The sequence below is a fragment of the Balearica regulorum genome, chromosome 5 (assembly GCF_011004875.1).
Source record: "Balearica regulorum gibbericeps isolate bBalReg1 chromosome 5, bBalReg1.pri, whole genome shotgun sequence".
In the NCBI taxonomy this organism is placed as follows: domain Eukaryota; kingdom Metazoa; phylum Chordata; class Aves; order Gruiformes; family Gruidae; genus Balearica; species Balearica regulorum.
The window spans coordinates 11,429,056-11,537,154 of NC_046188.1; the positions used below are offsets into that span (position 1 = coordinate 11,429,056).

The window sequence follows — 108,099 nt, forward strand, 5'->3', positions numbered from 1 at the left end:
TAATAATGCTGTCAGCTAGTAGCACTCTGAATAGTACTTGCAAAATAATTTTAAATTGCCAAAGTATTATCTTATGATGCTAATAGGTTTTTCCTGTAGGACCAATTTCTTAAGCAGAAGCTTTGACCTATCACAAAGCTGACACCAGAGCCTGCCTGGGTGTCCGTCTCTTCTCCCAAGTAACAAGTGATAGGAGGAGAGAAAATGACCTCAAGTTGTGCCAGGGGAGGTTTAGATTGGAAATTAGGAAAAATTTCTTCACCAAAAGGGTTGACAAGCACTGGAACAGGCTGCCCAGGGGAGTGGTTGAGTCACCATCCCTGGAGGGACTGAAAAGACCTGTGAATGTGGCACTTAGGGACAGAGCTTAGTGGTGGACGTGGCAGTGCTAGGTTAGCAGATGCATTCGTTCTTAAAGGTCTTTTCCAACCTAACCGATTCTGATTCAAAATACACTGACAAAGATATGCAATGAAATCTTAAGCATGTATATATTAATTTACACATTTGCTATAGAACCTTACATTACTAGGTTACATTTAGCCTACAAGCTCGTATCTGAGATCAATACGCTATTATCACTTACCCTCACACAAACAGTATCTAAGCTCCTGTAAAAAACTTGCCAAGTTACCATTTTTTTCACTTCTAGCCAAGATCTGTCACAGTGTTCTACAACTGAAGTAACAAAGACTGGAAACCAGCCATTTACATAAACAGCTGAAACACGGGGTAGGTCCATGTATTTTGTAGATTACGATTTAAGACTCACAGCAATATGAAATTTGTCTACATTGCATGTGTTGCAGTACTAACATATGGTGATGTTTTGACTTATAGTTGAGCTTGACTTCTTCCAAGCTGTTAACTTTCATCTTGCTGTTGTAGCTCTACAGAATGAGACACCACAAAATGAAGAAACTAAACCTCACGTTCAAACATGAAACCAGATCTCTTAGGAGGCCGATGTCAGGGTCCTGGACAGAAACACCTTCTCTCCTGCTGTGAGGGGGAGTTCTGTACATCAGACAGATTTCACAAGTAATGCACGTGTGAAGGGACAGCAAAACGAGCGAAACGCTAGACATGACGTTATCGTAGCCTCAAAGAACAGCTATGCACCGAGCCGTGTCTCGGCAGACCACGACAACCCGTTGGAAACCGACACCACCACCACGACCACCGCCCTCCGCCTGTGCTCACGGTCACGGGCTGACACTGGTGCGCCCGTCCTCCCCGGGAGAGCAACAACCCCCGTGTCAGCGCCCACCTCCCACCCACCAGGTCCCCCCACGCCTGGCGGGTCGCGTCTCGCTCCTCCGCGCCCCAGCGCGGAGCTACAGCGGCCGCGCTCCCCGCCGTTCGCCCGCGCAGCGGTGGGGCCGGGCCGGGCCAGGCGGAGCCGCCCCACCGCCACCGCATTCCCCGCATTCCGGGGGCAGAAAGCGCCCAGGGCCGCTATCCCTTCCTCCACCGCCGGAGCCCGCGGGCAACCGAACCCGGGCAGCCCGCCCAGAGGAGGCAGCGCCCGCCGGGGGCCCGGCCCGGGGGCAGGGCAGCGCAGCACCAAGGGGAGAAGGAGGAGGAGACCGCGCCCTGAGCGGGGCCGCGGGTAGAACCGGCGAGACGGGGCCCACACGAAACACGGAGATGGGGGCGTCACGGCGGGTCTGTACGGGAAACCACCACCGGCCTCGGCGGCGAGAAGAGAACGCCGCTCCCGGCCGCGGTCACGTGGAGCGCGGAAGCGCGCACACGCACACCTCCCACCGCCCCGCCCCCAGCTCTTCCCGCCTCGGCCAATGAGGCCGCGACGGCGGTTAACCCCTGGCTGGGCTGGGCGGTGCGGCGCGGAGCAGGAAGAGCCGAGAGAAGGAGGCAGGGAGGCCGCCGCGCTGAGGAGGAGGGAGGGAGGAAGGGAGGGGGGAGTTGGGAGTCTGGCCGCCGCCTTCGCCTCTTCCTTCCGCTCGCTGTGAGGAGCGACGCGCGCGGGAGGCACCTGTCACAGCCGCCAGGGTGAGCGCGGCGTCCTCCACGGTGAGAGGCGGCGGCAGAAGAGGCCCGACACGGCACGGCGGCAGCCTCGGCAGGGCTGGCTGGGGGACGGGCTGTGGAGATGATGCCGGTGAGTGAGAAAGGGTTGAGTTCGCGTCGTCGCCTTCCTGGCCTGGCGCCGCTCTGCCGGACGGTGGGACGCCTTTTCCTGCGGGGCTGGCGGCGGCGGATGGAGTGCGCGGCGCCGCCGTCGTCCCTGCCTGTGCCCCGGCCAGCGGGGCAGAGGGCGACGGTGCTGCGGGGACGCCGTCAGGCTCCCTGGAGGGGGTGGGGCCGCCGGTCACCACCGTCCCTGGCTTCTAGCGGGGGGACACGACCCACTCCCGCTCCTCCCTTTAGTGAGGGGCTGCGCTCTCCCTCCGCCGGCCGAGTCGCTCTCGGCGTCGCACCGGCTGTGACAGGTCGAGGGCCGCGTCCCCCCGGGCTCTGCCCTCGCGTCTGCCTGACAGGGCTCCTTCCCCGCCCCCCGGCGCTCTCTGGCGCCCGCGGCAGTTTCGGCCGGGGGCAGGGGGGAGCGCAGGTTTCACCCTCCGGGTATCGGCCGGCGGGAGGACCGGCTGCTGGTCGCCGAGGCCCGCTGTGACGCGTGGGTGGGTTTTCTGTGTTTGTGTGAGTGGGTGTGCGTGGGGAGTATGTTTGTTTTGGTTTTTTCTTCCAAACACCGATTCTTCGCTGCCCGGGTGCGGGGAAGGGTTAACCAGTCCCGGGGCAGGCGGCTCCGGCCCTTTGGCCGGTTGTCAGGTGAGTGCAGGCGGCGGCTTCATTTCAGCTTTGCCACCTCTGAGGGAAAGGCGGTATCCCTCCTCAGTTTCTACCACCTCTTCTGCGAAACCGTCGTTTATTTATTGAAGATAAAACCTTTCATTTCCCGCAAACAACCTTCATTGTCTTCTGTGACAGAATCTCTCCCTGTTTCCTTCCCCTCTCTCTCCCTCCCCCTTTCGCTGTGAGCTGATGCAGTGGTCAGAAGAGAGTTGTTCTTGATGACTGTTCGTTTTATGACAAGATCCTCTTGAGACCGAGTAATAAACAATTAAATTATTTTTGTTCATTTCTCTCAAACTGATTTCAAATGTGGGTTTATAAGCTACTCCATATAAGGGAGTATCTCCCCTGGCTTCTCTAATTCCAATATAAATGAGCTTTTTATTTACAGTTCCTCTGCAGTGTTTGCAACCGAAGCACTGCAGCAGAATGCTTTTTGGTGAGAATATTAAAGACATCTTTTACAAAATTTCATTGCTCTAACTTTGTTTCACAACTGAGAGGAGGAAATAAATAGCTCAAATTAGATGTAAAATTTCAGATTGAAGAGTAAAGGTGGTGTTTAAGAAACGGGTATTATGACAGGCTTTTTCATTCCCAACTGTTAGGTACCAACATTTTCTATTGATACTGTATAACAATTTCAGTGCACTAGGCACACTGGAAACCAGCAGTAAAGTTCATTGAGTTACAAGCTTGTTTCATAAGCATATGGATGGTAGCTTGTAAAATCAAACCCAGGGTGACCATCAGCTTTTTCAGCTTCCATTGCAACTTGGGTTATGCTTTACATTCATAAAATTGTTATTGAAAACCTAGCACACCAATGACAGGCTAAGTCAGAACAAATGTATTTACTTCCCATTACTAACCCGCATGTGGGTTTCAGGCTAACGTCACAACTTCCGTAGTGCAGTGATTGACTTTTTATAAAAAGGGTGGGTTTTTTTTTACCTATTTGAGTGTTTCTGCCAGTGTCTCATGTTACCTCTGTGGTTGTTTAAGTGTAGCAGTTGTTTGTGCTTATTGGAAGAGGTTATAAGATTCAGACTTTTTATTATGTTTTTGAAACATACTTCAAAGCATTTTTAATACTGATGGCTGAATTTTAATAAAACCAAATTACCTTGCTACAATGGTAGTAATGTTGCAGATTATAGCTCACTGAGTCTGAATCCTAAAATAAGAAATATTTTACTTTTCTGAAGAGCTTTTAGATGCTGTTATGGACAGTCTATCATAAGGTAGTCAGGAATATGTGTATGTAAATGGACACTGTGACAGCACCTTTAGTCTTCCAGTTTCTCATCCCAGCTCTTTCATTTCTGGACTGCAAGAATGAAAAAACCAACCCCATTTACTGGAATAGTCAACATATAACATGAGAATAACGTGAACATCTGGGTGTAGAACTGGACCAAATGTTTGGGGTTTTTTTTTTTTTTTTACTTAAGATTTTGTGTTCTGAAAAGGGAAAAACTAATGATCTAACTTGTTAGATGATGGAATTCCTTAAAGTCATATTCGTATAAGCTTTTTTCCCTCCCTGATCCTGTTTGTGTTTGGTGTTGGGTTTTGGGTTTTTTTAATAATTAATAAACGTATAAAATAGCAAGAGGAGATACTTTAATACTACTAGACTTGAACTTTTCTAACAAGTGGGTATCACTACAGATTTGTGTCAACAAATTAATATGAAATGTTATGAAACCTTTCTAGTTTCTTATGACTTGCATATATCAAATTTGAAGTAATTGATTGAGACCAATTTTGGATCAGTAATTTTTCTACATTCTGTACAACCATTTTTAAGAATGATCTGAAGCATAGAAAATTGAATGATCTGTTTTTCTTCTTATCTTGTGTTTTGTCAGTGATGACTTTTCCCCCCCCCCCCCCCCCCACATGGGGAACAGGGTTACTTCTGAGGGGTTTTATCAGTTCTGATTTCTTTTGTGACCAGGATACATCCTTCTCTGTTCTTTGGCATCCTTTCCATGTACGTTCATATTGTTTATTCTGCTTTGTTTTTAAAAAAAATCCCAGATATCTATATTCTTGGTCCTGAACACAGTTGGGCTTCAGGAAGTAATAATGATGTGGGCTGCACTTTTGTCACTTGTTTTTTTGCTTTGCTGACAAGGCACATCCATTATAAACTCTTTCACTGCCTTCAAGACATAAGGGCTATGTGTGTGATGAGCTTATGACACTACACTGAGTATCACCTCTACCAAGGAACTTGCTAGAAGAGTTTCTATGAGTATGACTTGAATATAATGATGTTTTTTTTCACTGAAGAAAGGTTAATATTTATTGTATTCTTAGAATAAAATGTGCAACTATGTCGTATCCTTTCAAACAGGAAATCTTTTGGGTTAAAACAGCCACAGTTGTATTTTTGCAAAAATATTGTGGATGTAGCTCCTCTTTCAGCCACGTAATCTATAACCTGTTTGGAAGAGCCTAATTATCTCTGCCTTCCCCCTACCCCCCACCCCTTTTTTTTTCTCTTTCTTTTGTTCTGCCCCAGTAGGATTTTTTTGTTGGGACTTTAGATCTGTTTTTGAAAAAGTGTTGGAAATTTTTCCTTAAAGAATGCAATTAATGCTTTTTATTCTTGGATTGTAGTTCTAGAGTTGCCTCTGCTGACAAGTATTAGGCATATTCCTTGGACACTAGGGTGCAGACAAGAAAAAGCCACTTATGAGGAGCACTGTTTTCCTTCTTAAGAAGAGATAAGGAAGAAAGAACCGCTACAGCTGAGAAGTATAGAACACTTACTATTTCTTACCTAAATTTTGAATATCATTGTTTTACAGCATATGTGAGGTAACAGTTGTATGCCTTTTGCATGATATATGTCGAGTCTCTACACCATCAATAAAGTGGTAGGAGAGGTGATGGTGGATGTTGTGTCAGAAAAAAAAGAAAAAAAAAAAAGGTGGTGGACCTAATCTCTTAGGAGGAATTGTTAGTATTGCATGTTCCCCTGGCACCAATTGCTGCAGAGCTTTTCTGCTTTTGTCTTTAACATAATTGGGATAAACGAATATTGGTGAGGTCGCAGCCAGCGTTCACATTTTTGAAGCATCTAGGAGGAACCTCGTGAGACTTTGTGTGAGGCTTAGAGTCAAAGACTTGTTGGACACATCTGTTTTTATGTGTAGGATTGGGTGGTCGTGTTTGTTGTTTTAACAGAAGTGAAAAGTTTAGAGAGTGTTCAGTGATTTTTTTTTTTTTTTTTTTGGTCTAGTTAATTTTGTGTGACACTGCCAGTCTTCTCCAAAGATGACCATATTTTTTGTTAGACTAGACAATATACAAGTGGATCTCGAGTATTACAGTGTGCATTCATATCTTGCTACATGTGTTCCTGACCTATGAAGACAGATAACATGACTGATAAAACACAAACCAAAGATGCATTATCTGCAGTAGTTATTTTTGAATTAAGCTATCTTCCAGGTGAATTGAGAAAAAGAGCTTTTTGTTGTGTTTTTTGTTATTTGGTTGGTGGTTTGGTTTTTGGGTTTTTTTTTTCAAATGAGTACACACTTGTCGTGTATTCAGTCTAAAACCTGTCCCAAAAAGTCCAAAGTGGGCATTGCTTAGTCCTAATTTAAAACCAAAATATTTTTAAATCAGTGTACACTGTTCTCTTCCCTTAGGAAGGTCACTAACAATATAATTCTATGTTGTGAAAGTCTAAAGAAAGATGTGTCACTTTAATACGCTTAATAGTAGGAGGTTTTGGTGATGTTGAGATAAAATATATCGCAGTTAATTCAGAGCTGTATAGTTATCAGCAATACTGATATCATCCTTGTTTGCTGAATAAATCTGAAGTGACTGTAGAGAATAATTTGCAAGTTTATCAGCCACTATTAATGAAGTTAGTTATTGCAGCAAAGCTTAAAGGTCATTTTGTGGGTTTTTTGGACCATGTCACTGGTTTTTTTAGGATGATGGAATATGGCCTATTCTGTGGTAAAAATAAGTTCATCAGCTTCACCATCTCAATGAAAAGTACTATTCATAGGCTACTCTGTTAATGGAATATTTAAATATGTTTAATATACACATGTGGATTCTAATGAAACATACGAGAAAATTGAGGGAAAAGATACTCTCTATTAATTTCTCTTCATAGATTAACATAGATGAGATTGTTGCCCGCTGTAGTCTTTAGAGAGAATAGGTAGTTATTGGACAACAAAATTCCATTCCACTGGATTGAGTTATGTTAATCTAACAAATTCCAGTTTGATGTGTAATATAGTCCTTTTTACCATATTATAAAAAAAATTCTAGCTTATTGTGTTGTTTTTCTTAAGATCACATACAGCTGTGGAACAGCCTCCATTATGCTAAGAGTTGTCCATATGGAGAATAAAGACAGTACCTTTTTTTTGAAGAATTTGCAGTCTAATGCTTGGTACTAAAATCAAAGCTTGCATTTATTATCTTTTTAAACATTCAGTGGTTTTTAGATCTATTTTTTTGTGCTTAAAAGCTGGAGGCAGCTTCAGAAATAAAAAATAATTGTTGAGAATGGAGGTTTGAAGAAGCAAACAAATTATTGCCTAATCGGCAGGGGGGAGAAGGTGTCTTGCTCCCTCTCCATCATGACTCACTGTTGGAATTTACAAGTCTTATATGATTGTCTAAATTAAAAGCTTAATATTACCATACATTAATTACTAGCACAGGATAGCTCAAAATACTTCAACTCTAACTAAATATACTAGCCGGGATAGAGGAGATTCATTCTTGGGCTTGTGTCAGACCCCAGCAAAGCAAGATTTTATTTTGTTTTTCTTAAATTGGAAAATGATACTTTTTAGGTGACTTCAAATATCTTTAAAATCTTTCTTCACTTCTTTTATGAACTGCTTTTCCATCAGTCTTGAATCTTGGGTCTCACTGATTCTTAAACTATAAGATTTTAAAGTAAATAAATATTATAAAATATTAATTTTAATACTTTAGGTTGGTACGCTTTTCTGGTAGTTTGGAAATCTGTCATTAGAATCAATTAAACTTGGAAGCATGTAATAATCTCTAGTGAATCAGGCAATATATCTGTGGAATGTATTCAATGTTTTGAGCTTCTGAAAGTGATTTTTTTATGACAGACAATAACAGAATTACATTGTGCAATAACAGACACCATCCTTCAGAAGTAGATTTCTGTGTCAAAACCAACAGTGCTACCAAGAGGACAAAGCATAAATTCTATAACAACTCAAAGGACAAGCAAGAATATGAACTGCTTAGTTGAGGAAAAGAATTGTTTTGAACATAAATTTTCAGTGACTTTACCTAGATTTTAGGTCACTCTATCCATTTTCTTAAATCGTGTTTAGAAGCTAGTACATGTAATCTTGCTCGTATCGGAGAGCGCAGGTTTATCGTTGTGGTGCAGTAGGATGTTGGAGCACCTGAATTCCTTTCAGGCCTGAGGTTTCACAATAGGGACGAGCTGGGTTAACCATTTCCTGTGGCCGGTGGAAGAGGCTGTTTCCTCTTCCTTGCTGCTCATTCCCACCAATTGCTTTGGACCGCACTGTGCTTGTCTGAGTAAACTGATCCAGGTCACTAAAAATGTGAAAAACAGTTGTATCCAAAGAACGCTGAAGAGATATATGTACGCACATATATATGTATATTTTCCCAGGCTAGTGCATTAAATCAGCTTACGTTGTGACTATTGTATTGTCTGTGTTGGTAGAGGAGGGAGCAGATTGCTTGGCTGAGATTGGTAACAAAGAAGGGGATAGGGAAGTGGAATCTCTCCCTTTCAGTATTTTTGTATATTCAGTTTAGTTTATTGTGGAGCTGTACACGAGGCAATATATTTTGAATTTTGTTCTCTAGGTATTTAGCAGGTGAGTGGAACAGTGAGATGAAACTAAAGCTCTCTGCAGTGCAGTTAACATTGTTACTTCAGAGATAAGTTATGGTTTCACCAGTTTTCACATCTTTATTGGATATCCAGTAACATTTTGCATTTTCCCTGAAACAGGAGAAAGTAAGGGATATTGGTTTTTTGGTAAAATGTGTGGTCTTTGAGGACATCTTGAGAAACAAATATGAAGTTGGGACCAAAAAAGGAAAAACAATAAAACTTAAGTGGCAGTTGCTAGTCTGCTGCCATTTTTTCCCCTCACGCTTTGCAGTATTGCATTCCTTCTGATTGCTGCCCATTATTTTCTTATCCTCTAAGATTCATAGTGTATTTCAGCCTAGTTCTTCAGTAGTGGAAGTACAATTAAGATTTTTTTTTTTTGTTTCCAATTCATTGCTTTTCTTAGCTGCAGAATTCTATTTATGTGTGAGGAGACTGTAGCTGTAAAACGAATATTTTATTTAAGGAATTCCAACTTCAGCAGGAAGCAATCTAATCTCAACTTGCATGTGTTGCAGACGCTCTATTTCACCTATGTATCCTTATGTCTACTTTAAGTTTGACAAATGGATTTCAGCTTTCACATGACTAAACTATAAATTGAGAATGGGGGAAACTGAGGCTTCAGTTTTGTGCAGGTGAAGTTGATGTAACTGCAGGGGCTGCTGTAGTCCTGCCTCCCTGCTCCCCCCTCTCTTCTGTTAGCTCTGGTATTTCTCTGATTCTGTGCTGAGCTGTTTCAGTATGTGAACTCAGCAGGAAGTTGTTTGCCCTTTTTTTTTTCTTTTCTTCTTCTTTCCCCAGGATGCTTTTCTGCCAGCTGAACACACTGAAACTAGCTTGGTGCAGTGTCAGATAAGCACTGAAACCAGCACAAGAAAGGGGAGAAATGTGTGGATTGCAGGAAGGATGTAATCAGTTTTATCAGTTTAGGTTGTTCGCATTTTTCAGCCTGAAACAGCTCCATGGTGGTGAATGAATATGGTTAAATATATCTAGGTGATTTTGGTATGTAATCCGTGTCTCAAGTGGCAAAGAAGAGTAACTTCCCTGCTCTCTGAAATCAAAACAAGAAAACAGTGCAGTGCCCAAGGTCTTTGCCGGACTGATCTAGGAGAATTTCTCCAATCCCAAATCCTGTGGGTTGACCTCATGCACATAAGCACAATGCATTGGCTAGCCTCTGAATTAATTGTGTGTTCTACTGTCCTGGGAGCCCATTTTTGGTACTTTGAGACCAGCAAACCTCATTCTCCTAAAAACCAGAATGTATCTGTCCAGACCTGCTAGGGTGAATAGCTGAGAATTGTTGAGAGTTAGTGTTAGATGAAAAAAGCAGTAGACAGGGCTGCATTGTTAATATGTAGAGAAAAGTATTGCCTACATTGCTCCCTAATAATTAAAGGAAAAGAAATAGGGTGGTTTGAGACTAGCAAAGTTTACCATAGCCATTAATTACAGGTTTATCTGCATATAAATATTTTTTTTAATTTCTCAAAGCAGCTGGGTTAAGTCTTAGTTTAGAATAACAGGTACAGTTTAAGTTGAGGAGATATACTTTGAATGCATGTTTGCATCAAAAAATCCTTTTCTAATCCTGTTTCCTAATGCAATTTGTCTAATTTATCATTCAAGACAGTGCTGCACCTGTTGGCATTCTCATTCCTGTTCTGGAGATGATTCAATTTCTTTTTTTCCTACCTCCTCCTCCCCCTATGCTTACTATTAAAAAAAAAAAAAAGGGGGGGGGGGCTTCAGAAAGTGTATCTGGCTATCTTTTAAAATCTTAGCCAGTGTGTTGGTCAAAACCTAACCTGAACCTATCCTGTCTAGCCAAAGGTACAGATTTTCAAATTACTTAAATTCAAAACATTGATTGTCAGTTGATGTTTGTAAAATGGTTGGCAGGCTGTTAGTATTTTTTAGAGAGAAGAATGTGGTAGCCAGAGCATATACTGTGTGATGATATGGGCAGCATTAGTATCTCTAATAAGTTTGAACAGTTCAACTAGTGATTACTTGCCTGAAACTAAGTTAACCACTGACAGCTTAGCTAACTTATATTTTGGGCATCTGAGAAAGTACTAGCATCTGTGAACTGACAGCCATTTCTTACAAATCCTATAAGATAATTTTTATAGTACATGGATATGTTAGAGACTTAGCTTAGTCAAATATATACTTAGTCAAACAGGGTTCTTAAAGTTACTATTTGGATACATCGACAGAGAAGTGGTTAGATTTTCCTGCTGTGTATTTAAAAACAGCAAGATCTTGAAAGTGAAATTTTGGATGATTCTGCACGCTAACGAATGGGTTAATTACTGTTCAGGCTCCAAACAGTTAGACTGTATGTACACTTTGGGAGATTATTGAATTCTTGAACCAGTGTCTTATAAAAATAAACTATGAAACTCGTCTCTGTATGCAGCTACATCTCTGCATGCAGTTCTGAATGTCTCAGTGTGCCTGATGCTTAATTTCCTTACGTACTGCTTTATTGTCCCAAGTTACCTACATTTCTGAAAACTTTAGCAGCAAGTCTGAATCATGTACTTCGGAGAGTGGAAAAAAGTTCCATAATGGTTGACCTCCTTTACACTTCTAAATTATATCAGGATCAATGCAATTATTGTAAAACCATATCACATGAATTGGTCTATTCTAGCCTATGTCTCTTGAAAGTCTTTTCAGTCCTTTTTCTGACTAGATTCTTGGTGTACTAACAGTGCAGTATATTTACTATTTTATTGTCGTTTATCACCACTTCAGCAAGAGCTTGTTGGGTATGGGAATATGCTATAAAAATCCAAGCTTTACATTGAAACAAATCAGTTTCACGTCTGTTGCTTGCAGTGCCTCTCCTGCCAAATTCCTGACTGCAGCACTTTATTTTTACTTTTTTTTTTTTCTTTTCCCCCAGATGCTGGAGAGCAGTAGTATTTGTTTTTGTAGCACTGATAGAAGGTAAAGTGGTGAAGGAGATTTATATCAGTTTAAACAGTGAATTATAAACTGCTCTGTTTACCACAGTGTGATTTTTGGCATCTAACTCAAATACTTACATTAGAATAATTTAATTTATGTATCAACTACTGTGCTTTTGCTCATTTTTAGCTAAACATCAGGAACTTTTGAATTTGATTCACATTTACCAACCTCGAGTACTTTGATACCCTTTTTATAGTGCATTTTTTGTATTTATGGTACAAAATTATGGTCTGGAAAAACACTTTAAGGGACATAAGACACACTGACTCAGAGGATTTACTCTACAGTGATTCTGATATGATAGTTTTGTGTTTCTGGGTGTTTTATAACATTCAACCTAACAAATCTTTGTGATTTGCGTCTTCAATGCGTTACTGGATTACACCCATTTACTGCTGCTCCCTTCCTCCAGTCATCTGAAGCTACCAAATACTGCTCAGTTGACTCTCTGAATTATGAAGAACTGAGAAGCATTGGCAGAAAATTACAAGTAAGCTTGATCTGGAGTGGGCATGTAGTTACCTGTATCTTTTTGGAGGCAGGAAAAAGCTTTTGGTCAGCTTTTTCTTATTATCTTACAAATGATACAGGAATTTGTCAAGCAATGAGGTCTCAACAGACTCTTTTTTTTCCAGTGCTCAGGGATAAGAGTGTTCTGATTGTGTCTGAATTTCTTCATTAATCCTGTTGTCTTCCTTTCCCCACCTGAAGTGGGGACCTAAGTCATTCAGTCATCCTTCTTGTTTTGTTCAGTAGTGTAGTATTCCTGTGAGAAAAGATGTCTTGAATTATGTGAAAGAATGCAAAAATATGAATGTTTTCATGTAACTATATATAGTTTTATGCATTAGTGTCTGTAGTCATACTGGAATAAACAGTTTGATATGCTGGGGACCTAGGGATGCTACTGTGTTTCTGACATCACTTGGGGAGCAGTTGGTAAAATCCCTTCCATACACGTACCCCCACCTCGCCCCCGGCAAAGAGCATGCTAAGCACAATTTCTTTTGAATGCGTATGTTTGAATGTATGTATTTGATGGGTTTAAATCAAATTCTTTTTCACTTATATTTTCTTTACCCTTTGATGGGAAAAAAGAAACACACTCACTACAAATCATACTCTGCATCGGTCATTGAGCATACAGTTGTTAGTGTAATAGAACATCACGTGTTTTACATGTTATTCACCTCAATAAAATAGATTTAAGAAATACATAACCTTAGCTGTCAGTTTACCTAAGTGGTAACTAAACCTAGATATCTGTCTCATTAAGTATTATTAATTTACAATGGCCTGTGGAAAAACCTGATGTTGTAGTTGGTGGGTGGTTGGTTGTTTTTTGATTTTTTTTTTGTTGTTGTTGTTGTTTGGTTATTTTTTTTTTTAACTTCTGCCAGTATGATCTGTGGGGTTTTGATTTGATCCTACTGGAGAAACTGAAAAAGAATGTATAGAAAGCAAATAAGCACTTTTTTTTTTTTAAATCTTTATCTTGTATGCAAATTCTAATAAGTTAGTTTTCATCTGGAAGTAATCTTACAGTGTCAGTTTAAATTAATTTTCCATGAATGTGGAAAAAGCTTAGCTTAGAGGGCCTCTGTGCAATTGTGCACGTTTTTATTTATTTTTAACATGCTTAATTACATTGTACATCTGCATATTAGGTATTTATAATACAGCTTATATAGCAGGAAGAAAGAAGTGAAAATAGTGAGAGGGTAAGGTAGGGTGGCAAAGTGGAACAAAAGTTATTAAAACAACTAAACTTTAATGTAAAGTTAGTGATGCCCTGCATGCAGTGTTGTGTTTTATTCCTTTTGAACTCTTGCTTTTCTTTATACCTATCCATTACTTCTCTGTGTATTCTTAGTTGCTCACATCCACCAATTCTAATCTATAGCCTTATGTTAAGTAATTTTCCATTTTGTGTAGGTATTTGATGTAAAGTTGTGTACATTTTAGGGAATTACAAATTCAGTTTTACTTTATATTCTTTTTCCTACATCATTCCATGTGATTTTCAGAGGTCGTGAGTGTCTTTGTGTTAAAATGTTTTAGTAGGATCATAGACTGCAGGTACTTTCCTTCTGGGTGATTTACATAATCTGCAGATATATATTTTTGCTGAATATGAGCTTTGTCACACAGGGAACGTCCTCTTAGATCTTACATGGTTTTTACATTTAATGTAGGATCATAACTCATGTCTATGGAATACTGCTTGTACCTCACCTCTTTCATTTAGAACATTCAAAACATCTTTACGTTTTTTTGGAGGAAAATCCCCTTGTTTCTTTAATTTAGGGTTTTGAGGCTGTTAATACATTAAGCAACCATAGGTTGTGGTATCCTTGTCTCCCTACATATATCCTAGACTTATATTTACCTACCTAACAGTAACAGTTATAAATCAGTTAGCCAAATAACTGCATAGGATCAGATACTCAATATGGAGACGATACATCTATGGACTACATGAGAAAAAGTAAGGAGCTACACTGTGCTTGTATTGGTTTTATTATTTATCTGATTTAACAAACTGCACACAGGTGTTTTCAGTTATTTCAGAAGGGAGGATGACAGGATAAAAGGGGACTTCAGTGACATATATGTATATTTTAGTTCATATTCTTCTGAAAGAACCCAGTTATCTAATAGAGATGGCAGGCTTTAGAGTTAGACCATCCCATATACTTCTGGTCTGCATGTGTACGTCATGCCTTTCTATTGCAAGTAAGGCTTATAAGTTTGGGGGATTTGTTTGGAAGAATTCAGCCAGTAGCCATAGATGGAAGAGTGGTACAATATGTGTTAATTTAGGCCCAGATTTTTCTCTCAAATATTTATTCATGTGATACAGTTTGTTTTTCTGACAGACAAAGATACAATCTGGTTTTGGAGGACAACCAGATTAGATTTTTCCATGCTTCCAAAAGCAAAACAACCCTTCCCTTTTAAGAAATATCCTCCACTTTCTCATCTATTTAAAATGTTCTCAGTTACTAACAGGTTAATTTTCTTAAGTTGCAGCATTTTATAAATCTGAAATGATTCTACCAATTATATTTTCAATAAACCTCTCGACGTGATACATGTTTGCTGAGGAGGAAGGAATACTGCATGGGATCAGAATGTTTTTGTTACCATCAAAATGCTTTAAGGGAGGACAGTACTATTTCTGAATGTTGGAGCAGGCTAAATACAGTATCTTACTAACTTTTTCTTCTCTGCCGCTGCTTGTAGAGAAGGGTAATGTAACAATTCTGTGGATCACATACGCAGCTGAGAACCTCTTTTCTCTTCCTGCAGTTAATATGTAAGGTGCTACACAGAAAACGTAGCTCATAGCTCTGTTTTAAGAAGTGGGTTCAAATTCTGTTGGTCTTTCATAGTATCGGTTGGATTTCTTTGTTTTGTTTTTTCTTTTTTCTTTTTTTTTTTTTTAACATCCTTGGGTCACTTGCTCACTCTTTCTCTCCGTTTTCTCTATTAGGGGAATGGATCAGGCTAGAGAATATGCTTTGGTCCTGCAATTGTAGAGTAAGAGCTGAATGCACTGTTGGTGCCATCTCTCTGTTCCCCATTTTGGATCCTGTATAGCGTTGACAGGAATGATGATAAACATTTGCTGTCCCTTGACATGAAGAGGCAATCAGAAACATAGTTCACTGTTTTATATTCTCTGCTGCTTGAATTACGTCCAGCAAGAAGACAGACTTTGCCAAGAATGGGGTAGTGCTTGAACTATTGTATTTTTAGGCATAAATACATGGTGGATTTGTTGTTGTTTGTTTTGTTTTGAAGCTGGTTGGTCTTTGTAAAAGATTTTCCTGATTTAAGAAAATGTGTCATGGAAATGTCTTTTGATAGTTGTTAGGATCATTTGCTCTTGGAACTTCTGGTCCATATCATTGCCCCCTTCAACAGGAAAATCACTTCTGGCTCTTTTGAGACAGTCAGAGCCTTATATGTAAATTTAACATGAATCTTACTGTTTGTCATTATAATAATAGCAAACAAACATTACTATTGCACAACGAGAGGAGAGCAGAACTCCGCTACTGCAACCTTGCCTAATTAGGTGAAACTTGATCTAGCCTATCTTGTTCCTGTCACAGCTGTGGCCTGTCTTGTTTCTTTAGAACATCTTATCACTGCTCGTCATTACTGCTTGAATTCATATGCCAGTAGACCAAAAATACTCCATTTAAGTAGTTTTTCACTGTAGTTCTTGCACAGAAACTGTTCTTAGGTTTTAGCTCTGCACAATATTGTTATATTCACTACTATTTACAACTGTCCACATGAAGAATATTTTAAGGATGGTTCTTCAGAATATTATAAAAACATCAAAAGAGAAATCTTGGCTACCAGAAAAGACTGGACTTAACTCTAAAAACTGGACAAAGGACAGAATTATAAAAAAGAAGGTGGGATTACTTTGTTTTTTGTTTATTTGTGGTAAAATTAAGCATTTTGAGATTTCTTTTGTAAAACTGAACAGCGTATATTTATAATAGGTTAGAGTGTGTGTATGTGGGATTTTTACTTGAAGATCAGAGATTATTGCCTTATATGGGTTTCTTCTGTATATGAAATGTCTACAATTTTTAATTTTACCTTGCATAAGTTATTTGATTTTTAAAATTATTATTATTTATTGGTTTTGATTCAGCCAAAGTGGAGATGTGAGTGTAAAACAGAGCAGCTTTTTCATTTTTAAACCTGCCATTTAAAAAACTAAAGAAATGCACTGGAAAGACTTATTTTCTGTTATGTCCAATTTCCACTTCAATGGAAGGAAAACTCGGCAGATTGCCTGTTGAATCCCAAAGGATATATTCACTTTTCACTTTTTGTATTTTTTGTAAATTTGAATGGCTGGTATTCCCTGAAAGCAATACACTAAACAATCAGTATTTTGTTAATACTTTCCGCTCAGTGGGAGAAGGCTGTGGCAGTCCCTTCTTGTTTTGCTCTGTTGAAAATAAAAGGAAAGAGTAGTGCTGATTCCAGTTGCAACATTACATATGGGTGTGTGTTTGTAGATTTCCTTGTTGTAAAATGAAAAAGTGCTGTTTGGTGCTGCAAATCACCTTTAGTAATTGACAAAAAGCACAATGTCCTTAGTAAAAATACTGTGTTAGTTGTTTTGTGGGTTTGCCTGTGTTTGTTTTGTTTTGTTGAAAAGTTGTACATGAAAAGACACAAACATCTGTCTTTGTATCCTGTACTTTTTTGATGAGATTATTTTCAGCTCAGTAGGTAGGTCAGGCTTTTCTGGAATTTAGTGGATTTTGGATGACTTTGCTGTAGCTGTTGACAAGGTCGAACAAAGACTGTAGAAACATTAGCACCTCCCTTTTCTTAGCCTTGGCCAAAATATTTTTAATAATTTGAGAACACTCAGCTCTGTGATACAGAGTCTGTGGGACACTTTTGTTGCATGTGGATTTTGAAGACTAAGTTGTCTTTCAGGAAAATTAACCCAAAGCCTCATGCTTAACCCTGCTCTTCAGCTTTGCCTTGTGTTGTCAGAATAAGCTTTCTTTCAAAGGAAATTACGGTACTGCTAATCTCAATATGCAAAAACCTTGAATAGGACTTCTCCCCTACCCAGTAAAAGTAAAATACTAAATTTTAGGGGGTTTTAATCTATCATTTAGTTCTTGAGGCTTTGAGGGGGTGTCCTGTTTTGTAGGGTTTGGTGGTTTAGGGGGTTTTGTGTGTGTGGTGTATGGTTTTTTGGTTTGTGTCTGTGTGTGATTTTTTTTTTTAACCTTTCCTTTTGGTGAATATGACTCTTCCCCCCCCCCCCCCCCCCCAACTGGAAAGCTGAGATTCTTATGTAATAAAATGATCTCTGAAGCTGAGTCATCTTGGATTCATTTAGTTTTGTCTTTAATTTATTGCCAGTTCACCTGAGTTTATTGCAAATTTCACAGTACTAACGTTGTGTTGTTCTTCAGCAACATGTCTTCCATAATGATTTGGAAAGTAAAATATTTAATTGTATTGTTTACCGTATTACTCGTATCTCAGCAGCTGATGAAATGGGCAGTTAATATTTTAGGACTGTTGTTTCAAGCTTGTCATGCATTTGATGCATGATGTGCTGGTTACCGTGACAGATATGAAAAGATTTAGACCTCTGAACGTTAGCGCTAAGTTGTTTCTGATCTTGTACAATGAGCTGCAGTTGTGCCACAGTGATTCCTCCCTCCTTTTCCCTGGGGGCTGTGGGGCCACACCTGACCCTGTACTGGGGGTTCCCCCTTAACTCTCTGAACCATTTGGTTTAGAGGACCCTGAGTTGGAGATGTGAAGAATAGTAGAAATATGGACGTCATGTTTATATTTAATCAAAATAGAGCTGTCAGAGTTTATGGACAAATGAACTCTAAGGGAAGATGACTGCACCAATGTAGCTATTGTTTTGATACGGAGTCTTGCTGTCCCCTGAACTTCTGACTTTTCGTGCGTATTACTAGTGTTCCATGGATTTGCAAATGCAACATCTGATGCAGTTTTCTAAAAAGAGTTTGGCAAGAATCCATTATTTAAGGAATTCTCATATTAATAGGCTTAAACAATTAGTAAAATACTTAGTTATAGCAAGCATATTTGCTAGTTTCTTAAATAGATTAGCAATTTCTTTTTTTATTTAATAATCAGCACAAAATTGCTATGCCTACTGATTTGTAGTGTTTTTTTCAAGGTGCTTTAGATAAATCTTGTTGAAATTAGGCAGGCAGTACTAGATGAGGTTTGTCATCCTGAGATTCACAGACAAAATATATTCTAAAAGATAAAAAAGAGTATCCTTAATGAAGCCAGCAAATGTCAGAAAAACTCTGGGACTTCTTCAGAACTGCTTGATTTGAAGATCAGTCTTCTGTTCTTGGTTGATAGATGGCAAAGAGTCGTTTGTGATAGTCCTATAACAAATCAGCATACTAATTTGCAAGGTGAGAATACTTTTGTGTATTGCATTCTCATGAACCTTGTTAAGGGGTTTAGGAAATCCAGCATCAATTGATTAAAGCAGAGAGTCTTTCAAGAAGAGTCTCCAACTTCCTTCTTTTAATAATAGTTGTATATATCATGAATATGGTCCATGGTCTTTTAAACAGTAGAACAAAACAAAATTCCAGAGCCTTGTTCAGGAAAGAATAAAAATATCTCCATTTGTAATGTATGTTGCCTAATGGAGAAATGTGCTCAGCAAGAACTCGTCGGTACCCCTAGAATTATCCCTACGTTCTGAAGTCTTTTACATGGTAACTAGTGTCTTGATAGTCCTTTGGTAGAATTATTTGCATCAAGGAGCAACAACAAGATCTCTTGCTGTTTCTCCAGATGTAGCAATTTAGGAATCAAGCCAACAGATAATACGATGCAGGGATGTTGAACTCCTCCTGTAGCAAGTGCCAAGGTACATTTTCTACTAGAAAACATCACAAGAGGCACGTTTTATAGATTTCTCTAACTTTAGGCTGTGTTCTTTTAGTTAATGACATTAAATATTGCACTTGGACAATTTCCTTTTAAATTAATAGTTTTAATTGTAATGCAACCTCTTTTATGCTTTTAACTTACCCCTTTTCAGTTATACCCATTTTCTCTTCTGTAGCCCCATGTTTACTGCCCATCTTTTAATTTATTTAAATCTCGGTTCCTGCTTGCTTTTAACAGAACCATCTGAATCTAAAAGAAGACATTCCACTGTTGTGACAAACAACAAACAGCTTCTATAAAGATAATATCTGGAGAGCTGGCAGTGGTTTAGTACCATGGATTGACTGTGACTTCTAACATAACAAAGTATAGTTTAATATCTGATATAGGATTACAATATCTAAATTATCGTGTTACTTTTCTGTCTTAGGCAGATGCTAGAAACTTAACATTTGTTAGGTCAGTTGGTTTTTTTAGTCCTATTCATACGTTGCTCCTCACAGCCTGTAGAACACTCATTCGAGTCTGTGGGTTGCTTGTGTTGTTTATATAAGTGAACTTTTAGTTGCTATTGTTTTCATTAGGTATTGTTTTCCTAGAGCTCTGGAAGTCTTTCAATTAACTACTACAATACCTTTGATTTAATAATCTGTGGATCTATCTTGCTTAGTTGAATATATTTAAGTACATGATGATAGTTGCCGTTTCCTTCCTCTAGCAAAAATGTTGTCTTGTTTCTCTGCCGTATAAAAAGCCTGCCACTGAAAGAGTAAGAGGCTTCAAATTCCGGATCTACAATTGATGCTGTAGCTTGTTATCTTTCAGTAACAAAGAGCAAGAAAGTGTCATAAGTATCCCTTCAGCAAATAAATATCGAGTAGGTGTAGGTTTTTGAAGTAGTCTGAATCCTGTTGAGCACCTGCAGTCACATATGAAACATCATTTGCAGAAGAGAGCAAGGTCAACAGTCCTGAAAGTCCTGTGGGTTTTGACAGTTATTTCTGCTTATGCAGAAAAATGCTTTTGTGAGATAAGTATAGTTAAAACATTTAAGCAACATTAAATTTTAAGATTTGATCAAAATTGCAAATGTTATCCAAGAGTAATATTGTTGGAATTTTGAGTAACCTTGGAAATGCTTAAGTTTATCAATAGTGAAATCTATGGTTTTAATGTTTGTTGGTAGCCCATAGCTGAATGCTATAGATTTTTTGTGTCTGAGACTTGCTCCCAATTTTGTGAATTCTTTTGCAGGCCATATGGAGGGAGTTGGATTCAGATTTGAAAGTGTAGTAGGAAACATGATACTGGTTTCACAAGTCTGCATTTTGGCAGAAAACTTCACTCATTTTTTTTATTCTTTGCAAGCTGAAGCCTGTTGGTTGCACTACCTTTGTGAATTTTACTAATATAGTCAAAGGCATCACTGGACTTTAAATTTTGGCCTGAACTCAAAGTTTGTACAGCTTGGATGAGAGGAGGATGTGAGGAAATGTGTTGAGAAATATGGAAATTGAATGCAGTAATTTCTCACCCCATATATGGGTAAGAGGAAAAGATGTTAAAGGAAGGAAAGCTCCTGATGAAAAGCAGAGTAATCAATAATAAATTTGCTGTATGTCTTGATACTCTTCTTTGAAATAAGACTTGTAAATATATTGCAAGAAATTCTTCAACAGATCTATTTTAAAAAATAACAACTCTCAAGTAAATAATTATTGGAACAAAGCATGCTGGTGAATAACATGTTTATTTGATGGACTTTAAATGTTTCTTTTTAATATAGGGAAGTGAAATGTTTTAATCTTGTTACTGTTTTTCTGGGGTTTGCACTTAGTAATCAACATTCAGAGATTTATTTGGGATTTGTTCTGAAATCTCAACAGTATAAAGAAATACTCATGACATGAGTCAAGAATGTATCTTTAGATGGCTTTAATTAAAACAGTTTTGTCATTATAATTTCACAGTCTGGTTTCTTTTAAAATGTAATTGCTTAAAGCTTCATCTGATTAAGTCTATAATCTTAAAAAGGGACAGTGTTCATACTGCAAATAAAGTTAAAATTCTGTTTTACTGCTTGAAATATGCAACTGGAATTTTTACAGCTGTAGCTGATGCAAGATTTATGTAATGGCATGAATTCCAGGCAAGCAGACTTGCATGAGATAATTGATAATTTGTAACTTTGTTCTCTGACCATTCTACGTGCAGAGTTGTGCATGTTAGTATGTCTCATCACAAGGGATGATTTTTCAACTCTTCACATGTTGCTTGCATCTCATTCTGTAATTTTTCTAGTAACTGAAAACCTCAGTGTTAATCAAAGTTCATATTTGATTGATGGGGCTTTGACATTTCAGTAAGATACGGGTTTGGACATTTCAGTTAAAACTCTATTGTCGTAGCACCTTAAATATAGCAAGCTCCTGGGACTCCCAGGTCGACAAAATCAAGGATGAAAGTTATCAAAACTTCTTGGGAGGTGTTGAGGTCTCTACTGTGCAAGAGAGATTTACTTTTGATGAAGTCTTTTCTTTGCTGACTGTTCTTGTCTTGGAGTTGTAGGCACCGCTAAGTGCTGTGAAATGGCAAAGCACAAGATCATGAATGGATGTTTTGGAACTCTTTATTAGGGGAAAATGCAGATGGTGAGAAGATAATGGCTTCCAATTCCTGTGAAACAGAAGGAATGAAGTCGACATTTCTATCAGAAATGTGCTTTATACTTTAAGTTCATTGTGTGTTAGCCTTTTAATAATAAACATTTTGTGTATTTGAAATGTCTGATCACTCTTCTGCTGGAAAAGGGTTTTGGGGTTTTTTGTTGTTTCTTACTTTTACATAATGAAATGTCTAGGTTGGTTTAAAAAAAAAAAGCAAAGGAAAAAAATTTAGTAAGACTAAACAGCAGTGTGTGAATTTAGCCGTATTAAATATACAGTATATTCTTAACTCACAATCATATGCTTGATAATTCTTCGATTGGTAGAATTTATTATCACAAAAAGATGTTATCCACTATACCTTTAATATCAGGTAGGCATTCCTATATCTAGATTTGGGTAATGAGCAATGGATAGCACAAAGGGAAAAATTCATGGTTTTCATTTTCTTGGGATGTGATTTTTTTTTTTTCTTAACCTGTTGTTCACTGCTTGAATGATCTTCTAATCTTTCATAGATGTGATTTTTCTAAATTATTTTGTTGTTGTGGACATAAAATAGGTTATACACAGGAAAAGTAATAATCATCTGATCCATTTTTGCCATGAAACCTGGTTTTGAGTGGAAGTGTGGGGTTTAGTTAAAACCAAGTTGTATGTAAAGTAAAAAGCCAGCTGACTAACTTCCCATCTTCACCCCCAGAATTCACTATTTCTCTTTTTTTAGTTCAATATATGACTATTACTATAACAAAATAATCTCTGACTTGTTTTAAATTCTAGTGTTTCAGCATGTCCTGAGATAGTACATGCCTGCTTTCTGATAGCTTAAATAATTCAATTTTCTGCGAGTAGGGTATCAGGAGATATGTACTTATATGGACTGTGTTACTGTATTTACAAAATTTATTGTATCAGCTCTCCCAGTTAGTAAATTAACTTGGGCATAAGGCAGTGGTGGTGTGGTGGTACAATTTGTTTCTTCTCAAGCACCAGTGTTTCAGGTCTTGGTAGCATAAGATAATAGTTGAGTAAGATGTATTTCTTGTCTCCATGAAAATTGCGGTTAAAGAGGTTCTAATTAAATCTATACCTATTCTTTTAATTCGGGATATTAGCTGAAGATCAAAAAAGCTTTATTTTTTCAGTAAGATTGTAGAAAAATTGTGAGGAAAAGGCTTCATTCAGCAGTTGGAGTTTTAGCTTCTTAGGCTATTTCTTAACTGAAAAACAATGTGCTGAATCAGCTGCCATATTATGGTTTTATGGTGGGGGTCTAGTTTTATTCCAATGACAAGTAATTGCATTGTAATAAGAGAATGCAACTGAAGTTGCGAAACTCAAGTAGGGAAATCAAGGTGGTTTCTAGGATGGCCTGAACAAGCTTATATAGAACAAAGGACATCAGACTCTTTTGAAAGAGCATTTGTTTCTATATAGTAGTGAGTAAAGCATTTAATTGTGGTATTGTGAGATCTCTGCTGAGGTAGACAAGTTATGAATGCATCTCTGCTGCACAGCTCTTGGAATCTTGGTTTGGGATGAAGTATGAGATGAACTGGACAGAGAAGACTAAGTAGACAAAACAATATTTATCAGCCTGATTGGCAGCACTTTTCAGCATATTGACAGCTATCTTGTGTCTAATGTGTTTTGTGGTCAGAACAGCAAAGGAGGGTTTTCAAGGAAAATAATGAGGTTGCTTTTCAGCATGAAGATTGTCAACATTTCAGCTTCCTTAGCAAGAGATCAGGTCTAGAAAGATAAAACTGTGTCATCTCTATGGACGATGCCTATTGAAATTTTTGTAGGTAACATTATTCAGATGTAGAAAGAGATGAGGCAATAAGTGAGGATAAAAATCTTGTGGATTTAGCACTCTTTTCTACCTCCTTGAGAAACTGCAGGGATGATTGTGTCCTTTAGATTGACACAGGAAGAGGAGAATTGGGATGGGAACGGAGATAGAGGAGGCAACATACTAAGATGAACACTTACTTACAACTATTTGGCAAGCAACTGTTGGGCAGAGATTTGGGTAGTGTACTGATTCTGAGGCCCTCCTAGGAGGAGGTTATCTGTAAGCTGAGAAATGAGTGAGATGACAGAGTAGTTTTGAAGACAGGTTGTCATGTTTGATGTAGCTTCTCTGACACAGAAAAGACCTGAACTGTGAAGAGATATGCTAGAGGTTGGGAGGAAGTTAGAGAGATGAGAATTGATGAAAGTTGGACTAAAGCCATTGGTTTGGTAGAAGAGAGTAACAGGTAACATCCGTGTCTAGGTTGAGGAGGAGAGAAATGTAGGCTTTGGAGCTTGGTATTCTTTGTGTAAACAATACTCATGCTCATGAGTATTGGGTTGATCCTGTTGTGTGACATTGTGGCTGTGTATTAAAAGTTTTGAATGCGTGAATTGAGAGATTATCAAATAAATGCTACAATGCTTATGATCTCATTTTAAGGTACATGGGTTTTAACAAGATGGGATTTTACAGTTGTTCCTGTTTAGGAATCCATTTAAAATAAGAAATCAAAGGATTTATCAGTTCTCCTGTGTCCTAATCTTTGGCTAAGAATATTTTTTCATAAAGCTGATTTACTGCAGTGGGTGTACTGCGTATTTCATGTGTATGCTTCACTCATATTCTTCACTCAGCAGCAGATTTCCAGGCTGTATCAATGCTTCTTTGTATTTTATCACAATGAAATAGCTCTGTTTCTTATTCCACCCCTACTACAAATAGGGACAGCTATGACCGTGACTTGAAAATCTAATTAATACTGCAATATATTAATAATGTTCAATATTTTGAGTCTTCCTGTGTACGTTTCAGGACATCTGTTTCACAGCACAGTGTTTCAGTTCCTTTGGTGTTACTCAGACAACATGTTAAAAATAAATCCTTACTTAACGAAGTTTGCTTGAGGAGTAGTATGACAATAGTTGGCTACAGCACCTTGCTTTCTCATTAGTGAGATACGTTCCCCTGGGCTGTCTAGCAGATGATTTTATGAGTGGCACCTAGCTTTGGAGAAGACAGTACTGGTGCACTCTAAGCTGAGAGAAGAAAGTGGTGTGCTCAAGGTATGGCAAATTTTGGCCTGGTCTTGCAAAGGGGACTGTGAGTTTATATAGTGGTTGAGGTCTGAATTTATGGAGAATTGTCTGAGATGTATGGGATGACTCGCACCTCCAAGGCTTTGTCTGCAAAGTGCAGCCAGATAATCTTGAATACATGAAACAAGTTTTCTGGGCCAGTGTTATCTTTACAGCAATAAAAAATCAAAACTTGGAAAGCATGTAAAACCACATGATGTTAAGCCATTCTATTTATCTATTTCATAACAAGATAATAGGTCTTAAGACAAATGATAGAGAAGCAGTATGCATCATATTCTGTCTTCAGTAAAACCAGGGTCTCTTGGCATTCTCATAAAGTTTAGAAAACTTGGCTTTTGTTTTGAAATTACTGTGACGTGTTATGGTCAAACTGTATTTAGAATACTGATATTAATAATTCTCTGTTGATCTGGTGTCATTTAATTTAACTTACTTAATTTACTTATTATATACTCCTTAAATTTAACTGCAGAGGGGGGAAAACGTGTTTTCCGTCACCCCTGTGGCTAGGAGGAGAACTAATGGGCTTAAACAGTGGCAAGGAAAGCTTTGACTAGACTTTAAGAAACTTCTTGCAACAGGAATCTTGGATTTCTGGGGTGGATGGTTCAGGGAAGTGGTGGAATTTCCATCATGAAAGGCTTTTCAGAACAGGTTGAACAAGCATCTATGCAGAATAATGTAGGTATAGTTGATCCTGCCTGAGGCCAAGAGACTGCATTAGATGACCTCTTAAGGTTTCTTCTGAGCCTATTGTTTTATGTTCATGTATGACTCTTGCCTCTTAAATGAGGTCAAATTCCACTACTAGATTCCACATCAGATATTTATTCTGTAAAAGATTCCACAGCCACTGAATGTTGAGACTATGTCTGAATCTTGTCTTCTATGGGGAAAATAACATTGTAAGCTGTGTACAGCAGGTGGTTACAGGCACTTTCATTATTATCTGTGGCTGCATCCTATAGCTTCCTACTAGCTTGTACTATAGCTTTTACTGTAGTTTCCTTTAATGCTGCTGTTGGAGAAAACCGGGGTGAATTCTAATGTATTTACAGCCTTGGATGACTGCTTCTTGTGTTGAAGTGTAGTTATTTGAAAACTTCGGGATACAGTGTACAAACTTGGCAGGCTGAGGGAGCATAGAAACGTGGACTAAAATAGCCTGGAGAATTGACGAGGAGACTGAGAGCTTGAAGCCTGGGCTTTCTTGGAAGTTGTCCTGTGCCTACTTCTAAAGTAGATAGACTGCTCTCGCTCAGTATCTAGCTGTTATTAATGCAAATCTCCAGTTTGATGCATGTATATGTCCCACAGATAAAAGTGTTATGAATGTTTTTAAGAATTGCCTATGCAAATTGAAGCACAACTGTGTTTAAGTGGAGAGTGCTTATTTAATGAAGAGCTTTTAAATAATTAGGTTTAATCTTTGTGGTTCAGTATGTGATGCAACATTTTATTTACTGGAAAGATCTGAAAGAATTTTCTTTGCAGACAAAACTACTAATTTTGTCATTCTTTAGGGATATCTATTACTATGATATCTTGGTCTTTTAAACATTGCTTTATCTCTCTTCCATCCCCATGAGTTTACAGAACAGTATTGTGACTTCAGATAGGAAAGAGAGAGAATGGTGGAAAGTATCTGTTTAATTTTAAGCAGGAGCTTAGTGTCAGGTATCTTTCAGAGGATTTAGTGTAACGTAGGAATGCTTGTCTTTTGAATGCAACCTTTGTTGGTCCTCAACCAGTCTCGCTCAGGAAAAAAATCACTTTAGCATCTTAGTAGTAGGACTTTGTTTCTTGGTAGAATGGTTTTTATCTTTTTCCTTCTTACAGCCCCCTCAGCTGTTCACTGTATGCTTCCAACTTTTCCAGTATATTACATGAAGGCTGTGAAGAAACAAATCCATTGAGAATAAGGTGGAGGCCCTTAATAGGGGGAATGTAGTAAATGACCATATTATTAATGATCATATTATAATACATATGCACCAAGAGCGTGAGGTGAGTTAAGTTAATGTGCGCAGTTTTTGAGTGTTTAACTTTGCAGCAAGTTATACCTGCTAACATGGAGAGGGATGGGAGTATCTCTGGATATATGTATTTGTGCACACATTTATTTAAGGTGGAGCAAGGAATTTGAACAGAAGTTTGCATCAACCCAGATTAGTACTAGCCCTTAGTGCTAGGATTTTTCCTTAATAAATTTCATCCCACTTTCTCTTCTTTTCTGTTTTCCCTGGTGTCAAGTCATCTTGAATGTTAAGGGGGAAGAGGGGAAGAAAAGCTGTTTTCAGTTTTGTGGCTACTTTCCAACTGGAATAGCTAGGAGCAGTTACTAGAAGAAAAGTAGTCTTTTGACGTTGTAACTTTGAGTGAAGAGAGCATGCTTAGTACCACTGTGGGAAGGTTTCGTGTACACTCTGATCAACACAGCAAGCTCAAGGGGCTAGGGCTAGAGTACTACAGAAAGAACTGACTTTTCAGAGATTTTTAGCTCTAGCAAGTATACTAGGCAAATGCAGCCCTTGAAAAAATGTGACTTTTTTTCTCCTTTTTTTTCTTTTACTCTGAGATTTCCCATTTAACCAAAGGCTTACAATTCAACCAAATATAACTGTATCTTTAGACAACTTCCAAAAATGATGTCCATCATGCAAAGAGTTGCCCACCTGTGAAGCCTCAGGTTACTTTGCCAAAATATGATTTTAAATGCTATGATTTCAAGCCTCTACCATAGCCAAACTTGTTCCTTCCCTCCCAGCCTTATTTTTAGAGAGAACTAAACCATTTCAACTGAAGCTCTAAAAAAAAAATATTGACAATTCAATGCACTGTCAAAAAAATTCAACACAAAAGACTAAAGCTTTGGCAAAGTTACAAGAAACTGAAAACTACTTTGATGGATCGTGGTAACCAACCATAAACATACATTTCCATTTACAGGGACATCATAAATCTTACTCATAATCTTATTTTTGTCTTTTTTTTTAATATTTTGCTACTTTTCTTTTTTTCTTTCAGATGATATTAACTGTGTTTTTGAGCAACAATGAACAGATCTTGACAGAAGTTCCAATCACACCAGAAACAACCTGTCGCGATGTAGTAGAGTTCTGCAAAGAGCCCGGAGAAGGAAGCTGCCATCTGGCTGAAGTATGGCGTGGAAATGGTAAGTAAAATGTTCGGTGGAAATTGATTTAAATATATGTACCAATTATAAAAAAGGTAAGACTGACTTTTCAATATTAATAATTTCAAATTGTGCTTTTTTTTTTTTCCTAGCAAACTTTGATGCAAAGCGTGGCAATTCAGTATCTGTAAAGATTAATACAATTCTTGGCTTTTTTTTTTCTTCTCTGTTTTCTTCCTCAGCATGGAGTATTTGATGAAATGCATGTCTAAGATATGTTAGTATTCTGCATTTCAGTTTTTCAAATTACATAAAGTATTCAGTACACCTATCTTAAAAAAAATAAGGGAGTGGTGGTATTTTCATTTCTAGAAGCCATTTATTTCAAATAGGCATACAGCATGTATAGGATAGAGGATATTTAAATGACAATATGGAATCTCAGTGATCTTCTCTTACAGTGCATGGGTGCAGATCACCACCTGCATTTTTTCCAAACCAATTTCCACACAATATATTAGGCATGTGAACACAACCCGAAATTTACAAATGGCTATAGGTTTTTTCCTTCTGCATCATGAATAGCAGATGTTCTGCAGACAAAATTGTGCCAGAACTGGACATAGTATCTCCAGCTTCTTCATGAACATTTCCCCTCAAAGATTTGAAAGCCTCCCTTGCGGCAGGTAGCAGTGCCTGTATCCTATTTGTGTTGCAGTTGTTATTTCACAGAATAATGGGGTGGGCAGTTCTTTTCAGGAGCGTGTCAAAACATCCCTATTCTGTTTCTAGATAGATTCTTGCAATTGGGTGTAGTGCAAGCCTCCAGGTTATCGTATATCAGTGTATGGGTGTGAGTAGAATTGGTGGGTGGATGAGGATAACAGGCAGGCAGGCTTTTATTCCTCAGTTACTAAGGTCACCCCTGTTTAAGCTTTTTGTCATCTGTTTCGTATAAAGACCGATGAGGTCGTAACTTGATATTGAATTCTTAAATTTTGCATAGAGGGGTTTTATTTTGGTCAAGGGTGTTTTGTCAAACAGACAAAACAGGCATTATTTAAAGGCCTTTGGAGCTTTTAAGTATTAGCTATCTAGAATATTTTCCTCCTGGGGAAACTATTCCTCCTCTTTTCTAAACTGTTCTGAGTCTTTGTAAAGGGAAAAGGTGCTTCAAGAAGTCATTTCCTAACTGGATGTGAACTCACAGAATTTAGGCAAGAGTGAGCAGGGGAGAGGTTAAACATGTCTGCAATTCTAGGAATACAAATTCAGTTCATAGTTAGAAAACTGTCTTTAAGGATAAAACTTACAGGAGGGTTAAAACTTTTTCCAATTGGAAGTTTAGATTACAGAGACTCTACAATGCCAAATGCATGGCATAAATTTCTAAAAATGGATTTGCAGACTGTGTTTAACAGCACTAGAATATCCCTAATATTTGTCAATCACTTGCCTCTGAAAGTGTAACATATGAGGTATCATTTGTTCTTCTGCTTTCAGAGTTCTTTGAGGGCGTACTTTAAAAATGCAGAGAATGTTGTCAACTAGCTTCAAAGGGTGACTGGAAATTGTAGCCAGTGATCCTCAACATCTTTCTGGGACACTGACACCTTGCAACCCTGGCGAGTGCAAGCACACGTTTTCTATAATAACTTCTAAAATTGAGAAAATATTTTATTTGTGGATGTAATACATTCTTTCTCAGCGTTAGATATCTAAAGCTAAAAGTTTCTACAAAGTGGAAAATAAAACTTATCCAGGAAGTTGTGATGGAGAGACTAAGACTAAATTTTGGGTAGATACCCTGTGAATTATGTGTCTTTGGTCCCATTATAGTCAGTGGAGGTCTAGATATGACCATGAGTAGAACATGGAGATAGCTGATTTCAGCAAGTTATCATCTATTTGATGTTGAGCATCAGAGCTCACCTAGTTTGCTGAAGTAGACATCTACATACAGAAACCTACATCTAAACAGTTAAATGCAACAGTTAAGCAACAAACACCTTAAACTATGGTTCTGAGAGGGAAGTGTGAAGCAATTTGCAATGAAACTGCAGCATGTTGTGGCAGTGGAAGAGTATTTTTTTTCTCTTCTATTACACTGTCTCTGACCCCTGAGCCCTTGTCCTCAAGAGAGGTCTACAAATGTTCTTTCAGAAGACATTTTTGGAAAGTAAAATTCAAAACATAAGTTAATACAGAAAATCATGGGTTGAATAAACACATTAGGTTTTGTCACACACCATAATTGGTCTGTTTTCTTGGTAGTCTCTCCATGTTGCACAGGTGACAAATCACAGCTCTCTCCATAAGAGGATGAAAGTGAATGTGCTTAACTCCTCCATTCTACAGGTAGCCACAGCCTTTTAGGTAACCCAACTGAATAATACATGTCTACTCAAATTGAAAGCAATGGGGCTTGTAGATTGTAGTTTTATTATCAGATACAAAAAACCATTTGTGTGCCCAAAAACTTGTCCATTTTCTAAACTGTATTGATCTAATCAAATACTGTCTCTTCTAATAATCTTCCTCTGCTGTATGTGTATGTACAAATAAATGAGAAAGACCATTTGCCTTCCAGAAAAATGTTATTAAAATCTATGCAAGTTTGGGTCTAGCAATTACAGAAGATTTCTAGAGTTCAGAGGAGAATCACAATTGCTTAGCTGTTGGAAAACATATTTGTTTATTTATTATGTTAGCTTTTCTCTGTTTGCTTTTGTGTGGCAAAGAAATGGTTGAGAAGCTTCCCAAGAATTGCAAAATAGTTTAGCTGTTGTTTGTATTAGAGTTAGGAAACTGATTCTTCTTGGAGCTGCATGGCATAAGCATTTGGTTTATTTGCATTTGATTTTTGTATTTCATTCTCTGTTTCTCTTCCTTTCCAGTTTCTTGAAAGAGGTAATAGTTGAAAAAGTCAATAGCATTTTTGTCTGATGTATCAGTACGTTTTGCAGCACCTTGTGTTTTGTCAGTTTGAAGCTTCCTCTTTTTGCGCAGACTTCTCATGCTATAACAGGAGAAAAAAAAAACCAGAATATTCTTCCTCATTCCCCAGCTATTGCAAATAGCAGTTGGTAAGGAGGTCAAAAGACAGGTGTGATGCCACAAACTTGTAGTATGTTTCAAGAGAGAATGGATTTCAACCTTTAAATCTACCCAGTACTCAATTATTCACTTCATTTGCATCTGGAATGCCCTTCAGCAATTGGTATTAATTCCTGAATTTAGTGGTAACATAGAGGCAAGTGACTGTGAAAGAAATAGTTGTTTACTACAAGTCTACTTCTGCAAACCTGAGGGCGAAAAGACTTATTCATGATCTTGCAGTGAACTCCCCTGCTCTGGAGATAATCCATTACTTTGTATTCTGGCAAACATATTTATGTTTCTTACAAACAGCAGGATACTTATAATTAGGATAAAACCAGATTCTGAAGTCTGAAACTTATTTTAAGTAATGGATATATAATTCCAACTGAAAGATTTTTGCAATTCTCTTCTAAAACATTGATGCAATATCTGTGTTTTGGTCTTTCATGGTGTTTCAATTATTTCGGAATACTTAAGACTAGCCCATCATCAAAACTTTTGCTTAAAAAGAAAGGAGTCAAGCTCAGTTCTCAAAAGTCTTTCAGAATTTTCATCGAACTTAAAATCTAAGGTGGTTTTTGCAAATAATTATGGATATATGCGTATAGCACAGTCTTCTACTTAGTTATTCATGAAAACTAACATTCTTTAGATAATTTTTAATGTGTTGTTAAAGCATTGTTTATTATTACTCTACATGCATTCTCCTATTTCACCTTTTCTTTATTCTCTTCTATTTAAACTTTAAAAGAATAAATTTAAAGTTTGAAATGGTATTGTGAAAACAGTTATTGACAAATATGTCAGAAACTATAACAACTGGGAAAAGTGTAACTGCAGGTTTTTTTGTTTGTTTTGGTTTTGATTCTTAAAGAACAGATGTTTCCAGAAAATATTCCTTTGTATTATCCTAACTTACAGCAAATATAAGATCATGCTTTCTTCCTGCAATTTTTCTAGATTTAAAGGATTTAAACTGAGGGAAGGAATGAGGACTTCAGTTCTCATCATGTCTTGTGTCAAGTACTAATGTTAATTTCTTCTTTCTCTTTTTTTTTCTGAATCTGTTTCATGTAGCGAAGTTGCACAGAATTATTAGTGCTTCTTCATTTTTCTTTTCTCTGTTTCAGTGGTGATAATGTTGCTGTTACTATTTTAACCTGCTTTCTGTCTAATTTAGGGCAACATATCCCAAATTGGTTTTGTGGAAGAATCGCAAAAGTAGAAAATGCCTTTCCCATTTCACTCTATGGTCATGTCTGAAAAATATTAGCCTTGATTCTTCAAGGCATATTATGTAAATGAAACCTTTTATTTTGAGTAGCTATTTTGAGTAGGATCAGGGCCTTACTTTAAATGGGAGACCAGCCTACCCAGGAGCAATGCTGTAGCTGCTCCTCACCATTCTAGAATTAGCCCAACCCTGTTCAGACATCCAGTTTCTTGGTACTTTGTTATCAAGCTTCAGTTCTTGCAAGGTTTACCTAGCAATTTTTCTGTTTGGGAAAAATTCCTAAAGATTCTTATCTTCTGTGTCCTAAAGTCTCTGAACTAACCATTTAAATATTTTTACACTCTGATCTTTAGAAGACTCATGCAGCAGTTTTAGTGGATATGCTTCAAAGCACTTGAAATCTTACCTTACTTTAGGAGTTGAAAAACCTGAAAATCGTGTTTTTAAAATCCCTTTTCAGGAACTGAGTTGTAATAAGCCACTGACCTTAATCTTGTGTGCATAAATACTATTGACAATGTTTCTTGGAGTCCAATTGAGTGAGGAACAAGAAAAAGAAAAAAAAAGCATCTTTTTTTTTTTTAAATCCAGGTGTTGTGATTTTTTAAAATTTTATTTATTTATTTTTAGGCAAGATAGGTAAGCAGTCAGCTGATGACCATAATTAGATTGTGGTTTAAATGACCCTTCCCCATTGAAAGCAGCTAGATTTAACTTGGTTAAACTATGTTAATCACCATACCTATTTGACATGACAGATTTTGACAAGACACTTTATTGTATTAAATGCATTGTGAATCAAGTGATGCAAATGTATTGTTCTTTAAATACAACAATTAAGTATCCCAAGAGTATCAATCCTTGTATACATTTATGTAGTTCCTAATCCATGTAAATTTAGGTAAACTTCATTATAAAAAGGTATATTTGTGATGTGGTTTTCCCAAGCTTTCCTCAAGATATCTGTTATATCTTTGAATCATTTTGTCTTCTCATGTCAAAGGGGTTAAATATAAAATGGATAACAAATTGGTAGTGGTGCTCTGCCTGGTAGGAGATAGTGTGGTTCGGGTTTTGGAGGCAGAGAGAGCATTTTGCTTTTAGCAATGAAGAATGCAAACTCCACCTTTTGGTTTCCATCCTAGCCTGGTTTTCTGAAGTAATATTGGTTTCACTGATTAGTGCTGCATGTAGGAAAGCTAGTTAAATATCTTCTAGTATAATTTTATTCTGATTAGAAGATGTCTTCTAATACTATGTTTAATATTAGATCTTAAAAGGGAGATTTTCTTACCGTAATGAAAACATTTAAAAGTAAATGCAAGTATAATTATGAAAACAATGAAAACTTTACTTTTAAAATGTATTTTTATTTTGAAATACTATAAATATAGTGCGCAGCCTCGCAGTAATAATATGTTTGATCAGTTTCAAGAAATAACTACACTATGAGAATGTTTTATGTTTCTTTGGGGGAAAACAAAGAGACTGCTGCATAGAACTTAGCCTTTATTTGTTCAAAGATTTGCCATTAATTCTACATATACTAGAAGTTAATGTCTGGCATAGTGTATTGGAGTGGGAACACCTGCTCAAGTTTAGGAGAAGAAATGTCAATATAATGATAAGACTTTTAGTCTTATCTGGATGTTCAAATTCAATGAATCATTTTAATAACAGAACAAAATATCCATCTGGTGGCGATGGTGAGCAAAGGTGCAAAGATCAGTGTTGTGAAAAAGGTTGTGATGAAGAATTCCTAAATTGGGGTTTCTAAACACTGCTATTTTTTGTATGGTTTTGCAAACTGGTTATGTACTGTTGTTAAGCTTTGAGCTATGTTACAGTAACAGGCTATCTTTTAATACAGTGCAAGTATTGTCAGTGCCTGTTTCTTTGACTTTGCATAAAAACCCTTTGATAGATTGAATTGCTACCAAAAAAGACATTGTGATTCTTAATGAGAGTTCTATAAAACTTTGCTTAATTTAAAATAGTTGTGATAAGTTTTTTGGTCTTGTACTTTTAGAGCGTCCCATACCCTTTGATCACATGATGTATGACCACCTACAGAAATGGGGTCCCCGCAGGGAAGAGGTGAAATTTTTTCTTCGTCATGAGGAGTCACCAGTCGAAAGTAATGAACAGAGTAAGTACATTTATCCTGTAGTGTTGTTACCTAAACGTATTTAAAAAATTTCTGAAGTGAGTTTGACTATCAATTCTTTCAGTGGATTTCAGTAGATATATGTAATACAACCCCCTTACACCAAACCCTTTTTGAACCATCCTCAGTGACACATTTGTTCATGTTCTCAAATTCCATTCTCTCTAATAATTTCTACCAGTCTGTTGAATAATATTTTTGTAGTAAGATTGGTTTCTATTTTGCTTAATACTAATCCAAAAATGTTGGTGGGTATTAGAGGCTTAATGCATTTTTTTTTCTTGTTGAGAGAAAGTCCCTACATTTTGAGAGGGTAGGGTTGTTCTTTTTGACCTCCTGGTCTCTTTCATTTGCCCCAAAGAAAATACTCAGTAAACTACTTTGCCTCCTTTAGAAACTAAAATCTATTTTACAGACATCATTGGCAGAGGTTTTAGCGGCTTTACTTTCTCAGTACTTCATGTAGATATATTTAATAGTGGTGATAATTCGCACCTTGAAAAGTTGTTGGGCTGTTTGGTTTTACAGAAGTGTTTGTCTAAAACAGTGCCATATTAAGTGGGGCTTTCTTAAAAGACTGGAAGAAAAAGATAGAAGGATTTCAGTTTTCTGATCTAACTAGTATAGACTGTGCTTTACTGATGAGAAGACTTTGGAGGCTGTGCATTATATACTTCATGGCTGTCAGACTGTCTAAAGGATAGGAAAGGTATCTCAAAGTGAGATATATGTTTGCATGCTCACATTATCCCTACTCATTCAACTAATCTGACTACTTCTGACAACCTAATTTCAAGTCTTGGCTGAGTCCTTACTGCTTTGAGATGGGGTTTCTTCTCATATTTCTAAGTGGTTCCTGGTTGCTTTGAATTCCAGAAGTAGCAGGCAAAATAATGTATGAGGGATTTTTGTATTAATTAGGTACTTTGTAAAATACTCAGTCATCCTTTGGGCAATACAAATTTAAAGTCTGTTAAGAAATTTAAGATACACCTGAAGCCACAGAGTTTCATGTACAAGTAAAATGCTGCTTCTGAACCATGTGTGCAAGGCTTTTTAATTAATCATTGACCTATGGATCAATTTGTAGATTAAAGTTGTTTATGAAGCATTGCAAAAGCTTTCTCTACTGTATTCATTTATTATGTATTCAACTGAAGCTACTGCTTCTTGTGGACAGAGAAATATGAAACTTCAGTACTCACGCTCAGTACATTCCCTTCCATGACATCATTGCCTAAACACAAATCAGAAAAGTAGAGCTGCATGTCTGTACTTTTAACAGAGGAAGTCTGTGTTTTATTTCTGCTGACTCCACTGCTTACAAAGGATAACCTAGTAAGAAGGAGTTGGGACTAGCAGAATAAAAATTCACAGGTAAAAGCTTTATATAAAAATTCTTGAACAGATTCAAGAGTGAAAACCACTTGTGTTGAAAACTGAACTTTGCATTAAGAGTGATACTTTACTTTTAGGTGGACGTCAAGCCCAAAATCAAAGAAATGGCATAAATATACCTGTGGAGAAACGTACAGAGAATGGGGTATGTAGTAAATCCTAAAGGTTTTGGATAAATTCCACTCAAATATTTGATGCTTTTAAAATTCCTGTTTTTCAAGATCTGCTATGGTGGGAACTGGTGGAAAACGTATAATCTTGTTCTGGTTTGATTTTGTTTGTTTTGTTATAAAGTGAATGGGAGAATATGGGTTTTTTTTCATGAACTGTAAATTTTCTTTCTAGAAGGAAACTCACTTCTGTGACATGAGAAGCCCCTGGCATCTTATGAATTACTGCATTTTCTAATCTGTCTTCCTCTATCTTATTTGTCATGTGTGAAGAAAAAACCAGCTACGTTATTCTTTCATACTAGTATTGCCTGTCCAGACGTCTTTTCTTGTTTGATTTATCTCACTGGTATTGATTCATGACATACCCCCATGTGTTAAAAACATAAGAATGTATCTGTGGATTGGGATGTTTTCAGATGCTGGTAGAAGAGGTTACATATCCCCTCAGAGACATCTCTCTATACTGGTTTTTTATGCACTTGGTTCATTTCTACGCCTCTTTTTTTTTTTCTTTTTTTCTTTTTTCTAAAATATTACTAGGTTTCTAATTTAAAATACATATTACTTAGCATAGGCAACCTGTTTGGTGGCATTCAGTGAATGCTCGAGCATTCTCTCTTTTACAAATAAAATGTAGTACATCTCTTTGAAAGTTACTGTGGCTTAAAAACCTTGTATTCCTGAGCTGAAACTCACTTCACTTTCTTCTCTTTCTTATCCTCAATACTAATGAAGACTCTACAGAGCATATTCTGCTCTCGTTAGCTCAGAGCCATTTTGCTGTCTTTACTGGGGTGCTATAGTTGACTTTTTAAAAACATTTTTAAATTTCAATAAAAATATTTGAGCTCACCAATTCGTAGTTTTATTGTCTCTATGAAGCACTGTCAATTTCTAAGTACCCATAGGGCCCTTTCCTAGGATAAAATAATGCTTAAAAAAGAGTTTAAAAGCAAAGAAATTGAGTTTTTCAAGAAAAAAAGAACTAAAATGTTGATTGTGCAGATTAAACAATTCTGTGCTTGCATATTGCCTGGTAATTGGCATCTGAAATTCACACGCACACACACTCTTAAAATGGTAGCAACAAAGTTGTTCGGTCAGTTTGCAGCTCTTAGCAGCTTGTTTTGTGTATGGCATGTGGGCCTAGTGGAAGGAATTTTTTTCCCTATTCAAAACAGTTAATCATGTATTGCTTTCTACGTTCCTTTTCTGTAGAGAACACTGGCTGATATCCTCTGCTGCACGGATCCGTTTATCCTGCTTCCATTGTCATATTGACAATGCAGTGAGATCATAGTGCTATAATGTGCTAGGGGAACGTAACTCTTTCATGACCTCCCCTGATCTATTCCTCCACGTGTGTTGTAGCACATACACTTCATTTGAGTCATACTATGTTTGGAAATTAGGACTGGCATGTGCAGTATGCCTTATAATCTTGCTTCTTGGCAGCGCTAAAGTTTATCATAGCATGGCTTTGTATTTAGTTCAATTTGCTGTTAATTTTTGTGGGTAAAGCTCAGACCTGGTAACTTCAATAACACTGCTACCTGTGTGCCATTCAGTATATATTAAAAAAACAAAACAAAATAACCCAAAAGTTTTGCCACAAAATTAAAATTGATTAGGGAACTGATCACTTTAAAATGGACTTTTGTCAGGTTTAGGAAATTATTAAAATACAAGAAAGACTAAAACCTGAAGGGCTTATATTAGTGTAAATTGTGGTGGGGTTTATGCCAAAAATGGTACAAATTAGGTTTTAAAAGTGTATAAAACTAAGATATTTTTTTTTCAGTTGCACCAAGTTTTAAATCAGAGGGGGAGGGGGAAAAAGAGGTGGCTTCAGGATCAAGGATTTAATCAGCTTACACTTACGTAATGCATTAGGCTTATTCATTGTTACTGGCATGCTGAATGTTAGACTGGCCCTAAAATCAATACAAACCAATGGAACACTGAAGACAGCTCAAATCTTACCAAATAGTCTTCATTCAGGTATATATTTGTGTACTGCTTTAATGATGAAATAATTGATTTTTACTTAATATCTGGAGAGAGCTGAAAGTGTGACGTGTAGAAAACTTTAGAATGAATGTTTGCTTTAATGTTTGAATCAACAGTGTTAGAAAAAATGATGGGCAATCAGTCTGGAATTCAGTTTGGATAATTCTATTGGCATTTTGTCATAGGCAGTAGGATTTTTTGTTCTTTGAAACTTTATGTGCTTGATGAGCAATTGTTTAAATAATGGTTAGCTCAAAATCGCATTATATAAATGCTTAAATTTCATTAGATTATCTTCCAAATAAAGATTTAATGTTAAAAATAGAATCGACTACATCTATTCAAACAGTGAAACACGCATTGTTGTAAAAAGAATACTTATCTGTAAGTGCTCATTTGAGAGCTTTGCATTCTGCGTAACAAAGTCTAAAGGAAAAACTGTGAGATTTTGTAAATTGACTGGTTTTCTTATTCCTGAGGTGACCTTTTGGGGTTTGCTTTTGTTTACAACTTTCCTTCTGGAATTGTGCTGTAGTCAGGGCCTGATCTCTTTCCACCACTACACAAAGGTATGTAGAGATAAGACTTACATAACTAAACATTTCCCTTTTGCAGGGAGGTTGGACAGTGTCTCAAGAGGGATTCTCATCTCTGGAAATAGTTGCCTCTTCCTTTCTTTTGCACATGTAACTGAGCCACTTTGATTTGAACACAAGTTGTAACAAGAGAAATTCTAATTAAATATTGGGAAAAATGTTTTCTCAATGAGAGTAACAGACATTGGAACAGGTTGCCCGGAGTCTGTGGAATTTCTGTCTAGCTGAATGAAGTCCTGAGCAATCTGAACTGTGCCTAGCAGGGATTATTGAACTGAGTGACTTCCAGAGGCTCCTTTCTGCCTAAATTATTCTTTGATTCTGTGATCAATGGCCATGAAACAGTGGTCATACAATTCTGGGTCTTGTTTGCTTCCAGATGTCCTAGCATGATCCAAGCTTCATTTCATCGAAGCAGCACTGGTCTGAAGAGAGTGAGACAGAGCAAATATAGTTGTAACCGCTGGGGGTCAGTGGTAGACAGGAGAGGGACTGGGGAGCCACCCGTTGTGGTGCAGCTACCGGGCAGTCAATAGGAAAAGTGGATCAGAGGTGTACTTAAAGGAAGTCCCAGTAAGAGAAGTGATTGAATGATGACAGTTGTTCAGATGCAAAGATAATCAGATAACTGAGAAATTTCTTGGAGATGAGAAAACAAGAAAGTAGATGCAGCTCAGGAGGAAAAAAGGATGGTGTACACGAACATGATGGAAGTAAAGCATATTAGACTGAATAGAAGTAGGTTAGTGTAATGAAAACTATCTGTATATGAAGACAATACTCGTTTGCTTTAGTTACTTGGTTTAAATTATTTTTCTACTTGGTAATTTACTTGAGGATAATAAAATGTCAGGTTGTGGTCTCTTATACCATTCTTTCTTTAACTTATTTTTGTTGTTTCTAATATTAAAATTGCTCCCCCAACTCAGAGAGATTGACATCAATAAGCTCTTTTCTTGACAGATATTAGCTGAAGCCTTTGCCAAGAAATACAAAATGGAGCCTCTCACTATGAAATTTGTGTTAGTTTTAGTATAAAAGAAACTCGCGTAGAGGAAGAAAACTGCACCATCATCCCAAACTGGAGAATCACACTCCTGTTAATTTTCTTAGTCTTGAAACTGCAACCAATAGATAAAATTGAGAATTAAAATTTTGCCCCGATTAGATAACAGAACCAAGCTTTTCTGTTAAAGTAACTCAAATCAGGCTTTTAGCAAAAATTTTGCAACAGGTAGTCCAACTTTTGGCATCAGGACACCCTTATACTTTCATGCTGGGGGAATTGCTAAGGGAAGTTCAATTAACAGATAGGTTAAAACTTCTACATATAGGTACATGCGAAGCAGGTTTTAATAGTACTGATTTAACTTAGGAGAGCTTACAGTTGCTGACAGAGAGTAGATAGCCGTCTGATGCAGTCAGTTGCTGTATCCCATTCCATCGTGACAGTAGTAAAGCTACACTGCTTTTGAGTTCCTGTGGTATGCCTTGTCAAATTCTAGGCTTAGAGTTTAGATAGGTTTACATGTGGTGCCGAAATCCTTGAGTACAACTGTATGTTGTTCATTAGTTTTAATGATTTGATCCATACAAGTGTGACCAGATAAAAAGGTATTCAACATCTAATATACATTTTACTATATATCTGTTATGATATGACAAAATTTTTTAAATGTGTTCTAAAAAGTGTCTGATAAATAAGTTTCAAAGATGGCTGAATGGTGGGGGGTTACAAGTATACTTGCACAGGCAAAATACTTGAAGGTTTCCTTAGTCTGTCAGGCAAAGATATGAAAAAATCTAATTGTGAGGAGAAAGGCAAACCAGTTAAATTATTAACAGAAGTAGTAACCTCAGGAGAAGAGAAATGCATTATATGTACTTGCTTGAAGTTTCTCATTTGAAATGTTGAAGGACAAAGAGCTTATTCTGGAATAGAAGTTGTTCTTCAAACTTGAGCTGAAAATTCAATTTAATATAAGCTTGTAAGTATTAAGTACTTTCTGTTTGTAACATTTAACAATGTAATTGGAAGAGGCTGCCATTCACGTAAGAGAAGTTTTAATCAAACTTGTTTAAAATGAACAAATAACTATATCAGTCTTGGAAATCTAGATTCTTTCAGGGGTCTCAGCAAAGTCTAAACAAGTAATTCCATTAAAAGATGATAAAAAGAAAATTAGGCGTAAGGAATTCTAACGGTTTGCAGAGAGAAAAAAATTTGAGGACACTTTCTTGTAGGCTTCCTGGAACATTTTGACCACGTAAAAAACCTGTTTATTAAATCAGATCCAAATTTTCTCCTGCAACTTTCTCTGTTGCTTTTGTTAAGGAGACAAAAATGATTGTATCTGCCACTTGTATAGTCAAGGGCGTTCCCGTGTCTAAGACGTACAGTCCTAAAATTATTTTTACCTGTTAGAGAGGGGAGCCTCACTGTACCTACAGCAGCCTTCTGCACTGTCAGATTCCTACTTCAAGCCCTGGGTCAGCTTAATAGAGTTTGGATTCTCCTCAGACTGATACAGTCCTGCATTAAGGCTGTCTGAAGCATTTTGCAGACAGCCGGCAGTATCTTGCTCTTCGAAAAATAGAAAAACTAATCCAACTAAAGGACTTAAGGGAAAAAAATTAAATTAGAAAGTGAAAAAAAAAGTTACAGTCTAAAGCTAATTTTAATGCATACAAATACCTTTTGAATTCTTACTGTACTAGAAATTGCAGTCTCCTCACACCTCAGTAAAGGATAGTTATGTAGAGTAACACCTCTACAAGGCTAGTAACTGTGTGATCTCAGAGAAGGAACTTCTATGAAATTGTAATGAATTCAAATGGTTCTGACCTCATACCTCACTCTGAGGTCTCTTGTAAACTTTTTAGGCAGAATCACATCATTCTTCGATTTGGAATGTCATGAATGGTGTTTTGACATGTCCTGTGCAATCTCAAATATATTTCAATCCATAATGGACAAAGTTACTAGCTGCTTACATTTCATGAGAATAATTTGATACATTTCATCACAGTTACTCTGTGATCATTTTCCTGTTATAATTTTAATTATGATAGCATTAGTTTATGACTAATATTAGCTTTTAAAAACTGACTTCATTTGTTTTGAGGAGTCTGAAGATTGTTTGACTAATCAGGAACAGGAAACACACTTGGAACCCACTTGGAACACTGCAAAACGACTGTTTTCCTCCATGTCTTCTGCATGTATTTACATAATTTTTAATCTCTGTCACTCTAGATACCAAATATCTATTTGGATGGCTATGGATATGAGAGATACAGTATACAGATTTGTAGTATACAGACACTTATACACACTCACTTGTAGTACATAGACTTTGTAGTTCTGCTGCTCTTCCGGGCATCAAAGATAGTTCTGCTCAACAAGTTACAGGGAACAAAGATGTGATTTTCTAGTCTGTAATAGCCAACAGGTGGCTTCCTGTTTTGCAGAGGAGGAAAGACTTAAACTGCACCATTTACTCAACCTCCACCTTTAGTTCCCACTTTTACAGGTCTGACTTTGCTTTTCCTCAGGCATGGCTTTGCAGTTTTACAGCAATACTTAGTTGCAGATGCCCGTAGAAGGGGGAGGTTAGAAGTCCTATCTGTTTGGTTTTTGAACCTCTAACTATGGTATTTATTTTCATATATTTGTATTGTGAACATGGAGCAATACAATTCACTCTTTTCCCTAGATTTCTAACTAAATGAAGCATGTGGAGAATTGCCTCCAGTTGTCACTGCACATAGAGATCCTGAGTTGCTTGGCCCTTATGTAAAGGTAGAATAGTTTAGAATAAATGAGTGCTTCAGCTGACGCGTAACATCATACACATTAGCTCATAAAGTAAATATTACTTAAAGAGTTCATTTGTCATTTTTCATGAAGTATTGCTGTGCTTTCACAGTCCTTAACAATGGCACTGTAAACTTAAATGCCTTTTGTCACAGTGGTATCCTTTTGCAGTCACACTAGTATCATTTTTAGTTAAGCCAAATATTTTAATATTAAGCTATTGTGAGGAAGATGGGGCTTGCCTTTTTCTGTATTTCTGTAGTTCCTTACAGGAGACAGATTATGAAATTCATTGTGTCAGTGCAGAGCTCTAAGAGCTTAATGGTGAAAGCTTTAGAGTTTAGACTGTCTTTCTGAGCAGGAGACTCTTCTGGTACTTACGAGGCCAGCTATTCCTTTTCAGGCCACCTTTAGAGATCTGTCTTTTATGTAGCTGTGTCACCTGCTGTAGCTGTGTTTCCTCTCATCTTTTCCACAGTCTCTTTGTTTTTTCTTGTGCAGTGCTGCTGTGGCCTCTGTTCTCTGATGCACCTTTGCACATTCACGGACTTGTTCGTTTAGTTTCCTGTCCATCTAGCTTTGGACACCTAGCGTACCTATTTCCCACCCATATGTTTTTCCCAGGCAAGTGAACCTTTCCATTTCTCTGTTGTCTCCGCAGCTGCCTCCAGATCCAATTGTTATTAGGTTTGTTCCCCCTGCAGTCTTCCTCAGATCAAAGCAGAGAAAATGAAAGTCCCTCTGGCTAATTTAGGAGTAAGGGAGTTGAACTTGTTTTTCTTCTCTTATTCCTACTGGATGATCTTACTCTACAGCTCATACCTTTTCTTGCTTGCTAAAAATAAGCCTGTTTTTTATGCAGCTGGAATATTCACTGTGTTGTGCTTGGACATACAGTTCTTCAGTGTCCTTATGGAGACCCACTTGGCTGGATCTCTTGTGTAAGTGCACTGAATCATGCTTGAATTACTTTCTTGAAAGAACGAAGAGAGGGTGAACTTGCATGTCATTCGTGAGTTTGACAAGGTAAATTACAGCTTTTTATGTTTTTTATCTTCCACAATATCATAATTTTTAGATACATAAGAAATCATTAATGGGATTTAGTATTTTCTTTAATATTTAAAAATCCTTAGGTCTATGTTTTGGCTTGTTGCAGTCTTCTCTGACTTGCAGCTTCTTGATTTATGCTGTTACGCACATGCTTTAGCTTTATTGCTGGCTCATGTATTCATCTTGTTGCATGCAAGATTTAAGAAAAAGCTAAAGAATATAGCAAACACTGGAAATTTTATTTGCATAAGACTGTGGTATCTATCCTGACTGTACTGTTTGCCTTTTGTTTTAGGCAGTCTCTGTTAATAAAGAAACTCCTTGTTAAATTTCAGGTGGTATGGTTTTCTGTCACTTTAAACAGTAAAATTAAAGTAATGATTTTCTGGATCTTTTTGGTATTCAATTTTTGCACTGAGTTGGTAATACTACAAAAATACAAATGGAACAAATAACTAAGGTGTTTTTAAAGCTAAATTGTCTGTACTCTTATATTTTCAGTTTAACGTGATAACTGTGAAAGGACTGTGTATTGCTCAACATTTTCCATTGAAGATGAAAAGTGCAATGAATCAAGCTGATTGTAGTTGACAGCTGGCTTGATCTTGCCATGATTAGGTCTTTTACTGCTGGCAAAATCCACTAGCCTTTTCCGTTAGCTGATTGTTGATGAATGCAGAGAGACAGCTTTTCATATTGATAAAGAATTTGGAGAAACCTTTATTTCATATGGAATCAGATTAAAAAATATCCTATGTCCTATTGATTGCATCGAGCCAAAAAGCCATGCAGGAACTCATAAGATGTGCACAGTTGTTGCTTTGGCTTGTTCACAGCAAAGAGTTAAACAATTAATGTAGACAGAAAATAACAGAAACATGGAGTTGAAGCATGTTGAAGCAACGCAAATGTTTACAGCTGATGGGCAGTGCTGCGAAATAAAGATGTGCTCTCTTACAATTTCATGGGAAAATAGTGAAGAGGTAATTATTACTTTTCAAAATCTTAGTTTTGCACTTTAGTGGACATGTTATTTAAATACTGTGTAGCTTTTGTACTTTAGTTTAAATGATTGTGGGTTTTGTTGTCACATGACTGGAATGCAGACCAGTTTGGGTTTTGTAACACCTTATCTTTGAATTGAAATTCTTAGTTAATCAGATTTTGTTAGATGCATTTGCTATCATTTTTAAGTTTTAAGACCTTATCAAAAGCTCTTTACTTCAAAATGTCATGGTCAACTTTTGCTTTTAACAACTTAGTGTACGACTTGCACTTCCTATAAAACCTAAGTTTCACAACATATCTTTCAGTTACAGGATACTTATTTTCCATACTTTTGTGTTTTGGAAATGTTTTATACTGTTTTCATATAAAAAATATTACATCCCCACAGAAAAACTTCATATTGAAACAATTACTTAAGGGAAGAAAAAATGCACATTTGATGCTAAACATGATAATGATAAGTGCATCTTAACCATACTTAGCTATCCTATCAGAGTAAGACGTTGCTTTTCTAAAAGACCCAGGAAAATATGTTTCCAACACTATTTTTAAAGGCACTTGAACAGTGTGTTTTCAACTTGTATTGTAACATGTCTGTTACTCAAAATGACTGTGAGTGAAAGGATTGGTATGATAAACAGATCTGAAGCTTTGTGCACAACTGATCTGTTATTGCTATAAGAATCCATAATTTCTTTTAAGATAATCTATTTTTGTTAGGAGTATGAGGTTGATATTTTGATTCAAATCAGCTATTTTATCTGACATTTTAAAATGCCATTTATCAGGCATTTTATCTGACACTAAAGTTAATATAAACATCCTTAAGATTTCTGTGGCTGTTTAAAAGTGTCTGCAAGGACAAGGAAGAAAGTATTTAAAAAAAAAGAGTTCCAGATACTACTTTCTTATGTTGAAGTGATTTATAAGCAGTTTATTTCATATGTAGCAGGTGTTCAATATATGCTTAAATCCATTTCTAACTTTGAAAATCTATTTTAACGTTGTTTTGATTTTTGTTACGTTTTGCCTTTTCTTAGCTGTTCTGTGCAAAGTAGAGGACAGCCTCACTTGTGAAATTTTTAAGAAAGCAGTATGGGAAAAACAGGAAATTTGGAGTCTGTGGCTTATGCTGAATAGACTTTAAACATTTTGTTCTATGGAGTGGCTTATTAGCATCAGCAAGTTGAAGAAATTGCTAACAAGGTAGCGTAGTTTATGAGAGATGTTAAGATTTTATCAAATATATATAATGTGAGATTTTTCAGCAAATTGTGATACAGTTGAGGCATGTTTATTCTAAGAAACTGTTAATGTATGTATTTGCACAAATAAAATAACATTTTAATTATAAATTTCTGAGTAAAGTTACCAGATTCCATTTGTAATGTTAATTTCAAGATTATTTGATTATCAGGAGATAGCACATGCTAAGTATATTTTCCTTTAATTCCCAATATTCTGGTTGTCTTTTCTGGGTTTAATTAGCTTGTTCATTTCCATTAAGCTAAAAAAGGCATGTGCTATTGCCATCGGATTCTTTAAAATGGATTTCTGCTATCGGCATATTTCTGACCCAATTAAAAAAATGCAAGGCAGAGCTGTGGATAAAGCCATTTAACTGGAAATAATGTCATCCATGTTGAGATCAGCAAAAACTCTATTTCAGTTTAAATAAAACGAGATGCTTGCTTTTGTCTTTTTTATAGTGTTATTTGTGAGTTTTCACACAAGATTTTCAAGTTGCCTTTGTTGTGCATGGCACTAGGATCAGGTTTTATGGAAAATGTGGTCGAAATCTTAAATTTGCTGATATATAGGGTCAATATGTTTCAGAAATGTAAGGAGGTCAGAATCAATAACCTTCAGCAGATGTTCCATCCTATGTTCTCCTTTCTTAGTCCTCAAATAGCACAAGGAGGCCACATCCATTTCATATAACACCTATTTGATACAGAACTGGTATAATAAACTCCTGTATCTACCATCTGTTTTCACCATCACTGCTGTTGTGCTGAGGACAGGTACCCAAAGTGTGCTGGCTATTCTTAGCAGCAGCCTTTAAAGCTTTGTTGCCAACTAGGCTAGTTAAAGCATCCCTTAAACTATGTTGCTTTGAATGAGACTTAAGGTGGAAAAGGTACGTGATGGGCTTCTGCTGCTTGTGTCCAAGTTAGCATGGGAGAATTAGGAAATCATTTGCTAGATTCAGCTGGCAAAGCAAGCTGTCCTTTCTTTCTTGCTCTAGCAGTTTGGTAGTTGTGCAGCCAGAGCTGTAGCTGTTCCTTTGCTGTAAGTGCAGCACAGAGGAGCAAAATGCAGGGATGTCCCACTACAGTGAGAGCTCCCTGGTCTGGGGAGGCTGAGAATTGTCAGAGCCCTGATCCCAGTCTGGAATTCACTGGCTGGGGAGTGCTCCAACCTACCCCCATTTGTTTTATGGTTGGCAGTCTGCTTTGTTCTCAGGAAATGGTCATTTATGTACTTCCTTTGTCCACATATTCATATACCTAGTTCCAGACCTGTCAGTTCTATGTTTGTCATGTAGCTGTATAGATTTCTGGGATTTGACAGCTCTACAAAGGTAAATTTCTAGTCTGAAGTTAAGTTCTGGTATTCCATCATTTGCACTAGGAAGGAGCAGCGACTCTAAACTGCTATAGATAATGGAAAAACTGAGTCTTTCAGTTTGTGCAGTAAAACCAAAGTATTTACTTTGCATTTCTATGTAGGCATTTTAAGACTTCTCAAGAGCAACTTGTGGTACCTCGCTGCCCTTTGCTGTCCTCCCTATTAGGCTGGTGAAAATGTTGTTTTCTTATTGCCATGGAAAAGTCATGGGCCTCATTAATGAATCTCACATGGAGGAGTAAATTCTTTAAATCATGACCCCAAAGGATTTGCTTCTTGGATTTCTCTCTCTCTTTCTCTGTTGCAGTTTCTGCCTTTAGTTCAGTATTGATCCTTGTCCTTGGTCTGTGGATTTTGTGGGGGTTGGGGTTTTGGTTTTATGGGGTGTATGTGTTCCTGCTCCACTATCTCTAGCCTTTGATATGCTAGTGTTTTCCCTACTTTGACAAAGAGTGTTTTCTTTCATATTTATTCTGGCTGAGGATATGGTTACCTTTCGCAATCACAAACATTTTTGGGAGGGGGATTATGGTGGACTTCAGAAAAGGATTGTGGGGTTTTTTTAAAGCTAAAAAGGCCACTTGGCCAAAATGTACCTTGTATGTTCTACAATTTTAGAGTGGCAGCCTATGTAAAGAATAAACAGTGTAGCTGGGTTGCAGGTGGGATATATGCTGCATTATCTTTAGTAGCTGCTCTATGTTAGCTTGTCAATAAATTAATCAGTGGTTGAAAGTAGGAGGATACAAGCAGAAAAAAATTCTGGATAGCCCTTTAGATGGCCAGAGTTAGAACCAGCCATTCTGGACTCTGAGGCAGAAGCTAAGACACAGACTTCCTCACCTCCCTGCATGCTCATTGAGTACATTTTATCTAGGTTATGTTGGACCTGGGCAGTTGGTGGTTTAACCTCAGAATCATTTCTGACAAGAGAGAAGTGTGGACCAAAGTACTAAAAGAAAAGTAGTAAATGAGGTAGTAAGGACAGAAGTGATGGAGGTGACTGATAGGACAAAGACTAGATAATGTGTGAGGGAGAGTTTATTGTACGTGATTCGTCGTGATTCATCGTACAAGAATACACATAGGAGAAGGTGGAGCTTGGCCGGTTTCAGGAGGCTTGAGGTACTTGAACCTTCACTTTCTAGTGCAGGGCATTGGGAAGGGAACGGAAGAATTGTGTGGGAGATGGGTGTGAACACCTATCTTAAAAAGAAGGAAGGAATAGATAAGGGAAGTTAATGACATGGTGGCTCTTGCAAGCCTAGAAAAAGATCTGAAGAGATAGCATGCAGGAAATGATTGGTAAATTGTACCCTCGCTGCTATTTGAATGGCTAGGTGTTTCTGAACATAAACAGTCATTAGGGTAACCTGTAAAGCTTTTGAATATTTGTTGTTTTCCTTTAAAACTCTTACTTCTGAAGTCCTAACAGTCTCAGGTGTGTGTTTGGTATATGTTTCATTATTATTTTCAAAGTAACTTTCTGATCTTAGTAGTGCAAACTTAGAAAATGATCAAATATAAGTATCTTCATGGTTTAGACATGGAGGTAAAGAAATGCATAAAATCAAACCACATCCTAATTATCATCTTTTAAAAAATAATCTATTTCAAAAGTTCAGTCTTGTGGGTTTTTAATTTTGATAGTGACATTATTAGATTCCTCTTAAAAGGTAGTTTTCTGATGGGAGTAAAGGCAAAAAAACACTGGAATCTGCCCTTATTGCTTACATGTCTTGACTACAGTACACTCTGCTTGTCAAAGAAATATTTTGAGTTCAGGTGCAATTTTTCATTTACTATTGTGGGTTGCCAATGAGTAAGCCATTTCATAATAGCTGAGAAGCATGCAGACTGAGGAGGTCGTGGTGATGGACAGAACAGCATAGTGTGAGGGCAGAAAGAAAGGAAGGAGGAACAAGAAAATGAATTTTCACAGTGACAAGACTAATGTGTAAAAATAAATATTAAAGGAGGTTCCTTTTCTTAATTAAATGCCTAAGGTATGACTTGGTTTGAGGCTGCTTGTAAACTGGTTCCCAATCTATTTAATTACTACTGTACCATTCATCTCACCTGTCTCAAAAATATTAATCATCAAATGGTAAAATATTAGCCTGTAGTAGGAGGGTAATGTTAGAAGCTGAAACTCCAGTTCATTATAAATTCTGTCTCTCATCATGACCCTTATAAAGTGCATGCTAAACAAAATAAATACAATTTTTTTAAGATTCTTGTCAATATTAAGAAATTAGGGAACATAGGTGTATTCTTATCTGTATGAGACATACATAATACTTCCTTAGTGCCTAATAATGCAGGGCTTGCTCTATAGCATTTCATTTAGGAGTTCATCTCTATGTGTAAATGCCTCTGTGAATCAATGAAAAGAAATTTACAATTCAGCAAAACTGTCTACTTTGATGTATCACCATGTAGCAAATGAATCTGTGGAATCTGGAGGAGTAGATACTTGTACTGGCTTTTAGTACCTCCTTCAGAAGGCAGTTCTGCAGGAGGTAGGTTTCTGTTGCTGCGGGAGAAAGGAGGAGGTCTGGACCTTAAATGTGATAGGCTGGTGGTTGTTATGAGCGGTGAGTGACTTCAAGGATGAAATTGTTAATAACTAGTATGAACAGCACAAACTTAAGAATCTGAGAAACCCACAACCTCATTAAAGAACCGAGAAAATGCAGCGCTGTCTTTGCCTTGCATAACCTGAGGTTCTGAAGACGGACGGAGATGGACTTTTTCAGTGGTGCTGTTTACATGCAGATTATTACAAGCAGACTCAACTAATATGAAATGCTCTAGACGAATTGATTCAACTAGATCTTGGCAAGAGAAAGTTTCAGTGTTTTTCATACTGTTTCAAAAATGATGCTGTCCTGTTTTGGAGACCTGAAATTGGCAACAGTCTATCTGAAAATAATTGATTTGATGTCGAAGAGGAATTCTGCTTGGTCTGTTTAATGTTTTTGCCATGTGGATGAAAAAGAACAAACTACGAGTGAAGTTACAGGTTTAAAACTTTGTTTCCTCAGCTGCCTCTTCTTTTCTTTCCTAAGTATAGCATAGTTCTTTTAAGTGAAAGGGACACTTACTGATATTCAGCGAGGTAAACATTATTTCTCATAGAGTGTTTATATTTAAATGGTTAATTATTACTGTTTCCCATGTTCTTGTGCTTTGCTGTGTATAAAAGGTTTTTAGACATTATACTTTCTAAATGGAACATTTTACAATAGTTAATAGCTTCTTCAGGGAGAAGCTAATATTTGCATTCATCTTACAATTAATCTTCTGTATTTTACATAATACAAAGTAATGCAGTACTTTTTCAGGCATTATAAGTTATACTTTCAAATACACTCTTTAAAGCAGTAAAAATTCTGAGGTTTTGGGTCAAACTGGGTTTTTTTTGTTGTTGTTCGTGGTGCTTTTACAAACCAGTTGCTTATTGTCTTTGTGCATTCCAGGTTACATTTTTAATTTAGAAAATCTCTAATTTTCACTTGGTGAAATTGCTTTTTTATCTTGAAATATGCACAACCTTTATATAGATACCACTTTTTGAGTCTGGATATGTTTTTAACAAGATTTCTTAGCAGAATAAAATGTCTCTCTCTTTCTTGGACAGTTATACTGAAAATTACTGATAGAAATAGAATGAGCTATCAATGTTGTGAACTTAAACAGATGATCAAGGCAGAAAGGAGGGAAGCATTGGGAAGGCTTTGCATAGTCTGATGCAAGTTGTATATTTTTGAAACAGCGTATGTGTATTGAGAAAATACTATTAATTCACCACCCCCACCCCCATTTTTTACTTTTAAAATTGGTGATCCAGAGGGAAGCATTCAAGGCATTCTGAGCCCCTTTTAAGAACTTTACCTACAGAGTCCAGCAGAAGCAGATGTAGATGTTTAGGTGTTTCTGGCAGAAGATCATGCCAAAGGAAGTCAGCAGAGCCTGAACGTGTTCTGGGAGCAGCATCTGTTTTTTTTCTATGTTATTTTCTTGTCTCAAGTGAGCATTTTTTGGTTTGTGGATGGCACTTGGAAAAGCTTCCTTATTTTCTTACCCAATTAGTGTCTTTCAGTCTGTAATTAATAATAAAATGTCTGCTTTTATTAGCTGGTGGCCACAAGTGCATGCAAGTTTTTTGGCCTTAAAGAATATTGTGAATGACTCTTGTCTCTCATAAGTCATGCTAATAAAAAAAGTATACACTACTAAGTTCAATCTTTTTATTTTTAATTACTGTGTTCACTAACAAAGTGTTGAAATAGAGAATTAGTGTTTGGGTGGATTTTACCTTTTGTTCTAGTTTCACTATTCTATATAGTTATAACTGTAAATAAATACATAGATTTTTATTTTTTTAATCACTTCCCTACCATAAATAGGTTTCATTATTGTTGACTAATAAGGCGTTTCAGTTGTATCCAGTAAGAATTATAATTTCATTCCATAATTTATTCAGTAGGAAATGTTGGAAGAGGGACAATAACTTTCTCTAAAAATTTTAGTCTGACATGTCTATATCATGTGGCTAAGGTGCAGCAACTTTGAAAGTTAGTTTTCTAAATCTGGCTCATTTTAGTGACTGACCTTGAGGTTCATATCTTACCTGAATAATTGTGTGCAGAAACATGAAATGTTAATTGGTGTTCAAATAGGGGGAAAAAAAGTAATTGGTTATTTTAAAACAAATATTATTTTCCTTTCCTGACTGAAGCTTAAAGAAACAGTTCTGTATTATGCATTGAATGGAGAACTGACACTTACTTAAGTAGGAATTTGATGTAGGAATATGAAACAAGCCATTCAAAGTGGCTGTGATACTTCAGTATCAACAAGATTTAAGAGGAGAATCTTACCTTTCTTAGAGTGAAGTACAAGTATTGCAGGGGACATGTCGGACAAGGTCACTACAGGACTGCATTGGAAGTCGGTAGGGTGGGCCCAGAAAAGCAGAGCAACTAAATCTGCTTTCCTCCGGCATCAGCTTTGATCAGATCCACAATCTGATGCTTCATTGATTGGGGTGGGGAGGTGTTTGGGGGTTTTTTGTTGGTTGATTTTTTTTTTGTTTGGTTGGATTTGGGTTTTTTTGTGCATCTCTAAAATGTTTAGACCTCATTCCATTTTGTGAACATTAATTTGAAAAAGATTTTTATTTATTAATATATCCCAAACATTTAATACTCTTTTCAGCAGTATTAACTATATTTGAAATAGGAAGTGATATAATTTTCATTTGTTCTACTAATAGTGTAGTCGTGTAGTTTCATGAAAATAATATATTGTTTATTACAATGCAGTAATCCAGCTTTTATATTGACTCAATTTATTGACTCAATTGCCTGTAAATACCTTGAAACAGCTGATGGACTATTCCGAGCTTTCCAGCATAATTTTTCAAAGGCTGGTATTCTCTTTCTGTGCAAATTCTAAAGTTGTTGTTAAACTGTGCGATTCTAAGGTGGTGGGTTTGGTTTTCTGAGTAGCAAAGCAGGTATTGGGCAAGTGTCAGCTTCTGGAATTTGTCTTGTTACACTGCATTCTCTCTCTTGTGATTGCATAGTAAAAACATGGTTGAATTGAAGTAATTTATAGATTTAAATTATATTTGATAGAACTTTGAATATACTGAAATAATGTATTCATTTGTAAAAACACATAATATTTGGTCTCTCACGTATAAATTTTAAACAATTTTCAGTAACTGCCTCTCTACCCCAATTTTGTAAATGATTTATGAATTTGGGAATGCAGAAGGAGTAAATTATAAAGCCCCACTAATATCTTGGTTTTTCATTCAAAGTTTGCCCAGTAATAGCCACTTACTTATCCAAAGGGGATCAACTTTACTTTGCTTCACTTTGTACAGACTGTTTTTCACAGATTCTTACCTTAAATGCTCCAATCTGCCAGGAAATTTCACCATCTTAGGTGTGAGCTTAGTGACAGCCTTTATCTAAGGGTTTTCACATGGTCTTGTCCTGCGCTAGGTAAATAATGCTAACCACCAGTTAAAGCTGCCAAGGCAGTTACACTGAAAGTGTTAGGAAAGAAGCTTCAGATTCCAGTTACTGCTTAAAATACCTGCTTGCGTGTGTGTTATCACATGTGCCATACCAGCACTGTGTACCAATTCTAGAGAACATCTTAATAGAGCAGTGTTACATGTAGTCAAAGGGCTTTTGTCTCATTTGTTTTGTCTCTTAGTGTTTTCCTCTTTCATCTGCTTTTCCCCTTTTTGCTTTTTCTGTCCCTGGTACGTGCATGGTCTGTATCCTTTTTTTCTGCTGTGAGGTTCCTTACTCTTTCATAGGTATCTGTCAGTATTATTACAGTCAGAACACTTAATATACATCAACACACTAATACAACATTTTGTGTTCTGCAGGTTGGGAATCCACGTGTTGAGCTCACTCTTTCTGAACTTCAAGATATGGCTGCCCGACAACAGCAGCAGATTGAAAACCAACAGCAAATGTTGGTTGCTAAGGTAATAATTCTATACAGATCATAATAAATACAAATTTCCTTTAACATATGCAAACATAAGTTTTATAGATACAGAAAAAGATGCCAATTCATTCTAGATAAGCTCAAGAAAGAGCTTGAAAAATCCATTGTTTTACTAAGTTAATCTTAACCTAGGCAGTATACAACATTTCAGTGTAAATGATACTATAATAACCTATGTCAAGCCAAGTTACGTGTCTTTATAAAAATATTGCTAGATTTTATTTGTTTCTTTTGTGAGGCCTGCTTCATGATCTGTGATAGACCAGGCTTGACTCTGTGCTCATCTTTAGTAGCTCATTCATTCCAGCGTAGTAATTGTGGCATGAGATGAGAATATGCTGACTTTGTAGATATTCACATATTACATTTCCAAAGTCTCTGAGATGTAAGAATCTAAGTATGTTTTTAAGAGCGGGAACTGGGTTTGATGTTTTTGACATTATTGTAGGTGTTACAATATACACAGTGCATTGGATGCTTGGAGTACTTAGGAATCAACCTACCACTTCTGTTGGTTTTTTTGATGGAAATGATGTAGAAAAAGAAACATTTTCCATGTGTGCCCAGCAGAAGTACTGCTATTTAGAACTAGAACATTATCTTACCATAGGTCAGCTTGTTTAAAATGGTCTGTTGGACATATTTTGTCTTCTTTGGGAAGCTGGATAACAGCGTTGGAAGTTCATTTTGCAACAGCAGGAAAAGTGTTAATAGCAGCAGAAAACAAATGCCAGAGGAACCTTTGCAGATGTGTTTGAGTGTTCAGGCTAGGGTTGTATTTGCGCATATATGTAAATTTGATATTTGGTCTAAAAAAACTAATCTTTGCTCTAAACCAGATTTGTTCAATTAATGTTAGGAGTTTTTCTAGGAGGACTGATACATATTTTAACTAGATACGACTTTTTCTGATTTCTGGAAATGAAAAAAACTCACTGGCCATAGTGATGGGTTTTTCTAAGGTAACTTTTTTAAAATAAATGGGTAAAAGGTACCTCTTGTCTAAAACCTCATTTTTGTCAGGAACAACGTTTGCGTTATCTGAAGCAGCAAGAACGTCGTCAGCAGCAGTCTGTTTCTGAGAGTGAAAAGCTTCAAAAACTTAAAGAACGTGTTGAAACCCAGGAGACAAAGCTGAAAAAAATCCGTGCCATGAGAGGACAAGTGGACTACAGCAAGATCATGAATGGCAATCTATGTAAGTGGAATTTAATTTAATTTACTATTCACTGCATGACTAGCAAATAATGCTATATTGCTAGTCAATGTAGCATTGAAGCAGGATTTCAAATGTTTTTTGTCTTAGAGGGTCCTGCGTTTCTATGAAACTTGCATATGATGTAACTTTTTGTTTGTTTTGTGTAGTCAGGCATGAAGTCAGAATAAGTCTAATCTGTAACTATTAGGAAATATTATGACAACAAATTCCCAACACATAAATATTTTACAGGTGTATGCATATACTAGATTTAAAATTATTGTGTTGTATGTATGAATACCTGTAGAATTAAAAAATAACAACTTCTGCTTCACTGAATTGGTTTTTGTTATTTTTATCTTCTTAATTTTAGCAACTGAAATTGAGCATATAAGTGCAATGTTCCAGGAAAAGCAGCAGGAGCTACAGGCTGCAGTGTTAAAAGTGGATCAACTTACTCAGCAGCTGGAGGATTTAAGGAAAGGGAAACTGAATGGGTTTCAGTCTTACAATGGACAAATGACAGGACCTGCAGCAGTAGAATTAAAAAAGTTGTATCAAGAGCTACAGGTAAGTAGTGGAGAGATGCTATTTGGATGATAGCTGTAGATTTTAAAAGGTTGTATTACTGCTCTTATGGACGGCCGTTTAATTTTGTGACATCTTATAAAACTGGTGTACTGGAATGCTGTTGATGTGTGAGGTTTTAGTTAGCATATAACCCTCTTTAAAACAGAATTTCATTAGCTTTAAAAACTATTTTTGTTGGTGCTTATGCACGTAATGATACAAAGCGTGCAAGTGTTCTGAAGGGCATTTCTCAGACCTTAATACTGAAATACTGAATGTTGACATAATCTAGTATTTGTTTTACTTTCTCTTAAAAAAAAAAAAAAATTAAAAATTCATTTCAGTACTTTTCTATTTTGCAAAGAACTGGATGTAGCAAGCTCACTTAGATGTCATCTTAACTTGGAGACCTGACTAGACAGTGAATAAAACTACAGTTAAAATATATTGTGAAAATACAGCTATAATGTCTGATGTAAATAAACAAAACACATAGGAATTAAATCACACATTTTAACAGAATCATAAAAAATATTATCTGCATTGTATTCACTGCACTATATAGTGCACTGTAGCTGCAGTATATTCACACAGAATTCCCTGTATCACTATCATATGTCTTCCTCTAAGAAGATTGGTACAGGTAAAGTGTAGTTCTCACAAGAGTAATTAAATATTCCATTTACATTGAAATTTTGTCCAGTTTTTATGTTTAAAAGTTATGGAATACTTAATCGTATGCCAATGTGTCAGGACTTGAGAGCTTTTTTTTATTTACTCGTGTACTTTATTTTGATCAAGGCAACAGCTCTTAATATATTTAATATTTCAAAATTAATCTAAATTTCAAAATTAGTCTCATTTCTTTACATGAGCAAATGCAACATACAATTAATCCATCACGTTTTCATGAATTGGGAATAAGGGTCCTTTTTTCCTTCTTTTTCCCCTCTCCCCATTTATACAAGGCATATAAAATCATAGAGTAGTTTGAGTTGGAAGGGACCTTTTAAAGGTCATCTAGTCCAATCCCCCCCTGCAATGAGCAGGGGCACCTTCAACTAGATCAGGTTATCTATCTTTCGAGTATTTCTAAGTGCAAAGATGCTCAATAGATTAAGATTTCTCTCTTGTGCTTCACAATGATCCCATACATGTTTATCAAGACTTAATTTGCCTCAAGTTTTTTTTGCATGTAACGTTACCACGAAAATTGAAACACTGAGACAATACTGTCAGAGTTATTGAAGGTATGAAAAAATGCCAATGGGAAAGCAAGAGAAGTAATTATAAAGACTGTCATGGTTGATTTAAACCATAAAGGTAATCCATCCCCTAATCTTACTGGAAACCTGCTGTGAAGGTTTCAGTTTAATTCCCATGTAGAGAGGATAATCTGCACCCAGTCCTGGCACTAGCAGTTCAGTTAACTGTCCATTCAGACATCAAAAAGTTTCATGTGGAGCTGGAAACAGAATCAATAGTATAATTCCTTTTATGAGTTTTTATATCATTTAAGTTTTCATTATATTCAAACCGTCTTGGTAGTTAAACATAACTTCTAACAAACATTTTCTGTGATTTTTATCTTTCACAGTGTAATTCAGTTCTGAAATGTCTTTATGCCTAATTCTTCAATCCATTTGCTATAAATGGCATGCAGTCTATGTGTATTTAATAGGTATCCACAAGTTTATTAGGACGTTCTTATGCTGCCTTCTTTTAATAGTTGTTCATGGTTGCAAATGCTAATTTGACAGGCTGTGTGGAAGCATAACATTAGAGATGTCAGAACATGGCCAATCCAAGTTTCTTTGGGTTTTTTAACACTATTAAAAACAGCTTGACAACAGACAAAATGCAGTACTGTCCTAACAAGTGCTTTTTTGTTTATTTGTTTATTTTTTATTTATTTTTCAAGATTCGTAACAGGCTTAACCAGGAGCAGAACTCCAAGCTTCAGCAGCAGAAAGAACTCTTAAACAAACGTAATATGGAGGTGGCTATGATGGACAAGCGAATCAATGAGCTGCGTGAACGACTATACAAGAAAAAAGTTGAGGCACGTCAAAAAGAAAACATTCCTGTAAGATAAACTGTTAAAAGGGCCACACTTTAGTTTAGCAAGACCCTATAAAAGCTACATAGAATCTCACTTTTTCCCAGCTGGGTAATACAATTACATCTGAAGAACCTATTTTAAAAATAGCAGGCTTCTTAAAACTATTTTAGAGTTTTGCATAGATATCAGAAAACTGTTAGAATGTGTTTCATTTTATTTTTCTTTATGGCACAGATCATACAATATTAAAAATTATAGTACTTTATATTTCAAGGAAGGAGTGTGTGATTATAGGCTGTGTTTCAAAGCATGAAAGCATAAAAAGTTTGGGTTTTATAAAATACTGATCTTCTAGTAGGGAAAATTGATAAAAATATAAATGGTCTGATAAAGTTAGTCTAAATAGTTGTCTGGAACTTTGAAAAGAAATCAGTTGCACTGTAGACCATTTGTCTTAAGGACTAGAGAGATCTGTTCTGGATTCCTGTAGGTATTCCTAGCTGGAGGTGTTGCTTTAAAAAAAACCCCAAACAACAAAAAAAATCCCCCCCCCAACCCCAACCTCCCCCATAGTTGATCATTTAAGAACTCATTTGAGCCCATTTGCCTAAAAAAGGCACAATGAAAAAGACTTAATACAGATAAAGGTTTCTACAAGTAATGTATGCGCTGTGGCTGAGAAATTTTATTTCGAGGTGTCGATTTTAGGGAATAAAATTTGTACTTTCTACTTTTGGGGGGGGTGGGGAGAGGTAGAAGCATGGAGTATGGTAACTTAATCATTAAGGTTTCTTAGCTACAGTGGATGGTTCTAGATAATAAATTTATGCCTCCTGTTCATGCACAAATGCCAAGATTAAATGGAAGTTCACGTTTCAATTTGCTGATTTTTTTTTTTCGTTTGTAGTTGAATCGTATTAATGGAACTTCATCACCCCAGTCATCCTTGAGTGCTTCAGGAAGGGTAGCAGCAGTCGGACCTTACATCCAAGTTCCAAGTGCTGGCACTTACGCTGTACCAGTAGATCCAGTTAAACCACAGTCTCTCACCATTGCTTCTAGCTCAACACATGGAAGATCAAAATCTGGTAAGCACTTAAGTGTGGTGTTTATTAGTACACATGGTTTGGAAAGTATTAATAAAGAAAAGAAAAATTAATAAATAATTTTAGGGGACCCAGTGTTGGCATAGTCTCTGTAGTGGAAGAGGCAAGTTTTAGATGTCTTGATACTATTTAGATGTCTTGATACTATTCTGTGAACTGGACATTAGGCATTCGATATGAAGCATTTTTGCCTCTTTCCATGAATTTTTCTTAGGAGACTGAGTATTTTCCTTTACATTTTACTAGCTGGTACACTGCTAAAAGGAGCACATGTTCCTTCACAGATTCTATGTTCTGTCTTTAATAGCTTTGCAGTTAGTTTGTGTGTTTGAATATAATAATGAAATCAACTTTGTGCAAACTATATTATAAACAACTATTTACAGTATTTTGGTTTTTGTCAAGTAAAACAAAGCTAGTGAACAAGTAAAAATAATATTACTTCTGAGAAGGAGACTAAATAGAAAATAGAATAAAAATATGTGAAGTTTTTGTTTCAACTGAGATATGAGAATTTGTGATGCTTGAAGCCTATCTGAAATCGAATAACCTTAGCATTGATGCAGTTCACTTGTTTCCACCTTCATTAGTGAAGGAGTTGCCCCTCCAGAGTACTCCCCAGAACTTGAGGTCCACACTTGGCTCCCATGTCTCCCATAATTAATAATAGTAACTACATTATAAAATAGAATTACTATCTTTTTAAATTTACGTTGGAGACTGAAGGAAGCAGGTCATGACACTTCTGCCTTAAGTTCTCATTCTGCCAAAGCTCACCTCTCTGCTCGCATCTCAGCAAAATCAGAGTTCTTAAGAAGCAGTAGCTAGGAAAATGTGCATCATACAAATAAAAATGCATGATCCCATGGGTCTAACCACAAGGCTTAGTTCCCCTGGTCTCCTATGAGACATCTAAAAATGAGATAAAAAATGACCACTAGAGCAAATCTGCAATATTCATATATGTTCCAGTACTTAAAACTGAGTACTCGAGCAAAGCTTGCAGCATACTTCCAAATGGGGAGGAAGAGATGGAGGGAACATCTCTGTAGGAAAGAATGACAGAAATGCCCCCCCCCCCCCCCCCCCCCCCCCCCCCCCGCAAAAACCCCAAGGTCAGGAGGTGAAAATATCTAAACAAAACATTAAAAAAAAAACAACCAACAAACCCAGTCTTTTCCATTGATATTGGTGATATAACACCACCTTTAGTTTAATTCAAAGGCTGAACAAACCCCTTCACTGTGGTTTTATGGAAAAGTCTTAAGAATATGGAATGACTTAATTGCAGGGTGCAGTGACAGATTTGCAACAGTTTTGTTTTTGAGACGTGGATTCCTCTTCCATATGTGAGAAAGGACAACTCGTAACTTTTAAGTTCACCAACCAAAAATAATTCACTATTTTATATTTATCAACCTCAGAAGATAGACATACCCACTTCTAGACCTACCTCAGGAGGTTACAAGATCTCTGAATGATTACTTTTTGATTTTATAAAAGTAATTATTCTACCTTAGGACTGATTTTGTGTTTATTACTCTGAATGTACATGAATAAAGTCCTATAAGATAGATATATGTAAGGAGAGACTTATATGCTCCCAGGAAGAAAAGAAACTGGGAAATTTTTTTCAACTGTCATGCTTTTATTTCTCATTATCTGAGTGTTCCTGTTCTAATTTCTCCATTGTCATTGTTATAATTTTTCCACCACTTTTTTTCTTTCTTTTTCTGTGTAACTGGATCTGCCTTGGTGTGTCCGGTAGAGACAGACTGTGGGTGTGTGAAAAAATCTCCAGACACCTGGAAGGTTTCTGATTTAGACATAATAGTGGATCCTATTCTGTCACCTCCCACTTCTCTTCAGTCTGCTGTTCACAATGTCATCCGCCTGGCACCTACTCTCTTTGACACCCAGCACTGTGAGTCCGTAGAAGATCTCTGGCTAGCTAAGAACTCAGTGTTTAATATGGTCATCTGAGCTCTTGCATACAGATGCATGTTAAACAGCATCTTTAGAGCTTGTGTTGTGGTCTGGCATGCAGAAGATGCTGTGGAAATGTAAAATTGTTGAGAAGTTGCTTTTCATCTTTGCAGGAAACAAATTTGCAGCAAATTCATCCCTGGAGTACTAGAGTAGTGTACTAGGGATGAAGATTTTTTTGGTTGAAAAAACTTGAAATTTTCTAATTGTTATTGGAAAATTCATAGTAATCACCAAAGCATGTTTTATTATATCTACAGGTTCAGCTTGAGTTACTTTGTGGGGAAACTTTGAGTTTCCATGTTGCACTGGCCCCAGAGTTGGGATAAAAGCTCACTCTGTCCAAGTCAATAGCAAGAATCTTGCTGACTTCCATTGGACAGAAATGTTAATACTTGGTTTGCACTTCAGTTGCTATAGTAAGTGTCCTGGATCCAGACCTACAAAAAATTTTAGGAAAAGCAGAGAAAATGCACAAAACCTATTATGTCTACATGTCACTGTCTTATTTATGTAAATGCAAAATGGACTGTTGGGAGTCGAAATACTCTGGGTGTTGGGTAGTCTTAGAAGCAGTGGACAAGAGGGTACAGTTGGAGGAGAAAATAAAGCCAGTTGGCTGAAATGACTGTGGGGTGGCTGAGAGCTGGAGCTAGTAAGGGCTTGTCAGAAGGGCGTTGCCATCAGATGGGCAACAGTGGGACCTGTTCAGTCACACCAAAGATAGCAGAAGTCAGATGCTGTTTGGTTGCCTCCTCTGAGCACCTATCATGCAGCCTCTGGCACCATACACTGCAGCTGCAGATTGCAACAGCAGCTTAGTTAAGTGCCTGAGATTCAGCTTGGGTTGTGGGAGTACGTGAGAAAAGCAGTCACAGAAAATGCATGGTAGTTGGCAAGTCTGCCAGATTGTAATATGAAAGACATGGATGTGGTAACAGTTACATTCTGATGTTTATGTAAGTAGAATGAAACAGAGAAATTAGAGAGAGGAGAGAGAGTCTGAATTTACTTCCAATCTGTTACCTCAGAATTTGGGGATGAACATGCTAATATTTGGAATTGGAAGGTTTACAAAAAGTTTTTGTATAACTGTCTTTCTAATACAAGAGTGTGGGCTTGTATTTGCAGGTAAGATAATGACATTCTTTGGGATTTTTGCTGTTGTTTCTGTAAGTACATTCTTCATAGCTAAACTTATGGCCAAAGATGTTTTCATGTTTACCATGAGTCAGTTATAACACCTTTTACTGATTTTCTACACAAAAGTTTTACTGAACCATAACCTTACTGGAGTTATGGAATGTCCTGTATATTTTGTACAGTAAATGCTAATTCAGTGCATACTTGGAAGATTTGCTGTTATTTAGTCAAAGTGTTTAGACAGTCATCTTTTTTGGTCTTGTTCTTGATAACCAGATGATTAAAGACAAAAACAAACAAAAAATCCAACACATCCAGTTCTTGGATGTTGCCAGTACTAAAGCTGGGCCTCATCACTTCCTGGTAGTCTGCAAGTGTAAAAAGTGATTTCTGCACTATATGCTATATTCGCAGTGTAAAAACATGGAAGTGTTAACCTTGTTTAAATGACTAACCACAAAAATACTCTTGCTCCAAAGTAATTATCTCTCAGAATTCAAACACAGTTGATCTGAAAGGTTAATAGAATATTGTGTGTGGAATATCAAGGAATGGTCTGCACATATAATTGAAAAATAATTACAGTGGTAGCTTAAATGCAGAGGTCGAACTTCTTATTTTTTTGCTCACTTAAAAGTGACAAGCCTATAAATATGTTTGAGCTAATAGGCTGAATTTGCACTCATATAGTGAAAACATTGGGTGGTAATTGTCAAGAAATCTTCAGGTTGTCATTTCCGTGGGGTGGGAAGAAAAGAATAAAGCTCATGGATCAATAAAGAGGATAAGGCTCATGGATAGAAAGTAGAGTGGTGATATTAAATTCACTGTAACTAGAATATTCCTATGCAGCTTATTCTTAGACTGTCCACTATACTAGACAGAGGACGGAAAGAGTAGCCTTACTGATTCTGTTTTCTAGGGGCTTAAAACTCAAATGGAATGGGAAACTTTGCCATTAAATAACCCAGTTTTCATTTGATGTTGTCTTACGGTAGGGTCCAGAAATCTCAGTAAATCTACACACACCCCCAACTCCCCTCCATTTTAGTTGTTATCCTCTAGTAAAGTTAGTTACACGTTACATGTCATCTTTACTGATTCTCAGTGTTCCACTAAGGTAATTACAGGCAATAGGGAAGGAGAAATGATCTCTGGTCTCCTTAGAGTAAGAGAAACCTGAAGTTTAATCTTTTAAAGGCAAATCAAAGCCTTAGGATCTATCTACTTCCTAGAAGCCAGATCTAAATGCTATTTAAACTCCCTTGCTTACTTAGAGAACAGAAACTAAACAGTCTCACGCAGTTGTTGAAGTAACATATCAACGCATCCAGACTTTATTAAGGATTTGTTGCCTCAGTTTATGTACAGCTATGCGTTATTTTTTTTGCATATGATGAAGATAAAAGCCCATGACTTGTATCTTGACACGGTGAGTTGAAGTTGTCAGCTGACTTTAAAAATTTCTTTAAAATTAAATCTCTGGGGCAATTCTAATCAGGTGAGTATGTTGAGGAAAAACAAAAGGTAGGTTAACCACCACTTCCAGCAAAGGAATGTATGCTTTTGTTCCACCCTGTTGTTGAAAGGAGCTTTTACATCCTGTTATGAGTGAATGAATCTAGTAACCATAGTTTATATTTGGAGTAAGTCCACTCCGAGCTTACATAGACATAACATTTAGCATAATTTGACAGCGTCTCTGCATAATGCCAAAAGAAATATGTTGACAAAGTGTTTCTATGAGGATTTGTGTTCTGAACTTGTTTGCCTTCTAATAGAAGAATATGCAACACTCAAACCAAAATTTTAACCAACTTCTTTTCTATAGGAATTTTCAATATAATTTGAATATCAAGGTAATGAACAGCATATTAAATGCAGTGATTGGGCTTTCAGTATTGATTTCCAAATCAAGCATTAATAGTGATTTATCTCATTTCTGAAATCAAATTAATCCTGTTGTAATCTAAGCTATTCCATTTCACATGTTGTTTTGCTTGTTTACAATGGTGGTGTGGATTATCTTAAATATAGTATTTTTGTCTGTTTTCAAGCTAATGATGGAAATTGGCCAATACTTAAACAGAGCTCAACCCCTGTGGTAAAACCCCCTCAGATCTCCAACACAGACTGGAAAGAATCAAGCATGGATACTGCTTTAAAACAAGGAACTATATCCAGCCAGCCTTTGCCAACTTCAGTATTAGGAAGTACTGATAAGCTGGTGGGTTTCATCTGTGATATATTTATAGATCTGCTTTGCTGAAAATAATGAACCTTTGGCTTCCATAGCTGAACTAACTTCAGTTACCTACACATTCAGTTTCCCTGCTGATGATTATTTTAAAAATCATAAAGAACATTACCTTTGTATTCCTCCTGTTCCTTTCTGTTCTTACCACATTACAATTTATATCTTTTTTTTCCAACTTCAGTAATTCATATTCCTTCCTGTTTTTTTACACATCTGATCTCCCCTTTTCTCTCCCTTTGCTTCTTCTAATCATCTCTCCCACCTTCCTATTTTTATAATTCAAATCTTTGTTACCATTTTTCCTTGGTGTAGATTATAACTTTTTCAATGTGCTCTTTTTCCCACACAAGTCTTACAAAAGTGAGTCCGCTGGTGGCGTCTCTCTGCACTGTTGTTCTAGTACTTTATGAATTCTTTAAGATGGTATTCTTTAAAGAATAAGGACCTTGTCTTTAAATAGTTTTGGTAAACTCTGATACCACATTACGTATTATCAAATATGTTATCAACTAGATGCTGAGATGCAAAACATAAAACAAGTTCTTCAGGCTTTGAAAGTACGCAAATAGTTTTGGATTCATATTATTGTATTATAGCTGAAGATGCCTTTAAACAGTGGCCTCTGACGTATGATGAGGTCTTCTGATAAATTCAGGTAGAATCATACCTAGTGATTAAGGAACACAAATTGTCTATATTGACTTGTTTGCTATCACACAAGATAATTTAGTATGTTTTGTTGAATGAGGAATGTTCTTGCTCACAAGTATGTTATTTAATTAAATGGTATATACTTTTTTATTGGTTTTACATAGGGTCTTGACCTGGGGAAGGTACCACCAACAATTCCTGGTGTAAGCAAGCAGTTGCCTCAAAACTACGGGACCTATCCAAGTCCAATTCCCTTAGGAACAGGTTCTACAAATTCTCTAGAAAGAAGGAAGGATGGCAGTCTGCCCAGACCTGGCACAAGTATAACAAATCGGCAAAGACCTGTTCCACTTCCGCCACCAAGCAATGTACATCAGCCCAGTTCTTCACAACAGATTCAACAGAGAATTTCTGTACCTCCCAGCCCTACGTATCAACCGTCTGGTCCCCCCTTGTTTCCCGGAGGAGATGGCAGGCCAGAGCTCCCTTTGACTGTGGCAATCAGACCTTTTCTGGCTGATAAAGGATCACGACCTCAGTCTCCCAGAAAAGGGCCACAGACAGTGAACTCTAGTTCCATCTATTCAATGTATCTTCAGCAAGCAACACCACCAAAGAATTATCAACAAGCTGTATACAATACCTTAAATAAGTCGGTAAAAGCAGGTAGAATATATTTTGCTTTATTTTTTCCCTTTGAAATAGACTGTTGAGATCTTCTTATTGGGCTTAGTTTACTTTCTGTATCAGTTTGAAAAATTTGTCTACATCAGTGAGAAGAGGAAAGATATTTTTATGTATGCAGCATGGCAGAAAAATGATCCCATATATTTTGGGGGTGATAAAACGTAATTGAATGTATACTTATTTAAAACAAGATGCAATTAGAACAATATTGTTCTATCTATTAGAACAATAGATACTCTACCGATACTTCCAGAAACAAGTTGAAAAAACAGTGTCTAGAGAGGAGAGGGTTTTTTTCTCCTCTTACTGTTTCCTCATGAAAGAGGAAAAACATTCCAGGGTGCTACTTGTAGCTACTTGTAGCTTATAATTGTAAGAAGCATCACATCATTTATTTCTGGTTTGATAGGTTCCAATATATTTTTTTTTTCTTTCTATATTAGCGTCAAACAAGTAGCAACAGACACATATGCAGTTTATTTGCAAATATTTTATTATGTAATTTGAGAACAGTTCTTCACTGTTTCCCATCTTTCTTTTCTTCAGTTTATGGAAAACCTGTATTACAATCTGGTTCAACTTCTCCCTCACCCTTGCCATTCCTTCATGGTTCTTTGCCTGCCCAGACTTCCTCACAGCCACAATCTCAGCCTCAGACTGAGGTCTCTGAAAAAGATCAAGAGCTGGAAAATGCTCCATCATCCAGTGAAAATAGCAATGTGGAAAACATTCCTCGTCCTCTCAGTCCTACTAAGCTCACACCTATTGTGCATTCACCCCTACGATATCAAAGTGATGCTGACCTTGAAGCTCTGAGAAGAAAATTGGCCAATGCTCCTAGGCCATTAAAGAAGCGTAGTTCTATCACTGAACCAGAAGGCCCAAGTGGACCAAATATACAAAAATTATTGTATCAGCGCTTTAATACTCTTGCTGGAGGAATAGAGAGTGCTCCTTTTTATCAGCCAAGCAATCCACAGGACTTCATAGGCATCCTAGCAGATGTTGATAACGGAAACACTAGTACCAATGGCAATATTGAAGAACCTATTTCCGTGCAACCTACAGTTCCTCTTCCTGATGAGCCACCCCCTTCGTCAGATGCCAATGACAATGAATTACCTTCTCCTGCTACTGAGGAACTGATAAGCACTGAAACCACAAATCAAACATCTGAGACAACTGAAGATAACAACAACAATCCTGCTATAGTTCCTTCTACTGAACAGTCACCCAGTCCCACGCCTGAGGTCAGTTCTCCAGTAGAAGATGAAGCTCCTTTGCCACCTGCTCTTCCTCCTCCGCTTCCTCCAGTAAGTAACAAAGCAAAAAGACAATTTTGTGAACTGTAGAATTAGCTGTGTGTTTAAGCACAACTGGAAGATGGTAAGCTTATGCTGAACACTATGTTTGCACTTCAAGTTTCATGATACTAAAAGAAAAGAAAACCAGGAGGGCTCCAATGAGAATTCTGATGGGTTAGTTTCTTTGGTACTGTAAGCTATTTAATAAGGAAAATATGCATCCAGGCAATGGGAGATTGTGTATGTACTTTAGGCTGTGGAACTTTTTACAGGATATAGTCTCGTAGGACTAATTCTGGGACCTGAGATTCCATTAAAAATAATTTTTCATTTCTATGGGCCTACAAAGATAACAATTTGTATGAAACGAAGGGTGAGCTATGGCAGCGGGAAGCTTTTTAATTTGCAAGCAAGCTGAAAATAACTGTTCTGAGAAAAGTGCACTCGTTTTCCCCCACAGCAGAGAGATGTGAGACCAGGGCTGACAACACTAGCAGCAACACAGCTGACTTGTTTTAGCAGAAATGTTTTTCTAATGGGCTTGTTGCATAATTTGAATTGCTTTCAAAGTCCCTCCTCCAGCTGCACCAAGATATTTTAAATACTTGTCATTACCAAAATCTACAGCATATGGAGAAATGAAACTAGGGAGAAAACTGATTATTTTTTTCTTAGTTGTTGATATGACTCACTTTAACATTGGTTTCAAAGAGTATCTCCACTTCTTGATTCACGGAGGGACCTTGCATTCCTCTGACAATTTGACTGCAGTGTGCACAGGACCTTGTATGCATTTTCCATGAGCACAAGTGGGCCAGGATACTTCTGGGAGAATGGAATATGCCACCAAAAGATACTATTCATACTGTGAGAGGTGTATTTTCCAAACTGAAATAGCCATACTGAAAAGGAGCATAAATGAAAACAGATCTTCCAGTGCTAGAGATGAAAAACACTCTATAAAAGCTGTAATTAATAATAGACTTTTTTTCTGGAAAGTGACAAGGATACATGTGAATGATTCAGAATATGCTCAAACACATTTAAATGTGTTTCAGATCTTGAGAATAGCTGGTGTTATCAGAAGAAGCAGAATGTCACGTAAAATAGCTTTGTGTTCTGTACTTTTCCTTTCTGCAGCAAAACTCTTTGGTACTGACCTCCAGCAGATACTTTTGCTAATTCAAGGCAAAGATTCCTCTGAGTAGAGACTGATACTCAGGCTTAATTGTGGCATGCTTTCTAGTCTAAGCAAAAGTTTTGACAGTGTCTCAGACAATGCACCAGAAACACATTCAGCTTATGTTAGATACAATGAAAATAGTGGGGCTCAAAAATCATTAAGTACTTTGTTCCTTGTATTTAATACCTTTAGAAGCTTCTAAATTATATTGGCACACTTTTTTAACTGAATAAGTCGTAGTAAGATCTCAAGCCTTTTAGTTAGAGACTTTATAATGGAAACGTTTGTGTACCTCTCCTTACCGTTTGAGGAAGATGGGATTCTTAATCTAGTTAAAAAGTAACCGAATTGTTTGTAATACTTACGCAACCTGAAATCATGCCTTCCAACCTTCATCTCTACTCAGACAAAACGTACCAACTTGAAGAAACCTAACTCAGAAAGAACAGGCCACGGTTTGAGAGTGAAGTTCAATCCATTGGCCCTCCTCCTAGATGCCTCCTTGGAGGGAGAATTTGATCTTGTACAACGAATCATATATGAGGTGAGCTTCTAAACAATGGCAACCCCTTTAAATATTTAGGGGAGAAAAATAAAAAAAGTGCTGAACTATTTTATGTTTTCAATAGGTTGATGATCCCAGTAAACCAAATGATGAAGGAATTACACCTCTGCATAATGCAGTGTGTGCCGGTCATCACCACATTGTGAAGTTCCTGCTTGATTTTGGCGTAAATGTAAATGCAGCAGATAGCGATGGGTGGTAAGTGTCAAGATTTTTACCTTAGCATCTGGGAGAAACACCATTTTGATGCACATTTAAAATTAGTTGAGACCTGTTCCTGGGGGAACAATTTCCTTACCCCCAGCAAATGAACACTGTCCAATCTCTAGGTGGAGACGAACTCAAATGGAAAGTTACATTGTGTTCAGTTCATGTGCTAGCACACTTAAATCATAAAGTATACTACATTTTGGTTTTACTTAGTAGTATAGTTGCATTTCTTCTTCACATGCTGAAATAATGAAACTGTAAATAACAAATGACAAAAGTTACTTTAAGTTTCATCTTCATAGAACCCACCACAGATTTTTGGTGTTCTTGAACAATCTGGCCATGCAGGTAGATGTAGCACTTCTGACACATTTGGAGGGGATGTGAAACCTCGCTGTGCTGATTGGTTTCGCCCTCACCTTATTTTACCTTTCAAACTTCCTGCTATTGGAAAATATCTCTTTATACCCAGCAGGTTTGTAAGCTATAAAAATCAACATTTTTCCTAAAATCTATTTTATAGTGTTTGGCTTTACTGGAGTAACATAAATCCTGGAATCCACTCCAGTTGCTTGACAGGTTTTGGACAATGCATATATATACTATAATCATAAAGAACAATTTCCTTTAAAAATAGACAGGCTAAACTCTATATTGCAAGACAAAATAGTTAAGATTCAGGGAAGTTTCTTCTTTAATGTCTATGTTTTTGCTTTATTTCAGGACACCCTTGCATTGTGCTGCTTCTTGCAATAGTGTTCATCTCTGTAAACTACTGGTTGAATCTGGGGCAGCTATTTTTGCTTCAACTATAAGTGATATAGAAACTGCTGCAGACAAGTGTGAAGAGATGGAAGAAGGTTATATTCAGTGTTCCCAGTTCTTGTATGGTAAGCTGTGACGCTACTTTGCAAACTTTTTTTAGCTTTTCTAAAATTCATCCCTTCTTGTCTCTGATCTGCATAAAACATTGCTTAGGTCCCAAACTTGACAATGTAGCACTTCGCCTGTTCTTTCAAAATGCAAAAACCAGATTATTCATGATTATGTCGCTCATAGTCCTCCTGTTCTTTGAGTTACTTCACAGGCTTCTAATGTTACAGATTTTTAAAGTTAAATTTCAAGGAAATGCTTCCACGGGGAGCTTTTGACAATAACAGTGAGTTGTCAAGCACCTTGACAGAGATACTCCAACTTCCAGATGCACAGACTTCTAGCAGATCACATGAAGAAACACATATACTTTATGAATCATTAAATTACAGAATGTATTCAGTTACTAAGATATATTTTGCAAGAAAAGTACCTTGATGGAGCAGACATTTTTAATTTCCATCAGAGGATATAAGCTTTATTAAGGTTCTGTATATCTGACACTGTGCAGATTATCAAAAGCTTCAAGTGTTACTGTGTAAGGCCTGCTGTAGAAAGCAGGCCTGTGCGAAATATACAGCAGCTCTGCAAAGCTGCTTTGCTCAAACATTTGTAAAACTATTTTTATCCTCATTTGAATAAAAGATTGTAGTTTCTATTGCATATAAAATAAAAGAGAAAAACCTCATGCCCTACATTGGTTTAAAATAGTCTGTAAAATTTGGTTTTATCATGCAGTTACACTTCTGAAAGCATTTCATCATGGAAGGGCTGAAAATTGTTCATGAAATTTTACTAATAAGAGACTAATATTAGGGCCACAGTGTCCACACTAAAAATCTCAGAGGGAAAACCAGGATATTTTACTGTCTTGTGTGTTCTCTAATTTGTTGTTATCAGGAGTGCAAGAGAAGCTGGGAGTGATGAATAAAGGAGTGGTGTACGCTCTGTGGGATTACGAAGCGCAGAATAATGATGAGTTGTCGTTCCACGAGGGCGATGCCATCACTATTCTAAGACGCAAGGATGACAACGAAACAGAGTGGTGGTGGGCCCGCCTCAATGATAAAGAAGGCTACGTGCCTAAAAATCTTCTTGGGGTAAGTTCTTTTTAAGGTGCCTTCTCCCTTCTGTTTTTTACTTCCTCCTGAAGTAGGAACACAAGATGGATCTTTGGTCAGAATCCCTCTGTGCATCATCTGGATACACTGCTATGAAGTGCTGCAAAGCAGACTACCCTTATTCCCTCTGGCCTCTGTCATTGTAATGAAAAAGGAGAGGCTATGGTTAGGAGATTAGTGCTCATTTTGGTTTGGCAAGTTAATGTATTTAATATAGTTTATGCTTTAATTGTTAAGATTCCCCCCCACCCTTGGCTGAAATATAGTGCCCCTATGTGAAGTGCAGGGGCTCTATTAGGCAGCCTGAAGCTTTGGCCCAGGAAGTTCTTTAGGAAGGGTTTTAATACCTGTCACAGGATAAGCAATATATATAGCTAGGTACACATTTAATATATACAATAGATAGCTAGGTACACATTTAGAACAGGAAAGAGCCTTGACAATGACCACTGTAGGCAAGTCGTTTATGCTGCTCTCGGTCAAATGGAACACTGCTATCATGAGAGACCAGGAACGTAAGGCTGCTAAGTAGAGAGATGATACAGAGGATAAAATGCAAAGAAAACCTTATAGAACAGGAAATAAGCTCTCTCAAAGGCTTGACAGGGAATTCTTGTACTTGGATAAAAGCATCCTATGGTCTAGTCTGGGATCTTGATCTATATGAACAGTCATGTTCAGAGCAGCCTTTTGCTGCTGTTGGCAGGAAGAAGTCAGCCCTTGGTCTCTTGCTGTTTCTGGTTTAATTTTTCAGAAGTTACCCAAGAACATGCTGGAGCTTACAAAAGCCTCACCCCCGAAACACTTTGCATCACCCGGTTCTTGTTAATAAGTACCTCTTGGTTATAATTGAATTGATTTATATAAAACTTGGTATCAACCATGCAAAGCCTAATATTTTTATTCTGTTTTTACAGTTATATCCACGAATAAAACCTAGACAGCGAACCCTTGCTTGAATTCAATTGTACAACAGTGCAATACCGTGCTGGTAACTGGAAACTTAAAACATACACTGGAGCCATCATTTCTGATCATTTCACACAGAGAAATAAAACTATGATATTTAGTTTTAATGGTGCTTTCTCTTGTTAAATGGACAGCATCCAAGATTTTCAAGATCTGCAGTTTGTAAATGAGGATCGTTTTTATGTGACCCGCCACTGATGAGGAGAGCGATACCTCCACTACCTACAGTGTTGCGCCAACTATCGTCTGAAGCAGTGTTTTAAGTTCTGTGGTAGGAGCTTTCTTGTGTTAAATGTTCAGAGGTGTCATTTGCGGAGTGCAGATATGCTGTCCAGTTTGCTCCAACCCCACAGTAACTGTCCCATGTCAGGATTTTGGATATTTTGTTCGATACCAGTGAATGTTGAGTTCTCATTACTGATCAACTCTTTGGGTTCTAGGACACAAGATCTTCACCTATTACATGCATAATTAAGTAGTCACCAAAGCTTTATGAAGGCTAGGATTTTAAGTGGTAACATGCTATATACACACTTAAATCCTAGTCTAGACAACCCCAACAAAAGCTTTACATAGTCTAGCATCTAGTATTATTTGCGTTTAGAATCGAGTTAGAGAACTAACGAAACAACAGTATTTATACACTTCTCAAAACCCCTATACTGTATTTCACCTGGTGTTTTATTTTCTTATTATTCAGCTTACAGCACCAGTGTTACCTCTACTCATGTAAAGATTCCCCTCCTAACCACCTGAGCTCGTCCATTCTGGACAAAACAGTACTGAACTTGCAGCAGCTTAAGGGATTTGTATGTCTGCATGGATGAAAGTGCAATAGTTGAAAAGGGTAAGAGTCTGGTGAGGGTTACACTGTGTAATTTGAAGTCTGCTTGAGTCAATTTAGAAGAAACTATGAAGGACTGGATAGAAGTAGGAAGAGGGTTGTGTAGATGCTAAGTCAAGGAGAAGAAAGTAACAAGGTTTGAGGAGGATTTAAGAAAGGCAATAGCTTATTTGAGGACAGTTTCTGTGGTTCTTGGCAGCCTACATCTGTTGCCAAGGCAAGTTATGCAATAACCTATTCCACTACATTGTAGTTTCAAGCAAAAAAAAAAAAAAAAAAAGCACTTCACTGGAGTTTTAATTGTACATGATTTTATATACCAAAAGTATATTTTGAATTTCCCATTATAAGTTTTAGCTGTATTTCTTGTAATTTTCTCCCATTTAACAGTATGCAATTTGATTAATTCTTCATGTACAAGTTCTGTGTATAATTTATATATCCATTTCTGCAGTGCTGTAACTTGCTTTTACCACAGGTTAGCATTAACTGTATATATTGTGGTGAAAAGTGAAAGGGTATTATTGTTGAAGAATTTGCTACATGAATGTGATGATTTCAAGAGCCTAGGATACACTAATTCAGAGAACATGTAAATGTGCACAATAAAGTACTGCTAAGGCATGGCTGCATTCTCCAGTATTTTTATACAGGTAGCCACAGCAGATGTGCCTTTGGGCATAGTCTACATAAACAGCCTAATTCTAGCTTGCCATGTTCTGCCTGTTAAGTTTCCTCACTGCTTTACCAGCTGCACAGAAAGTGACTTGCCAAACAATTTTGGAACGTCCTTAAACCAGTGCTTCAGTATTCCAACTGTGACCAATCAGTACTTGTCTAGAAAAGCTCTCAAGGGTCCTTTACACACAAGCCGACGACTTGAGACTTGGGTGTTTGTTTACTCAATTTTTACCAGTGTAGGAAGACAGAGGGCAGAAAGACACTTGGCTCGGCATGTGTAGCTGGAGGATTTTTCTCAAAAGTTGAACCAATTATCAACAGTTGCGAACAGCATCCTAATTTTAGTTCTAAAAAGTCAAAAGTTTGAGTTCAGAGAGTAGAGGCCACACTGTCCATCATTAAAGAAGTTCTATAGTGTGAAATTAAGTATCACCTCATTTTTTTTAAATAAGTGAATTAATTTATTCATAATTGTACATTAAATTGTATACAATTTCAGAGAGCATTACAGTTAATTAACAAAAGCTAGTTACCAAAAAGAAAATACAAAACTAAAAATTATTCTGGAAGCTTATTTATTACAGAAGGAAAGTTTCAAGATCATGTTCATGTAAGTCCAATTTGGTGAAATATTTAGATGTTTAAAATGAAATGTTTAAAAAAATCAAGTGACTTCTATAAAATCATATCTAAGGCAGATTTTATTGTACATTGATTTTAAACATTTGGATAGAGGGAAAAACCTGAGATCTATACCCAAAAGCTATTCTCTGCAGAAGAGACATACACATTTGTTTGCTTTTTGTAGCAAACAGTAAATATAATTGTTACTATAAAAGTTGTGCTGTACATTAGCTGTAGTGCAGGTCACTTTCATATTAAGTGCCAATAAAGGCTTAACAAAATATACAAAGTCTTAAAAGGTGAGGCTGTTTAAAGCATTAATTGTATACATATTGCACACTAGAGTGAATACTCATGGTTCAAAAAAACACTTACATTGCATTTGCCAGTTCTTACATAGTGAACCACACTGGAATGAGAAAGGGTCAAGAGTAGCAGATGTTACCAGCTGTCAAATTACCAAAACGGGAGAGGCAGGTCCGTGGAGCTGGTGTCTTCCCTCAAGTGGCCAACACTTTGCTGGTCTTACTGGTCCCGGGACTCATAAAGAAGTTTTGTTGCCTAACATGAAGGCAAAATGTCATTGTGTTAACTGAAGTTTCACTTGCAGCCACGTCGTCTCCTTCCTAGCCCTCCAAAAGTTTTCTTTAAACCCAAGGCTTGAAGTTCTTCCTCTGCTATTTTCCTTAATCTAAGGCTTTTAATAGCATTTGGTAATTTTTTGAAACTATTCAAGGCTACTTTAAGTCAAGTCCAACCTGAGGTCACTGAAAATTTCTAGATAAACTTACAATTGTTTCTTCTTGATAAGAAATGACAATTTCTGATCAAAACTGGCTTGGAAAGAGCTAGCAGTAGTATTTCTGGTAATGTGTCAAAACATCTGCAGTAAAGAATGTTATTCTGTTCTATATTCCTCCTACTCCTTCTGCTGCCTCCCTGCGGAGTTTGGGTGAGGTGTTCATTTGTCTCAAACTACAGAGTGAACCAGCCCCCTGTGACGGGAACAGATGTGCACTCTCCAGCTGCAAGTCCAGTTACATGCTGTTACCTAGGACCTCTGAAAGTCTCACTGCATCAATCAGTTACTCAAAGCTCCTTTCAAAGGAGTCAAATTAGTGAGCGGTGGGTGTTATGCTTATCCATAAAATGCTGGTTCTCACTGTATTTGTAGGAGTTACCTCGCTAAGTTGCCCTGAGATGGCAATACAAAGTTTGAGTGCTCTGTGCTGAACACAAATGCTGGGGAGCTTAACAAACAAACAGCCACAGACTTGCATTTGCAGACAGCTTATAAATTACAGTTCTAATTAACAATTGATCAGATGAACAAAGTTCCAGAACTAGTTGGGGTGGGTTTGGTTTTTGTCTCCCATAACTCTGACTTAGGAAATCATAAACTTCAGTTTCCCTAGCCATACAGTGCCTAGCAACAAAGGACAAAACAGCCTTCTGCAGGGTCCTGCCCTCACCCCTGTTCCTGTTTGCAAAAATCAACCACCTTCATAAAGTAGTAAAAACAATTAGCAGACTTAAAAAGAGTACTTCATAACACACATTCTTCAGTGAGTAACAAAAGCCTAAGGAACTTGAAAGTCTAATTCCTACTTTTTTTTCACCTAATGACACACATAAGATCTTGGGAAGCCCTTTGTAGTGCATATCTTCTTCAGGTATCTGAGCATAAAGCTACTCATGCTCATAACAACCATCCACAGCTGCTGTTTTCTTAAGCCACAAGGCTCTAAAAGCCTTAAATAAAAAATCATAATAAAAATAAAAAAAAGACTCCTAAGGCTGATAGTCTCCTAAGTGCTACTAAGCACCCCACAGTAAGATTTTCTCCAGCTTTCTGTACATTTTGCTTGCTTTGCTTACCTTGTGCATCGCTGCCAGCCAGCTTGCTGCCAGCTTCTTGTTACAGCTGAGGTCTTCACTGGCTGTAAATTTCATCTGCGTTAGCTCTTCAGATCCCGGTACCTTGTACTGGAGAATCATACCTATGGCACGAGTATTACCTCCTGAAGAGAGAAATAATATCTTGAACAGCAACAGACTGTACCAACTAAGTAACACAACTTCTAGCTAATAAGCATGTTTGGAAAAAAAAAAAAAAACACCCACCAAAAAACCCCCCCCAAAAAAACCCACCTCACCACAAACCAAAACTTGCCTCTCTCATAATTTAATTCAAAGCACTAGCAACTACAGGTGCACTAACAACTGGTAGTGACCACAAGTGTTAATGCCAGGCAATGGAATGTGCAGACTCATATCATTTAACTCTCTCTGGCAATCACTGCGGCAGAACTCGTGTAAACCGTTGAGTACAGCCACCAGCTGCACACACTCAGAACACCCTCGTGTGTTAATATTACATGCCTTCTCTTAAGTAGATACCATAGTTTCATACTGTAGCTTGCAGTTTGTAAATGTATTACTGGTGGCCAGTTAGACTGATAATGGAAGAGAGATCCCTGTTTGATCCAAAGTTGGGCATGGCAGTTAAAAGTCCCTCCAAACCCAGCAAAGCTTGGGAAAGATGCTTACCCAAGACTTAAGTAATGACTGGCAACGTCATTTACTTCCTGAAGGAAGGAAATCTGCTACAAAAGACATTGCTCTGACAGCAGTGTGATAGTAAGATGTTTGTATCTCTTTTCCTCTGGCTGCACAGAGATTAAAATAAACCAAAGCAAAAATACAGAAATGAAACAAACTTTGTTTAGAATGCAACACTTTATTGGCATTATTTCCTGAAGTGGTAGAGCCTAAACTAAGCCTCAGGAACAGCTCCACTGTGCACAGAAGGACACTTTTTGCAAAAAGTTCTTTTTAAAAAAGTGTCTGTGTGAGAGGGCTCCTGGAGGCCATGACTGTAATATCCAAGCAGCCAAAGACAATCTCAATCAAAAGACTGCCCACAAGCAGTCTTTACAAAAGTAGCTATTTGCTCCTCTTTGAGGATAAACTGAACTCCAACTTCATCACTCACTCCCCTGCATCTACCTGGTCAGGTTAGCAGATTTAGGGACAATTTAAGGACAAACTAGTGGAAATCAAACACCTACAGCCCTGACCAGTTTGCCCACATCTAGCGTTCCAGGATATTACTGAGTCTGGCAGAACACACCTTATATAACAAGAGGTCTTATTTCTTTTAAAGATGTGTAAAAGCAAGCCATTAATGAACGGTTTGTTTATTCAGTGAAAAGCCTTACTGGACAGTACTCAAGAAGTATATTACTCATTCCTGGTGTGCACAATTCAGCACACCTCTGCTGAAGCAGGGGATGTGTAACACTCTGTGTAATACTGTGTGCCACTAAAGACAGTACTTCTCACCTTCCCTTCTCTCTTCTAGCATGGACAACAGCACATGTGGTCTAAAGAAGGCCTTGAGTGGTTTAGTTGTCTTCCAACAAGTTACAAAACATTCACTCTCAGTTTATTAAACAGACAGACGGGAAGGAATAAACACATCAGATTTGAACATAACTTGTCTTAAGTTGAACAACTATGGATCAAGCAAAAAAACCAGCACAGCAGAGGAAGGAAGATGGGAGGGGGTCATGACAACATGCTTCGGTGAGTCATGCTCAAAGGTACTGGTGATACCTTCAGTAATATGCTGGCTCTCCAGAAGGCTGGTGTAAGTGTGAATATCTTTTTCTACCATCAAGAAGGCAGGCAGGCAGGCAAAAAAGATAAAGCGGTCAAAAGAGTAGTGAACAAGGAATTACAGGAGCATTAAGTAACTCAGCAACACATCTGGTTGATTTGAATACCAAGGTAAGTTGATTAAAGTTAACATGCTGTACTGACTGAATATTGCACAGATATGCTGTCCCATTAGAAAATTCCAGCAGTGACAGAGGTGTTGCTAAAGAACAATTATTAAAATTCCTGACCTTGTTTGTTCTCATTTCAGTGAAACCATATTCAAGTTCATCCTGAAATATTCTAAAATCTGGTAAGAAATGAGGCAGTAAGTAGCTGCCCTCTGATTCAGATGTTACCAGTTTCATTTGGCCACCCCTTCCTCTTGAACAAAATTTAAAAAGCGTAGTTTAATCATTTATTTTATTCCCCACAGTTATTCTCTCACTCTCCTCACAATTGTTTGTGCCAGTAGAAGAGAAATCCCTGCTGGATTCTGAAATGGAAGCTACCAAAGGCTAACAGTTCCCTCCTATGAGCTTTTGAATCAAGAGATGTTTGTGTTTAGCCAAGAGAAAGGATCAGAACAGACGATAACCCCCTTCACTCGGGTTTAATGAGAAGCTCTCCCGGATCAGAGCTCTAAGGTAATTTCTCAGTTCTTAGGTTTTCCCCCAAATCCCAGTAGCCACACAAACAGGGTTCCACATACTGCACTCTATTCTGAGAGCAGCTGTAACTAACCTAGTTACACCTCCGTTACCAATAACCTAGAAATGCACTAACTTGAACAATAATTACAACTTCACATATTTTTCTCTTAATAGTTAATTTGTATTCAGTGAAAAAATTTACCTCCAGGAGTAAATCCCTCTGTAAGTATCTGAACAGTTGAAATCTGTATAATTTCAATTTCATAGTGGCTGTCTCCATCCAAAACCAGGTATCTACATAACAGGAAAAAGACCTTTTTTAAAAATAACTGGCTTTTTTCTACAATATCAAGTCCAAATCAAACAAACAAAAAAACCCCACATGATCTCTCAGTGACTGGCTGTTTATATGTTCTTTGTGGTGGGGAGGGAGAGAAATCAAGCAGGAAAAATTACTTTTCGTTGAAGTTCTTTAAGTAAAGGGAAAAAAACCAACCCCACAAAACCTACAGTTCCGTTTGCCAGGAGACCCCTTCAAAATATTAAAAGCATTCTTCCAAAGTTGGGGGGGGGGGGGAGAAGAGAACACAAAGTGTTCTAGCCAACCGAATTACAGGGATGACCAAAAGTCATGCTTTGGCCAGGACACTGAACAACACGGTGCAGCGTTAGAACCATTCTGAAACAAGCTTTTTTCAGTGTCTACAGACTTCTCCTTGCCTGCCCTTCCTATGATCCTCCCACTAGCTGGCAAAAACTCTGTATTCCAGTGGCACTGAGAGCCATTATCAGTGAGTGGAGCTCCACCTTTCCACTGCATTCTGATCCACACTGCTAGTAAATTCAAACCAACTTACTCCAATAAAGTTGTACCTGTCCTTTCAGTCCGATTACTCTCTCCAATAGCCTCATAACATGTTACTCTTATATTTTGTTTAGGTTATTAGACAATAATATAGCTGTAAGTGCAACAATAATATAGTTTACAAATGCAATTTCTATCAGTCTCTCACCTCTGATTGTTGGAAAGTCGACAAACCATAAGCTCAGGTTTATCAGATGTTCCCAGAGTTACAAAGAATGTAGCACCTGGAAAGAAATGTTTTAGTATGCCAATGCAGATTTTAGGAAGGAACATTCAAGTATCAAAACCAGTAACTTTTACTTACTGCCCCTAATATGCCAAATTGGGTGAATTAAGAGACTAATTGAAATGTTAAACTGATTAACATCATGTTCTGAATCACAGGACCTTTCACAATTGCTATGTAATTTCTCCCACATGTTGTAGAAATACAGATGATATCCAAGATGAATCTTTTAAACATGAGAGCAGATTTGGAGATGGTGAAAATAGGCAATTAAAGACCCTATCTTGTCACTATAACACACACTATTGTTTCAGTATTCAAAAAAAAAAATCTGTCAGAAGAATCCAATAGCAGGATGTGACCTTCAGCTCTGTGCTTAATAAATAGTAACAACATCTCTTTTTCATTACTGAAGGCTAGCTGTCTCACTTTGAGGTCAATGAACTTCAGCCTTCGTGTTGTTTCTTCCTGCTCAAAACGGCTCCTTTGACATCAGGAATGTCATCTTAAGCTACATTAGTGAAGTGATTCATAACTTAAAGCAGACTACACACCTAACTGCTTTATTTCCTCCATGCCTCACGCTCCCTGTATTACCTAACGCCAATACTGTTGGTCTGGAAAATGAAAAAAATAACAACATACACCCCTGCCAAATGGTCTGCAATCCATCCCCATAGTCTGAACCAGGCAGCCTCAGAGAGCTTCATCTCACTCTCCATTTCACAATTTTACCCAGTCTCACTGACCCCTCAGCATGGACCCTTAAGCTGCTGCTGAAGCGAGACAGAGACAACAGCAAAAAACTGCAAAGGACATCACAACCACCATCTCTCTGACTGAGATCTGTGGCTCTACAGTTAGTCAGGAACAACTTCAGACTTTAATCGCCTAACACAAATGCAAGGTGGACAAGCTTTTAAAAAAAAAAGATCTTCAGTTTAAAATACATTATTCAACAACTCATCTACACCCTGACCTGCAAAGCAGAGTGAAGAATGATCTGTGTGTTGCAGGGATGAGCATACTCCTTTCTGAACCTGGATCTCCCTAGGAACATTCACAGTCCTTAGACGTGTGGTTTAGCTTACTGATTATACGCACTGGCATCGTGCTGAAAGCCCATAAAAAGGCACTGAACAATCACAGAATATTTTAAAAACTGAAGACTTGGCTTTCTTAATGTAATTGGAACACAAATTGCATGTAGTTTTAATGCTATGCAAAATTGACCACTCATGATGATCTGCCATCAACCAGCTGTAGGCCATGGCCAAGATCAAAGCTCACAGATGAAGACTGAAACAAGCACTGTGTCTTGTTAGAAAATATTAGAATATTCTCTATTATTTCATCCTTATTTAATGTAACAGGAATATGGCTAGAAGATGCATTATTTTAAGAAAAATGCCAACTGCACACACATCTGTTCTCAGACGTGTTAAAATTCCGTTGTTTTTAATTAAATCACTCTTTGTAAACATTGACTAAAAAGTGTAAACTTCTCTCTAAATAAACAGTTAACATAGAATTATTAACTAGCAAACAAGCAGCATGACAACAAAAAAGTATTTAAAGGAGACAAAGCTGCAGCTCGTTTGACAAGGAGCATTACTCTTGCTGCTTATCACATTCGTGCAACACCGTATTTGAATAAACATAAATGAGACCAAAACAGCATATATATACATTCAGTTCTTACCATTCATGAGCACTTTAAGCTGTTTGTCATAAAACTCTGTTTCTTTCTGCGAGATGAGGGCACATTCAGCACACTGGCGCACAGGGTCCACAAAGCACATGCGAGGCAGAGGCACTTTTTTACTGCAGCACTTGTCACAGAAGCACTTTCCACATCTTCGACAGTGATGCTAAGCATGAGAGAACATTTTCTTTATGTATTTACACAGGAAATGGTTAGGGAATAAGTTGATAAAGTTACTAAATTAAATCTCCTTCTCCCCAAGAAACAGACCAGTTTCTCAGGTGTGAAACATCCAAGTTGAGGGATAGGTAAGGGAAATTTAACTACTAGAATGGTAGAAAGAAATCTCTGAAGATTGAACACAAAGAACTGAGTATAACATGAATAGGAGCACTCTAAGCCTTTTTTCCCACTCAGTAAACATGTTTCTAAAGCAGACCAGACAAGACACTGAACAGGCTTCTCCAGCATCCAGGAAATCCTTCACCTTCCTGTCACTAAAACCACAAGAAAAGAGTGGTTTCTAGGTCCCTTCCCACTTCCAAGCAAAGATCTCTGGAAACCTTAACTGGAGATCTTACTCTTCTCCCTGAAAACTAATTCTCAAGTTTTTCCCATGGAAACTTAAAGCCTAAAGCTATTTCTCTATCAGAAATATCGAGCAGCGTAGTACAAATCCAATGAAGTTGCAAAATCAGAACTAGTATTGCAACGTGTATCACAGCTACTAAATCTGCAACAAGTGGCTTGTGCTCCAAATCGCTACTGGGGTGTGACAGTCCCAGCAGGTCTAATTGATGCAAGTTCTCATGTCAGAACAAGTATTCCTAGGCAAGCAGGAACTGATTTGTGGCTCAAAGCAAGTCTGAGCAGTTTGATACAAGGAACTGATACACTGCAGTTTTGGTCAGTGTTAGGTTTTCCTTCCAAATATTATGCAAAATTCTCTGGAGTACCTACTTCCCAATTCTCTGGAGTACCTATTTCCCAAGGCTACCTCCATTTACTTCCCAAAGCTAACACCAGTAAAACACAGCAGCCTAATGAATTAGTGCTTCTCAATCAAAACGCTCTAACCAGCCAACAACCATGCTCTTAACCCATACAACTAAAGGGTAAAACATGAACCAGGAAGAAGTATATGCCATGATTTAGGAGTAGTAGGATCACTAACTGACATCCTCATGCTCTCCAGGCATCCTGAAAATGTACACCTATCTGGTATAACATATTACTATGTCTGGTCTACAATTTCTCCTTTCTTCTCCCTCCAAACAATACATTAAAAAACATTGACTATGTCAATGCACTACAAGTCACACTTCCGCATATTTCTTCACTTTCACAAGTGCATGCTAAGAGAGTGTCGATGTAGTTCTACAAAGGAATGATATTCTCTGCTAAAAATCATTCTTGGCCTCTTTTGGGATGCTGCTTTCCTTCTCCATGCAGAAACCTCAGTATCAGCAGAATGTTTTCCAACAGTAATATTCTGTACACCAGCATGCATTCAACAGTGACCTGCTCACTTTTACATAATGAATATAATTTAACTCTAATGCTAGTGTTTTCTCTTCGTACAGTGAGCCTACTTATGGCTCACAGTAATCAAGGTGGTTTATACTTTCTACTTTAATCAGAAATTCCCTTTTCCAAACCCAAGATAAATCCTGGTTTACTTTTAGAACAGGAGGAGAATCTGAGTTTTGGTTCTCTGCATTTTAACAATATGGTTCCTTAATGTAAGATTGTAATTCATTACTCCTGAAAACATTTTTGCTTACATTTCCACAACTAATTTTACCTCCCAAAACACAACTGAATTAGTTGATGTGGTTTCTATGTCAGTGCTGATGTTCGCAGCCCACTCCAGCATGAGTTCCTCTAACTCTTCCTTTGAATGTGAAATCCTGTGGGTGCCCAGTAATTTGGAAAAACCCTAACTATGTATTACATATTGAGCAATAAGAAGAATTTCAGAGAAACAGAATTAAAACAAAAAGAACCTCTACTCAGAAAAGGCAGAACAGAAAGAAAAGTAACTCTAAGTTACATCAGACTTTGCATGCTACTCTACTGAAATCCTCTACATTTTAAAATCAAAAGAAAACCACATTAGCATTTTGCAACAGTTAATGCTTCACACTTCATTGATTTCTCTTACCTTTCTAGTTATGAAGTCAAATTTTGTTTCACACTGCATACATCTTGGGCACTAGAAAACAGTACAAATTAGGGTTAAATCACAAGATTTCTAAACCTTTAATCATACTACCGTAAAAAAAGACCGAGCATTACATTTTGCCCTAAAAAGAAAGGCCTCCAACAAATTTCTATCCTTTATCTTTTCACCATGGATGGTTTTAATTTATTTTAATACGAATGTAGCAAAATTATGTCATCCCCATTTGTAAGACAAAAAAAGCTGCCAAACTCATTCACCCTAAGGAATACTGCATCTTGCCAGCAGTCAAAGCTACATTTCAGAACTACTTGCCATGCTTAATTATGTTTGGCTATCCAGACAGTCATATATTCCAGAGTCAACTGTTTTTATGTATGTTGTCATCCTCACTGAATTATACTGTGATGCTCTGTTGACTCTCTAAAACATTGTTTACGTATTTTGTTCTCAATACTTGCACATTTTTGAAGCATGCTAGGAGATACTTGGTTTTCTTCCAAGCCACTAAGACTTAGTTTTTATTCCAGCTACAAAATGTCACTTCCTGAAATATCTCTTTGCTAAACAAGCTTACACCCACACTCCTCCCAAAAGAAAAGCCAGAAAAAAATACTGAACAAGTTTTTCTCTCGCAACTAAGTAGAGTTTAAGGGGTTTTGATTTTCTAAATTAACAGAAGCGATCAGTGATTGTTACAATTAAAATTTTCTATACGGAAAGTCACCTACCAAAGTGCTGATAATCAGCACTTAGATCACTAGATTTTCACCAAGACTTTGCATATTTTTATGCACCAAAACCACTCTCCAATTGCTTATAAAGCAATTTTTGTTAGATTTATTGCAAATATTAATGCAAAATTATGCCTGACATCTGAATCAGGAGAATATGTTTAGATCCTGTACTAAGTTTTATAACTCTAGAAACACAAACTCTTCAAACCAGACTACCTCAGACTACAGCAGAATGTCATCCTAAAGACATGCCCTAAGCTGCACAGGTACTATTTGCTAAGCACACAGTAATCGCTCTTGGTCTTTATTTAACACATTTCAATACTTAACCCTTTATCTTCTATAAATTCCTTCAGGTTACAACAGCTTTTGTCATCTATTTCTGGGACTTTTGCTTCAGCAGATACCCAAGCACTGTCACAAGTTCAATAACTATATAACAGCAGCTAAATTAAAAGTTGTCTAGAAACTTTTAATTTTCTTTGGAAGTACAAGATTGTTGATAATTTGCAACAGTGTTCTGACATCTAAACAAAAGTTTAACAAATGAGAGAGTAACTGCAGTCACTGTAATGGAACACAAATAGCAACTTGCAGTTATTTGTTACACTAAGCTATCTGTTTCTAAATCCCCCACAAAAGAGAACTAAAAGTGCTCCTGTATTGTTTCAAACAGCGTACTGAATTAAGGCATCCAACCACCTCTCTTCACAATGGCTGCAGAAAAGCTTATTCTAACATTCACTGACGAATAACCTTCAGCATACAGCAACTGCAGCATTCCCCAGGTTTCATCTCTGTAACAAGTAGCACTCTATAGCTAATATCACATTTTGCTTTACACTGATCTCGATTTAGTGTTTTAATTTTTGACACATGTAGCTTAAGAGCTTGTCTGGGAGCTGGACCTGGCAAGAATTTTGGTATACTTTGAATTTACCAGGAGTCTAACTCATTTTCTTAATGAAAACAAAAGCCCAAGCCACAAACTAAGGGGAAGAAAAATGCTCTTCTAAATACTGTCCTAAATAGATTTCATACATAATGTCACACTAAACACACAAATTGCTTTTCAGGAAGGAACAAAGTTATCCATTCTGTCTTATTTAATACAAACTCTTTAGAAAAATATTTCTGAATTCCAAACCTATCATGATATACTGCCTGATACATAGAGCAGTCATACATAAACCACAAGTCAAATGGCATAAGGTAGCAGGCATGGCAGGATGGGATTTTCCTACAAAAATGTGCTAACGTTTCACTACGGAAAAACATCTTGAAAGGTGACTCCTTCCTATTCAACCCTACACTGACATTATTAGAGAGTGCATGAGTACTGAATTAAGCTTTATAGCTTTAAGGGGTTTTTTAATCAGATTTACAGAGAAGAAAGCATGATGCTTGAGTTACTTGTCCTGTCTTCAAGACACAGGCCTTTTAAAACTACCGCAAATCTGAGTTTTTTGTGAAGTGGAAACAAAAAGATATGAAATAAGAAATTAAATTTAAATGCATATCATTAGTACATTCATTTCACATACAATCAACATACCACTAATACTAATATCAGATTACTTCATATAGCAAGACGAAAACGGAAGAACATCCAACACTTGTTGGATCTTGTTATTAATTTAGAAATACTGAAGAGGTAGTTCATTACAAATAGGGTGGAACTGCTCATGCATTTGCTGAAGTGTGATAACGAATTTGCAGAATACTTGGATCCAGCCAGAGGTGAGAATACTGCAGAAGGACAGGAAGTTATAGTTACACTTCATATGCTTTATTTGCATATACAATAACAAAGTGATTCAAAAAGTGATGCAAGGTAACACTTGGTTAAGCTTGTTAACACAGTGAACTTTGGCCAAATGTGAAAGTTCACAAACTCATCAAATCACACCTTGTACCCTACCTGACCAAAACAGCTGACGCCAGAGTGGAAAACACCACAATGCAAACATACGGCAGATAGCGCTTACGATGCTTTCTGATATTACAACTGTACAGGGCCAATTCATTGCCTGAGCCACGTGAGTTTGCCAGCAGCCTGAGCGCAGCTCTGTCACACAACTACTGCAGACTCTGAGAGCCTGAGACAACAGAGGACCCAGCTCCCTCCCGCCGTGATCCAGGAGCCCTAGGGAATCACTGTCACTGCATCCATACGCTCCTCTCGCCCATCCCAGCTTCGAAGCACGCAGTGTTCCTCGGCCACATAAAGATCTGGTATGCTGCTGGATGTCATGAGGTTTGGCCACCTCGGCATTTGAGCACACACACATTTTACTCAATTTCTAGTCCAAGATTTCCTTAATGGGAACATCATCAGTTGACCTCTGCTGGTGATTAACGAAGAAATTCTGGGTTAGACAAGGCACACGCAGTGACCAACACTTTAAGCTCAGTCTCAAGTTTAATGATGCTCAGCACAAATTTTCGTAATGTTATCCACCTCAAATCATTATTTTTATTATAAATAAGACTATCAAAAAGAAAGTCGTCTGCTTCAGTCTTACACTTCAAACTCCTCAAAATAACTGATATTTTAAGACTGGATAATCTTGTAACATAAAATTAAAAAACTGAAATATATTTCAGTGTTATAGTAGTTTTGTGAAAATTATAACTGTCATAACTTTCAGGTGGCTTTAAAGAATTAGCCAGTACACTTTTCCTGCATAAGAAAAATAAAGCTACTGAATTTGTAAGCGTTACGGGCTGCACAGCAGAAGCCAGTGATATTTGAAAAGCCCGATTAACATTTCCTAATACAAGTCTCTTGTCTTGGATCAAGAACGATTTTTTTTTTTCCCCCGCTTACATCTGACACAGTAACAAGTGTTCCTGCTGAATTTATTAACTAGATAACACTGTCTCTTTAAATTTCATTTTCTTAATAAAAACATGGGGTTTATAAGCTTCCCTGCATATCACGTACCTGTTTTATTTAAGGAAAAGTTTGTAACATATTTTGTAATCATTAACCAAAGGTATGTCAGAATTTCAATACACTTTAAGAAATTTAGTAAAATAACTTTTTACAAAATAACAATAATGCAAGATTAAGAATATGAATTAACAAATGTATTTTAAATGTCTATAATACACTTCCTCTCAATAGCAAATATCACTGAGTCTGATGCAAAGGCAACATTCAGTCACAAATCTACACCATCAGCCTACTGACCAACAGACTATGGGTAAAAGTTGAATTTTAAGGAGAATGAATACCTGTAGCACAACTGTAATATAGAATTCAAACTAAAAACACACATCAGACTAATATATCTAAAATATACAGACTTAATTCTTAAATACATCTAACTAGTTTAAATAAATCCTACCACAATCCTCAAACAACCTTTAGTTGAATTAAGATGGTACTATGTATTAGACTGAGTTAGAAGTACCTTGGGGTTTTTTTTAAATGAAACTAGTCTGCTATAATCAAGGATTACTGAAATCTAAAACTGCATTTCAGAAGGCCAGGGAGAAAACTTATTTTAATGTAACTGTTACACAAATTATATCCACTGATGATGATGATGTCAGGAATCAGGTTTCTGGGTGGCGCAGGTCAGCGCACACAGCAAGTCACCTACACAGCAAAAACAGACTCCGTGCAACGCAAAGAGAAACCACTTACACAGTAACTGCTCAGACTTTGCTGCATGCTCCCTGATAAATACACACTCCATCTGCAACATCCCCAGTGCACCACACCACCTATGGTGGCAGCTGGGTGGGAGCCTGGAGAGCTGAGCAGCGATACCTTTAAACAGCACTCAGCTCCAGTCACTGAAAATTGTGTCTTATCTACATTTCATGTTAGGCGGATACCCAGTTGCTACTGATGACAGGGAAGATTTTTTTTTTATTATTCTCCAAGTATGCAAGAGAATAACTTGAGAAAACTCCCACATGATATTTTAACAGACTGCTTGTTTAAGTTGAAAAAGTCACTTTCCAAAACAGGACTGTTATTTTGGACAAAACTAGCAACTGACTTACTAGCCACGTACCTTAGGACAGTAAAAGTTAGTCTCAGTTGCCTGAGCTGCAGAAGCTGTGCTAGCAGAGTGAGTCCCCAGTGTTATTACTTTTACACAGAACTTTTTGCCTCAAGAGTTACCAGGTAGGGGCAAAATTTTCTTCCTCGTTCCTAACCAAGGAGGACGTAGTGTTCTCATATAAAACAGACCAACCATGTCAGCACCTGGCAAAGACTGGCTTTGTTTAATGACTCCCTGCTTAAATTCATATTAGCTCATCAAAAATAAATCTTAATTCCAGTGCATTGGCATGTATCCATACCACAGAATGCTGGCAATAAATAAATAAACAAACAATTGATTCTATGTTGTATTAGCATCTAGCTGTAGGAACTGAAAACAAATAATGCATATTACACGCATTTAGTGTAACATCAGGATCACACAGTTTAGTTGAAAAGTATTTAAAGGCAAAGTTTACTGAAATGGTCTAAGTTATTGGATACTCATTTAGCACTAAGAACATTCACACTGGGAGCCAGAAGGGCTGCTCTAACTTGGCCTTACTTACTGCCTTAATACTTTGCTTTTTTTTTTTTTTTAAAACAACATGGTCTTCAGAATTACCTTTATAAGCATTTAAAGAGAATGCTTCACTAAACATTAATGATGCATAGCTCGCTACACTTTTAACTCATTAAGTTCCTCGCTAATTTTAGCGACAAGCCCACACATCCCTGAAGATCGAGTGACGGTCCTATCCTTTTCAGTCCATTAATCTAAATGGTTAGAAATAAAAAAAAAAAAGTTATTTACAACTAAAAAAAACAAAACAAAACAAAAAAAAAAGGAAAGAAAAGAAAAGAAAAACCCCGCACCCGGGCGAGCCCGCTCCGCTGCCCGGTCAGTCTGCGAGGCGAGGCGCGCCGAGCCCGCCTGGCTCTCCTCAGCGCCGGGCGGGTTGGACAGGTGGACGGGCTACCCCAGGTGGCCGCAAGCCCCGCCGGCTACCGCTGCCCTCTGCGCCCGTCCCGGAGCCAGCTGGCACCTCCCGAGCGGCGAAGGGCCCCCGGCCGCTGCGACCAGGGCCGTGCCCGACAGTCAGCTACGGCGGAGGGAGACGGACGCACAAGAAAGGGGAAGAAGCGCGATCTGAACCCTCGCTCCCGACCCCTCGGACCGGTCGCGGCCGGACGAGGCGTGTCCCGGCCCCCAGCAGGGCAGCGGCCTCCGAGGCGGGGAGGACCCCGCGGGCAACCGGCCGCTGAGGGGAGCCGCTGGGGCGCGCGAGCAGGGACTGTCACCGCGCAGGGGAGCCCTCCACCCCCCCGAGGATGAAAGGGCGGCGCCCCCTCCGATACCTCCTTGTCGGGCACCCAGGGCGGCTCATCCAAGCCGAAGGGACTGCGGGCAGAGCGGTGCTCGGGCACCATGCGCAGCCCGCTGGGCGAGCGCACCAGCTTTTTGGCGTCACGGGCCTCGCAGCCCGACATCTTCCACCTCAAACTCCGCCACCGCTACTCGCTCCCTCGGGACTGACAGCGTCTTTACCCAATCGCCGTTTGGGCTCTTCGGAACGAGCACAGCGCGAGGCCAATGGAATGAAGCGATCCGCCAGTCCCCGCCCACCCACTCCAGAAGCCCAATAGAACACCAGCTCTGGAATTCCCAGCCAATCCCGTATCTCTTAGGCTTTACAGCTGTGATGTTATTCCTTCCCCACACCTTTAGATTCTCGAGGCGCATGCGCAACGGAAATTGCCCGTCCCGCAACCCGGAAACGAAGGGCGTGCGCCCCTCAATCACGCCCCTGTATTCTGCGTGCGAGGAAGCGCGATAGCCAATTAGCGAGCAGGGTCGCGTAGGGGGTGGGCTCAGCGAGCAGCGGCTCCGCGGCCGGTGGGACAGTGCTCGACCTGAGGGGGCCCACTGAGCTTATGCCACCGCCGGCACCGCCGAACGCTTTTCTCCTCCGCTGCTCTCCGTCCAGCTCCGCGGAAGTGATCATTACCGGAGCCAAAAGCGGCCCGTCCGCTCCCTGAGCGGTGCCTGCCCTGCTATTGGCTGTCCTGCCGGAACGGTCGCTTTGAGGAGTTTCGATTGGCCTGTGACTAGCGACGTCGCAAAAGCTGCTCGCGATTGGCTACGGCCTTTTGCGGCGGCTCTGGCGGGGGGTTCGTAACCGGGGTGAGGGCGGTGTGGGGCCCTGCGCTCGCGCCCCCGTCCCCGGGGCGAGGGCTGTCCCGCCGGCGCTGTCCCTCCATCGCCAGCCGCCCTCCGGGCCGCGCCGAAGGTCCCCGTCAGGGTGTCGGCCGTGGCGAGACGGGTCCTGGCAAGGCCGGGGGTCTGCGAGGCTGGTGGCGTGGCGTGGCGTGGCGGGCCCGGCTGCGCTCCTTCCCCCTCAGCCGTCCCTCGCCGCGCTCCCCTCTGGCTAACAGGCCGCGGAGGGGTGTTGCCGCCGCTCACCTTTCTCGGTGCCGGGGTGGGCTGTGGTAGACCCGGGCGGCCTCTGTCGGTGCCTTGTCCGTGGGACGCGCCTGGTTTCCCCGTAATTTGCTCCTGGTGATTTTCCGCTCCTCCCAGTTGCCTCAGACTGGGTGCAATGGAGTGGCTTCGTGCGAGTGCAGTGTGCAAAATGGTTTGGAGCCCTTCCAGTCGAAGGTCGTCGTAATCATGATTAATTTCAGTAAGTTTCGACTTTTAACTCTTGTCAGGATGTTGCTTTAAAATAACTGTTTCTTCTCCTGCGTTCGTTCTGTTATTAGGATCCGTGGCAACCTCTCCTTCCCTGTGTTAAAAAAGGGACTTCATTAAGTCATATAACTTTTATGTGTCTGCCTCAATCTTTTATAAAGATGATCTAAATAATAGTACTCTCCTAGGCAGCTATAGTGCTAAACGATTGTTTAGATCAAAGTATTAAAAAGAGTTTTTAATGTTGTTATAAGTAACAAACTAATTTGAATGGTTTAATACCAAATTTGAATGGTTTAATACCAAATTTGAATGGTTTAATACCAAATTTGCTTTTGGCTAATCAAAATATATTTGACTATCCAATGTAATAATAGGCCTGCATCGTTCTAAATTGCACATGCATGAGATCTTTTTTCTATTTGAAAATGAAAAGCTCATGTAAAGAGTGGCAGGATCATAGAACCACAGAACAGTTTGGCTTGGAAGGGACCTCAAAGACCATCTAGTTCCAACTCCCCTGCCATGGGCAGGGACACCCTCCACTAGACCAGCTTGCCCAAAGCCCCATCCAGCCTGGCCTTGAACACTTCCAGGGAGGGGACATCCACAACCTCTTTGGGCAACCTGTGCCAGTACCTCACCACCCTCACAGGAAAGAATTTCTTCCTAACATCTAATCTAAACCGACCCTCCTTCAGCTTAAACCCATTACCCCTTGTCCTGTCACTACTTGGCTTTGTAAACAGTCCCTCTGCAGCTTTCCTGTGGACGCTTTGAATAGATAGAATAGGATAGAAATAACTGTCCAACATATGTGCGAACTTCAGTCCAGAGCAAAAGCAGAATTAGAAGCAATGAAAACTACTACTAATTCTTAACTGCAGTATTGTTAGTTGAACCCTTTAATAGCATATATGTAAACAGCCATCTGAGAAGACTTCTGCCAATGTGCTGAATCATTGTTATTTTTCTAAGATAACTAATGAATATATTGTTTACAAAATATTCCTACAAACTTTTCACGTTGAATGATGCTTATTTTTTTTGTTGCATGTATATCTGATAAAAGCCACTTCAATCACAGATAAATCAGCCCAGTGCTGTATCAGGAAATGGACTGGGACCAGTTTGACTTGAACCCTAAAGTCATTGCTGCCCTTAAGAAAGGTAACTTAATTTGCCAGTGTCTTGCTAATAGATCTGTCACCATAGTGTCTTCCTTTAAATACTTGTTTGTGGGTGTAAGCCTATAGATGTACAGTAACACTCTAGAACTGAAATTAAGTATTTCATAAGCAAGTTTTCTGAGTAATTAGATGGCTTTTCCACATGCTCCAGTAATAAATTTCCAAACAATTTTATAGCATGTGTTGTTACATTTGAAGTAAATGTTGCCTGCCCCGCTTACAAGAATGCAGTGTAGATAAACCTCAAGTAAATGAGTAGTAGAAAGTGGGAAAACTTTTTTTTTGTGCATAAGACTGTAATCCACCCAAAAGTATTTATAAAAATTCTTCTAATTTCAGCTGACATAAAATCAATAAAAGAGATTTTAAATCTTTCTGGAGCAGACTTGCAAAGGCTGATGAAACTATCCAGTGCAGATATACAGTGCTTACTGAAAACAGTCTCTCACACGCTGAGAAGAAATAGTATGCTTACAGGTAATATAAAAACATGTTCTATTTAAATCTTGAAATACTGTCACTGGGAGAAAATAAGGTTTTATTATTGTCCTCATTGACACAGTAACATGATTCTGAAAATGAAAAGACAAGTGTTTTTGTTATGCTGTAGTGAATTATTTAACCATGCTAAGGACAGCTCATCTGAGACCTTGAAGGTAGGTGGAAGTGGATGGGTGTCATTCATTAGGATCAAGTCTGCTTGAAACAGGACAAAATGATTCTCCTGTCTGGAAAACTTGATTAGAGAAAAAAGAGATTCCCTCTCCCTTTTGGACTAAGACTAACTGAAAAACTTATATGATATATTATAAACTATATAAACTGATTTGATGTAAACATCTCGCTCCAAACATAATAGCTCCTCCTGTAGAAATGCTTCGTGGCAGCTCTGTATTTAGAATTTATTTTCTTGTGATTTACATGTATCTTCAGGCCCTGGCCAGATGCCTGGTATGCTGTTTCATAGTCTGCTATAGCTTTCCATTTTGATAATTACTGTGCTTGAACCTCACTGGCAATATTTTCCCAGAGTGTGTCTTTCTGTAGAGATTCCTTAGAGGCAGAGAAAGGGGAAAAAAAAAAGGTTGAGAGGAGGAAAGGCCTCAGTGCAAACTATCAATTTTTGATAGTTAGTAGGCCATGTGGGGAAAGGGAGGTGGGGAAGACCAGGCTGAATTAGAAAAATCTCTCATCAACAAAGAACATCCCTTGCAGATATAAACCTGGTATACAGCCTCTATTTTGTTTCATTGTGTGTTAGAAAGATACTAAATGAAACTCCTTTTTTTTCTTTTTAATCTTTTAAAAAATATCTAAAACCCTGCAGCACTTCAGCTCTACCAAGATAAAGATCATCTCACCTCCCACCACCAGAAGTTAAGCCTAGGATGTTCAGTACTGGATAACTTGTTAAAAGGTGGCATTCCTTTAGTGGGAATCACAGAACTTGCTGGGGAAAGTTCGGCTGGGAAGACTCAGATTGGCTTGCAGCTGTGCCTTTGCGTGCAATATCCTTACAAATATGGTGGATTACAGTCTGGTAAGTACTGAAATGTAAATATTGATTAATTTGCCATTTGGGGGAATATACTGTCTTTAAGAACATAATCAGTGCATTGAAGTAGATGCGTGGATTCAGTGCATATCTTACCCATCTGCAATACAGTACCATTAGTAGTAAGCTAGTTAGTCAATAATGCATCTTTATAGAGAGAAGAGCATGCTGTGCGAATGCCCTGGATCACAACATAATTTAATACAAAAGTACTGTTGGCTTTTGTTTACCTGCCTGACACTGTGGCACTATGGGTTAAACCAGACACACATGCAAACGATATATGAAAAGCATTGCTGTCGTAAGTACTTATTGACTCCTCAGGTAACACCCACAGCAAAACAGCTTGTCAGTTAACTTTCCACAAACATCTTGGGTGTAAGGTGTATATTTCCTAGTTGGGGGTTTCAGGTTTCAAAGAATATTTAGTTTAATAACAATAATTGTAGTGATTTACAGAGTAAGATTAATGGAAATATAATTGAAGAAAGTTAACATTGTTTTGTACCTGTGATTTTCCTGTGTTTGCCAAAGTATACAGGTTTATTCTTTGAGTATGTTTAACTATCACATTAATCTAAATTATAATTTTATTTTATTTTTTTTTAAATATTCTATGCTGTCTTAGAAAGGGAGGAAACTTGTGTCACTTTTGAGAATTCAGTGTCCTGGTAGTCTGCCTTAGGTGTGTTTCGGCTGTGATCTTGCTCTTCCTTCCATGTAGCACTGGGTTTAATTTGGCAGCTCAGCAGTTTGTTGTGGGGAAACTTAATTATTTCTTATACTATATCCACCCATGTGGAAAAATCACAGAATGTCCAGATGAAGATCTTGCCTAAAGGGCTGCAATTAGCCTGTGGCTTACATTACTTTGTTTTAAGTTATGTCATTGATCAGAGCAGAAGCTGCTAACATGTGTTGCTGCTAACAGCTGCAAATAGTTTGAATGAGAATATATTTTTATTCATGCCCTAGTACTTCTCCCTATTTATGTTGAAAGAAAGAGACAAACCAGAATGGAGTACAGAAGAAGGTGCCCAACATCCTAATGGCACTCTTGTCTCTTGTACCAGACTACAGCCTTTCTTGTAGGGCTACAAAATGGCAAGTCTTTTCATTATTTGTGTTTGACGATGGTTCTTGTTTCTTATGCACCTAGCGCTTGGTGCCATTACGATTGCTTTGTTGTGTCTGTGTGGTGGGTTGACCCTGGCTGAGGGCCAGGTGCCCACCAGAGCTGCTCTATCACTCCCCTCTTTCATTAGACAGGGGAGAAAAGGTACAATGAAAAAAAAAACTTACGGGTCGAGATAAGGACAGGGAGAGATCATTCTCTAATTATCATCATGAGCAAAACAGACCGAACTTAGAGAGGGAATTCATCTTATTTATTACTAAGCAAAACAGAGTAGAGGAATGAGAAATAAAACCAAATCTTAAAACTCCTCCCCCCACCCCTCCCATCTTCCTGGGCTCAACTTCACTCCCGGGTTCAACCTCCTCCCCCCCCTCAGCGGCACAGGGGGACGGGGAGTGGGGGTTACGGTCAGTTCATCACACGGTGTTTCTGCTGCTTCTTCATCCTCAGGGGGAGGACTCCTCTCATCGTTCCCCTGCTCCAGCGTGGGGTCCCTCTCACGGGAGACAGTCCTTCACGACCTTCTCCAACGTGGGTCTCCTCCATGGGGTGCAGACCTTCAGGAGCAAACTGCTCCAGCGTGGGTCCCCCACGGGGTCACAAGTCCTGCCAGCAAACCTGCTCTGGCGTGGGCTCCTCTCTCCACGGATCCACAGGTCCTGCCAGGAGCTTGCTCCAGCGCAGGCTTCCCACGGGGTCACAGCCTCCTTCAGGTGTCTCCACCTGCTCCGGCGTGGGGTCCTCCACGGGCTGCAGGTGGAATCGCTACACCCCCTCATCCTCCCTCCATGGGCTGCAGGGGGACAGCCTGCTTCACCATGGTCTTCACCACGGGCTGCAGGGGGATCTTGCTCCGGCGCCTGGAGCACCTCCTCCCCCTCCTTCTTCACTGACCTTGGTGTCTGCAGATGTTCTTAGATCTTCTCACTCCTCTCTCTGGCTGCAAAAGCGCTCTCTAACTGTTTTTGTCTTTCTTAAATATGTTATCACAGAGGCGCTGATGGGCTCGGCCTTGGCCAGCGGCGGGTCCGTCTTGGAGCCGGCTGGCATTGGCTCTATCAGACACAGGGGAAGCTTCGAGCAGCTTCTCACAGAAGCCACCCCTGTAGCCCCCCCGCTACCAAAACCTTGCCACGCAAACCCAACACAGTCTGTGTTCCCCATCTGCCCGCTCCGAAGTGTTTCATTGAAGATAGGGTAGAATGACCATCATATCAGTGTTCCTGTGGGAGAACCAGAGCATTTCGGAAGCACTGACGGCACAGAACTTTTAAGGATCTTGAAAGTATAGAAGTGGAAATATTCTGCTGCTGGAGTTAGAGAGCTAAGGGAGTGGTGGAATCCTAATTCTTGCAGTTCTTTACTCTGTGTGGTATCTTGCCATATGTTAGACTACATATAGTCATAGCAGCAGACTTGCATACTGCTTAGAAAATGAAACTTGATTTCTCTGCAGTCTATAAATACGGGTTGTGTTGAGTGTCTCATGAGAAATACAGGAATTAAAAGCTTATGTTACGAGTTTTATTCTTTAGGAAACTTGAGGAGAACAACAATGCTTGGTAGCTATCACAGAAGTCTAGCACTACCAATAGAAGATTAATCTCAGTGTTAAAGCTAATGATTTAAAATTATGGTGGGTTGGTTTTGGGTTTGTTTTAGTGCTAGAAACTTCTCTTAGGTGGTGATGTTGAAATACATTTCTTCAGAGGGTATAGATGTATTGTGTATTTACTTCATTTGACTTAGTGCTGATCTTGTTTACGATTCTCAATGCTAGGAGGTTGGCAGCAAACAAAGAAATGAGGACATCTTTTGCCTCAGGGTTATCCTGCCATTCTAAGAATGTCAGTTGTGGTCAATCGCATTTTGAGTGAATTTGTTTTATATGCCCATATTCATAAGTATTACATGAATATAATGTGACAAATTCATATCCATATTAGAATTCTGAATTAGGGAGAAAAAAATTGCTACCGATTCTTGGTAACAAGCTAGTTTGGTGCATGACAGACTACGTTCATAAATTTTAAATTAATTGTTCTTTGAGGGTGGAGGTTTTTAGTGGGTTTTATTGTTGGGTTATTTTTCCTCTTTTGGTTTTGGGGTGCTTTTTGGGCAACAACCAGTATAGCACTTTCATAAACCTAAATAACTGGGATTAAAGCGCTGGGATTTGATGAAATAGCTAGTTTATGTTTGGGGGTTTTGTGGACCTGTGAGGAAAGATGCTTATAAGATCACTGAGGACAACTGACTTCTTAAGAGTGAGCTGACTCAGCTCCTTTCTCAAAGGTGATAACTACCCTGACTCTTGACTTGCTGTTAGTGTTGACAGCTTCCTTGTAAACTGTAAATAGCTCGATGCTGTAGGCTTTTCAGTTTGTGTTGCACTAGTCTCTTCTCTTTATTTAGATTATGATGATTTTCTTATCTTTAAAGATATGTGAATATTAAGTGCTTTTGCTTCATAATTAGGCATTGTTCTTTAATATTGAGTTTAGGTTTTGTCAGTCTCTCTAGACCTTGTAACTTTGCTATGAAGCACCTCCTGTATTTTTTAATGCACAGGTGTGTATTCTCATTAATCAAATGTTTCATTGTGGCTCTAACCGAAGAGCACAAACAAAAGCTGAAGAGGCTTGATGAAGGTCCAGTAGGAGAGTGCTATTCTCATTTTACTGTGAAACTCAAATTTTAAGCTGAGGCATAAATCATGTGATATATTTTATGTGATTTAACTCTCAAAGTTCAAGATGAAAATTACATAATTATTTTGTGAAATGAGGAGCACTTAAATAATAAAATAATAATTTAAAAAAAGGTTGACCCACTGTGTATTTTGAAGAAATCACAAATGGACCAATTACGTACTTGGAGTACCATATCTGCTGTAGTAGATTTAACTGGTGTCAAAGAAGCATTACAGCAGAGCAGATTGGCGGGTGACTGAATGCTGGTACCTACAAAACTAAACCGAAGCAGGAAATAATCTGTGAAGTAGAACTATTCTTAAGAAGGAATTAATGATCTCGATCTTTTTTTACAAGTGTTTCAACTAAAAAAAAAAATTAACATGAATAAATGCATTCACTTGAACTTTAAAATTGCTGTCATGATTTTACACAGAGGACAGTGTGTAACTATTGACCAGGAATTTTAAATCTAGGTTGCTGGACCAGTGAAGCAAAGGGGAGTGGATTTTTGCTTCCCCAGCTGTTCTTTTTTTGCCTACAGGTGTTATGGCTATAGGATTACCTTGTTTGCCTTGATTTACTTGTTCATCAGGTATAAATGTGAAACTGGGCCACGACTGCGTCTATGTTTGTAATACAGTAAGATTGGTTGATTATTTTTATACTCTTCTGCTTTTACCTTGTGTTTGCTCCTATTACTGTTTATTACTATACTGAAATTATCTGCGAAGAAGGTCTTTAGGAGAATTTTACATTTCTTTTTCTCCAGATAAATTAACTTTGGAAAAATGTATTTTTTTTCAGCAAGTTTCCCAGGTTTTCGGTTTTGAAATATACTGAATGTTGCAGTAACTCTGAAATACAGTTATCTAATCAGTGGAGCGCTGATCTATCTAGAAATGCAAATCTGCGTTTGAAAAAAAAAAAAAAGGGGGGGGGGAGGCAGAAAACCAACAACCATGAAGTCTGAAGTAATGGACATTCCATCCTTTTTAAGTAAACCAAGGAGAGCACAAGGGACATACTGCTTAAGGCAGGTCTGATTTTTAGAAAGCAGATAATTTCTCTGTAAGCTGGTGTTCATGGTAAAGAAATCCCTGTCTTTCAGAATTAGACGATGTTGGGCAAAAAGCAGTCAGCTGTGAATAAGAACAGTAGTTGAGAAGTCCAGAATGTTTTACTTTAGGGACTGTTATCTCAACACAAGTTAGCATAGCTTTTGTTAGACTGAAATTCAGAAACCACACAGGCTTACAGAAGCTGCATATCATGGTGGGTTTTCTTTATTTCTTTGTTTACTTGGTTTTGTATTTGTACCATAATGATTTTCAGTTCTGTGGTGTAAGTGTTGCAAGACATAATTGGCTTATCTGAGTGAGTACTGGTGCTAGACATACATAATGTCAAATTTGTGATTAGCAATTTTTCTTACTGACTTAATGACTTTTTAGAAATCATGAAACTGAAAATCTGATTAGGAATGTTAGGAATACATGAACTGCCCTTACTAAAGATACTCACCTGCTGATTTGATACTCAGCTGTCACTGTCAAGTTGGAGAGTGATATGAAAATTAGTCCAATTAGGATAAATTAACCTAGGGCAATAGTAAAGAAAATTCAGGTTCAACTAATTAACTGTTTAGTAAGTAGCTATTTAAAAAGCCTTAAGCAGTTAAGTGATATAATTAATAGTTTGCTGTGTTTTCCTCATCTGAGCTTCATACAAGTTCAGATAGTATTCAGCAAGCTGCTGACGTCACTGTTAACTTAATGAATTCAAGCAACTGTGGACTCATTTTGTCTGGGTATTTTTTTGTTTTGTTTTGTTTTCCTTCTCTGCTGATGGAAATTTGTGTGTTCATTTGTGTCTACAGGTATTGAGTATGACTTCAGTCCTTGTAATTACCAAAGACAGCATTTATGCCCACAGTTTAAATTTCAGAATTCTGCCCACTCAAATGTTAGAAAAACAATGGGAAAAGTGCAGAAAATATTCATGGTTCTACTACTTAGTTTTTTTAAACGTTGTAGTTCAGGAATTGTGATCAGATCATGACTGCTCTGATCACTAATGCTTTATTGTAGTCCTCATTCACTGTCAAATGTTGTAAACTGCTGACAACCCTCAGTTCCCTCTGACATAAGTATATACATAATGAAATTGGGGAATTAAGAATGGAGACTGAATATTCTAGTGATAAATGCTATTGGTTGCCAGGGCCAAGGAAAGTAAAAAGGAGCCAAAGTATAATTTGAACCTGTTGTTAGGTAAAATGGAAATAGAAATTGTGGAAACAATTAATTTCCTCCTTTGGAAGGCATGGATGATAATGAAGTATTTTTCCATGTGTTAGTAACTTAGGAAAGTCTCACCTGTCAAAGACAATTTTTTTAATTAGTGGGCATGGGTAATTTTTTTTGCTTTACCTGATAGCTTTCTGACTATTTAAAAATAAGACTGTGTATTGGAAAAATAATTTTTTTTTTTTTAATGTTTCACAAGTGAAGGAGGGTGATTTATGTAAGAATTTATGGTGGAGCTGGGGAGAGTTAAGCTGAAGCTGCAAGTTTAGTCCTAAAGAAAATTAGGCTTAGGCTCATCTTTGTCTTATATAGAAGATTCTCAGAACTTAATACCCTGTGTTAAACAGGTCTCCATCAGCAAAATATTTTTATTGATGAAGTAACCATTCATTTTTACTTGACCCAGTCCTGAGATTTTTTCAGGTTTTGCTATTGGATATAGTTTCACATTTTTTTTTCAGTGGAATATATAGAGGATTTGGAAGTTGCATCTGGAAGTGGGACTCTCCACTCCCTGGAGAGCCAGCGTAGGGATGGACCAGTGGGGTGGAAATGTTCAGGATGTCTCGCATTGCCTGGCACATCGGCTGCCAAGCTGTTAGCACCTACAACCACTTTAGTGAGTAAACCTGTAAGTGTTAGCTGATAATTCTGGCTAATTCTGCAATAACGGTAACATTTTTTTTATAAAGAAAATATTGCCTGTATTTCTGCTTTCTTGCCCTGGCATCTTTGATGTGTATGGTTAATTTTCTCTGCAGTAATGCACACTTGTTAACCAGAAACCGCACTAAAAATATATAGCCATCACTCACAGTAATGTAATTTGAAGCATAATGCTTTTTATCTAATCTGCCATTTTCAGGAAGAGTTAATTGGACTAAGATTGGATGAGTGATCCTCTTTAAACTGGCTTACAAATTGTGGCAATAAGTACCCCTCCATATGTAAATTTAAAACCAAAGAAACTTGAAAACAGTGAGTGAAATTCATCAAAATACTGGTTGTACTGGTTTTGGCTGGGATAGTTAATTTTCTTTATAGAATAGTGCTGTGTTTTGCATTTCTGACCAAAACAGGCAAATTATGCCGCATTGTTTGTGGGTTGGATAATTTCTGATACACATAGTCACCCAAGTTAGATGGTCAGGTGTTCCACAGCTGTGCAAAGTGAGTGTCACCTAGTGGAGAGTCCAAAAATCCAGTTGTGTCAGCAGGCACAAAAAAAAAAAAGCACCTGGCAACTACAGGAAAGTCATAGGAGTGTGTTTTGGGTTTTTTTGTTCTTGTTGTTCATCATTGATTCAATATGGCTGCAAAAAAAAGTAACATGAATTTCCAGGTACATATGTGTAGCTTTTGAGTGCAGAATGCGTTATTTTATTTTTGTGCTGTTAAGAAAACTGTGTGTGTAAGAGCACTGTTGTAATAATAGAGGTGGTCTCCTTGATTCTAGGAGCTGTCTACGTTTGTACAGAAGATGTATTCCCAAGTAAACGTTTGCAACAACTCATAGATCAACAACATAAGCTGCGTGCAGATGTTCCAGCTGAAATCACACAGAAGATCAGATTTGGAAACAGTATTTTTGTTGAGCATGCAGCAGACCTAGTAAGTAGTAGCACAAATTAAGAATGCATAATTATAGTATTATAATCCAGTAACCACAGGGGGTTTTTTATATAGGGGACCTTTCAAAAGGCTAAAAGCGACCTAAGGTCTGTAATGAATACTTGATATCTGCAATTTGCTGTCAGAGAACTGTCTATTACAGTGTTTTGTTATGAAAGATATTGAAAGATAAATATTAACATTTTTTAGAATGAATAATGTAGTGATTTTTTTAAGTCATTATGTTTATTAAAATGTAGTAGACTTATTGCTAGTTTTACTGCAGCTCTAGGGAGATCATTGAATTTGGAGACAAGATATAAATATATATGCAAAAGGTGGTGTGTATCCCGAGTAACTTGCGATGCAACATCAGAGTTGTTAAACAGCAAATTAAGCAGGTGGGAGGAAGGGATACAAAAAATGATTCCTGGAATAGGTAATGCACAGCATAACCAGACCAGTGCAGCTGTCTTGCCTCTCTGCCAGTTAAGATGTCATAGTAGAACTGGAGAGGAAAAGTTACAAATTTCAGTACTGTATTCTTGCCTTGTAAACCTCTGTAGAATCATTTAGGTTGGAGAAGACCTTTAAGATCATCAAGTCCAACCATTAACCTGGCACTGCAACGTCCACCACTAAACCATGTCCCTAAGAACCATGTCTACATGTCTTTTCAATACCTCCAGGGATGGTGACTCAACCACTCCCCTGGGCAGCCTGTTCCAATACTTGACAACCTTTTTGGTGAAGAAATTTTTCCCAATATCCAATCTAAACCTCCCCTGGTGCAACTTGAGGCCATTTCCTCTCCTCCTATCGCTTGTTACTTGGGAGAAGAGACAGACACCCACCTGGCTACAACCTGCTTTAATTTTTGTGCTTTTTTTTTAAGTAGCCATGAATATGCTCTTTATTGATAGAACGTCAGAAGTTCTGTTTTCTCTAAGGCTTGAAAGTAGCACTTGTTAAATCATTCCAATTGTTGGGTTTTTTAATCATAGTTTGCAACTGTAAGATCTTGTATGTTAGTATGCTTGCCACTTATTCACTGTGTGGTCCAGGCTGTAGCTAAGCTACCTTTTCCATGTCCATTTCATTGAAAATATTAATTAAAATTCTAATTGTAGTTTCTGGAAGCTACAGTGTTTATTGTAAAAAGGAGAGAATCACCCTATACTAGTATGTACATCTCTCTAAAATACCATTCAAACACTGCACTCACTGGTAAGTCCAGCAACTGCACCACAGATTATTACAGTTCATATATTGCTATGTATAGAGATGGGCAAATTATAGCGCTGAAGTAGAAACCCAAATCACAATTATGTTCTGTATTTTCTTTCACATAAAATTTTTTTTACTTGCTTCGTTCTGAAGAATCCTGTTGTTCGTGTATTCACTTGAAAAGAATGAGTCTTGTACAAACAGAAGGACCACATACAAACACTGAAGTGTTTGGAATGCAGCATAGTTTCCTGTAGATATACCAGTAAGTGAAACTAAAAAAAAATCCATTTTCCAGAATGGAAAGCAGTCATATATTCTTCAGAGTCATTTTTTCCTGCATTTAAAAAAAAAGAAAAAAGCCTTTGATAGTATAATATTATTTGTTTTGTAAAAACCAGCCCATTTAGTAGAATAGATCTTACTGTAATTCAGACTTGAGAATTACAATGTAGTTTTAAAAGCTGTGGGCTGCTGGAGGATAGTATGTGTAATTTTTGGATGCATGTAAGCTCTTGGCTGTGAACCTCTATTTCGATGTAAAGAGTGGCACCATTAAGAACTGCGACTCTCACATTACTGCTCTTTTTGCCAACATTGAAATTGCTGATGGCCAGAAGCTGAAATTGTCACTGTGAGCTTGTTCTCCTTTCTACTCAGCTGCTGTAGACCACACTGTTAAAGACGATACTGGGCTACAAGGACCTTTTGTCTGACTAATATGATTATTCTTATGCGATAGAAGCTGTACCCTAAAAATATTTGTTAGTTAAACTTCCTGCAATTGAAATGTTGGGTGACTTCAGAATATTCAATTAATAAAACTTTTAATAGGGAGGATATGAGTTGCAGCTGCTCATGTTTAGAAGACTCTTGATCAATATGGATTTGATGTAGCAACTATGTATTTTACAGTTAATTTGTCATTAGTGGAACAGCAGTCTCTAACTCCTGTTTTGAATATTTAATGCTAGTCTCGAATCCTCAGTGTTTTAGTGAGAACCACTCCTGCAAACTAGGAATGGTTTAGGATTGTAGTATTGCATTCTTGAGATTTTGAAATGTCAGTACGTAATTGATTTAGGTCAGAGCTGTAGATAACTGTACATTGCAGTTCAGTCTCTTTTTTTTTTTTTCTTAAGGTAAAAACCACAAGACATTTGCAAAAAATGGCTACTAGTGAGACTTAAAGATCCACAAACTTGCTTCATGATTAGAAACTCCATCAGCTTGTGTTTCAGCAACAATATCTATAGTTACTGTCTTGATTTTACAAATAGAGTTATTTGAACTGTTTTAACACTGGCTGTTTGTGTTTTGTGGTAGGATGCCTTTCACAACTGCATTACTAAAAGGATTTCCCTCCTGCTCGCAAGAGGCATGGTGCGGTTGGTGGTCATAGACTCTATTGCTGCTTTGTTTCGATGTGAATTTGGAGTTTCAGATTCTGTGACGAAGGCTCGGTATTTGCAGACGTTTGGAGCACAGCTTCACAGTTTAAGCACTAGATTCAGGACTCCAATAATGTGCATTAATCAGGTATGACATCAAAATTGCTTCTCACTTTATAGGGACTGTTTAATAAACGGCTGGGGTGGGGAGGAAACCTGTGTAAGCAGATTTCTTGGCGATGCATTTAATGCTGTCAACTCAGTATTTAATGACTCGTGGAGACTGAAGTTTCCTTAAACAAGTTCCTTGGCTAGCTTCTGGTATACTCTGAGTCTGGGCACTTGGAAAAGGCACCTGGGGGTTTTGAGGACCCATCTAGCAGGCAAAAGCAGGTCTGATGTAAGCGTAAGACAAATCTAGATGTGTCCTGTCTTGACCTTGGAACAGTTCAACATGAGAGGGAAAAGAGTGATTTGAGAGAGCTTCTTAGATCTGCCTTCCCATGATGGGAGTTTGCCACTGGTGCTGGCTCACAATAGATGAGGTCACTGCCTGATGCTGAACGACAATAGTCTGACCATTTGCTAACAAAGAGACCTTCAAGACTGTATTCTGACGGAAGGTCATTCATTACATTAAGTCTGTAGTTACAGAAATAAACTATGACTATAATTACACTGAGGAAGATTATAGCTGTAAAGTAATCCATTCTGTACGCTATAGTTAGAGAAGTACCTATAACTTAATTTGCTGTACTTTGCGAAGAACTTGCATGGAAGTATAATGACCTTAAAAGATGGTAGAGGGAGTAAAGAGGTTTGGATTTTTCTAGGTTGTAGTCAAAGGCAAACTGCTCCATGAAGCAGGCCTTCAAAGGGAGTGAAATCATCAAGAACAGGACACCTTCTGGAGATTTCAGCTTCAGTACCTTTTATCTACAGATACAACATCAGAAGAGTTTTGAGTGTGTGTGGTTTCTTCTTTGCCTTTTTTTAAGAAATTAAGCATCTAGTAGTTCAGTTCATATAAGCTGTAGCTAGCTAAATTAGCTGAGATAATACTTCACAACTCCCTTTTAGTTTGCCTTTAAAGAATAAGGGGTTTCTAACTTGGCTTAATATGTGATCCAGTAACTTGGATTTTCTTGGTTTTATTCCCTTCTCTGCCCTTCTGTTACAAACATGTAACTACTTCAACTTCAGCTGTTGTTTTCCTGTTTTAGGTGACCGATGCAGTGAGCGAGTCAGAAGCTGCTCAGTGCAGTTATAGGTAAGTTATTCAGCACAGAAATGTAACAATGATGTCATACACAGCAGCATTTAACCACTTTTTTTTTTATATAACTCCAATAGAAACTGCCAGAGCGTATTAAGAGCAGCAGTGCCCTTACCCAGCAATGCTGTATTTGCTGGAGATCAGCAATAACTAATGTGCTGTAAAGTGGAAGAAACTTGTCACATACACTTACATGGTAATCCCTAATCAGCAAGTTGGGGAGAAAATTCTCTGGAGTTAATGGCTGGTGTATTTGCTTACACAGGAATATTTTTGCTTCTCTTCTTGTCTCTGATACAACCAAGAGCATTTTCTGTCTGCTTAAAAATATATAGCAACCAAACCTTATCAATTGGTTTTGTTAGTTGCCTAAGGAAAAAAAAAAAGTATCTTTTGACACCAAGATATTAACAGGATTCAAATGTACCTTTTTTTTTCCCCCCCTATCTTGTAATTCTTTTACTAGAGAGATTTCACTTTTTCCAGGAGGGAAAAAAATGTTTTAAACTTTAGGTTGAAAGTAATGCATATACAGTGGTATTTCCACCCAATGTTTCTAAATATACCTTCGAATGGAATCCAGGGCCAACAGTTACACGCTTCAAATACTTTAAGTTCAGCCCTTTTTCTCTTGTAATTTTCCCCCAAGAGGGGACCTGTCAAGACAGAGCCAGGTGTTCACCATGGCTGTAGTTGGAAGAATGACCAAATTATTCTGTATAGAAGCATTTGTCTTCCAGTTGTTACCTTGCTATAGAGAGAACCTAGTGTATAGTTTTGTGAGTATACCCTGTAATCCCTGTCTTCAAATAGCTGTAGTTTTAAATATAGCAAACAACAGTAAATAGAGACACAGTAGACCATTTCTGCCAGTGTAATTTTGTTACAGTGGAAATGAAGATATTTCATATTAGATTCACAGATGCAGAAATCTGTAATGCTTTCTTTATAGCATAGTGGATAACAGAGTCTCTCCAGCACTTGGAATAACCTGGGCAAATCAACTACTGATGAGATTGATGGTCAGCCGAATCTCACACCCTGAACAACCACCTGGGGTTGTGTCACACTACACTGGAAGCATAAGGACTTTAAGAGTAGTTTTTGCTCCTCATCTCCCTCCATCCTCTTGCTACTATACAGTAAAATTGGAAGGTGTAAAAGGAATAAAATAAATCCTTTGCATAGTAAATCATCCTACTTTGATACATTTTTTTAAAGCTACTTTTGTTTCAGGAAGAATTAGTAGTAAAATGAAATTCTTCCTAAATGAGAGAAATAGCTGCAGCGATACATCTAAATATAAAAAAATCATCTTTTGCAATGTAGGCTTTAATGTATTTTCTTATCACTGTTTATGTACGTTCATCAGCTTGTCCTTGTGAGAGGAGTTTTTCTGAAGGAGAGTAAAGCTGTGGGCAGGTGGTGGCTGCACAGTGAAGTGTGATGTGGCAATCCCCATGTTGGGGGAAACCAGATTTCTAATTTTGTTTTAATAGCATCTAGAAATAGCCTTTACTGCAAGTGTGTATGTGCGTGTATATATACACACACACCCTTTTCCATTTCCAGATCCAAAGGGGCTCAAATTCAACCAGTTAATAATGCCTGATGGTATTTCTAGTCCTTGTGGTGACATTACATATGGCCATTCTTCTATCTGTAGGGCTTCAGAAATAACACAAAACAGCTTTGTCACAAGCAGCTATCCTATTTTAAAACCACTTGTTATTAATATTAGGAATAAAAAAATACCAGAAAGATACTTGATATTAACCTCTTAGTGCAATTTTATAGTGCTTTTGTGCTATATGGGCATATCTAGCTTCTTAGAAGTTCTAAAGAATTTTTGGAAATACTCTTTTCCACACTCTTCCTGCTTTCCAGTTTCCTCCCCTCAGAGCAAAAGCCTCTTTGGCCTCTTCCATTTAAAAAAATAACCAACCACACCCCCCCATCCCCTTGTACTGTGTGCGCCCATCCCTGAAGCTGCGTAACCAGGTGAGCAAGGGCTCTGGTCATGTTCTTCCTGATACTCTGCATGGCTCTATGATTCTTGATCAGCTACTGGACTGCTACCCCTGGTATCTTCTGTCCTTACTGCTGGGCTCTTAGCTGAACTGTGCTTCTGAAGGGCACCTTTGGCTGTTTTGATCCACCCCTGGAGCTATTACTTTTCTCAGGGTTGTGTTGTTACAGCTTCACATTTTTGTTTCTATCTTTCTTCACACTATTTATTTTCTGTTTATTTCTCTTTTCTGTTGTCCTCACACTACTGCTATGTCATCAGCTGTTTTGTGTCATTACTGAATTCAGTGTGAAAGAAAAGTAGATGAAGTTACTCGTGCACATTTTCCAAAGGCCTTTGTCCTTATTTGGCTGATGTTTGTGGGTGCCTGCTCATATCAGTCTATGATGCTCACTTGTATCACATACTTGCTAAGCTTTCAGATTTCCCCCTTCCACCCATTTCCCCAGGTTGTCCAAACAAGAAGTCTACCACAGTCTGGGGTTTTTCTGTGTAGTTACTTTGCTCAGTTCCGTCTTCTGGCAAAATGGTCTCCATGGTCTAAATGATAAAATCTCTTCCATAAATACAAGCTCAGAGACCTGTCGGTCAAAGACAAGTTCAGATACGTTTGTTCTGCAGGTATGCTGTATTAGTGAAATAGCCACCTCTTCTACCTTTCCCCTGTTGCCCCAGAAATACTCTTTAAGGCTAGAGTACAGCAGCCCTCCTTTCTTGCAGAAGTGTGGAGCTGGGTAGCAGAACGGAGCAGTTCTGTCCAGCTGTACACTTCTCTGGCAGAAGACTTCTCAGAGGACAACTGAGTGACACAAGGAAGAGAGACCTTCAGTCATCAAAGGGGACCTTGTACAAATAGCTTAACACATTGTCTCTAAATCTCTTTTCTAAAATGTCTTAATGCTTTTGTATTTGAAAATAAGCATGCTCTCTGGTATTTTTTAATAAAAATCCACCCATGAAGCTTATATGTCTTTATGTACTCAATGTAAGGAAAAAGGGAGTGCTATAGCTCAGAGGCACAGCTGCCTCAGTCTTCAAATCTTTATGTTCCATGCCTCCTTCCTAACAATAATTTTAATGAAC

At 37.9% G+C, this 108,099-nt stretch overlaps 3 protein-coding genes across 13 annotated transcripts; 2 read left to right on the plus strand and 1 right to left on the minus strand.

The window, feature by feature from the left end:
- The first annotated feature begins 1,546 nt into the window (after nt 1–1,546).
- On the plus strand, nt 1,547–73,193 carry PPP1R13B (protein phosphatase 1 regulatory subunit 13B). 8 transcript variants are annotated; one of them, XM_075753451.1, is made up of 18 exons: nt 1,834–2,125; nt 28,000–28,147; nt 34,474–34,593; nt 36,087–36,154; nt 53,716–53,817; nt 54,864–55,038; nt 55,412–55,608; nt 57,530–57,694; nt 58,578–58,758; nt 60,545–60,700; nt 63,963–64,132; nt 64,978–65,479; nt 66,047–66,813; nt 68,394–68,531; nt 68,617–68,750; nt 69,486–69,652; nt 70,536–70,735; nt 71,674–73,193. In XM_075753451.1, the coding sequence occupies exons 1-18, from the start codon at nt 2,117–2,119 to the stop codon at nt 71,713–71,715; spliced, it is 3,441 nt and encodes a 1,146-aa protein (XP_075609566.1). In that variant the 5' UTR covers nt 1,834–2,116; the 3' UTR covers nt 71,716–73,193. The 8 variants fall into 8 exon arrangements, with proteins under 8 accessions (XP_075609571.1, XP_075609566.1, XP_075609567.1 ...); XM_075753452.1 differs by having other exon boundaries at nt 57,530–57,670; XM_075753448.1 differs by lacking the exon at nt 1,834–2,125 and adding an exon at nt 15,889–16,155.
- Nucleotides 73,194–73,687: 494 nt separating this feature from the next.
- On the minus strand, nt 73,688–89,481 carry ZFYVE21 (zinc finger FYVE-type containing 21). 2 transcript variants are annotated; one of them, XM_075753460.1, is made up of 8 exons: nt 89,265–89,481; nt 83,148–83,198; nt 80,981–81,149; nt 79,201–79,276; nt 78,390–78,481; nt 77,493–77,546; nt 75,753–75,895; nt 73,688–74,435 (listed from the first exon to the last, which is right to left on the minus strand). In XM_075753460.1, exons 1-8 carry the CDS (start codon nt 89,394–89,396, stop codon nt 74,400–74,402), a joined length of 753 nt encoding a protein of 250 aa, XP_075609575.1. In that variant the 5' UTR covers nt 89,397–89,481; the 3' UTR covers nt 73,688–74,399. The 2 variants fall into 2 exon arrangements, with proteins under 2 accessions (XP_075609575.1, XP_075609576.1); XM_075753461.1 differs by lacking the exon at nt 77,493–77,546.
- Nucleotides 89,482–90,447: 966 nt separating this feature from the next.
- XRCC3 (X-ray repair cross complementing 3) lies at nt 90,448–106,190 on the plus strand. 3 transcript variants are annotated; one of them, XM_075753457.1, is made up of 8 exons: nt 90,448–90,589; nt 91,670–91,767; nt 92,127–92,264; nt 93,115–93,327; nt 100,939–101,093; nt 103,647–103,859; nt 104,935–104,981; nt 105,940–106,190. In XM_075753457.1, exons 2-8 carry the CDS (start codon nt 91,713–91,715, stop codon nt 106,160–106,162), a joined length of 1,044 nt encoding a protein of 347 aa, XP_075609572.1. In that variant the 5' UTR covers nt 90,448–90,589; nt 91,670–91,712; the 3' UTR covers nt 106,163–106,190. The 3 variants fall into 3 exon arrangements, with proteins under 3 accessions (XP_075609572.1, XP_075609574.1, XP_075609573.1); XM_075753459.1 differs by having other exon boundaries at nt 90,451–90,589; nt 91,685–91,767; XM_075753458.1 differs by having other exon boundaries at nt 90,483–90,589; nt 91,654–91,767.
- The last annotated feature ends 1,909 nt before the right edge of the window (nt 106,191–108,099 follow it).

Bases quoted from the DNA above. Each gene is read 5' to 3' on its own strand.
- ZFYVE21 (XM_075753460.1), bottom strand. From the start codon at position 89,396: ATGTCGGGCTGCGAGGCCCGTGACGCCAAAAAGCTGGTGCGCTCGCCC. The intron at 75,896-77,492 runs GTATCACCAGTA...TTCTCTCTTCAG, and splicing joins GAGCCAGCATATTACTGAAG to GAGGTAATACTCGTGCCATA. The intron at 74,436-75,752 runs GTAAGCAAAGCA...CCTTCATGTTAG, and splicing joins GGCTGGCAGCGATGCACAAG to GCAACAAAACTTCTTTATGA.
- XRCC3 (XM_075753457.1), top strand. From the start codon at position 91,713: ATGGACTGGGACCAGTTTGACTTGAACCCTAAAGTCATTGCTGCCCTT. The intron at 91,768-92,126 runs GTAACTTAATTT...TTCTAATTTCAG, and splicing joins CATTGCTGCCCTTAAGAAAG to CTGACATAAAATCAATAAAA. The intron at 92,265-93,114 runs GTAATATAAAAA...AAAACCCTGCAG, and splicing joins AAGAAATAGTATGCTTACAG to CACTTCAGCTCTACCAAGAT.
- PPP1R13B (XM_075753448.1), top strand. From the start codon at position 16,030: ATGAAGAATATTTTAAGGATGGTTCTTCAGAATATTATAAAAACATCA. The intron at 34,594-36,086 runs GTAAGTACATTT...CTTTACTTTTAG, and splicing joins AGTCGAAAGTAATGAACAGA to GTGGACGTCAAGCCCAAAAT. The intron at 69,653-70,535 runs GTAAGCTGTGAC...TGTTGTTATCAG, and splicing joins GTGTTCCCAGTTCTTGTATG to GAGTGCAAGAGAAGCTGGGA.